General features: G+C 39.0%; 3 protein-coding genes across 8 annotated transcripts; 2 read left to right on the forward strand and 1 right to left on the reverse strand.

Moving 5' to 3' along the window:
- The first annotated feature begins 6,614 nt into the window (after nt 1-6,614).
- Nucleotides 6,615-97,432, forward strand: LOC139944888 (uncharacterized). 3 transcript variants are annotated; one of them, XM_071942042.1, is made up of 30 exons: nt 6,615-6,707; nt 10,937-11,096; nt 16,732-16,914; nt 17,642-17,798; nt 19,574-19,665; nt 20,172-20,268; nt 21,718-21,944; nt 25,237-25,311; nt 30,253-30,392; nt 32,103-32,261; nt 32,912-34,141; nt 36,822-36,954; nt 39,300-39,452; nt 40,470-40,620; nt 41,194-41,387; nt 41,631-41,758; nt 44,072-44,145; nt 44,539-44,632; nt 48,201-48,353; nt 48,633-48,935; nt 49,163-49,262; nt 53,175-53,297; nt 53,881-54,128; nt 58,170-58,261; nt 59,917-60,015; nt 62,431-62,506; nt 63,324-63,435; nt 64,099-64,195; nt 68,804-68,881; nt 97,356-97,432. In XM_071942042.1, exons 3-30 carry the CDS (start codon nt 16,756-16,758, stop codon nt 97,394-97,396), a joined length of 4,785 nt encoding a protein of 1,594 aa, XP_071798143.1. In that variant the 5' UTR covers nt 6,615-6,707; nt 10,937-11,096; nt 16,732-16,755; the 3' UTR covers nt 97,397-97,432. The 3 variants fall into 3 exon arrangements, with proteins under 3 accessions (XP_071798143.1, XP_071798142.1, XP_071798144.1); XM_071942041.1 differs by lacking the exon at nt 97,356-97,432 and having other exon boundaries at nt 68,804-68,942; XM_071942043.1 differs by lacking the exon at nt 97,356-97,432 and having other exon boundaries at nt 20,172-20,253; nt 68,804-68,942.
- LOC139944889 (tumor protein p53-inducible protein 11-like) lies at nt 74,802-120,203 on the reverse strand. 4 transcript variants are annotated; one of them, XM_071942047.1, is made up of 7 exons: nt 106,672-106,872; nt 99,742-99,937; nt 89,214-89,307; nt 86,823-86,930; nt 82,194-82,293; nt 81,017-81,118; nt 74,802-74,986 (listed from the first exon to the last, which is right to left on the reverse strand). In XM_071942047.1, the coding sequence occupies exons 2-7, from the start codon at nt 99,780-99,782 to the stop codon at nt 74,802-74,804; spliced, it is 630 nt and encodes a 209-aa protein (XP_071798148.1). In that variant the 5' UTR covers nt 99,783-99,937; nt 106,672-106,872. The 4 variants fall into 4 exon arrangements, with proteins under 4 accessions (XP_071798148.1, XP_071798145.1, XP_071798146.1 ...); XM_071942044.1 differs by lacking the exons at nt 99,742-99,937; nt 106,672-106,872 and adding an exon at nt 119,972-120,203; XM_071942045.1 differs by lacking the exons at nt 99,742-99,937; nt 106,672-106,872 and adding an exon at nt 96,628-96,792.
- Nucleotides 84,802-85,734, forward strand: LOC139945337 (uncharacterized). The gene has a single exon (XM_071942688.1). The coding sequence runs from the start codon at nt 84,802-84,804 to the stop codon at nt 85,732-85,734; it is 933 nt and encodes a 310-aa protein (XP_071798789.1).
- Nucleotides 120,204-144,179: the final 23,976 nt, after the last annotated feature.

Here is a 144,179-nt window from a genome sequence, read left to right on the forward strand (position 1 = left end):
GTACCTGAATCCCAATACAGTTTCTCGTCCGAGTTTTTGTTTAGAAATAATGTCATTATCATAATATTAATAGGGCACTTGATAGACAAAAATGTAAAGTATTATTAGTTTGCTTAATTTGCATTTCAATCAGAAACTTTTTCATACTTTTATCAAATTAACGATCGTCATGTTTTCCCCTCATTTGTATTCTCAATTTACAACTTCAACTGACAGACTTAAACCCGACCCAGTGCACATTAATTTACCCGTTTGAAGGAATTGCGCCGCCATTGCTTAGTTTTGTGCACAAAGACATGAGGAAATCATGTTTCTTTTCACTCTTTATGGACATGACATGTTTTCCTCAACGACTATCACATTGTCCTTAACAGGACATCATGATATACTAATGAAGATCACTGACTAATTTGCAACTAAATAGAAACCGAATGAGATTTTGTAAGAATTTCAGTATTTTCCTTTGTGCTTAATTTAAAACAAAATACCAAGAATGTAGTAAATCGTCATATCATGCAGCCATGTCAGAGAAATCGCATCGATTGTCGAGAAAGACATTAAATTTCCATAAAAAGAGAAAAGAAACATGATTTCCTGATGTCTCTGTGCACAAAACTCAGCAATGGCCGCAGTGCTCAATACTTGCACGCCCGGTGCGCGCCTGAATTTGTGTATTGCATAGATATAGAATATATATCTATGGTGTATTGAGGTCCGACATGCGTGACGCAGAGTTGTGCAGAAAGACATTGGAGAACCCCACGTGTTCTTGCTCCACGTGCGTCGTGGGCGGAGCCTACTGGATCGGTCTATTTGATAAAACCGTTTAATACGATTAGAAATGTATTTTAAAAGTAGAATATAAGTATCACTCGAAATTGCGTGGTTTTCCTTTCACTTCGTCGACTAACACGGTCGGAGTCCCATAAATGGCCGACCGTGTTAGTTCGTAAAGTAGAATTTTAAAAACACGCAATTTCGAGGCAAGTTTGTGTGGATCATTGTATTCTACTTGTAAAACATCTTTTTAACCATATGCATTTTTATAACAAACGGTTACGAACGCCTTTTAAAGACCAACTCGACCGACCCTAGGCAGCGTGTTCCTTTAATCACTTTTCGGGATAAATTGTTTGAGCCATTGAAAATGTAGTACGTTACTTCTTGACCCAAGTTAACTTATTGTATCATATCGATAACAATAATATTACACATTTTAGGTCCAAAATTGGGTGTTGTTACCTCGCACAACGAACACATTATAGGTTTTTCGTGAGTTGTCACGTTACAATTTCACCTTTCACCTTTTTCACCTTTCATGTAATTCATACAATAGTCAGCAGGATCATAATAAATATAAACGTTAATACTTCATGTTGGGTTTCATTGTGTTGTGACTCCATTAATTATCCCAACAACACACGTACATGCCTGTAAGATTTAAGAACTTTTTAACATTTTATGTCTAAACTTGTTTTGATTAATGAGAATTAGTTAAGATTTATAAAAGGCTTCAGAGCGTTGATATGGTGCATTTACCTGGTAGTAATATTATGATTCTCTAGATATTAACATTTAAACCAATAAACGTTTAATTAAAGTGTGACGTCATCAATGATATCATCATCAAACACCGGTTGCGGATTCAAGTCTGATTCCTTTTTGGTTCATGAGATACAACTGTTTTCATTTAATTATGAAATGTAACTCTCAGTTAGATTATAACACTGAACATCGTTTAGCTAATATGTATGATAGTATCAAAATAATTCGAAATCCGCCACACAGAAGAAGCTCACACTGTTTTTTTTGTGCGCTTTAAATAGATGGAAAGTGGCGTATGTAATTACCCCCAACTATATTACTGGACCAAATTAGTTAGCTCCAAAATATGATACACCTAGTAAATACATAATCAAGGTTCTGGAATAAAAAAATGATTTCTTTTCTCAACACGGAGGGAACAAACATTTTTCAAATTGTATTTTAGTCAACCGCCTCTAGCTCTGTGCTCGTTTTAGATGGAAAATTGCGTTTGTTTAACTTTGGTGAACATCCACTAATTAATGGACTAAATTAGCCAGCTCCAAAATTGTATACGCACATTATGCATACGTAGGCCTACGTCAGTTTTCAAAGCTCTGGGAATTATTAAAAGCGAATATTATTCTAAAGGTACACATTCTTTTCAAATTCTTTTCAAAATTGTATTTAATCCAACCGCATATGCAATTGTACGCGTATTTATGGGGTGAAATGGAAAATGACGTCTATTTTATATAATTGAGGTTTGTGGTAGGCCTATACCACTAACTAGTGGACACAATTAGTCACCATAAAGTGGGCGTCAATCTGTCTTGAAAGATGGGGAGGCGAGGGGGGGGGGCATCGTTAATCATACCGGGCGTAGGATCCGGGGCCCGCTTTATGGCCCTGGGAAAATTTTAGGCTGTAGGTGCTCTCTGGTGCAATTAGGGAGTCTGAGGGGTGATTCGCCCCCCTCTCAGATCTCAGATGTTGGATTAGTGCCATTTCAATTAAGATGCACCATTTTTGCTATCACGGTTATTGTACCTAAAAAGCAACTCAATTATAGCCTCGTATCCATATTAATTCTGCATAAATTATAATGCTTAGACGGCGTTTCTTCCCTATATCATCACCAGCATCGTCAAGGGTACTCCTAGAACTATTTCGGTTTCGTCCGGCTATCGTCTCCCGTTACGGGAGACGATAGCCGGACGAAACCGAAATAGTTCTAGGAGTACGTCAAGGGTAGTCTTGGCCCAAGACAATAGTGCTCGAAATTGGAAAGTGTACTTACGGTATCATTTAATTTACTGGCGAGCTTGAAATGCAGACTATCTTGGCAAGTAGACTGGGCCCCTGTCTTTCTACCCTGAACGACTGACGTTACACTTCGATGCAAGTGAATAACGCCAGAGACCGGCATAAAAACGGCGTGTGTTTTAACCTTTGACCTCATTAATTTCACATAGTGATACGCAGTCAAATTATATTGCGGACTTGACAGCAGAGTATTGGGTGCGTTCGTTTAGCTTCCCCGGGTCGACCCCGGTGTGTTGCGTTTTGTATTTCCAGGATGAACGTGTGCAGATAATTACCCACGTTGTTCCTGGGGGGGGGGGGGGGGGAAACGCCAGACTCCGGGGTCGACCCAGGGAAGCTTAACGAACGCACCCACTGTTTGGGCATGGGTGCAGGGTGCACGTTTATCCAATATCATTGCATCCAACGAAATCGCAGGAACCTCTCTTTATCCTTGCGGAATAAAGACAGGGGCCCGCCGCGGCCAGGCTAGTTGCTCGTTGCTCGGCAGTATAGTCTAGATTTCAAGCTCGCCGGTAGCCTGAACGTCTGACGTCATTCTTCGAGGTTTATCCTCGCCGATAAAGACAGGGGCCCAGTCTTCGCTCGTCCCCAGCGCCTTGCTTTAACCAAAGGCGCTGGGATGGGCAAACGTATCAGGCACTGTCATTGGTTTAATAATGCGCAGTCCCATCATGCATCACACTTACACTGCGCCATATTTCTATGCACTGCATACGTGACGTACTTCCTGAACAAGAATCTGTGCAAGCGATTAGCCCATCCCAGCGGTCCTGGATAGACTGGCCGCTGGGGCCGAGCGAAGGGCCCAGTCTAGCTCGCCGGTAAATTAAATCATACCGTAAGAGAGCGCGCTCTTGAGCGATTTACAACTGCGAGTAGTACACTATCCAATACCGAGCACTATCGTCTTGGGCCAAGACTACGTCAAGGGTGGATCCGGATCACGACAAGAAATTTCAGGGGGGTGTTCGTGGGGCAAATCAATGAAGCGAAACGCGAAGACTTTTTTTACGGCCTGGGGTCCAGGCCCGCCGAAGGGCCCGGGAAAATGTTGCATTTTAGATGCTCTGGTGCAATTTTAGAGGAAAAAAGAATGGAACAGAACTTAAATGCTTTTTAAATGCGAGCAGGAAGAACGTTTTGAGTTAACAGCATCTTCAGGTGTGGATCTATGACACAAGTTTTAGAGGGCAAATCTGTCAAAGAGTGAGCACGTGCAAAGTACCTGTACGTCCAAGTCGTGAGTTGGTACATTTCAAAAAGTTTTTTTCTGCATTCAGCAGCAATACACCTGGTCGGCATTGCCAGAAAAAAACAATTTTTGTTAGGTGTTCGGCCACAAGCCGAACAACTATTGTTATTGTTCTGTTTTTTTTTTTTTTTTTTTTTCTTCGTGTTCTTCTCCTCGAACGTTCTCGCGCGATTTTCGCAAAAACTAAAGCTTGTATGAACCTGAAACTTACCATATATATTGATCTTAATGAGTAGACGAAACAGCAACATTTTTGGAATGATGACGTCATTGATGACGTCATTACGTTCAAAAAAACGCTAAAAATTGAAGAGTTCATATCTTGAGAACTACAAATGCCACACACAAGATATTTGGTGCATATAAAAGGTCTTGTAATTAGCTACAAAAGTCGTGCACAACGTGACCTCATGTGACTTTTACTTCCGGTTGAAACCGGAAGTTCAAAATTTCAAAAGTTCATATCTCAAGATCTATATATCATATTCGCAAAATTTGAATATCAGTTTGAAGATCAGTTATCCTGCTCAAACTTTTGCACAAACATAATGCCAGTTGAATTTTGCCTTCTGGTCGTAAAAGCGCGCGTTTGTGTTGACCTCTATTCATTACGCGTAGAAACCAGATAGTATCGCCATTCATGTATGTGAATGCTACTATTGTATTGTGGGTGTGTGGGTGTGTGTGCGTGTAGTTTATGTAGGCCTACATTGTATCCATGCTCTACGACAAAACAGCACTGCGTGGCTGTGGGCATTACGGGTTGTGTATACACATGCAGACTCCGTTGAAGGCGCGCGTAATTCAAATTCCACTACGCTGGGATTCGCCTCATCTTTCTTCATGCGATTTTGAACAAAATGTTAAACTACTATGAACTTGAAACTTATCATAAACATGAACCTTCATGAGTAGATGAACCCGCAACTTTTTTGGAATGATGACGTCATTGATGACGTCATTACGTTAAATAAACGGTAAATAATTGAAAAATTCATATCTTGAGAACCACAAACGCTACGTACAAGATTCTTTCACTTCATGAAACCTCTTGTAATGTTCTACAAATGTTGTACACAACGTGACCTCATTTGACCATTCACCCGAACACCCTGAGTTTGTACACAAACTCTCAATTTCTAGTTCTTGTTGAAACTTACAAACTCACGACTTGGTCCGTACATGTACTTTGCAATTGTGTTTACTCTACGCATTACGTCACGAACAGCGCCCTCTCGGGTCGGGGTCTACTCTTAAATTTGTAAATAACATAAGAACTGATTTTTTAAAACCTTAGTTAACTGTTTATTTACATTCCACTCATCAAAACACATATATTAGTGACAAAAGCTTTATTTTGAAAAAATACCACTTCCAGGTGACTTTAAGTGCGGAGTTACCTCAGTTTGGTAACTTATGGACCAATATACATTATCGCTCGAACCTTCCTCTATGCTCGAACTAGACATAGAGGCCGCAGAACGGCAATGGCAAACAGAGCAGCGCGTCACCGCAAGTAAACACCTACAAGAAAACTAAAAAGTATGAAGATGACACGCACGTACGTGCCCTTGATCAGACACACGAGTTAACAAAAACTGGGGGCAATGACGGGACACAGACAGGGTTTGGTCTAACTACACAGTGCAATACTTGAGTTTCATGATAAAGGTGGTCAAAGACACGGTGGGACATTTGATATTGTGTCCACACCCTTCAAAATTGGGGTGGGGATGGGGGTGGGTTGGGATGGGGTGGGTGGGATTGGAGACACATCCCTTCCAGTTTTTCAAGAGGGGAGGTGCACATTTGTCAACGATATCAGTGATAATTGTTTTAATGTTTTCTAAAAAAGTAAAGCATTTCATGGATTAATATTTCAAGTGAAGCCTTTCACCATTACTTTCTGTAAACCCTTTGTTTAAGTTATTTGTAAATCTGTGAACTTTTTTTTTTCTCGTCCGAAAGTGTATAATGGCTTTAACCACTAATTAGTGGACCAATTTAGCCAGCTCCAAAATTTGATATGTCCAGTAATACAGTCTTCAAGGTTCTGAAATAAAAAGAAATGTTTGTTCTCATTTAACGAAGGGAACAGATCAGTCTGGGAAATTCTTTTCAATGTATTTTGACATAATAATTATAACGCAAAACAAAAGACTCGCACTTTTGCATTGGTGTTTGCGGTTCCTTTTCTAACAATTTGTTAATGAATGAATCTTTGTTTATTGCTTTCAAATCCTACACGGCTATAGAACTGTTAAAATTATCAATTAAAAATTACAATTTATGCCTAATATTTCAGAATTCGTTCGTATAAAATATCGGATTCACCGTAAGAATTACATATTTGTAACCTCCCTGTACTTTATGTGTTCTGTTTTCTGAATACGCGGCTGGCCTTCCCCGGGAATCGAATACGCGGCTGGCTCGGTTGCGCAGCTTTGGGGTTGGTTGAGCATCAGCGTCGCTGGCAACTAAAATCATCAATCCTGCAATCTGCTGCTTGTCATCCTGAACCATGGCCGTGTAATTGTTAATTTACTTACCGCAGAAACTTCGAAATACATCCTCTGGCATGTATGTTGCAGTACGTAGTGGAGTGAGTATTATAGTTCTTTCTCTGTTCACATGATGATGATTATAAGTTATAAACATTACAAATAAATAAAAGTTCACTTCATCTGTTCATGCTTTATTTATCCTGGTGTCATGTGTTTTCAGTAGGATAACAGGAAAATATTGTTCACAATCAAAAACTAAATATTTTTTTCCAAATCATCTATCCAATTTTTTAACAATAACACTTTCACTTCATGGTGTGTTGACATTTTTAAAGTTTTGGTTTTACGTTGCGAGAGACAGTCCGCCATTAACAGTGCTTATGCATGCACGACATTGGAGCAACGTCATATGTTTTCACACCTTTCATTGGTTGGTATTTTATTGAGTATTCAGAAGCTAGTATGGCGTGCAAAATAAATCAAAAATATTATTCAATTAGTACTTAACAAATTTAATTACATTTTTGTCCTCAGGCATTATGGCTACTATTAGAATCCAGAGATATCATAAGGCATGAAAGTAAAAACACCCCACCCCCCTTGACATGCTTGATGCACTCACAGGAGTATCAAAATAATTCGAAATCCGCCACACAGAAGAAGCTCACACTGTTTTTTTTGTGCGCTTTAAATAGATGGAAAGTGGCGTATGTAATTACCCCCAACTATATTACTGGACCAAATTAGTTAGCTCCAAAATATGATACACCTAGTAAATACATAATCAAGGTTCTGGAATAAAAAAATGATTTCTTTTCTCAACACGGAGGGAACAAACATTTTTCAAATTGTACTTTAGTCAACCGCCTCTAGCTCTGTGCTCGTTTTAGATGGAAAATTGCGTTTGTTTAACTTTGGTGAACATCCACTAATTAATGGACTAAATTAGCCAGCTCCAAAATTGTATACGCACATTATGCATACGTAGGCCTACGTCAGTTTTCAAAGCTCTGGGAATTATTAAAAGCGAATATTATTCTAAAGGTACACATTCTTTTCAAATTCTTTTCAAAATTGTATTTAATCCAACCGCATATGCAATTGTACGCGTATTTATGGGGTGAAATGGAAAATGACGTCTATTTTATATAATTGAGGTTTGTGGTAGGCCTATACCACTAACTAGTGGACACAATTAGTCACCATAAAGTGGGCGTCAATCTGTCTTGAAAGATGGGGAGGCGAGGGGGGGGGCATCGTTAATCATACCGGGCGTAGGATCCGGGGCCCGCTTTATGGCCCTGGGAAAATTTTAGGCTGTAGGTGCTCTCTGGTGCAATTAGGGAGTCTGAGGGGTGATTCGCCCCCCTCTCAGATCTCAGATGTTGGATTAGTGCCATTTCAATTAAGATGCACCATTTTTGCTATCACGGTTATTGTACCTAAAAAGCAACTCAATTATAGCCTCGTATCCATATTAATTCTGCATAAATTATAATGCTCAGACGGCGTTTCTTCCCTATATCATCACCAGCATCGTCAATTTCGGTTTCGTCCGGCTATCGTCTCCCGTTACGGGAGACGATAGCCGGACGAAACCGAAATAGTTCTAGGAGTACGTCAAGGGTAGTCTTGGCCCAAGACAATAGTGCTCGAAATTGGAAAGTGTACTTACGGTATCATTTAATTTACTGGCGAGCTTGAAATGCAGACTATCTTGGCAAGTAGACTGGGCCCCTGTCTTTCTACCCTGAACGACTGACGTTACACTTCGATGCAAGTGAATAACGCCAGAGACCGGCATAAAAACGGCGTGTGTTTTAACCTTTGACCTCATTAATTTCACATAGTGATACGCAGTCAAATTATATTGCGGACTTGACAGCAGAGTATTGGGTGCGTTCGTTTAGCTTCCCCGGGTCGACCCCGGTGTGTTGCGTTTTGTATTTCCAGGATGAACGTGTGCAGATAATTACCCACGTTGTTCCTGGGGGGGGGGTGGGGGGAAACGCCAGACTCCGGGGTCGACCCAGGGAAGCTTAACGAACGCACCAACTGTTTGGGCATGGGTGCAGGGTGCACGTTTATCCAATATCATTGCATCCAACGAAATCGCAGGAACCTCTCTTTATCCTTGCGGAATAAAGACAGGGGCCCGCCGCGGCCAGGCTAGTTGCTCGTTGCTCGGCAGTATAGTCTAGATTTCAAGCTCGCCGGTAGCCTGAACGTCTGACGTCATTCTTCGAGGTTTATCCTCGCCGATAAAGACAGGGGCCCAGTCTTCGCTCGTCCCCAGCGCCTTGCTTTAACCAAAGGCGCTGGGATGGGCAAACGTATCAGGCACTGTCATTGGTTTAATAATGCGCAGTCCCATCATGCATCACACTTACACTGCGCCATATTTCTATGCACTGCATACGTGACGTACTTCCTGAACAAGAATCTGTGCAAGCGATTAGCCCATCCCAGCGGTCCTGGATAGACTGGCCGCTGGGGCCGAGCGAAGGGCCCAGTCTAGCTCGCCGGTAAATTAAATCATACCGTAAGAGAGCGCGCTCTTGAGCGATTTACAACTGCGAGTAGTACACTATCCAATACCGAGCACTATCGTCTTGGGCCAAGACTACGTCAAGGGTGGATCCGGATCACGACAAGAAATTTCAGGGGGGTGTTCGTGGGGCAAATCAATGAAGCGAAACGCGAAGACTTTTTTTACGGCCTGGGGTCCAGGCCCGCCGAAGGGCCCGGGAAAATGTTGCATTTTAGATGCTCTGGTGCAATTTTAGAGGAAAAAAGAATGGAACAGAACTTAAATGCTTTTTAAATGCGAGCAGGAAGAACGTTTTGAGTTAACAGCATCTTCAGGTGTGGATCTATGACACAAGTTTTAGAGGGCAAATCTGTCAAAGAGTGAGCACGTGCAAAGTACCTGTACGTCCAAGTCGTGAGTTGGTACATTTCAAAAAGTTTTTTTCTGCATTCAGCAGCAATACACCTGGTCGGCATTGCCAGAAAAAAACAATTTTTGTTCTTGTTGAAACTTACAAACTCACGACTTGGTCCGTACATGTACTTTGCAATTGTGTTTACTCTACGCATTACGTCACGAACAGCGCCCTCTCGGGTCGGGGTCTACTCTTAAATTTGTAAATAACATAAGAACTGATTTTTTAAAACCTTAGTTAACTGTTTATTTACATTCCACTCATCAAAACACATATATTAGTGACAAAAGCTTTATTTTGAAAAAATACCACTTCCAGGTGACTTTAAGTGCGGAGTTACCTCAGTTTGGTAACTTATGGACCAATATACATTATCGCTCGAACCTTCCTCTATGCTCGAACTAGACATAGAGGCCGCAGAACGGCAATGGCAAACAGAGCAGCGCGTCACCGCAAGTAAACACCTACAAGAAAACTAAAAAGTATGAAGATGACACGCACGTACGTGCCCTTGATCAGACACACGAGTTAACAAAAACTGGGGGCAATGACGAGACACAGACAGGGTTTGGTCTAACTACACAGTGCAATACTTGAGTTTCATGATAAAGGTGGTCAAAGACACGGTGGGACATTTGATATTGTGTCCACACCCTTCAAAATTGGGGTGGGGATGGGGGTGGGTTGGGATGGGGTGGGTGGGATTGGAGACACATCCCTTCCAGTTTTTCAAGAGGGGAGGTGCACATTTGTCAACGATATCAGTGATAATTGTTTTAATGTTTTCTAAAAAAGTAAAGCATTTCATGGATTAATATTTCAAGTGAAGCCTTTCACCATTACTTTCTGTAAACCCTTTGTTTAAGTTATTTGTAAATCTGTGAACTTTTTTTTTTCTCGTCCGAAAGTGTATAATGGCTTTAACCACTAATTAGTGGACCAATTTAGCCAGCTCCAAAATTTGATATGTCCAGTAATACAGTCTTCAAGGTTCTGAAATAAAAAGAAATGTTTGTTCTCATTTAACGAAGGGAACAGATCAGTCTGGGAAATTCTTTTCAATGTATTTTGACATAATAATTATAATGCAAAACAAAAGACTCGCACTTTTGCATTGGTGTTTGCGGTTCCTTTTCTAACAATTTGTTAATGAATGAATCTTTGTTTATTGCTTTCAAATCCTACACGGCTATAGAACTGTTAAAATTATCAATTAAAAATTACAATTTATGCCTAATATTTCAGAATTCGTTCGTATAAAATATCGGATTCACCGTAAGAATTACATATTTGTAACCTCCCTGTACTTTATGTGTTCTGTTTTCTGAATACGCGGCTGGCCTTCCCCGGGAATCGAATACGCGGCTGGCTCGGTTGCGCAGCTTTGGGGTTGGTTGAGCATCAGCGTCGCTGGCAACTAAAATCATCAATCCTGCAATCTGCTGCTTGTCATCCTGAACCATGGCCGTGTAATTGTTAATTTACTTACCGCAGAAACTTCGAAATACATCCTCTGGCATGTATGTTGCAGTACGTAGTGGAGTGAGTATTATAGTTCTTTCTCTGTTCACATGATGATGATTATAAGTTATAAACATTACAAATAAATAAAAGTTCACTTCATCTGTTCATGCTTTATTTATCCTGGTGTCATGTGTTTTCAGTAGGATAACAGGAAAATATTGTTCACAATCAAAAACTAAATATTTTTTTCCAAATCATCTATCCAATTTTTTAACAATAACACTTTCACTTCATGGTGTGTTGACATTTTTAAAGTTTTGGTTTTACGTTGCGAGAGACAGTCCGCCATTAACAGTGCTTATGCATGCACGACATTGGAGCAACGTCATATGTTTTCACACCTTTCATTGGTTGGTATTTTATTGAGTATTCAGAAGCTAGTATGGCGTGCAAAATAAATCAAAAATATTATTCAATTAGTACTTAACAAATTTAATTACATTTTTGTCCTCAGGCATTATGGCTACTATTAGAATCCAGAGATATCATAAGGCATGAAAGTAAAAACACCCCACCCCCCTTGACATGCTTGATGCACTCACAGGAGTCACACTTCATAACAATCCGTTTTCCCCCATTTCAGACCAGTAATGTTTGGTTTCAGGAGATAAGAAACCAATCTATGATATTTTCTCTTTAATGTAGACTTAATATTTATTACGCTTATCGGAATTTATAACAGTTATGCAAGTAAATAAATTAAAAAAATTGTTGTCATTTTCGCTTAAAATATTTTAATATTTTCCCCACATTTGCACACCATAGAATCCCAAATAGTAGCCACCTCACGTGGTCCATCTAGTGACAAAAGCAGAATGAAACTCAATCTAGCAGATAGTAATTTTGTTTTGAACTTTCGAGGTTGGATGATGTCTCTTCGACTCATTTGAATGTTGGCATACTAGTGCACTTTAGTGATTAGTACCAAAAATCAATCATTTTATAAATGTTTGAGCATAACCAACGACAGGAAACTTTATTCTCAGCATGATTAAGCCTGATGAAAATACAGACCGTGAGTAAACTGCATAGCTTCTGTCACCGGTGCAGCTTGCACAATTTCGCGGTAAACGGGAATCAAAGTTGGGGACCGAAAACATATGAGGGTCGATAACGTATGACGCTACGATATTTACTATCCTGGTGTCATGTGTTTTCAGTAGGATAATGGGAAAATTGTTCACAATCAAAAACTGATTTTTTTTTCCTTCAAATCATCTATCCAATTTTAACAACGACACTTAACACATGGTGTGTTGAAATTTTTAAAGTTTTGGTTTTACATTGCGAGAGACAGTCCGCCATTACAGTAACAGTGGTTAGGCTATGCATGCACGACATTTGGAGCAACGTCATATGTTTTCACACCTTTCATTGGTTGGTATTTCATTGATTAGTCAGAAGCTTGTATGGCGTGCAAAATAAATCAAAATATTATTCAATAACTACTTGTGGGGAACATTTCGTGGGTCGAGTTTTTTTTTAGAACAACCTGTAGGGCCTACCCTTGACCCTGTTTGTCGCAATCTTTGATGAAGGCCTTTAAAAAAAAATTGCGCAAGGCAGTTTTAAAATATGCATGCGCATAATTTTTGAACTCAAGTTTGCCTACACATATAATAAAAATTGCCTAGCTGGGACACAATTGTCAACATCCCCCACTATACATGCACATTCGTAAGATTAATTAGATATTCATAAATACCCTGGCACTCCTATTGGTGGAGAGCGCCTCACGTGGGGGTGTTAAAACGGTTGACAATCTATTTCTAAGCGCGCGCGTAATCTATTTCTAAGCTCGCGCACGTACACGCAACCCACCCGAACAGATTCTTCACAAAGTTTTTAAAAAAAATACTTCAAACTCAAATTTTCAATTGTCAAAGTGTCTAGTATACTGTATTTTGTTAACGTTTTTTATCAAAAGGGCATTTACATGTATGAATGGGAATAAAAGAGTAGTGACTCATTCTTAAACATCCATTTAAAACCTTGCAGGATCGTTGCAATGCCAAAAAGGCCCTCGCCTTCGGCTCAGGCCTTTATCACAAGGCAAGGACCTTGCCGGTTGTAAATGGACGTTAAAGAACTTGTCCCTACCCTTTAATTTCCTGAGTAAATACCCCTGCAAATATGAAAAATTGATCATTTAAAATAAGGCTATGTGGTTGGTAAGGTCCGTCAACAATGCTGCGTTTCGTGACTTGAAATTTTCTACCTTGATTTAGTTGTCAAAATTGTGTATGATTTTATGCCACTAACCTCTTGGTTTATTACAATAGGCCTAAATAAAAGAAATAGCTTTCTTAATTATTTAAATATCAGGGTCAAAATTTTAGACTTACAAATGGTCCATACAAAAAAGAAGATTCCATTTAAACAACCTGCCCTTGACAACCCAACAAAGATGGAATCATGCATCCACGAGTCAAGTACTCACACTACGGTTAAGAAAGTAGCCTTGCTCAAGGCAGTCGAATTATTCACTCTGTAAAAATGCCGCCGCTGTATAAAAACCCACCCGTATTCACTGTGCGTAAAATGTGTGTAACCACGTCGCACGACACGATGCCCCGTACACTATCCGCATGCGTCGGCCATCAGGCCGACAGCCTTGTCCGACAGCCTTGTCTGGTCTGTGTTGAAGCCACTGACCTCATTGCTTTAATAAGCAAAGAGTTCCCACGGTCAACTCATTACCATAATGCCCTTGAAAGACGAGACATGTTTACATCACACCACCACCATGAGCGCTCAGCGAGCATGATAGGGTCCAAAGGTCGTGATAAGGGAAGTGCATGATTGGACGTCAAAAAGAATAACTCATTTGCTTCACATCCTGTGTTGTCTGATAGGTCTGACGAAAGATACACCGTATATTCATGAGCTGCATACTAGCATGTTCGAGAGCCCCCCCATTTTTTTCCAATAGTGGATTTTGTTTTCATGAAACACATTAAACCCGGAAGTTACAGACCCGACAAGGCTGTCGGCCTGACGGCCTTCGCATGCGGTTAGTGGTACGATTGCGGATGACTTGTGTACACAGTAGTCGTACGATGTGACAGTGTGTATACGGTGGGTCGTGCGGTGTGATTACATGCACCACGCACAGTGTATAGGGTGGGGGGTTTACAGCGGCGTCTTTTCGGAGCGAATAATGCGACTGCCTTGAGCAAGGCTATTAAAAAAGGGAGTTTTAAAAGGCCACATGTAGCATATTTATTGTAAGGGCATAACAACACATGTATGATAAATTAATCCAATGAGCAAATTACATCAATACAAAGTGCTGGTTAAAGGGACACACCGGCTCACCGTTTACGCAATTTAGGGGTGTAGAATCATAAATATCATAAATCATAATGTTTTTATAGATGGTTGCTGTAAAAAAAAATCATCAAAATGTCACGTATTTAGCAATAAATGATTTAAAAAACCCAAAGCATTAAAAGGCCAGCGTATACGTGTTTCCAGATGTTGCAAATCTTCGTGACATTGTCGCACAATGTTGTAAGTAGACTGGTGCTTTGTTTATAGCAACGTTTTACTATGACGCAGCATAAGGATCCAGTCTATCCATACAACCAGCATAAACGGATCAGCCAAATCCTTCGACGATGGAGGTAGACCTTCGTGCTTCGACGTACGTCCAAAGATCGTCACGAAGAACACAAAGAAACTACCCCAGAATATGATGGGACAGGGAAAAGTAAATAAAGCATTCCTGGCCCCAATAAACTAGGCATACTACCGCACAGCCATGATGCAGTTTGGAATGCGATCGTGGCGTTATGTGCTCCCGACGTGCCAGGACCCAATTTCATAATGCCTTCATTGTGGCACAAAATTTGCCTAGCACAAAATAGTATTGCAAAGCTGAAACTGATTACCAGCCAAATTTTAATTAAATTTGAAAACTTTTGGCTGGTGCCTGACTAAATTTTAAACAGTAAAGAAAATTTGTAAGCAGTATTTTCTGCTAAACAGATGAAACTGATCAATGGGCCCTGTTCACAGTGAAATATTTTTTTATCTCGGAGGGGGGGGGGGGAAGGGGGGGAGAGTGCATCTTGAGGGATTCAAAAGCGTCCTTGTGAGAATGTATTTTGAAACGTAAGCGTAGCTGCAAATCTTGAAACGTAAGCCTAGCTTGACTCGGGATTGAAAGCGTACTTTTTGATAATATAACGTAACTGGAACCTAAACATATCTTGGATTGTATAAGCGTAGCTGAGTAGCTGCGTAGCTTGAAATGTAACCATTTCTTTTGGAACGTAACCATATTTTTTGGAACGTAAACATATCTTGTACGTAAGCGTAGCTGGGTATTTTGGAACGTAAACTTAGCTAAAACGTAAGCCTAGCTTGACTCGGGATTGAAAGCAAACCTTTTGATTATAGCATAACTGGAACCTAATATTATCTTGGATTAAGCGTAGCTGAGAAGCTGTTTAGCTTGGAACGTAACCATATCTTTTGGAACGTAACCATATTTTTTGGAACGTAAGCATATCTTTTGGAACGTAAGCATATCTTGGAACGTAAGCGTAGCTGGGTATTTTGGAATGTAAACGTAGCTGCGTATGGAACGTAAGCGTTTAACTTGACTTAGGATTTAAAGCGTACCTTTTGTTATTATAGCGTAATTTGAGTTGGAGGAACGTAAGCAAAACTTGGAATGTAAGCGTAGCTGAGTAGCTGTGTAGCTTAGAACGTAACCTTATCTTTTGGAACTTAAGCATATCTTGGAACGTAAGCGTAGCTTGACTCGGGCTTGAAAACGTACCTGTTGATATTATAGCGTAACTCATTTGAAGGAACGTAAACGTAGCTGAGTATCTGCGTAGCTTGGAACAGAACCAAATAATACCTCGACAATCTCAAAAATAACACTTCATTCACAGAATAAAAAAATTATATTTTTTTGACAAAATAATGCTTTGATGAATTTTTAAAAAAATTCTTATTATACTGTCCTTTTTTACGATCGGGGCTCCGTTTTTTTTATCCTTTTTTCTTCTTTGTAAAACATTTTTTAAGCTACTCACACAATAACACTGTCAACATAACAAAATGCGGTATTCCTACGTTTTGACATAATCAATCTTTTTTAATTACCTGAAAACTCATAACAAAAAGAAACTAGGAGCCATGAAACAAAACAGAGCATTATGCGATCATAAGAAATAATGGAATCGACACGAGGTGTACAGACTGACAAACCCCAATGACAAACATGTACTATGATGTCTGGCTCCCAACCCCTCCAAAGCTAACGGCGAGACCCGCACGCTTGGAGTTCATACATTGTAGTGCCTGGGATTACACCTCCAGCCCCCCACGAGACACGGCATGCGCGGTATGGTATAATGCCCCGAGGCTTACGTTCTGATTGCTCCATGCCATGGGGCCATATAACAAGCTTCCGTTACACGGACTCTTTGAATGCGAATCTTACGTTAAATTTGTCACCAATATTTACATTTTGTAGCGATAATTTGAATACATGATCTTTTTCGTCAATTATTCGTTGATTAAGACATTTGAGTACCTTCTCCTTGATGGAATGCAATATAAAATCCTGAATCCGACACTAATGCCAGTCACCCATGGACTGTACACTACAGCATTATTTGTTATTTTATTACAGGTGAAGTGATTAATTTGGATTGTAATGAGAACAAGTAGATGTCTGTTAACCATGGATCCTGATACTGATGAGGAATGGATTGAACTAGAAATACAACGGCAGCTTGATGCAATCAGTATTTCTGACAATGAACTGGTTCAGACTGACGGACTGCAAGAGGATATCTCTGAAGCTTCAAACAAGGTACACATTTGCAACGAAGATGATTATCAAAAATGAGTTATCAATTATACATGTTTCTGTTTTAGTATGGTTAGAGTCGATCTCATCAAAGTGTTACAAAGGAAAAAAATAAGGGAATCAATGTGGGGTGAAGAGGTTTTCAACTAGTGGTTTAATCCCAACATGGCCTGGTTGTTGATAATTTTACCGAAATGAAGTTGAGGTAAATTATCAAGAACCAGGCTTTGGCGAGTTTAAACCACTAGTTGAAAACCAATTCAACACACTTTGATTCCCATTCATAAATACCTTTTCGGTCAAAAATATCAACACTTTTTGGTCAAAAAGTAAAATAAATGCAAAAATTATGATTGTTCAATGATTTCTTTCAACACAACACCCCTCCAGCTATGAAATGGTAAAGCCCTCCGACGCCCTCGGGTAAATAATTCCTTATATGGGAATGCTATGTGCGTCGTGCGTATCGCGTGATGTGGCACAATTATTTCAGCCGTTGCTCTCGACCAATAGGAATGAAGAAACTGTCTTATCAGAACAGGTGCAAGCTCGCGTCTCACGCCCTTGTTACAACACTTTTTATTGGTCATAAACAAAGGTTTACACACACCCACGTGATGCGCTTTCCACCAATAGGAATAGCGAAACTGTCTGAGGTATTTATGAATATTTGTGTAACTTGTTTAACTGATTGTTTGCCAAACTCTTGACGTTCTTAACTTTTGAGCAGCTGAATGGGATTGATGACTTGTCCTTGAATGACTACAATGAAGATGACAACGTTCCAAAAAGTGTTAAGGAATATCTTGATAAAGTCATTCATCGAGCAGATGGATTACAAAGAGATTTGGATGAATGTGAACATCTCTTAAGCCAAACTGCACATGGTATGTACATTCCCTGCATTAATTTTGTTGTTGTTGTTTGTTTATTACGATGATCATCTTCCAATTCAGGGCAAAACACCTGCAAGGGGATATAAACGCCAAGCTGGCAACAGCCAATCTCTCTCTCATACAAACATTGTTATTTAAATAAGGGAATCAATGTGTGGTGAAGTGGTTTAAACCCAACGAGGCCTGGTTCTTGATAATTTTACCGAGACAAAGTCGATTCAACACTCTTTGATTCCCATTCATAAATACCTTTTCGGTCGAAAAACATCAACACTTTTTGGTCAAAAAATAAAATAAATGCAAAAACTATAATTGTTCAATGATTTCTTTCAACACAACAACCCTCCAGCTATGAAATGGTAAGGCCCTCGGTTAAATAACTCCTTATAAGGGAATGCTGTGCGCGTATCGCGTGATGTGGCACAGCTGTCCCGGCCATTGCTCTCGACCAATAGGAATGCAGAAACTGTCTTCTAAGCACAGGTGCAAGCTCGTGTGTCACGTAACTTAGTGTCACGCCCATTTTTCAACATTTTTTACTGTCATTAGCTAAGGTTTATACACACCCACGTGGTGCGCTCTCCACCAATAGGAATAGGGAAACTGTCTGAGGTATGAATGTGTTTTCATTGTAGTTTTTTCTAACTTATTGAATCTTTAAAAATTTGTTAATTCACATGTTTCTTTTTGTTGATATTTTTGACAGAGAAAAATTACAATTTTTTGTTTTAATTGTCAGACTTTTAAACTATTTGTCAACATCCCCCACCACCTGCGCATCCAAAAGATAAATAAATGCTGCAAATATGAACATTTGATCGTTGAAATACCTCAATTATCTAAGAGGTTGTTGAGGTCTGTCACAAATGCTTACGTTAGGGCCTCAAAATCTTCTCATGTACCTTGATTTATTTGAAAGGCGTGGGCCGTCAAAATTGTGTATGATATCTTGCTAGGTACATGTACCTCTTATAAATACAGGCAAGATACTTCTTCCTACATGTATTTCTGTCTGGTTTCTGATTGTTTACCCTTGGGAAAAATCAGATATTGTTATTAATAAGCCCTGAAAAGTCTAAGAAAGCAGACACCATGTGTAGATGTTGGTCAGCCCTTGTATTCAATAACTGTCAATGTGTTTTCAATCTTGCAACTGTTTTGATGAGTTATAATAATTTCTAGACACATTCTTAAGAACACTGTCTGCAAACCAATGCATAATGAAGATATAGGTCATGTAGGTCACGTGGTAAAATGCTAAACTTAACTTGGTCAACAGTTACATCACTTTGTTGGAATTAGAAAACGCACTTCTGGTATCATGCCAGTGCTATTCATGTCATGCATAATATTTCAATGGATAATGATCATGATATGTCACTTTGTTGAAATTCACAAATGTAAATCTAGTGATACGTCACTTGTTGTGTGTCATTACAAAACTACATGAATTATGTGGTAGGTCTTCAAACTTGCTAAAAATATTAACAGTAATGAGTACATGTTAATAATTTATACAAACAAATAATTTTTCAAATGTTGTGTTTTTTGGCACCAAAACACCACTTGTAAAAACAGTGACAACATATCGTGTTTTCAGAAGAAGAAGCAGGCTAATAAACTGAATATAAAACAAGAGGTTATTGGGTGTTGCCCAGACAACCTCGCAAATGATTCTGTTGGTAAAGAACAAATTTGTTAAAACCAGACTAATGTGTAATAAAATGTGTAATAAAATGTGAGCTGTTCATTTGTTTTATTCATAGGTGAAGGCAATGATGAATTTTACTACCAGTCTGATGAGATGAAAGAGATTGCATTTATAGTAGGCGAGGACCCAGAAGAACTTCGAGAGAGGGTAAAATGATTCAAAATTATAAAAACCTATTTTAAGTACATGGTGCAGGTACAATCTTTGTACTGCACATGTGATTTACATTAAAGAAAATCTAGATTGATACAAGGTGTGTGCTAATCCCAAACTACCCGTTGGTGTTGTATGAGCATGTTGTGATCTCTCAAGACACAGATTGTAAGGATTACCCTAGATTTTATTGTGAATCATGAATGCTTCCATGTCTGTAGGTATGAGTGCACCCTACTGATAAGGAGAAAACAGAGTGTGAGCTCATTATAGTTTGGTGTTTACCCTCCAAATAGTCTGTATCAGACAGTGAATCCCGTATGAAGAGGTAACAGATTAATGTCCTGTGCAGAACCGTAAAAGCCATGACATTCAAGTCCATCAGAACTCTAATGAATAATAACTTTTAAATACTTTAGTGTGGAATATTTATTAGTGAGGTTGTAATTTTTCAAAACATGGAGGTTGAGTTTAGCCATTGATGTCTTATTGTGTATTAGGTCCTTGCTGAAGTTGAAGATGAAGAGCAGATTGAAGCAGTTGGATTTGAAGAATCAACCATGACACATATTCCTCAGCAAGGTATACTGCAAAATGGTAATTAAGCATTTGCCTTAGAATCAATTTGACAGTCACTTTCTTTTTAGACTGAAGAACAAGATCATTACATCAACGTTTCAAGGGAGTACATACTTTCTGTAGTGATATTCAAAATCCTCCATGAATGTGGAAGTACCATTTGTAAGGTATAATGTAAAGCCATGAAATAAGATCACTGCGTCCTGATCTTTATTAATCTCATAGTGATTATTGTTAAAGCGGCGTTCTACTGTTTATTCCATCCCCTGTTGAAATATAGAATATTAAGTAGTAGATTTTTATACAGGGCTTTATCACAGCCCGAAGAGAGTATCAAAGCGCTTCTGACATTATTATCCCTGGTCACTGAGCCATTATATGTAATTCCTTAAATCATCCAAGCTCCCTGGGGAGTATACAGTCGGTGCTGCAAGTTGCTGTGCTCCAAGCTACATGTAAACATTCACATAAACCATCTCTGCCCTCATAAACCATATTTACCCCTAGATGGAGAGAAGCAATGGTTAAGTCTCTTGCTCAAGGACACAAGTGTCACGACCGGGATTCAAACCCACATCCCAATGTTTTAACCACCAGAACTTAAGTCTGATGCTCTTATCCACTCGGCCAAGACACCCCAGGCAAATTTTCCTAATTATTCAATCTTTTAACTCTGTGGCAAAACAATTAAAAATACAAAAAGTTTTTATTAATGGCATGAAAGGCTTGCATTTTCCCCCACTTTTTATGGAGACTCTATTTATTGGGAAATGAATGTATCTGAATAATGCATTGGAATGCATCTGGATACATCTGAATGCATCTGAATGCATCTGAATTCATCTGAATTCATCTGAATGCATCTGAATGCATCTGAATGCATCTGAATTCATCTGAATGCATCTGAATGCATCTGAATTCATCTGAATTCATCTGAATGCATCTGAATGCATCTGAATGCGTCTGAATGCGTCTGAATGCATCTGAATGCATCTGAATGCATCTGAATGCATCTGAATGCATCTGAATGCGTCTGAATGCGTCTGAATGCATCTGAATGCATCTGGATACATCTGAATGCATCTGAATGCATCTGAATGCATCTGGATACATCTGAATGCATCTGAATGCATCTGAATGCGTCTGAATGAAACTGACTTTGACCTTGGTTGCCCTCTTTATACTTAAAAGTATACTGCCAGCGCACATGCAACCATTCATGGGTATAATTTTCCTTCTGTGTATTAAATTTTGCACATTTCTGAGCCCTCTAGATATCACCAGTGGCCATCTTATCACATTGCAGCCAATCCCTCCCACCTTGTGGTACTAGGTTATTACAGCCAATTTGGTCTGTAAAGGGTTACACCATCTTGCACATCTTGCAGGTATGCAATCGGGAATGTTGAATCGTTGCTTGATATAGATTCAAATAATAATCTTTTCTGGTTGATTCTTATGTTTCAGATTTTGATCCTATAGAAAAAGTAAGAGCTGCCCAATTAGAGCAAGAAGCCTTGTTGCAACTACAACAATTACATCATAAACTCAAACAGCGTGATCTTGATATGAACAGAGAAATTGAAGAACGGGTTCAACAAGACAAAATAAGACATAAAGCAAAGAACCTAAACAGAGAAAAAAAGCAAAAGCAACACAACGATGAACTTCATGAAATGGAACTCAACAGACAGGTAATTTGCACAGATTATGCCAAATATTGGATAATTCTTGAACTGAACAGACTGAAGTGATGTTAGACTGGAGTTTCACTTACATTTAAACGACTCTCTTAAAATTATAGTCCACTGGATTGATTAATTATGGTTTGTGTTTGGAAACTTCTTTTCATTAAAAGTATTAATGTTTTTGAAGAAATTTGTGATAAAAATGCGTTTAATATGTAGGTAAAGTAATAGTAATAATAATAATAATAGGCAATCCCCCGATGTCGGGGGATGTTCTCCACAGATAAACAAAGTTATTAGGGTTGAGGTAGTTGGTGCCTATTAGGTGACTCCGTCGATGACTCAAAAGTCCGATCCGTGAGCCACATACTCTCAGGCAGATGTCACAGTTTGTCGTTAAAGGGAGTTGGACCATGTAGATGTCTTTCTTGTCCCTCTTCTTCTAAACTGTGCGTCACGGTTGCCTGAGCTAGACGATTTATTTCAAAGCTACGTAGCTATGCCTCTGTGCTACAGTTGTTGCCATGAGGCTCCATCTCCTGTCTGCTCCTCCCAGGATGCAGTGTTGATGCTACATGTACACTTTTGTAGCGATGCCTTAAGGGTGTCTTCATAGCGTTTCGATGTCCGTGGCTTAGCTGGGAAAAGATTACTTTCTTCGGAATGCGCTCATTTTACATATCTGCACACATTGGCCCGACCATCTCGGCTGGTGTTTGATGATCATAGTTTCAGTGCTGGTGTTTTTTTTTGCTTCAGTGAGGACACTTGCATTCATGTGGCGGTCCTGCCATTTCATGTTAAGAATCCTTCTGAAGCATCGCTGGTGGTAGCGTTCCAATGTCAGCAAGTTCCTGCAATATGTAACCCAAGTTTTCGCAACCGTACAGGAGTGAGGGGATTACAACAATACTGTTAATAAGAAGTTTGGTTTGAGTTTGTAGATCATGATCATTGAAAACACGATGCATCAGCCTTCCGAAGGCAGAACTCGCACATTTCATTCTGTGATGAATCTCATTATCGATGTTGGCTTTCTGGGAAAGGTGACTGCCGACATAGGCAAAGTGCTCTACATTTTCAAGTTCTTGTCCACTAATGAGGATTTTAGGAGCAGGTGAGAAATGACCAGGAGCAGGTTGATGAAGGGCCTTAGTTTTGTTAATGTTGAGAGACAGCCCCAGACGTTTGTTTGCATCATGAGAGGTTTAGAGTGGATTGTAAGCCAGCTTCGGAGTGTGCAACTATTGCACAATCATCTGCATACTCAAGCAGATTTACTGCAGTCACAGTGGTCTTGGTTTTGGCATGTAATTGGGCAAGATTGAAGAGTTTTCCATCCACTCTGTCCACTCCGCACCTCTTATGACATGTGTGATGCGAACATCATTTAGACCTCAACGCCGGACAAGGAGGTGCTAATTTTTCGAGCGGGGGTGTCTCCAGGTTAACTTATACTTATCTCTCGGTCCGAAGATGGTTTTGTTGATGACTACTTTATGCTCAGCCACTTGCTAAGAAGAAGGAGAGTGTTGGAGTTGGTTTTCCCTACACCTTCTTTACCAATGATTCGATGACAATCTTATCATCCTTGGGAATTGAAGTAAGGACGTTATTAAGGGCAGCATAGAACTGTTCTTAGCTTCCTCATCAGAATCCAGGGTTGGTGCATAGGCATTAATAACTATGACATACTGTTGGTTGGTCAATTTAAGATGCAGAGTCATCGGACGCTCACTGATCATACAGGGATGCCAGTTTTCCGGCTATTGCCAGAATTCAGGCTTTTTCAAATTTACCCCGATTTTTTCCGACGCTCTGTGTTTCATCTGGCCGAAAAAAAAAACACCCAAAACAAACAAAACTTTTCCGGCGCTTCGTGTTTCATCTGGTCGGAGAAAATATATTTTATTGAAAATAGATTTCCGGCGTTCCGTTTTTCATCTGGCTGGAGAAAATATATTTTATTGAAAACAAATTTCCGGCGCTCCGTAATTCATCTGGCCAGAGAAAATATATAATATAATATCTGCCGTCAACTCGCTGTCAACTCGTCAACTGAACCACTTTCAAGATGGCAGGTATGAACTAGTCTTGACCTAAGGCCTCAGCGATCAACTAACAAAAATTGCAGTACATACTACACATGCAGTACCAATCATTCACGCCTTGAGGCAAGACTATTCCAAATGCAGGAAAGCGCCCTCTGTTGTCCATTTTTGTCAGGCCTGTGAAAAAGCAAGATGGCGACCGATGGCGACCGACGGCTTTGTAGCTTAGAGATATTTTTTTCATGATCAAAAAACAAAATTCTTCCAATCGAAATGTAGCCTAAAACTTTTCAAATTCTTTTTTAGCTTATATTGTATAGTTTTATGCATCTTTTGTGGATTTTAAATTTATTTTGGAGGAGTTGACGACGAGTTGACGGCACCAAGCGAGTTGACGATAAGTTGTTGGACCCTCCCAATAATGTGCGTTGCTGACACCGATCGAAAAATTTAATTGCAAAAGAAGTTTTTTATACAACCGATCCTCACATTACGAACCCATCAAAATGGTTGACAAAAAAGGGAGTATAAAAGCAGAAATAAGAGGGTAAGATCGTCCTAAAACTGGAAAAAAAATAATTTGAAATTTGTGATATATAGAATTGGAAAATTCAAGACTAAAATCAGACTATTCATGCCCTGTTGCATGAGGGGGGGGGGGGGGGTCAGAATTTTCTTTTTCTTTATGTTTTATTAAAAAAGTGCTGTAATGTTTTTATTGTTTTTTGGTATGGGGGGGGGGGGGGTGACCCCTTTTCCTTCCAAAAAAAAAATTCAGCACCACTGGCATCCCTGATCATACATTTGCCTAAGGAGTCGTTTTTTAGCTGTAAAACCAACTCCATGTAAACGCTGGTCATCTATAGAATTACTTACCAGAAAAAGGTATATCTACTGCCTAACTCATTCAGTTTTCCCGCCCGTCTTGTTCCGCTAAGGGCAGCGATGGTGAAATTGTATTGTGCGAGCTCAATGGCAACGATAGCAGTTCTCTATTCAGGTTGGGCCGAATTGTCCATTAAGGTTCTAACATTCTATGTACCAAAATTCATTCTTTGTTTTCAACCGCAATAAGATTGATCCCACTGGATATGGTGTTCAAGCCAGGATGATGGGAAACAGCCTACTCTCATGCTTGATTTTGGTTCTCATGTGTGGTTTCCACTCAAGAATACTGTTATACATGTACTATGTACCAAATACTCAACAATTTGCAATGCTTAAAGTTTTGTTTGTTTGTCTTTAAGATTGCTAATGCCAGAGCAGATAAAGAGTTGCTGTTAGAGGCCAAGGAAACCCAAGACAATCTTGAGAAACAAAAGGTAATGAAGTGTCGTCTACAGATCAACAATGTAGTTTCTGTAAAATGCATTATTTAGTCAGGAATATGAAGTGACTCTCCAAAGTGCATAAATTTACTTGAATCTAACAATAAAAAAAGGGACAGAGCTTGGGTTGATTAAGAGCTTGAGGATCTGATTGCTCCTATACTTTACATAAGGGTGGATTAAGAGCTTGAGGATCTGATTGCTCCTATACTTTACATTAGGGTTGATTAAGAGCTTGAGGATCTGATTGCTCCTATACTTTACATAAGGGTGGATTAAGAGCTTGAGGATCTGATTGCTCCTATACTTTACATAAGGGTGGATTAAGAGCTTGAGGATCTGATTGCTCCTATACTTTACATAAGGGTGGATTAAGAGCTTGAGGATCTGATTGCTCCTATACTTTACATAAGGGTGGATTAAGAGCTTGAGGATCTGATTGCTCCTATACTTTACATAAGGGTGGATTAAGAGCTTGAGGATCTGATTGCTCCTATACTTTACATTAGGGTTGATTAAGAGCTTGAGGATCTGATTGCTCCTATACTTTACATTAGGGTGGATTAAGAGCTTGAGGATCTGATTGCTCCTATACTTTACATAAGGGTGGATTAAGAGCTTGAGGATCTGATTGCTCCTATACTTTACATAAGGGTGGATTAAGAGCTTGAGGATCTGATTGCTCCTATACTTTACATAAGGGTGGATTAAGAGCTTGAGGATCTGATTGCTCCTATACTTTACATAAGGGTGGATTAAGAGCTTGAGGATCTGATTGCTCCTATACTTTACATTAGGGTTGATTAAGAGCTTGAGGATCTGATTGCTCCTATACTTTACATAAGGGTGGATTAAGAGCTTGAGGATCTGATTGCTCCTATACTTTACATAAGGGTGGATTAAGAGCTTGAGGATCTGATTGCTCCTATACTTTACATAAGGGTGGATTAAGAGCTTGAGGATCTGATTGCTCCTATACTTTACATAAGGGTGGATTAAGAGCTTGAGGATCTGATTGCTCCTATACTTTACATAAGGGTGGATTAAGAGCTTGAGGATCTGATTGCTCCTATACTTTACATTAGGGTTGATTAAGAGCTTGAGGATCTGATTGCTCCTATACTTTACATTAGGGTGGATTAAGAGCTTGAGGATCTGATTGCTCCTATACTTTACATAAGGGTGGATTAAGAGCTTGAGGATCTGATTGCTCCTATACTTTACATAAGGGTGGATTAAGAGCTTGAGGATCTGATTGCTCCTATACTTTACATAAGGGTGGATTAAGAGCTTGAGGATCTGATTGCTCCTATACTTTACATAAGGGTGGATTAAGAGCTTGAGGATCTGATTGCTCCTATACTTTACATAAGGGTGGATTAAGAGCTTGAGGATCTGATTGCTCCTATACTTTACATAAGGGTGGATTAAGAGCTTGAGGATCTGATTGCTCCTATACTTTACATTAGGGTTGATTAAGAGCTTGAGGATCTGATTGCTCCTATACTTTACATTAGGGTGGATTAAGAGCTTGAGGATCTGATTGCTCCTATACTTTACATAAGGGTGGATTAAGAGCTTGAGGATCTGATTGCTCCTGTACTTTACATAAGGGTGGATTAAGAGCTTGAGGATCTGATTGCTCCTATACTTTACATAAGGGTGGATTAAGAGCTTGAGGATCTGATTGCTCCTATACTTTACATAAGGATGGATTAAGAGCTTGAGGATCTGATTGCTCCTATACTTTACATAAGGGTGGATTAAGAGCTTGAGGATCTGATTGCTCCTATACTTTACATAAGGGTTGATTAAGAGCTTGAGGATCTGATTGCTCCTATACTTTACATAAGGGTTGATTAAGAGCTTGAGGATCTGATTGCTCCTATACTTTACATAAGGGTTGATTAAGAGCTTGAGGATCTGATTGCTCCTATACTTTACATAAGGGTTGATTAAGAGCTTGAGGATCTGATTGCTCCTATACTTTACATAAGGGTGGATTAAGAGCTTGAGGATCTGATTGCTCCTATACTTTACATTAGGGTGGATTAAGAGCTTGAGGATCTGATTGCTCCTATACTTTACATTAGGGTGGATTAAGAGCTTGAGGATCTGATTGCTCCTATACTTTACATTAGGGTGGATTAAGAGCTTGAGGATCTGATTGCTCCTATACTTTACATAAGGGTGGATTAAGAGCTTGAGGATCTGATTGCTCCTATACTTTACATAAGGGTGGATTAAGAGCTTGAGGATCTGATTGCTCCTATACTTTACATAAGGGTGGATTAAGAGCTTGAGGATCTGATTGCTCCTATACTTTACATTAGGGTGGATTAAGAGCTTGAGGATCTGATTGCTCCTATACTTTACATAAGGGTGGATTAAGAGCTTGAGGATCTGATTGCTCCTATACTTAACATTAGGGTGGATTAAGAGCTTGAGGATCTGATTGCTCCTATACTTTACATTAGGGTGGATTAAGAGCTTGAGGATCTGATTGCTCCTATACTTTACATAAGGGTGGATTAAGAGCTTGAGGATCTGATTGCTCCTATACTTTACATAAGGGTGGATTAAGAGCTTGAGGATCTGATTGCTTCTATACTTTACATAAGGGTGGATTAAGAGCTTGAGGATCTGATTGCTCCTATACTTTACATAAGGGTGGATTAAGAGCTTGAGGATCTGATTGCTCCTATACTTTACATTAGGGTTGATTAAGAGCTTGAGGATCTGATTGCTCCTATACTTTACATTAGGGTTGATTAAGAGCTTGAGGATCTGATTGCTCCTATACTTTACATTAGGGTGGATTAAGAGCTTGAGGATCTGATTGCTCCTATACTTTACATTAGGGTTGATTAAGAGCTTGAGGATCTGATTGCTCCTATACTTTACATTAGGGTGGATTAAGAGCTTGAGGATCTGATTGCTCCTATACTTTACATTAGGGTTGATTAAGAGCTTGAGGATCTGATTGCTCCTATACTTTACATTAGGGTTGATTAAGAGCTTGAGGATCTGATTGCTCCTATACTTTACATAAGGGTTGATTAAGAGCTTGAGGATCTGATTGCTCCTATACTTTACATAAGGGTGGATTAAGAGCTTGAGGATCTGATTGCTCCTATACTTTACATTAGGGTGGATTAAGAGCTTGAGGATCTGATTGCTCCTATACTTTACATTAGGGTGGATTAAGAGCTTGAGGATCTGATTGCTCCTATACTTTACATAAGGGTGGATTAAGAGCTTGAGGATCTGATTGCTCCTATACTTTACATAAGGGTTGATTAAGAGCTTGAGGATCTGATTGCTCCTATACTTTACATTAGGGTGGATTAAGAGCTTGAGGATCTGATTGCTCCTATACTTTACATAAGGGTGGATTAAGAGCTTGAGGATCTGATTGCTCCTATACTTTACATAAGGGTGGATTAAGAGCTTGAGGATCTGATTGCTCCTATACTTTACATAAGGGTGGATTAAGAGCTTGAGGATCTGATTGCTCCTATACTTTACATTAGGGTGGATTAAGAGCTTGAGGATCTGATTGCTCCTATACTTTACATAAGGGTGGATTAAGAGCTTGAGGATCTGACTGCTCCTATACTTTACATAAGGGTGGATTAAGAGCTTGAGGATCTGATTGCTCCTATACTTTACATAAGGGTGGATTAAGAGCTTGAGGATCTGATTGCTCCTATACTTTACATAAGGGTGGATTAAGAGCTTGAGGATCTGATTGCTCCTATACTTTACATTAGGGTGGATTAAGAGCTTGAGGATCTGATTGCTCCTATACTTTACATAAGGGTGGATTAAGAGCTTGAGGATCTGACTGCTCCTATACTTTACATAAGGGTGGATTAAGAGCTTGAGGATCTGATTGCTCCTATACTTTAGGGTTGATTTTTAGTGCTCAAGATCATTTCAGATAGAACCATATTTCACCAATCACTTATAACTATGAAAGTAAGGTTGAAAATGAACAGTTTTTGTAAGTACTGTCAGATTGTGTACAACTCTCAGTGCTGAGAATTGATGACTGAAAAACTCTTCAATGCGTCGTATCTTTGGTCGCGTGAGGGCGCCCTCAAGAGTATTTTTATCACTTCCGGGGGTATATGCGATTTGTCGTCGTGCACAGTTTCAATAGGCGTTCTGTCACTTTTGTTGCACCGTAGTTTTAAGGCTCCTTCAAATGTCTTATTGTCCGTGATGGATTAGATGTCTGTGTTGTTAACGTGTTCCGGTCTTTCATATCTGTTTTGGGTACGAATAAATATACCCCCGGAAGTGATTGAGAGCGCCCTCACATGGTCAAAAATATTGCCCATTCATTCCAGTTTGAGATTATGTTGGGGACTATTGTCATAATTGTGAGAGTATTCAATTTACAACCTTTTGCGTATTGGCTTTGTACCAGAGAAGCCAACTTGTTTGTAATTATTTGAGGTCGCTCAACACTAGTGTAACTTACTTTGCTTAAATGCACTGGACACTATTGGTTACTACTCAAAATAATGAGTGGCATAAAACCTTACTTGGTACAGATTAATGGGAGAGGGTGATGTATAAAATATTGTGAGAAACGGCTCCCTCTGAAGTGCCATAGTTTTGGGGAAAGAAGTATTTTTCCATGAACTTGATTTAGAGACCTCTGAATTAGATTTGGAGGTCTCGAAATCAAGCATCTGAAAGCACACAACTTTGTGTGACAAGGGTTTTTTTTTCTTTCATTAATATCTCGCAACTTTGATGACCAATTTATGCATATGTTGAGATACACCAAATGAGAAGACTGGTCTTTGGCAATTACCAAAAGTGTCCAGTGTCTTGAAGAGTAGTTTTGTCAAGTTTTGAGCAGTTTTTATTGCAAACACTTCAACTACATGAAGTAAAATTCCATTATGTTTGTTTTTTCAGGCTGATATTGAGGAGTTTGCTCGTAGGACAGAGGAGGAGAGAGAAGAGTTTGAGCAACATCTTGCTACAGAAAGACAACGCCAACAATTACAGAGATTGCACGCTACTATCAAGATACAAGCAGCATTCCGTTCCTACAGGTAAAGCACACATTGATATCTTTAACATTTAACAGTTGAAGAGAACTTTGAGTGTTTTTTTTGTGAATGAGTAACATAGCAGTGGCTTCAACCCACTGTTTAAAAAAATAATGTCATTTAATTTGTTTGAGACAAATGATGTTATAGTATGGAAATATTGACTGCTATGAGGGGCACAGTTAAAATTATAGACCCAAGGTGGTGCCAAAACCAAACAAAAGATTTTGAAGAGAACTCTTTCTTTTACGGGAAGCCAGTGGAGAGATTTAAGTAGAGGACTGGAGTCATGACGACAATCTAGCTAAAGATAATGCGAGCTGCTCAGTTCTGTAAACTTCGCAGCCGCTTCACTGGGGAACAGATGTTAAAGGTAGTTGCAATAGTCTAATCTGGACAAATTATGACAGCATACAGCACTATGACAGATATCTTCATTAATGTACTTCCTAATTTGAGATATGTTTTTTTATGGAACGTAACAGACTTACATAAATGATTAACTTGCTCTAACATAGAAATATTACAATCAAAGTAAGCACCAAGGTTCCTGGCTGGTTTAGAAGGTACAATAACTGTGGAACCTACATTGAGAGTAACATTCCCAAGGCAACGAAGGCTATAAATAGAACCAATTTGTTATTTGTCATCCAAGTGTTGATGTCTACCACACAAGAAGAAAGTGACTTTAGTGCTTCATCTAGTCTGAAAGCCTTCTTATGATCAAATGTTATGTTGAGTTGTAGGTCATCAGCATAAGTGTGGTTCAGTCTTCAATATAGGGTTTGAATCACTGGAGTGCAACTTACAAACTAACATAATTGGAAGCATACTAGTGTGTTGTGGCAGAGTGTACATTATTCACAGAAATGGAAAAGCCAAATGTTATATTGATTATATTCTGCGACAATGCACGATCATAAGGCATTTTACTATTTGTATTATAACTCGTATAGATTCTTGTCATTTGACATTGCTTTCACAACAAACAACAAACAACAAATGGAAACTTGTTTACCCTCCACTCTGTAAATATAGCTCCATTAATTAAGCTTGAATGAAAATGGGGGTCTGTTGGGAAGCAAAGACACCTAGGTGGACTTGAACTATTTCTTTCTAGATTTTTGTATAGCAATCAAAAAAAGAAAATACTGTGATTGTGATGATCATTAAACAATTATTGAATAAAATAAACACATTAAAACAAACCCCAGCAATTTGACATTCTCCATTTTAACCTCATTTGAGGAGGGAAAAAACCACATGCAATGATAGAGTATTTTGTAATGTAACACTGAACTGTATTAAGCGCTAATCAATTGCGATCACAGTGTACATTAAGGTACAAAATGTGTTCACTTAATTTCCAATGAATGGTTAATGGTAGTCTTCATTATTTTTCTGCCGTTAGCACAAGCAAGGACCATTCTACGCTATTGGATGCTATTAGAACAATGTACACCCTCTGTTGGACTAACTTATCTGTTTTGATTCTGTTAACTTGTACATTTTCAATATTGATGTTTAATTCCTGTTCATACACATTACCTGCGTATGCTTATTTGCTACCATACTTGATGTATTTTATTTAGGATAATGAACAAATTAACCTTACTAGCGAGGCCAAGCAGATGGTGAGCCAAGATTCCTGTTAATTGATGTTGTCTTATTAAAAAAAAAATATCAGTTGATGATTTTTATCCTTACCTGTAGAGTGAGAACGAAGTATCAGTTCCGGCTGAATTGTTTAAGAGAGGAAAGGCTACAGCGAAAGCTTCAAAATAGGCAGATGGAAATCATATCATTGAGAAGAGCTGAAGAGCAGAAGAAGAAAAAAGAAAAAGCTGAAAAGAAACAAAAACAGGATGAAAGGTTTGTTTCTAATTTGTATAAGCGCCTGCACATAGGGCCTACACTTGTTGTTTATTCACACATCTTGAAACACATGTGAAACTTGTCACATTTTGTAGCTGCCATAATGATTTACAGTCACATGAAAAACAGGAAAATGTGATACCTGAACAACTGAAAAAACAAGTTGTCCTGGGACAATAAAAAATACTAAACATAAACCAAATTTTACAAAAGTATCATTGCTAGAAAGAGTGTTTCCTTAGCTTAAAAATGATACATAACTTGTCGACATGTAACTATTCTATCGTACAACAGTTAACAACCCTCAATATATTTGCTTCCTGATGGAGAAAAAAGACATCAGGAACAAAAGGTCTCCAAATAGGAATTATATAGAAGGGAATGTTCCACAAGGATTCAAAAAACAAGCAAACAGAAATCTCCGCAGGATCCACAGTTGTGAATGCGAGTGTTTTTTGTTGTTTACACATTATGTAGCACAGGTGCATGCAGGGTGACATCAGAAAAACTTGTAAGTCATAAGAAGTGATCAGTGGTGGGGATACCGTTTTTTTATTTTAGATGTTCCTTGTATTATCATTAACATTGAAGTCAAACCCTTGTCGCACAATGTAACACACAATCATGTAAGATTTTTCTTGACACAGGAGAAAAATGGAAAAACTTCAAGAGGAAGAAAGAGACAGGAAAGAAAGATTAGAACAAGATAAACGAGAGCAAGAACAGAAAAGGCGGGTACTATTGGAAAAGAAGAAACTAGAAGAAGAACAGAAGCAAAAAGAAGAGGATAGCAGACAGCAGCAATATCTACATGACAGAACTCAAGAAATTTTATCAAAAATCCAAAAGGAGAAAGCTATTGTTACAAAGGAAGTTGTATCAACTATGGTTGATAACAAAACCCATCCCCCATTACAGGAAGTATTTTTGACATCAAAACAAACTACAGTGGAGCAATCGCTCACTTCACATACTAGCATACAGGAACATCACATAGTGACCAGTAATGATAGCATTTTGCAGCAGGAACACAGCACTACCACTGGTTCTTCAGAAGATGCGATATTAATGATGCCAAATAACATTTCAAATGAAAACCTTTCACAGGTATCGAGTAATAAGCAACCAGATGACAAGCAGTTATTACTTGATTCAGTACAGCAAAAAGGTGAACCCACTGTGTTAAACCAGCCTGAAATGACTGATAATTATCCACAAGAGAAGGAAGGACCAACTACGGCCATGAAGCAACCTGAAATGACTGATAATTATCTACAAGAGAAGGAAGGACCAACTACGGCCATGAAGCAACCTGAAATGACTGATAATTATCCACAAGAGAAGGAAGGACCAACTACGGCCATGAAGCAACCTGAAATAACTGATAATTATCTACAAGAGAAGGAAGGCCCACCTACGGCCATGAAGCAACCTGAAATGACTGATAATTATCCACAAGAGAAGGAAGGACCAACTACGGCCATGAAGCAACCTGAAATGACTGATAATTATCCACAACGGAGGAAAGAACCAAATGTAGCTAAGCAGTCCGAACATTCTACAGCAGATTCTGTATTATTCAAAGCTAGTCATCTTCAAACAGCAACACCATCCGGCCAGTATGATGTAACAGAATCTGTGAATCCTTGTAACACAATTGTAAAACATCCTCAAACAGTGAGTGATGCAAGTCAGATAAAAACTAGAGATATTAAAGATAATGGATTGGTGAGCAGTGCAAGTCTTGATATTCAACCTAGTAAGGTCAACACTTCTCATAATGAAATTGTCCAGAATGGAAATGAAGACAGCCAAAGTAATTCATTGGATATAGAGTCAAGATGGTCACAATGGAAGCAGAATTGTGTGTCTCACAGGTAAAGCCAGATTCCTTGTATTCTCTTGTGTACTGTCATGTTTAATGTTAACTCTAGCCAAGCCATTTAAACAATGGCAATCAGTGTTGTAGCTAGGACATTTTTAGTGGTGGGCGCAGCTGATTTTAAACTTGGTCAGGAATTGCGAGCAGTGCGCATGTACTTTGTTGTAAGGATAGTTTTCAGAGCTAAATATTAACATTCCAATCGTGCCAAATGCACATGAGGTAAACTTCAAGAATCACAATTTTTAAGTATAATGATAATTGTTATTACAAAAGGTGGTATTTGATACAAAATAATTGTGATGCATTTGTTGTGAGCAGACTGTTTTTGAAATAGTTTCTGCTGTTTGCAGCGATGAAGTTGAACTTGAATTTTGAAGGTGGAGTAACTGTCTCGATAGCCTCAGGTACAGTTTCATTCTCAGCACTAACTGAAGCTGTACGAGATACTTTTATATCATCTTCCAATCTTTTCCCGTTTTCCAAAAAAGTCGTCCAGCTTACCGTACGTTGCGAGGCCATCTTAAAATGTACACAGATCTCATTCAAGTTGAAAACCCAGCGCGCTGTCGCACGTGTGGACGAAGCGAACGTGTTTACGTGCCTGCATGCTTACATCCGGGACACGCGAACTCGTACACTAGAGTTTACACAGCCCTTGTACTGTTGTGTGTACAGGTGTACATGTAATGCGTGAAATCCCTGCGAAAAACCCACGACTAGACTTGTAGCGCACTCTATGGTCCACCACACTTTGTACACCACATGTACATGGTGTACATGATGTCCGTATGTGTACTGCTTGCTGTCAGACTGGCCTTCTATACAATGCACTAGCTATAGTTCGTTTCAATACAAACGTCAGGGCACATTTCACGAAGAAAACTTCACTGCAAGAGGCAAGTTACTTGTGAAACACGTTTGAGATTTTTATTACTTGAAATTCCTGCTCAAAAAATTAAAAACTGCATTTAAAATTACATAACTCGAAAAACATTACATTTTAGTCTTGCAATGTGATAAAAAACGACAAAACCTTTCATTTTTTTTTTTTTTCGGGAAATTTTGTGGTGGGCGGCAGTCTGTTTTTCAGCTGCAGTGCCGGGCGGAAATTGTCAGTGCCGGGCGGGCCCGCCCACCGCCGCCCACCGTGGCTACAACGCTGATGGCAATGATTGTTGTACTTGGTGCCAATGAATGATTTCAGGAATATAAAAAATCCTTGCCTAACCGTGCAAGGAGTGAAACAGATTAGTAAGAGGTAATAATGACGGACACCGTTATAGACATGATGTCATGCTTAAGAGGAGGGTGGTGGTGGACTGAGGTTCTGGTGCTAGTTTTTAGTTCCTAATTGACATTTCCAGATGTATTTCCATGTTTTAAAACACAATGCATATTTGTCAAACAAAACATAACTTCTAATAATTTTTAATGTAAAAAGTCTGTTAAAATCAGCACAATTACATTTGACTTTTTCCGTGATGGTGAAGATTATACAGGGTGCGTTCAATTAGCTTCCCCGTTTCGCTCCCGGTCCTGCCCCCCATGGTTTCGAATAGCTTTGACGTCTTTCCAGGGGCTCACCCGGGTCAGCCCCAAGTGCACTGCTTGTGGAACAGGTCACTCTGGGGGCTGGCCGGAGGTGCATGACATCACCACGAGAGGGCGTATGTGATCATTCGATTAGCTCTTGTCAGGGGCTCACCAGAGTGAGCACAGCGGGGTGGACATGGGGAAGCTAATAGAACGCACCTGGGTCTGTCCACACTAATGGGTCTTTTTGGTTCCAAAAGATAACTTTTTGGACTGTGACTGGAAGGGTACGCAAAATACAACATTTTCCCCTGTATTTTGTTTTGTACAATTCTCTGCTGATAGTGAGTGTGCTTACCAAACAGTATAACAAATGTCTTATTATTTAAGAAGTTACGCAGTTTTCTTTAAGACACATTGTTTGTAACGAGGACAGACATTTTGTATTGGAATTGACTAGAAATGGATGACACAAATAATTAATTAATTGATTTACTCAAAGGTTAATTAAGTTAGACCCATTGCCCCTATTTTTATGGTTATCTGTATAAACCAAGAGTACCTTGAGGTTTTTCAGCTGGTATGAATGTTTGTTTTTAACATGGACAGACATATTGTGACAAATATCTGTCCATGTTACAAACCTAATATCTTCAAGATAATTCCCTGTAGTTTCTTGAGTACCCACGCAGATGTCTTGGTTTTGCCTGGAAACATTCTTTGCAGGGACAGCATTGTAGGGGACAACATTTTTGGCAATCTGTTTATATTATTATGCCTTTCTCACCATTTATGTACGAAATGTCTGTCCAACATTCCCCTGTTACAAACATAATCATCTTGAAGATGATCCCCAGTTATTGCTAAAATACAGATAAATGTGTCTTGCTCTTTGCAAACAAAAACCTTGAAGTGATTTGGAATGTGCATGGGAAACAAGCTTGACAAAACTCTTCTTGTTTATTTTTGTCACCCATTTATAAAAAAAAGTCACATCAAATGGTCCCATTAGTGTGGACAGGTCTACAGAAATGCATACTTCTCTCTCTATTACATATAAAGGATGAAGGTGAATAACTATGGTAGGATTACATAATACAGTAAAGTCTTCTTTCATTGGTTATATTATTAATGTACAGTTCTTTAATGAGTTCAATGAAGTATGATGAAGCAAGGAAGGTGTTGAGGAAGTCCCATGGTTTGAAGAAGTTTCCTGATCTTACTGTTGCACAGTTATTGTCATCCTCACAACCAAAGACGCCACTGGCACAGGTAAATACACTCACATCATATTTGCCTCTCTTGAGAATTATTTGATTAATTTTAATTTGAAAGCAGAGAGAATTTGAAGTTTTTGCCAGCAATTGAAATGGATTGTGGAAGTCTCACAGGTTTTCAAACATTGAGACCCATAAAAGTGACGAGTTTGTTTCCTTCTTGTGTTTTAAAAGCAAAATGCTCCCATAGTTGTTAAAATATGTGTGAGGTTCGCAAGGTGCTAAAGATCTATGAACAAACACCCTGTTTGAATTCACAAGTTGGTTGATTGGGGGTTTTATTATTGAAAACTAATTTTTTTAAATATAATATACTCTTCTAAAAACCAATAACATTTTTAAAAACAATTTCTTGATTCTTTGTGTGGCTACAGAAACCAAGTGAAGATAAGTGGTACAATGTATAAGGAATATAGAAGTGGCTACAGCTGGTTGTGTTGTGCCAGCAAATATGGACAAATTATTGTCATGCAATATGCATTGTAGCCTCTATATGCAATGGGTTTACAATGAGAAAAAGTTTGCTTGACAAGTAGCCCTGGCGGCCTTACATTTTCGTATTGTACTACAGTGGCGTCCTGGATATCAGGGTCCATTTCTGGGGCGGAAAATTTTCAAAGCTGCATAACTCAAATCTTACCTGCAAGAAACCTCTAATTTCAACAGATTCACATTCCATGGCAGCATATATTTTTCTGCGGTGGGTTTTGATCGTCATATATTCTTCACAAATCCGTCATTTTCATGAAATAATGCAGCTCCCAAAGTTAAGAAATTCAAATTTTCGTTCATACTCTCACAGTCTGACGTGTGTACGCAAGACGCACGACAAGCAAATCTTGCGTTGTGTTTGCGTGTTAAAGCAGCAGACAACACTGTGAGAAAATGATCAAAACGGGAATTTTTTAACCTTGGGAGCTGCATTATTTCACGAAAATGACGGATTTGTGAAGAATATATGACAATCAAAACCCACCGCAAAAAAATGTATGCCGCCATGGAATGTGAATCTGTTGAAATTAGTGGCTTGTTGCAGGTAAGATTTGAGTTATAAAGCTTTGAAAATTTTCCGCCCTAGAAACGGGCCTTAATAGTTAGGACTCTGTATCTGTGTACAAAGAAAGAGTCCTGTATAGGGCTACTTGACAAGTGACTGTCAAAAGCATCATAACTGAATAATCAACAACATTTGAATCCAAACGATAACTTAAGTTGTATTTTAAATTTGAGTAAAAGGATTGTTTACTGGATATGTATAGGACCTTCAAAATTCAGCATTGAGACAAGGTACATAATAATAAATAATGAATAATAATATACAACTCTTATTTTCTTTCATTTGATGGTGTTTGTTAATAGGGTTTAATGCGTAACGCAGTAAACCGATTTAACACCAGGAAATATGCATAATTATAGTCAGGTTGCACAGTCGGGGCTATAAGCGATTGGGATTGTCAGGGCGCATTCAGACGTGGTTCCATTGTTCTTTTCAACCAACCAAAGCAAGGCATTTGGGGAAAGGGTGCTTGTCTTTCTGGGAACCGTCATTGAATATTCTGCCACCGAGGAGTTAAGATAGATTGTATAGTTTTGCAAAATTCCCTCCCTCCCTCCCTGGGGTTAATGGAAGGGTCAGGGTATTACGGAATACGTGGTACAGATTGATATGACTGATAATCTTACAACTTACACTTAAAGCGGTAAATTTAGGTTGTTCCTATAAACAAGAAGCTAATAGGCATTGTAGCCTGTGAGGAAGTGGTAAATTAATTTATATGAACTGATATGGATAAATATGGTGGTAATAAAATGATGTGATTGTATATAAAGAAGTAGATTAATTTGGTACCTTCTTGGCAACTCGCTGGAAGTGGGAACCTCATTGACCCGGAGTTTTCTCCAGTCAATGAGTGCATTTATAATTATAATAATTTATAATAATAATTTAATTATAATAATTGTAATTAGTCTGGTACCTTCTTTGACAAATCGCCGAGAAGTGGGAACCTTTGCGGATTGGAAATTTACCGTTCGCAAAGTGAGGAATTGGGACCCTTTGCGAATTGGTCTCAAAGTGTATTATAATGGGAACTGGTATACTTCTTTATGAGTGTGGATATCACTGGATGGAATTAAATAAAGGGAAATCCCTTATATTATTATGAATTGGCGTTTTACCACCGAATTCAGAGTACGGAATAAATTAACTCTTGGCAGAGTTCACTACAACAACAAATCCTTGTGTCTGTGTATATTTATCAGGTGGTAATTTGACAGTACTATCGCTGACATGATTGTGACTAAGATAATTGATTGTTATTATGATTGTTATTGATTCAGGTTACTACCATCATACTACATGATGTATCAGGCTGCTCTCTTACATCCCTTAGTCAATGTACTAATCTACAGTGTCTAGAGATGACCCATTGTGGAGTTACACATCTACATGGTCTACAAGAGCATCATCATATAGCCTATATTAATCTACAGGTGAGAATCACTAAGCTGTTTTTGATGTTTTTCATGTTTATTCTCTCTTCTCTTTCTTTTGAGTTACACCATTTGGCAAGCTAAGCATTTGATGAAGTGACTGTGAGTATTTAAATGGGTTCATGGTCCTGCAAAATGAAGTAGAATGTTGTTTTTGTCAAACTGAGATTGAAATAATTGTTGATTCAGACGGGAATGAGTTGTATCCAGCACTCGCAAATGCAATTGTCAATAGACCCTTTTTGAGCTTGACAAGTAATACATCCTAAATTAATTATTAGCAAACTTCAACATCGCAAGTACCTTTAAAACTCAAGCCTCGTTTGAGGCAAGAAACTGAATTCTGACTTTTAATGATGTTTAGTTTAAACACAAGTGTACATCTGATTCATATGCATACTAGATTGGAAGGATTGAATTGTTACATGATCCAAGCAAATAAATGCCTCATTGTTAGTTCATCTTCTGCAGTGGACCTTAAATCTTTAGGAGTACTGGTTGTTTGCACTCCCCAGATAAGTTTGAGGAGCCTGGAAGAATTCACATTCTTTTAAAAGTACGATCTCAAGAATGGATTTTTGAGAGATAGTTGAACAACCCAGATTTGTTACATTTAAGATATTGTTTTGTTGAACTAATTGGTGATAACTAATGTTTCAATTTAAGACTAACCTTGATTTATCTTTTTGACCCACAATGAAACACAACAAAGTTGAGAATGTATGTTGCAGAGACCAACCTTATTGTATCCTATTTACCTACAATGAAGCACAACAAAGTTGAGAATGTATGTTGCAGAGACTAACCTTATTGTATTCTAATGAAGCACAACAAAGTTGAGAATGTATGTTGCAGAGACTAACCTTATTGTATTCTAATGAAGCACAACAAAGTTGAGAATGTATGTTGCAGAGACTAACCTTATTGTATCCTATTTACCTACAATGAAGCACAACAAAGTTGAGAATGTATGTTGCAGAGACTAACCTTATTGTATCCTATTTACCCACAATGAAGCACAACAAAGTTGAGAATGTATGTTGCAGAGACATGACTAAGCTGACTCAACTGCTTCTAGGAGACAATCAACTAACATCAGTTCATGGATTGGAAGGTTGTAATCAACTCTACTATGTACAATTGTCACATAACAGCATCACTAGAACAGGTACTTGTATTGACTTAAATCGTGTGCATGTATAACATATAAATTGTCACACCATATTACCAGTAGAAAGTCTGCTGTAATCGCACATCCAGTTATCTCAGAGACAGCATTGTACTTATAGCATGTGGGCCTGGAATTTCATCTTTGAGAGGGCAAGGTCATTGTCTCTTTACAATAGCACTTCCACTACAAAACCTTTAAGCTTATAGGAAGCATTTTAAGGGGCACCAAGACCAATACCAGGGCAACAGAACCTGTGGCCCTCTGTGGTTTGAATTGAGTTCAATTCAATTCAATTCAAAAATGGTTTATTAAAACATGTCTCACAGTTAAAAACTGAATTGCACATGTCAACATCATGTTAAAAAAATTACATCAGCCGAACCTGAATGGTTAGGTAATCACTTTATTCTGTCAATGGTGAGAACAAATCAGCATACTTGAAGGAATTGACATTGACTCTTTATTTTATGTGATCTCAAAGTGTGTACAATGGTATGTTAATTAAAATTTCATTGCCATGATGTTGCAGATAATCAATTGTAACTGTTTTCCATTGTTGTTGAATTCCAGATGGGTTGAAGTGTCTGTCAAGTTTAACTCATTTAGATCTTGGACATAATCAACTGGTTAGCATCAAGGGACTTGGTAACTTAGTGTGTCTACAGGATCTCAACCTCTCACATAACCATCTATCAGCAGTGCAAGAACTTGAGACATGCTGTTTGCTACAAAGGCTCAATATACAAAGTAACTGTCTTGTTGAGGTATGCGACATTGTACTACATGATACAAGTATACAAACTATCCCTTCATGTTAAATGGATCTCTTGGAAGACAGGGAAGCAATGACTAAATACAGTTAATATTGATTGACCTAAAAATTCAGTTATATTATGTATTGAATTGTATTTCTTTTGGTCACCACATTAAAACGAAACCAAGGAAATTGATAATTAATAGTTAAATGTCAGTGGTAATGAACAATTTGTTTTCAACTTCATGTTCAGATGCCACCAGTTGATAATCTTGTGTTACTTCGTGAGTTGCAGCTTAATGATAACAGCATAAGCAGTGTAGCAATATTATCAGATGCTTGGTTGCCCCTACTTCAACATCTCCATCTGGCTCAAAATGGGTAAGCTCCTCTCTCAGGTTGTTTCACTTCAACTAAGATTAATTGAACTCGTCCAAACATTATCTTTAGTGGAGATTAATCTCATTCCAGGTTTAGTTCAACTCAACGAAGGTTCAATTTGCTAAAACATAAGTTTAGTTATTTTAACCCAGATTAAACCTAGCATCAATCCAGTTAGGATCTAACTTGACCAAGGAAGTGAATAAAAGAGAAGTGACTCTGTCTTAAGCAGCCGTTTAAAACTGGCAGGGTCGTGATCATGCAATTAAGGACCAAGCCCAAGGCAAGGTCCTTAACCATGACCTTGCAAGGTTTAAATGGACAACTAAAAGTAAACTTGGAAAATCTGCAAAACAAATCAACAAACAGATATTGTACATGTATTATAGCAAAAAAAAAATGGTTTTGGAATGTCAAAATATGTCAATGCATGATAATTAGTTTGACTTGAACATTTGATATATGCACAGGCTTCGACCTCTACAGCGGCCACACGCGGCCAGTGCTGCGATGCCCCAGCGAATTGCCGTGAAGCCCTTTTAAAAATCACGTACCTTAAGGCCACTTGGCCGTCGTGCCCTTTGCCATTGATTTCATAACATCATTTATTCAAAAATTTTATTTAATGTTAACATTGTGACCCATTTAATTTATATGAAGGTAAAATTCGGAACGTACGATCCCGCACACTAGTTTTCACAATGTTTTTCTGTGCAATAAAAAATGTGTCGAGAACGTGGCATGGTAACCATATCAAACGTAGTTGAGCTGTTTGCTACTGAAAACGAAGCACCAGACTACTCCAATGTATAAACTCGCTACAAGTCCCTACACTAAATTACGCATTTTCGCACTGATTTTGTCTATTGAGATCTGTACTTGTAGCGGATGGGGCGGGGGAGGCGCGCGGCCGGGGGCTGGATACAGTCTATGTTTTTCCCCTGACTATTTCGCTGGTGTCCAAGGCTTGTACTGGATTAATGTTTGTGACCCACCACTACCAGTGATCTGCCTGCCTTGCGACTTTGTTTTTATTGCTAAACACATGTGTTTGTGTACACACAACAAGCGTGGAATTGTAAAACGTCAATATCGGATTATATGGAGGTAATGGCAGAGCCCTAATTTTGGAAATCATCATACTCCATCAAGTTCATTATTGATGAATCAGCATGCCATCCCACAAAAGATGCAAAAATAAGCAGGAAGGCGAAAGGGCTGGAGTGGCAGCAAAATGTGCCAACTTTGGAAGCATTTTTTAATTAGGTGCGTTTGTTTACATTTTTATAGTATTTATTTAGCGCAGTCTAGCGTGGCATAAACGCCGGCATGCACAATACAACTTACAAATTTAGCTTAATGCTAGGCCAATTGCTAAGGGGTTGGGGTTCGTTTTAAATTTTCATAATCATATTTATATAGAAAAAAAAGAAAAACAAGTAATAAATATTTTTCCAAATCATCGGATTTAGCTGAGCCTCCGGGTTGTTGGTGGGTTGTTGGCGTGGGGTGGGTGGGGCTCGTTTGTCTCGCAGAGTTGGGGTAGTGGTGAGCCAGAGACTAATTGATCTTTTTTTCTTCAGATTAGCACACAGGGAATTAATTTTCTTAATATTTTTTTCTGTATGATTTTTTCAACAATTCTTTGTTCTGGAGCCATTATTTGTTTTTAGATGAGCAGAATTATTTGTTTTCAGATGAGCAGAAGGGAGTTTAATTAAGGCGATGAATAAGGGGAGGGGGTAACATAGGGTAAGTTAATTACTGGGGTATTCGTTTGCAATTTGAGTGCTGCGAAAAAACTGTAAATAATTCAGAAACAAATATTTTTAAACTTTTATTCAATTTCAGTTGCACAGCATGTAAACAGCGACAATGAAATAAATATGGGTTGGAAAGTTGACCACCATCTTGAAATCAGTGGAAAGTATATTAACACAATCATCAACAAATAAAGGTTTGAAAATGGCCTTGGAGCCCTTTCAGTTGGCCTTGGTGCCCCTTTCTTTTTTAGAGCTTTTGAGGCCAAGTGGCCTTGCCCCTCTGAAGCTAAAGGTTGAGGCCTGTATGCATTGATATATGCATCAAGCCAATATCAGGCAACTCTGACCGAGCATAACAAATAATGATGCTAAGTGATGATGTTAAACTGATCAACTCTCATGCCAAACAGAGAAGCTTGCAGATCAACCACTGAATGGTCCTACCTATAATAACTGAACAATGTTGGAGTAACAAGTAATAATCTAGAATTTAAAGAAAGTGTACAAGTTATTATTTTACTATTGATTAATTTGTTGCATTTCATTTCAGTCTAGTCAATGTAGCTGATGTGAAATTTTGCTTGATGTTGAAGACATTGGACATGAGTAACAACTGCATAACCGGTAAACTCTCAAATCTACATTTAGGTATTAGGGAATTAAAGCAGCCTTTATTTATGTTGATCAACAATCCTTTTAAGTGTCACGTTTTATGAAAATACTAAAAAATAAACTTCCAAACAAATAAGATTTCATAAGAACAGAAAATTTAGATGTCTGGTAAAGTATAGAATGTATAAAATGAAGTAAATTCAGAAAATGTGTTTGCATGTATCTTCTTGTAGCATGTTTTTAACTTAACAAGTCAATCTTAGCTGAACAATATCTTAAATGTTGCTGGCAATGTACCTCTTTTGTCATTTTCACATTTCAACATTAAGTAATTATCACAAAAAAAGACTCTTGAAAACACCAAATAGGACTAATGCATAGTTGTCTTATTTGTCTTGCTATTAGACATTGACACAGTTTTGAGTGGATTGAATCGTTGTATCCATCTAGAAGATTTATGTCTCGAGGGTAACCCAGTTACTCAAGACGATCAGTACAGGTAAGAGGCTTTTAGGCTTGTTTTTATATGTATTGAATTTGCTTCTGGAATGAAGAAGAGTGTTTGTGTTTTATCCCTGATGCACATTTTACATCATTGTGGTGAATGGCTAAGGTTGTCTACTACCACAGTAATATGCATGTACATTTCTTTTTCATGACTTTGAGAAAGTACCAAGTATACAATGCTTCAAACACATTGTATGTTAAACACTAAGAAGTACCAAGTATACAATGCTTCAAACACATTGTATGATAAACACAAAGAAGTACCAAGTATACAGTGCTTCAAACACATTGTATGTTAAACACTAAGAAGTACCAAGTATACAATGCTTCAAACACATTGTATGTTAAACACTAAGAAGTACCAAGTATACAGTGCTTCAAACACATTGTATGTTAAACACTAAGAAGTACCAAGTATACAATGCTTCAAACACATTGTATGTTAAACACTAAGAAGTACCAAGTATACAATGCTTCAAACACATTGTATGATAAACACAAAGAAGTACCAAGTATACAATGCTTCAAACACATTGTATGTTAAACACTAAGAAGTACCAAGTATACAGTGCTTCAAACATATTGTATGTTAAACACAAAGAAGTACCAAGTATACAGTGCTTCAAACACATTGTATGTTAAACACTAAGAAGTACCAAGTATACAGTGCTTCAAACACATTGTATGTTAAACACAAAGAAGTACCAAGTATACAATGCTTCAAACACATTGTATGATAAACACTAAGAAGTACCAAGTATACAGTGTTTCAAACACATTGTATGATAAACACAAAGAAGTACCAAGTATACAGTGCTTCAAACACATTGTATGATAAACACAAAGAAGTACCAAGTATACAGTGTTTCAAACACATTGTATGTTAAACACAAAGAAGTACCAAGTATACAATGCTTCAAACACATTGTATGTTAAACACAAAGAAGTACCAAGTATACAATGCTTCAAACACATTGTATGATAAACACTAAGAAGTACCAAGTATACAGTGTTTCAAACACATTGTATGATAAACACAAAGAAGTACCAAGTATACAATGCTTCAAACACATTGTATGTTAAACACAAAGAAGTACCAAGTATACAGTGTTTCAAACACATTGTATGTTAAACACAAAGAAGTACCAAGTATACAGTGTTTCAAACACATTGTATGATAAACACTAAGAAGTACCAAGTATACAGTGTTTCAAACACATTGTATGATAAACACAAAGAAGTACCAAGTATACAGTGCTTCAAACACATTGTATGATAAACACAAAGAAGTACCAAGTATACAGTGTTTCAAACACATTGTATGTTAAACACAAAGAAGTACCAAGTATACAATGCTTCAAACACATTGTATGTTAAACACAAAGAAGTACCAAGTATACAATGCTTCAAACACATTGTATGATAAACACTAAGAAGTACCAAGTATACAGTGTTTCAAACACATTGTATGTTAAACACAAAGAAGTACCAAGTATACAATGCTTCAAACACATTGTATGTTAAACACTAAGAAGTACCAAGTATACAGTGCTTCAAACACATTGTATGTTAAACACAAAGAAGTACCAAGTATACAATGCTTCAAACACATTGTATGATAAACACTAAGAAGTACCAAGTATACAGTGTTTCAAACACATTGTATGATAAACACAAAGAAGTACCAAGTATACAATGCTTCAAACACATTGTATGTTAAACACAAAGAAGTACCAAGTATACAGTGTTTCAAACACATTGTATGATAAACACAAAGAAGTACCAAGTATACAGTGCTTCAAACACATTGTATGATAAACACAAAGAAGTACCAAGTATACAATGCTTCAAACACATTGTATGATAAACACAAAGAAGTACCAAGTATACAATGCTTCAAACACATTGTATGTTAAACACTAAGAAGTACCAAGTATACAATGCTTCAAACACATTGTATGTTAAACACAAAGAAGTACCAAGTATACAGTGTTTCAAACACATTGTATGTTAAACACTAAGAAGTACCAAGTATACAGTGCTTCAAACACATTGTATGTTAAACACTAAGAAGTACCAAGTATACAGTGCTTCAAACACATTGTATGTTAAACACAAAGAAGTACCAAGTATACAATGCTTCAAACACATTGTATGTTAAACACTAAGAAGTACCAAGTATACAATGCTTCAAACACATTGTATGATAAACACAAAGAAGTACCAAGTATACAATGCTTCAAACACATTGTATGTTAAACACTAAGAAGTACCAAGTATACAGTGCTTCAAACATATTGTATGTTAAACACAAAGAAGTACCAAGTATACAGTGCTTCAAACACATTGTATGTTAAACACTAAGAAGTACCAAGTATACAGTGCTTCAAACACATTGTATGTTAAACACTAAGAAGTACCAAGTATACAGTGCTTCAAACACATTGTATGATAAACACAAAGAAGTACCAAGTATACAATGCTTCAAACACATTGTATGTTAAACACAAAGAAGTACCAAGTATACAGTGTTTCAAACACATTGTATGTTAAACACTAAGAAGTACCAAGTATACAATGCTTCAAACACATTGTATGATAAACACTAAGAAGTACCAAGTATACAATGCTTCAAACACATTGTATGTTAAACACAAAGAAGTACCAAGTATACAGTGTTTCAAACACATTGTATGATAAACACAAAGAAGTACCAAGTATACAATGCTTCAAACACATTGTATGTTAAACACAAAGAAGTACCAAGTATACAGTGTTTCAAACACATTGTATGTTAAACACTAAGAAGTACCAAGTATACAATGCTTCAAACACATTGTATGTTAAACACAAAGAAGTACCAAGTATACAGTGTTTCAAACACATTGTATGATAAACACAAAGAAGTACCAAGTATACAGTGTTTCAAACACATTGTATGTTAAACACAAAGAAGTACCAAGTATACAATGCTTCAAACACATTGTATGTTAAACACAAAGAAGTACCAAGTATACAATGCTTCAAACACATTGTATGATAAACACAAAGAAATTGAAAGGATTGTTCTCAGTTTGGAACTTGACATGGTGAAAGCAACAGAGCATTGTGTCAAAGTGTCTATAGTTGAAATTGTTTCGTTTTTTAACAAAAGGGCATTTATAAATGGGAAAAAAGAGGAGTGACTCATTCTTAAACGGCCGCTTAAAACCTTGCAGGGTCTTGGCCATGGGATAAAAGCCCTTGCTTTCGGCTCGTGCCTTAATCACACGACTACGATCCTGCCGGTTTTAAATGGCCGCTGAGATCGCTTCGCTACCCTTTTGTTGCCTTACCTAAAACAACTTGCTATGCGTGTTTTTCAAGAATTTTGAATTTCATTTTAGTTCTTTTCCCCAGTTTTTGATACCTGCAAGAATTGCACAGTCTATTACGGAAAAGTTAAATCTTTCTTGTTATAAGAACCAGAATTGAGAATAGTCTTTTTTTCTAATTGACTGTTTCAGTTAAAGGATTGAAACAGCCTACAGGTTTGACATTCAAATATGTTGTATTTTCAGGGGCCAAGTGCTGAAGAGGCTACCATGGTTACAGACATTGGATACTGAAGTTATTGCTGTGCATTCACCACTGCAACCATGTAGAAATGCTTATGAAATAATGTGTAGGTCACAACTACAAGCCCAAGACCAACTTCACACTTTATACCAAAAGTAGGTTCATTCATAATCAAAATAAACATTTATTCTTTTTGCTATTTTGATGATGTCTTTTTAAAATATCCATTGTTCACTTTCAATCATTATAATGTCTTAAGTCAAAGTTATTGTATTTATAGTAATTTTTTTCTTAATTTTTTAAGCGCACATATTGTGTAGAGCCAAAATGCGTTTATATTAATGAAAGGGGATTTCTTTGCAATCAATAATCTTTGATTGATCTAAACTTCTTGCATGTTTCCTTAACATGCCATTATCTCATGTATCTGATAGGTCACATGATGGAGATCTGCCAAGGAACCTGGTAGAGAGATGTTCTATCATGTCGTCCTATATGGAATGTAGTCTGACACAGGCTTTACAACATCGTCGTATGCAGGAGTCTGGTAATATGCTGGATTCAAGGGATGTTATCTCATCATTTAATGAATGTGTAGCAGCAAATACACCTTCATCAGTCAATGTTCATCTGCATCAAAGTGGAGTGACTCCAGTCCATCAGTCACCAGTTACTAACAATGACCTAATATTAAGGGATGACCATCATGAAACAGACACGCAACTACAACTCCAAAGGTATACTTCATTCAATACTAGGACACAATTTCATTGCGCTGTTTAACGGTAAGCACATTTATGTGCTCACTGAAGCAGAAAAATTTGCTAAGGTGTAAACGTATTTCACATGTCAGCAGGAAAATTTGGCAGCCCTCTTTGTGGCGAGTTCACCATGGATTCTTATTGTTAGGTCATTCATTTACTATATAAGACAAACTTGAATGTTGTTTTGTTTTCCTTTCCAGGAAGGCTGCAGTAAGAATTCAGTCAAGATGGAGAGGTTTCATTGTGAGACAAGATATTGACAAACATACCACGCTATGGATGGCAGCGTCACATATACAGGTATGATGATTGCAATGTGTATTGAGCCTAGCTGTGGATGGTTGCATCATGGTATAATGATTGCAATGTGTATTGAGCCTAGCTGTGGGTGGTAGCATCATGGTATAATGATTGCAATGTGTATTGAGCCTTCTAGCTGTGGATGGTAGCATCATGGTATGATGATTGCAATGTGTGTTGAGCCTAGCTGTGGATGGTTGCATCATGGTATAATGATTGCAATGTGTATTGAGCCTTCTAGCTGTGGATGGTAGCATCATGGTATGATGATTGCAATGTGTATTGAGCCTTCTAGCTGTGGATGGTAGCATCATGGTATGATGATTGCAATGTGTGTTGAGCCTAGCTGTGGATGGTTGCATCATGGTATAATGATTGCAATGTGTATTGAGCCTTCTAGCTGTGGATGGTTGCATCATGCTATAATGATTGCAATGTGTATTGAGCCTAGCTGTGGATGGTAGCATCATGGTATAATGATTGCAATGTGTATTGAGCCTAGCTGTGGATGGTAGCATCATGGTATAATGATTGCAATGTGTATTGAGCCTAGCTGTGGATGGTAGCATCATGGTATGATGATTGCAATGTGTATTGAGCCTAGCTGTGGATGGTTGCATCATGGTATGATGATTGCAATGTGTATTGAGCCTAGCTGTGGATGGTAGCATCATGGTACAATGATTGCAATGTGTATTGAGCCTAGCTGTGGATGGTTGCATCATGGTATAATGATTGCAATGTGTATTGAGCCTAGCTGTGGGTGGTTGCATCATGGTATAATGATTGCAATGTGTATTGAGCCTAGCTGTGGGTGGTTGCATCATGGTATAATGATTGCAATGTGTATTGAGCCTAGCTGTGGATGGTAGCATCATGGTATAATGATTGCAATGTGTATTGATGCTAGCTGTGGATGGTAGCATCATGGTATAATGATTGCAATGTGTATTGAGCCTTCTAGCTGTGGATGGTTGCATCATGGTATAATGATTGCAATGTGTATTGAGCCTAGCTGTGGATGGTAGCATCATGGTATGATGATTGCAATGTGTATTGAGCCTAGCTGTGGGTGGTACATGTAGCATCATGGTATAATGATTGCAATGTGTATTGAGCCTTCTAGCTGTGGGTGGTTGCATCATGGTATAATGATTGCAATGTGTATTGAGCCTAGCTGTGGATGGTAGCATCATGGTATGATGATTGCAATGTGTATTGAGCCTAGCTGTGGGTGGTAGCATCATGGTATAATGATTGCAATGTGTATTGAGCCTAGCTGTGGATGGTAGCATCATGGTATGATGATTGCAATGTGTATTGAGCCTAGCTGTGGATGGTAGCATCATGGTATGATGATTGCAATGTGTATTGAGCCTTCTAGCTGTGGATGGTAGCATCATGGTATGATGATTGCAATGTGTGTTGAGCTTAGCTGTGGGTGGTAGCATCATGGTATGATGATTGCAATGTGTATTGAGCCTAGCTGTGGATGGTTGCATCATGGTATGATGATTGCAATGTGTATTGAGCCTAGCTGTGGATGGTAGCATCATGGTATAATGATTGCAATGTGTATTGAGCCTTCTAGCTGTGGATGGTAGCATCATGGTATGATGATTGCAATGTGTATTGAGCCTTCTAGCTGTGGATGGTAGCATCATGGTATAATGATTGCAATGTGTATTGAGCCTTCTAGCTGTGGATGGTAGCATCATGGTATAATGATTGCAATGTGTATTGAGCCTTCTAGCTGTGGATGGTAGCATCATGGTATGATGATTGCAATGTGTATTGAGCCTAGCTGTGGATGGTTGCATCATGGTATAATGATTGCAATGTGTATTGAGCCTAGCTGTGGATGGTAGCATCATGGTATAATGATTGCAATGTGTATTGAGCCTTCTAGCTGTGGATGGTACATGTAGCATCATGGTATGATGATTGCAATGTGTATTGAGCCTAGCTGTGGATGGTTGCATCATGGTATAATGATTGCAATGTGTATTGAGCTTAGCTGTGGGTGGTAGCATCATGGTATGATGATTGCAATGTGTATTGAGCCTAGCTGTGGATGGTTGCATCATGGTATAATGATTGCAATGTGTGTTGAGCCTAGCTGTGGATTTTTGCATCATGGTATAATGATTGCAATGTGTGTTGAGCCTAGCTGTGGATGGTAGCATCATGGTATGATGATTGCAATGTGTATTGAGCCTAGCTGTGGGTGGTAGCATCATGGTATGATGATTGCAATGTGTATTGAGCCTAGCTGTGGATGGTTGCATCATGGTATAATGATTGCAATGTGTATAGAGCCTAGCTGTGGATGGTAGCATCATGGTATAATGATTGCAATGTGTATAGAGCCTAGCTGTGGATGGTAGCATCATGGTATGATGATTGCAATGTGTATTGAGCCTAGCTGTGGATGGTAGCATCATGGTATAATGATTGCAATGTGTATAGAGCCTAGCTGTGGATGGTAGCATCATGGTATAATGATTGCAATGTGTATTGATGCTAGCTGTGGATGGTAGCATCATGGTATGATGATTGCAATGTGTATTGAGACTACATGTAGCTGTGGATGGTAGCATCATGTTATAATGATTGCAATGTGTGTTGAGCTTAGCTGTGGATGTTGCATCATGGTATAATGATTGCAATGTGTATTGAGCCTAGCTGTGGATGGTTGCATCATGGTATAATGATTGCAATGTGTATTGATGCTAGCTGTGGATGGTAGCATCATGGTATGATGATTGCAATGTGTATTGAGCCTAGCTGTGGATGGTAGCATCATGGTATGATGATTGCAATGTGTATTGAGCCTAGCTGTGGATGGTAGCATCATGGTATGATGATTGCAATGTGTATTGAGCCTTCTAGCTGTGGATGGTTGCATCATGGTATAATGATTGCAATGTGTATTGAGCCTAGCTGTGGATGGTTGCATCATGCTATAATGATTGCAATGTGTATTGAGCCTAGCTGTGGATGGTTGCATCATGGTATGATGATTGCAATGTGTGTTGAGCCTAGCTGTGGATGGTAGCATCATGGTATAATGATTGCAATGTGTATTGAGCCTAGCTGTGGATGGTAGCATCATGGTATAATGATTGCAATGTGTATTGAGCCTAGCTGTGGATGGTAGCATCATGGTATGATGATTGCAATGTGTTTTGAGCCTAGCTGTGGATGTTGCATCATGGTATAATGATTGCAATGTGTATTGAGCCTAGCTGTGGATGGTTGCATCATGGTATGATGATTGCAATGTGTATTGAGCTTAGCTGTGGATGGTAGCATCATGGTATGATGATTGCAATGTGTATTGAGCCTAGCTGTGGATGGTTGCATCATGGTATAATGATTGCAATGTGTATTGAGCTTAGCTGTGGGTGGTAGCATCATGGTATGATGATTGCAATGTGTATTGAGCCTAGCTGTGGATGGTAGCATCATGGTATGATGATTGCAATGTGTATTGAGCTTAGCTGTGGGTGGTAGCATCATGGTATGATGATTGCAATGTGTATTGAGCTTAGCTGTGGGTGGTAGCATCATGGTATAATGATTGCAATGTGTATTGAGCCTAGCTGTGGATGTTGCATCATGGTATAATGATTGCAATGTGTATTGAGCCTAGCTGTGGATGGTAGCATCATGGTATAATGATTGCAATGTGTATTGAGCCTAGCTGTGGATGGTTGCATCATGGTATAATGATTGCAATGTGTATTGAGCCTAGCTGTGGATGGTAGCATCATGGTATGATGATTGCAATGTGTATTGAGCCTAGCTGTGGATGGTAGCATCATGGTATGATGATTGCAATGTGTATTGAGCCTAGCTGTGGATGGTTGCGCCATATAATGATTGTAATAATATTGTATTCTGTTGCAGGCATTGTGGAGAGGTTACAGAGTGCGGAAGAGACTTGCTGTAGCAAGACAAGCTGCACGTTATAATGAGGAGGATGACATGTTATATGATGAGATAGACCCAATGTCATGGGACTTGGCCCAGGTTAGTTGTATAAGCTTTATTTCATCTATTGATTGTACCCTTGATGTACAGATGAATCAAGTATTAAGGGAAAAGTTCGAAACATTCTAAACTTGCAATTGATCAATTGTAACTTCCTTGTATTTAAAGAGATGATTCAAACCTAAATCGTGAAGCCCACTTGAAGTGACAGTAAAATAATCTTGGGCTTAAGTGGTAAGAAAGCATCTGGGCTGGACTTCACAAAGATTAATCTTAAGATGTGTTTCAATCTTAATTACTGAGCAAAGGGTGAGGTCACAATAAAAGTCGCTTTGTCAGTACAGACTGCAAGTCTCACAAGTATCAAAAATGAAGAAAAAAAACCCTCAAAACAAAGACTAAATAGCCATAGCAATATGTTATACAGATGTAAGTACAATGTTTCAGCCAATGTGCATTGACGATGATTTAAGTACATGTACACTGTCAAAACACATCAAGTCTACCAGAACAATCATTGTCTTCTTTATGTAATTTACAAATAAGGTTTATATGCAAAATGAGACTATGCTGAAATGGGAATGATGGTCTTTGATTGTAATTTCTACTTTGATTGTTGCAGGCTAAGATGGACATTGAGTGGTTGCCATCAGAGACGCCATCTATTCCAAGAATTCATCCACTGGTTCCTGATACACATAGTGTACCCAAGCTAGCTCCTGAACCACCCTCAGCTAGACAAGCATGGTGTGCATCACCAGATACTAGACCTACACTAGTCAGCAAACCACCTATCCCTCCAATACACACTCTGAATGATACTCCAAGATCCAACAAGAGTCACAAACAAGACCAGATTACACAGGAATGGTAGGAACATATTAATACACACTACAACAAGTTAAATGAACAACATCACTTAAAGGGTTTTAGAGGGTAAATTTTGATGTAAGGATGTTTACCCCAATCAAATTTACTAAAAAGGTTCCTTAAATTACGTATAGAAGTAATGTTTTTAAATGCAGTGATCTGCTTTTAATGCAGTGATCTGTTAGTATGTAGATAACAACATTAAGATAATGGTGCAACTTACATCCTCGGTATTGGAAGTGATGTATAGCTAAGTGTCATCTGCATACACATGGTAACTCAGATTAAATTTCAGGATGATGTCACGAATCAGTAAAGTGTACAGCGTAAACCACTGCGGGCCGAGTACGGACCCCTGTGGTACAGAGTAGTTCAAAACAACAGGGTCGGATATCGCGGTGCCAATACATACATGTTGAGCTCTTTTGTAGAGATACGATTTGCACCATGCTAGGGCTGTGTCCTCTATGCAAAGGTGATTCTGGAGCCGAGAGAGAAGGATGTTATGATCAACAGTGTCAAACGCAGCACTCAAGTCTAGCAGGACTAATGCTGTAAGGTTACCATTGTCCATTGCAGAGAGAATATTGTTGCTCACACGGACTAGTGCAGCTTCGGTCCCATGGAAAGGCTTGTATGCTGACTGGAACACTTCGGACAGGTTGAAAGTATGAATGTGATCAGAAATTTGTGATGAAACTACTCGATGACTTTTCCAAGATATTTAAAGTTTGCAACCGGTCTGTAGTTTTTAAATATCTCCTTGTCCAGGTTTAATTTCTTGATGAGCGGCCTGATGTAGGAAACTTTGAGGCTATCAGGGAAACAACTGGAACTGAGAGATTCGTTTACAAGCTTAGTGATGTAGGGTACAAATATATCAATGTTTTGCTTTATCATGGATGTTGACACTGGATCCAGCTCACAGGATTTTGAAGGAGATTTCATAATAACCCTTTGAATCTCAGCAACAGTGGCAGGCTCAAACACAGAAAGTCTACACTCTGGTTGAAGATTTGGCAGTGTCTGCGGCATGTTGTAAGGGACTGATGAAAATGGTGAGCGGATGTCTGAAATCTTGGTGACAAAGAATTTCTGGAACTCATTTGCTAAGTCCTGGTCTTTGTAAAGTGGATGGAAGGACAGGGGTTTTGGGTTTGAGCAACAATTTACCAATTATCTTGAAGACCTTCTTTTGATCTCCTGAGGATTCTTGTACTTGAGATGAATAATGGATGATCTTTGCCTGGTTGATCAAATTCCTAACTACTTTACATTGGTTGCGATATTCTTGTCGTTGTATTGCCAATTTGCCATTTTTCCGCCACTTCCGCTCCAGTTAACGACAAATATTTCTCGTTGTCTAATATCATCATTGAACCAGGAGACTTCAGTTCGGACCTTGACTGATCTTGTTTTCCAAGGTGCGTGTTTAACCAAGATGTCACTGACTGTACTCTCATATTGGCTGACATAGGAATCCAAGCAGTCGTGATCAAATTCTAGATTGGCTGAATGGGTGCCTATGTCGCGGAACACTTCGGGAGAATTCACATATTTCCATTGTCGGCTCTTTATAAGAACGGTTGGGACTTTGGGATTGCACAGACTCAAGTTACACATGACTGCATAATGGTCTGATAATCCAGGTAGAATAACAAAGTTTTAGACAATTGGTGGGGAGATTTCAGGAGTTATGACAAGGTCCAGGCAATGACCGAGACGATGAGTCTGCTCCTTGATATGCTGGGTAAGACCAAAAGCCTGAAGTAGATGTTTAAACTGGTTTGCATTGGTGTTGTGGATGTCATCAACATGAATGTTAACGTCGCCGGTGATGATGATTTCCGATGATGATTTCCGATGGATGAAGCAGATTTTCCAAAATCAAATTCTCAAACTCCCTTAGAAAACTTGAGAAAGTCACATGTTGGCCGTTTGAATCTTTTTCAGGTCTGTATACAATGACAAGGCGAACAGATTTAGAGTTTCTGGAAACTTCAGCATGAAGAGATTCAAAAACTGTGTACTGGACGTCATTACTTTTCACAGAGACAGATAAAGTAGATCTGTACAGTATTGCAACTCCTCCACCAGTCTTGTGAGGTCTTGGGATGTGATGAAAGTAGTAGCCAGCAGGGGTACACTGACGACATGTTAAGTTGTCGTCTGGTCTCAGCCATGTTTCTGAAACGGCAACAAGGTCCAGATCTTTTTGCAGAACAAAATCAGCAAAATCGTCATACTCGTTACAGATGGACTGTGTGTTCAGAACACAAAGGCTGAGTTGAGATTTGGCTGGAGTCACTGGTACTGGAACAGATGGGAGTGTAACTTCGGGTTTAGGGGGTTTATGAACAGTTCTACGGCGACCAGCTTTTTTACCACGATGTGTAGGTCGGTAAACAGTGCTGGGATTTACAAAAAGGCCAAGGTTCTGTAATGATAATATACAGGAAGGCAGCAGAGTAGTAGCACGTGTGGATGGGGCATAACGGAGACTGAGAAGCTTGTTTCGTGAGTAGGAATTTGCAGAGTTTACACTAGCTTCTGCTGAGTTTGAGTTAATTACACCTTCAGAGCTGGGATTTACAGCAATGTCACCAAAAATCACAATTTCAAAATGAAAAGTGGCTGGGGAGTTGTCATAGTAATACATAGGGCATTTCAGATATTTACGACGCTGGATGAGTCCTAGATGTGTCTTTGGCAGAATGCAAGCACCAGACACAATTGATGCTGATGGAACAAAGCTGACCACAGATGAGTCAGTACAGTACAATGGTCTAGCAAGCAGGGAGAGAATCAAAAGGATACTTTAATACATTGTACATGTACCTCCATTGTCCCCAGATGGGCATACAATACCAATGGACTAGGTGGATGACTGCACAGGATGCAGCCACCTAAGTGTGTGTAAGCTTTATACACCAGAATTCTCAACTGAGACAGTGACTAATTCCAACAGAAAAACACTATTTTCACAATTCAGATCACTCCAGGATACACAGAAAAAGTCCTGTAGATTCCAGGTGTAGTAACAAATCCAGTTGTATAAGAATAAAAACACAAATTGAGCAATATGCTAAGAAATTAGCAAACAAACACAGAGCTGATTTGAGTGGCCGCTTTCAAACATCAGTCAATTGAGCAGTCAATTGAGCAGCCCAGTTGCTACTATACTTGTCATGCGCATTTACTATGTGCGGCATGCCAGCCCAACATTGCTCTAGCGACATCCAACACGAACAAACTTTATATCGTGGCGCATTGTATTTTACAGTCGTCATTTTCCCTTGCTCCAAATCATGTTACGGTAATTGAATATGTATGTAGTATCACATGGTTTATTTTATTAATTTTGGTTTTTACCCATACACCGATGTGTGTTAGCACTGTATACTCAGTACTTTCCCGAGTCCTGTGAAAAAATATCACAGGCATGTTACTCGGGTAACAGGACTCGGGAAAGTACTGAGTATACAGTGCTAACACACATCGGTGTATGGGTAAAAACCAAAATTAATATTCTTTATCCCCGATGCAAATTTAACATCTATTATATCGTTGCGGTACCCGCTGCCAAAACATAGGATTCGAACTGCCTCTAGCTGCCGGGCAACCTCGGTAGTCTAGTTGGTAAGACACTGCTCTAGAATTGCAAGGGTCGTGGGTTCGAATCCCACCCGAGTAATATGCCTGTGATATTTTTTCACAGGACTCGGGAAAGTACTGAGTATACAGTGCTAACACACATCGGTGTACGGGTAAAAACCAAAATTAATATTCTTTATCCCGATGCAAATTTAACATCTATAACATGGTTCATTTTGTTGACTAGACGATATGAGCTCCCCTCGGTATTGGAAGTTGGCAAACTAGTTCTGTCGGCTTTTGTCAATGTCAACTTCCAATACAACTTCCAATACATCGGGAAGCTAGTATCGACTAGTCACCCTAAAACCATGTTATATTTGTTTAATATTTAATATTAGATGTATTGTCTGTAATGTTAATCAACTTTGATACCTGAATTTCTAGGGGTTTTAAAGATTCTACTACAGCAGAATTAATGATGAAACGAGCCAAGAAACTGACTAAAGGAGCTAAAAGTCATAGAAAAAAAACAAAAGGTTAGTACAAATCAGAAAAAAGATGTTTCTATTCCAACTAACATAGTTTCATATTGATACAGAATACAATTACTACATTAGCTGGCCACATATCTTTGTATATGCATAATTATTTAATGCATTAAAAGTGAAACTATCATTTAGAGGTGATGGTTGGAGCGCTCTATATTCAGTTCAGTCAATTCACTTTATTTCCAAATCCAAACAAATAAACAAAACAATTAGGAGTGAATAAAGAATTAAGTAATACAAGCAAATGGAATAATGATAATACATGAAGTAATACTATAATACAACATTTACAAGCAAAGGCAAAATATAAATTACGGAAAACAAAGCAAAAACCAAAACAGAGCACAAGGTGATGGAGTTGGAGGGGGCCCATATAGAGCAAAGCTTGTCGAGTATGGACCCCCCTAACGAAAGCAATGAAGCAAAACTATTCTGTGGCGAGAGCGAGTAAAATGAAGCCTCAGCAGAGGGAGAGAATGACTTCAGCCTGAATAGATGACAGATGCTAGGTTTTTACTAAGTTGCACATTTTACATACTCTGTACATTTCTAAAGAATTGTTTGAATTCCAAAATGCTTGCGCAATCTTAGAGAAAAATACCGTCTTCAAAGATTGCACAAAGTGCCCTTTAGCGTTCGCTGGTTCTTGTAGCTTACAGTCCATTTATTGGGAAACAGTGGGAAAACGCTTGTGTCTGCACGCTCATACAGTGTAGTGTGACAATAAAAACCTTTAAAAATCTTAAGGAACACCGAGCACACGGAAGGAGGGGGGACTTCGATAAATCCGCCATCGTCAAGCATTCCCACATCGCTAACTACCGAGTGAACTGGGATGCTGCTGAAATCATCGCTCCCATCCAGGCGTGGCACCCTAGACGCATTAGAGAGGACATCGAGATCCACAAGCATGACACCGTACCCCAAGACATCGGCTTCCACATCAGCGACATCTGGCTCCCCCTTCTCCCGACCAATGGATCTTCTATATCCACATCCACGGTCACCCCCTAGGCCCCAACATTAGACTGCTTCGGGTCATCTATACCCTCAGTCACCTAGGCCCCACACCCTCACTGTCCCCTGTGCTTGTTCCTACTGACACGGTTCAGTGAGCACACACCCCCCACACAACCTCCAAGGCTCCACAACAGGTTTCACCACGCTTCATCGAGTTCACTTCCCGCCTACATTTCCCGCCTTTGTGCATACTGATCGAAACGTCGAGTTAACCCAACGGTTCTTTTCAGAACCACCCCAACTCATTTAGAGATTGTTATTACATGGTGTTACTGCAAACTCTTCTATATCTTTAAAAATCTATCATCGTGATACCAAAATTAGAATCCTTTTAGGTAATTGTGTTCTTATATCATCACAGTGACCCCCGTATGTGTTGATGTACAAGCAGTGAATGCGGTTCTACTACAGAAATAAAAAGCCCACTTTTGTTGACATTTTACGTCTTGTTCGGCAGGGCTCCTTGTACATGTACGCTGGACATCAAGTATTTTTTTTGTAATTTGGGGTATTGTATCTGTCCGTCAAGCGTCTTATCCGCTGGAAATTCAGTACCTTCTTGCATCGCTGCAATTTGTTTCGTACTTTTATCGTTCTAAATTAAAATGTGTGTCTCCTTCTAGATCCTTTGGAAAGATATCAAATAATGAAAAAAGGACAAGAGTCGTCAAGAGTTGTAGTGCCTCCCAAGAAGAGGACTGAAAGACAAGAGTTCTTTCAAGGTAAAATTAATCATTGCATCGAGCATCTACACACCCAAAATAAAGTGTAATGATGTATTGGGTTCTGTCTGATTGTATGTTATTGATGTGCATGTAAGATGGTAAATGTCATGACCGATAGTATATTAAAATTGGATGCATCAATGGTGCACTATGAAATCACAAGGTGAAATATGGACTGTTTCTTCATCTCATGCAATGGATAAACCAGATTTCACTGAGTGAATATATTCACAAGGTGAAATCTGGACTGTTTCTTCATCTCTTGTAATGAATAAACCAGATTTCACTGAGTTATTATAATCACAAGGTGAAATCTGGACTGTTTCTTCATCTCTTGTAATGAATAAACCAGATTTCACTGAGTTATTATAATCACAAGGTGAAATCTGGACTGTTTCTTCATCTCTTGTAATGAATAAACCAGATTTCACTGAGTGATTATAATCACAAGGTGAAATCTGGACTGTTTCTTCATCTCTTGCAATGGTTTACCAGATTTCACTGAGTGATTATAATCACAAAGTGAAATCTGGACTGTTTCTTCATCTCTTGCAATGGATAAACCAGATTTCACTGAGTGATTATGATCACAAAGTGAAATATGTACTGTTTCTTCATCTCATGCAATAGATGAGCCAGATCTCACTGAGTGAATATATTCACAAGGTCAAATCTGGACTGTTTCTTAATCTCTTGAAAAGGATAAACCAGATTTCACTGGGTGATTATAATCACAAGGTGAAATCTGGACTGTTTCTTCATCTCTTGCAATGGATAAACCAGATTTCACTGAGTGATTATGATCACAAAGTGAAATATGTACTGTTTCTTCATCTCATGCAATAGATGAGCCAGATCTCACTGAGTGAATATATTCACAAGGTGAAATCTGGACTGTTTCTTCATCTCTTGCAATGGATAAACCAGATTTCACTGAGTGATTATAATCAAAAGGTGAAATCTGGACTGTTCCTTCATCTCTTGCAATGGATAAACCAGATTTCACTGAGTGATTATAATCACAAGGTGAAATCTGGACTGTTTCTTCATCTCTTGCAATGGATAAACCAGATTTCACTGAGTGATTATGATCACAAATTGAAATATGTACTGTTTCTTCATCTCATGCAATAGATGAGCCAGATCTCACTGAGTGAATATATTCACAAGGTCAAATCTGGACTGTTTCTTAATCTCTTGAAAAGGATAAACCAGATTTCACTGGGTGATTATAATCACAAGGTGAAATCTGGACTGTTCCTTCATCTCTTGCAATGGTTTACCAGATTTCACTGGGTGATCATAATCACAAGGTGAAATCTGGACTGTTTCTTCATCTCTTGTAATGAATAAACCAGATTTCACTGAGTTATTATAATCACAAGGTGAAATCTGGACTGTTTCTTCATCTCTTGTAATGAATAAACCAGATTTCACTGAGTTATTATAATCACAAGGTGAAATCTGGACTGTTTCTTCATCTCTTGTAATGAATAAACCAGATTTCACTGAGTGATTATAATCACAAGGTGAAATCTGGACTGTTCCTTCATCTCTTGCTATGGATAAACCAGATTTCACTGAGTGATTATAATCACAAGGTGAAATCTGGACTGTTTCTTAGTCTCTTGCAATGGATAAACCAGATTTCACTGAGTGATTATAATCAAAAGGTGAAATCTGGACTGTTCCTTCATCTCTTGCTATGGATAAACCAGATTTCACTGAGTGAATATATTCACAAGGTGAAATCTGGACTGTTTCTTCATCTCTTGCAATGGTTTACCAGATTTCAATGAGTGATGATATTCACAAAGTGAAATCTGGACTGTTTCTTCATCTCTTGCAATGGTTTACCAGATTTCACTGAGTGATTATAATCACAAAGTGAAATCTGGACTGTTTCTTAATCTCTTGAAATGGATAAACCAGATTTCACTGAGTGATTATAATCAAAAGGTGAAATCTGGACTGTTCCTTCATCTCTTGCAATGGTTTACCAGATTTCACTGAGTGATTATAATCACAAAGTCAAATCTGGACTGTTTCTTAATCTCTTGAAATGGATAAACCAGATTTCACTGAGTGATTATAACCACAAGGTGAAATCTGGACTGTTTCTTCATCTCTTGCAAGTGGAAACTTGGCTGACAAGTCTGTCTCCATCACCATTCCTCACTTGGGTATATATTCTAAACTATTCATAATCTTTAGTAGTTTTTAGAAGACAGATCTACATTGTAAAGACCATTAGATTTTCCAGTATAACTGAATCTTATGTACGTTAGCGTGTTGTTTTTGTATTTGTAATGCTATTATTGGCTCCTAATCAGAGTTAGCTCATTTCAATGTGCAGTGATCGAGTGTCATATTTCCAGTAAATAAAGTCAATCAATCTAATTTACTTTCTAGCTCGGGACCATGAACTCAGACGTATTACTACAGAAGAGACACAAGACAAAGAACACAAGCATGCAAGAACCTTTGAGTGAGTACAACAATTAGTCAGCATTGAGAATTTAAAGTTAGACAATAGAGACAAGAAGTATATTACACAAAGAAAGATGTAGTTCTTATAGAAAGAAATGCTGATGTCTATTGCAAAAATTAATGTGTTTTTAGCTTTGTCTGAAGTGAATTCGCTTTTTTATGTTGTCTGGAAGACTATTCCATAATTCTGCTGCTGCTGCAAAACCTCTTGCCCCATAAAATTGAGTGAAAGTCGAGGGACAAACTAAGAGAGACCCAGATTTTGAGTGGAGATGATATTTTTAGTTGAGGTCTGGGAGATATGTAGGGCTCAAACCTTGCAAACATAAGAATGTTAATGAAAGTATAATACTGTATACAGTATTTTATCGGAAACCAATGTAAATCATGCAAAATAGGAGAAATGTGGTCACGCTTATGAGTACATATCACCAATTCAAAGCTTTGGGTTCTTTGGAAGCTTGTTAGTTCAAACATCAGAAGTCCATACAATATTAAATATGCCATTACAAAAATCAATGCTTGACATATACATGTGCGTGGACTAGTCTTTCTATTGATTTCTTGTTTAAGAAGGGTTGCATTGTCCCAATTATATGGATTACAAATGAAGTATATGAAGTGCAAATGAATAGGCGAACAACAATAGACTGGATCCGTGAGGTTGTGGGCGTGGATGCGTGTGTGAATGGGGTAGGGGAAGGAACAGCTGTATTGGTATTGTGCAAATGGTTTGGCTGCATATACTTTGCTGAGATGGGCAGTAGGTCCCAATAATGTAAGAGTTACAATGCTTTACTTACTGTATATTGCAGATGGGTTCATACAACTGCTGGAATAAACATTGAGAATGGAAGACAAAGCAACAGTGAACCAAACCTACCTGTAATGAGTCCTGATGTATTACAAGGCAGGGTTCAACTTATGGTATGTTTCAATCCATTGTATTTACGTGTGTGTTGAATTAGTCAAGGTAGGGAAGCCACTTTACGTATGTTGTCACTGTCTCCATGAACAGCCAATTCTTTAAAAAAACATTACTTTTTGGCAATGAACAGCCAATTCTTCTAAAAATCATACTTTTTGGCAAATCAGAGTTGTACACACTTTTGTTGTTATCATTGACATCAGTTTTCCCCCAAGTTTTAAGCCATGAAACGTTAAAGTTTTGTATCTACATTACATTATTGACATGAATTGTTCCCCCAAGTTTAAAGTCATAAAACTTTAACATAAAAGTGTTTTGTCTGAAATGCTACAGATTTTGTAACGTAAAGTTGTGTAATTACACTCATTAAAGGTCAAACAACTGCTTGAACATTAAGAAAACTGAAATTATTTAACTACAGCATGGTTTTGGCAGATGTTTGGGGAGAGTTGCTGAATAGCAGTCATAATTATGCATAAGGGACATTTCTCAAATTCAAAACCAACTGATCAAGTTTTGACAAATAAGCCCACGAACAATGTATCTGAATGATTATCAGACTGTAAGACTGGAAAAAGTGTTTGTTTTAAATGCCAGAGCTCTGCTTTATAGATATGATTGATTGAGAATTGATGAGATTTATAATCCTATATCTTGATTAGGGAAGTCCTTTATTGGAGTTACAATCAGTTGATGGAGCTAGTAGCATCAGCAGTATACCACACAGGCCAAGGAGTCACTCTCTATCATCACAACAAGGTAATTACATACAGTATTATTGACAAGAGTGGACTGTTGAAACTTGGCTTTGAATTGTCCATATTCAATCAAATAGTGTTGTTTGGTGTTTAAGAATAACAATAATTAGCAAATTGTTTAATATTAACACCATTAAGACCCTGTCATTGCGATGCAATGACTGTGATGAAATGTGCAGACTTGCGTTTCACTATGGTCTATTTTTTGTTAGCTGTCTGCAACACCAGCTAGTAGTATTAATGTCTGTTGGCGTCATAGTTTTTTTCAATAACCGATATCATTGAAAATTCAATATCGATACACGATACATCAAGTGTTGCCCGTGTGCAAGAAGAAGCTTAAAAACAGTGCACCAAAGACCGACAGTTATTCAGGGTTGCATATATCCCATTTTTTTGGCTTGATCCTTCACTCTTGTTGTTAGTCCGAACATGGAGGTAGAAATAGAAAAAACCTCCATGGTACGAACAATTATGAAATTGCGCCGTCTGGCCTCGCTTGTTTTTGGTTTGTTTACACTGAAGATAAGATGTGATTAACAATTCCACTTGCTGCATTGGAAGTGAAGAGATTGCTACCGGGATAGGCAGCATGATTGAAGGGTGTTCCGGCTTCTGGTATTTTCCGTTGCCTATATGTACATGTATGTTGTAATTTATTTGAAGAAATAACTGTGTTGGCTTGAAGAATAGCTTACATAAACCTATGTAAAGTTACCGGTAATTATTCAAAAGACTGCATGTGCCTTTAAGCATTTGCACAGACGCTAGTTAGATATCTGACAACATTTATTTAAAAGAACACGTTGCCTTGGATCGGTTGAGTTGGTCTTTGAGAAGCATTTGTAACCGTTTGTTATAGAATGCATATGATTAGAAAGATATTTTAAAATTAGAATATAATAATCCTTTTCAGTTAAAAGTGATTCAGTTTGGCGATACAAAGTTCTGAATATATCCACAACTGCAGATTAGTTCACCCCTACCATGATTACGACCAGTCAATGATTGATAGATTGATATGGGTAAAATTGGTTAAATGGTTTATCGATTCCAAATGTCATATTTGCATTAAGGTTTAAGACTGGGTTGCTGTAAAAATCAAAGATATTTTTAAAATGTTGGCAGACTTCAAAAAATGGATTTTGGCAAAACTCCATGTATGAGTAGGTATGGGTACACAATACAGAAAAATCGAAAAATAAGTTATATCAGACATTGGTTGCCATGGTTACGGCCAAAATAAGTTTTTCAGCAAATTTTCCAAGTGTTTACCTTTTTTAAGAGTTAAAATATAGGTAAATTGAAAGCACTGGTACGTCTAAAGGGGAAAACGTTGAAGTTTTTCTTTCACACATGTTGCACAACCATGTTTACTCTTTTTAGAAAATGTTTTTAAAAATTAAGTGTGCGATCAACTTTGGATCAAACCACTATTTCAAATAGGGGTGTTTTTGTCATATTTTCTTATAGCGAAAAATAGGGGTATCGAATGGGGCCATAAGTCCGAAAGTGGCACTTTGTTGATTATGACACTTTAAAAGTTGGAAGATAAAAATGCAATAAAATGTTTTGGTATTTTAAGTGCGCGAACACAGTTTTGCAGGAAAGTTAGCACTTTGTCAGGGCAAAAACGCAACAAATGGCAAAAAATTATACATTATTATTGGGTAAAAATATTAGGATTTTTTTTTTTTTTTTTTAAACCTTATGGGTGGAAGGGACTTGAGGTGCATTCAAACAAACTAAACTTTTGAAATCACTGTATAGCCCGTTGCCATGGTAACAGCTCATTTGTGTTTTGGCTATTTTTTGCCAAATTTGGGGTCTAAAAAACTGTATTTTAGCATACATTTGCAACTCCACCCAGCCAATGTGCATTCTTCGTTTCATAAAACCTTTCACATCAAAACATTGAGTCGTCCTATGCTTAACTTGAGACAAAAAAATTATTGCTTTAACTTTTACCCTAATGCTATTTTTAGAACATCATTAGCGCATGTTTTTAGAAATTTGCAAAATCAACATTTTTACCCTATTTTTGGCCCTCAAAATTACAATTTGCCAGGGGTCTCAGAATGTTTTCCTTTCGGTTGTATTTCGGGCCAACATTGGTCCTTCCATTTTGAGAAAAACATTTGAGAAAAACTTGGGCAATTGTATCCTGTTGTAACAGTACTGCCTAAAAAAAAAATGCATTTTTAACTTGTTTTCTTTAGATTGAATAAATAACATTAAAGTCACCTGGAAGTGGTATTTTTTCAAAATAAAGCTTTCATCACTAATATATGTGTTTTGATGAGTGGAATGTGAATAAACAGTTAACTAAGGTTTTAAAAAATCAGTTCTTATGTTATTTACAAATTTAAGAGTAGACCCCGACCCAAGAGGGCGCTGTTCGTGACGTCAATCGAGGCAGACTTTGCCTGTAATGCGTAGAGTAAACACAATTGCAAAGTACATGTACGGATCAAGTCGTGAGTTTGCACATCATTGCATTGCACATCATTACTAGTAGGAAAGTTTGTGCTGTCTTCAGTCACCTTTAGGGAATATTTGCCATTTCGGATGTGATTGGGCGATTATTTGTGTTTTCATGTCTGGGGAGCACAAATAGGCAACTGTATCATGTAGTGACACTGCCTCAACATGGTAAAATTTGAAGAAAAAAAAAACAGAACAGATTAATTATCTTTATTGGCATTTCTTACATGCTGAACAATGATGTTGATTGAAAAAAAAAAAAAAAGCAAAGCAGCTTACAAGTATAAAAAATATAACTGTATACAATGTATAGTTCGAAGACTCACCCCAAGCTAATTCGGCTGGTAATAGTGTTATCCGGCTATGTTCCATTAGGGAACTTGGAAATTAATTGATTTACGTAACCATTAATTGTACACGCAGTCACTGATTATGTGATGCCTCTGTGCAGTGTTAAGGACGTGTTAGATATTTTTGATGTTCAAACGAAGAGCTGTGAACGTCCATTTTGTCAAGAAAATTGAACATTTTGTTTAAGATTGTATAGCTGCTATAGCCAAACGTAAATGACCACAAACATACCAAAGAATCTCTTTGTGATGCATGTTTATACAATTGAGAGTTATATTTTTATACTTGTAAGTTGCTTTGCTCTATTGTGTGCCTGTTTTTTTTCAATCAACATCATTGTTCAGCGTGTAAAAAGTAATTAGAGAGCATTATTTTTTCATGTGATTATGAAATTTGCAAAACACACCCTTTTTTTGTTAAAGGCATGAAGTTTCTGGCAACACTGCTCCACAGTTCAAAAAATACAAAACTTGCTTTTTTAATTATGTGATGCCTGTTTATACAACTGGGAGTTATGTTGTCATAAGATGCTTTATTATATTTTGTCCTGATATTTTGTCAGTCTTCATCATTGTTAAGCATGTAGAAAGTCATAAAAAGAGCATTATTTTATAACTTTAAATCTATACAATCGCCAAAAAGCATGAAGCTTCTGACAACACTGCTCACCAGTTCAACAAATACCAAAACATTTTTTTGAAATTCCTACAGACCAGTATCTTATCTTTCAAGCCTGGTAGCCGAACTTTCCTAAATATGCTACTTTCGGACTTCTGACAAACTTAGCAACCCCCTCTATTTCCACAATTATTGACCTTTGTTCAAAACACCCCTTTTTGGAAATAGTGGAATATTCCATTCACAATTGACTGTACCTGTGTCAGGTGCACTTTTGGAAAGACCAAGGGTGTATATTTACTATATTCAGTTGAAAGGCAGGTAATATATTTGATCTTTAACAGTGAAGCCTTCAACTTTGGGTAATTTTCAGAAAAGAGCTAAATTAGGTGAAATATGGCAAATTTCTTATTTTTAACCGTTGTCATGGCAACCAAAGTGCAATGCAAAAACTATGCTTTCTTTTTACACTTTGGTTGAAGGAATTATCATGTGCAAAGAGTAAACAAAATCCATTAAAACAAAAATTCATATTTTTTTGTTATACAATTTGAAAATAAACACATTTTTTTCAAAAAAAGGACGAAGTTTATTGCAGCACTGCTCCCCACCACAACAAATACCAATTTTTTTTTTTAAATTCTTACAGACCAGTATCTTATCAGGCATGCCTGGAAGCAAAACTTTCCTAAATATGCCACTTTGGGACTTCTGACAATTTTAGCAACCCCCTGTATTTCCCAAATTGACTTTTCCTCAAAACACCCCTTTTTGAAATAATGTAATCTTCCATTCACAATTAACTGTACTTTTGTCAAACGCATTTTTGGAAAGATTAAGGATGCATATTTATCATATCCAGCTGAGAGGTAGGTCCACTATTTGGTTTTTACACAGTGGAGCCCTCAACTTTGGGTAATTTTTACTCATGAAAAGAGCTAAATTATGTGAAATATGGTAATTTTCTACTTTTGACCGTTGCCATGGCAACGAAGGTGTAAATGCAAAACTTTTGCTTTATTTTTACATTTTGGTTGATAGCCTTCACTTGTGCAAAGTTTAAACGAAATCCATTTTTGAAAGTCTGCCACCACTTCTTTGATTTTTAGAGCAACCCAGTCTTAACATGTACAATTCTCCCCTTTTGTTTGAATAGGATTTGAGCAAGTTCGTTTTCCGGCCATCAAGACCAATTCAGCTCCTAGTGGAAGAAGTCGAGGGCCAGTCATTGAAGGTAACAACAGAATACCTCGGAGGCGAACTAGTAGAAATAATACTACAGTTTAAAATGTGCCGTGTGTTCAGTAATCATGTATGCTAATCTCAAACATACCTGAGAAAATAAAATTAGCTGTTGCAAACTGCTTACCAACCAAAAGGATCCTAAATAGTATAAATGCAAAAAATAGTTAGTGGCCTGACGTTTCATCATCATTTAACGGTCGCAACCGAGATTCCAAGCACAACATCATGCCAGAGGTGTTTATTGACCTTCATGTTTGGAGGGTCCAACCCTAGCACATGTAGCAGAGTCTTCCTGAGGCTAAATGACAACACAACAAACATAAACACACATTCATAAATACCTCAGACAGTTTCGCTTATCCTATTGGTGGAGAGCGCGTCACGTGGGTGTGTATAAACCTTTGTTTATGACCGGTAAAAAGTGTTAATTCATGGGCGTGACACGCGACCTTGCACCTGTTCTTATAAGACAGTTTTTTCATTCCTATTGGTCGAGAGCAACGGCTGAAACAGTTGTGCCACATCACGCGATATACGCGACGCACACAGCATTCCCTTATAAGGAGTTGTTTACCCGAGGGTGGCGGAGGGCTGTACCATTTCATAGCTTGAGGGGTGTTGTGTTGAAAGAAATCATTAAACACCCCTCCAGCTATGAAATGGTAAGGCCCTCCGCCGTTCTCGGGTTAACATCATCAAACAATTGTGCCACACTGTTGTGCAGCACCCCTTGTAGCACCCTTTTTCGACAGAAATTGACCAAACTGTTAATAAATTGCTAGCACCTGTTTTAAATAATATATGACAATACTCTGCCTGTGAATATTAAAAAATCATTTTTTTAAACAAATTAGTTTCGCACATGTACATGTACATACCTTCCCCGAACATGTTAGATACAAAAAGATAGGAGTAAGATAACTTGTGTTACAAAAACAGCCGTCAGAAATTTTCTGGTCCATTCATCTACTAGTGTAGCCGTTAAAAAATAAAATTATCAATGAGTGTTACGCCACATAAACTTGTTTCTGGTCATCCAAAAATTGCAATCATTAATACAAATTTCTTTAACATTATGCAATGCAACAGCTTAATTTTTCCACAAACACATGTGGTATTTTAAATTTATTATAATTTTCTTAATGTGCCATCCTTTTTGTTAAGTCTCAGGTTAAATGTCAGTTTCAGATGTTGAAGGAAAACACCTCAATTATGGAAACCTACACAATCAGAAAAAAACCCAATTCACAAGCAAGGCCCTGATTTGAGATTCCAGGTTTTTGTTTTTGATTCCACCAATTAAATGCTGTTGCTCTGTGTGTGCCGTCAGTTAAGTTATCACATTATCATATCAGATTCCTATTGCACCAGTGGAATCAGACCATAGACCTTGATCACGGTGTGGCCATCTTGATTTTACTCCATTCCAACTCATTGCAACCAAACTGAGGCTGGACGAAGTAATAGTCTGATGCCATGGTTACGCAAAGAATGTTAGCATTCATTACTGTTATGGAAACGGGGAACATGACCAAGATGGTGATAGTGTAAAAAAAGTCCTTTAGAGTGCTCCCCCATCTTCAGCTGCATTGGACATGGGACGCACACATGCTAGCATTTATCAATATTCCAATCAGAATCTTGAGTTGACCAATCAGAATCATAGAATAAAGTTTGTTTGAAGGTAACATAACTAGGGCTCTAATGTTACTCAACAACAAAAATGATATGCAATCAACAGTAACTTCATGTGTTTGGATGTGATGTTGTTATTATGTACAATAGGGATGTCCACAAAGTGTGTCAAGTGCAGTCAAATAATAGATGACTTTACATTGTATTAAGGCAAGTTGTTTACTCTAGTTTAATGTCAGCAGAATTGCTGCAAATAATACATTGTAAATGGACATTGTAGCATAACTGTACAATTGACATACATAGTATTATGATAACTAGAATGTTGCCCTGAGCTGCATTCAAATACTTGTAATGTTTTATAAATGTCTGACAATAAATTTATGAAGTGAATTGAACTTGAGTTACTTGTTAGCCAGTGGTGTTATTTGACGTGGTTGGGCCTTGCATACCAACATGACCAAATCCAGGGAGTAGCTTATTGCACTGAACCATCGTAATCCACTTCACCTTTAAGGGCATCATTTTACTCCCTTAAGTAGTACTGTTCCTTACGTCAGCATTTCAATTTAAAAAATGCACCTTTGTTCATTTAAAATACACATAATACTTCCTGTTACATACATACATGTACACTATTTACATATCTACTTCTGTCTAAATGTATTTCATGTGAGGTGCAAATAAAGTTAGACTGCAAAAAAGGCACACATTGTTGACATAATGGATCTCAGATACAAAGACCTTGTTACTGGACTTAACATCTCTTTCATATGGAGGACGAAAAGTGGACATCTGTTTTCTGAATTGCCGAAAAGCAGATTTTATGTTTTTTTATATTTCAATATTTCTCCTTCTCTACTTTTCTGCTACCTGAAAAGCAGAAAGCTTGTTGCTTTCAAAGAACTGCCCGTGAAGGGTTTGGGTTATTGAACACGTCCAAATGTGAACCACAAGGGAAACTGACCGTGTATCTTGCGTAATGAGAGAATCCTATTAGATGGTAGCAGTGAAACCTCAACTGGCATATATCCTTTGAGATGCCGCGCCGCCTGCGAGGTCTTCACTGACGTATGTGATTGGTTTCCAAACACAAACACAGTTCGGCGATTGTGCATTGTGGGCATTTTATGGTTCACGTTCACAAGCCGTCCTTTGAACACAAAAAAAGCAAATGGCCACTTTTCGGCCACATATGGAAAATTTGATTTTCTGGTATCTGAAAGGAGAAAAGGAGATGGCCACTTTTCGTTCGCCAGGGTAAAATTTGCTTTTCAGGTGGCAATACAAATGGCCACTTTTCGTCCGCCAGCATGAGGATTAAAAGTAAAACATGCTTTTCTGGTAACAGAAAAGTAGAAAAGTAGAAAATGCATTTTCATAAAACGTTCAATCTGCTTTTCAGGTAGCAGAAAAGTAGAAAAGGAGAAAATTCATATCAAAAAAACATAAAACCTGTTTATCTGCTTTTCTGATAACAGAAAAGCAAATGGCCACTTTTCATCCTCCATACTTTCATTTAAATTGCGATGGAACCTTCAAGTAAATTCGGAAGAAATGTCCCAACAATTATCTGAACATGTACTTGTATTTGCCACAATGTACATACAAGATCCCCTCACCACAACTGGCAAGTCGGTCAATTCTTTGGACACAGTATTTATAACCTGGTAGTTTTTTTCCAAACCAGTGAACTTTTGACAATTTTACTGAAAAATGTTAACGCTTTATGCTTATACAATGTTACAAAACTGAAAACCAAACTGCATCCCAAATTTCTTTCAAATAAAACCTAGACGGCATAAAACGAGCACAACTTTCACATTTGAGGTGGTCATAACAATAATATCGGCTGCCATGTGATATAACATGAACTGTATTGTGTAACAGTCCCCCAGGAGATTAACTAGTGGTCAAATGTTCCAGACAAGTTGACACCCTGGTATTGATCTTAACAAGTGCAGAAGTGGGGCTTGGATGTGTCGTTCTTACAGTGTGTGACTGACAGTACAAATGTATAATGCTGAACATTAAATTATCTAATCACATTAAACTTACAAAACCAAGAAATCAAAGTTGCAATATCATACATGTACCATATTACAAACAAAACTTACTTCGACCAGTTAACAGAAATGTACATGTAGTTGTTTTAAATTCAGTCAAAATGCGAAATTTACTTAAAAATATGTGTACATACAGTAACTATGTTGAAAATGCTACATGTATTGTCACAGAATTGTGTATCTAACACAAAGGACTTGTTTATGCATTTATGATGTACATGTACATGTATCCGACCATTTATTATTTGTGCAATCTTGGTCTGTGCTGTGTAATTTCAAACAATGCATGCATCCAATATACTCGCATGGCCCAATGAAGAGTCTACGCATGCATCCAATGTGCTTGCATATGGCCCAATGAAGAGTCTACGCGTGCATCCAATATACTCGCATGGCCCAATGAAGAGTCTACGCATGCATCCAATGTGCTTGCATATGGCCCAATGAAGAGTCTACGCGTGCATCCAATATACTCGCATGTCCCAATGAAGAGTCTACGCATGCATCCAATGCGCTCGCATATACATGTAGCCCAATGAAGAAAGAGTCTACGCATGCATAAAATATGTTCGCATATGGCCCAATGAAGAGTCTATGCATGCATCCAATGTGCTTGCATGGCACAATGAAGAGTCTACGGTACTATAAATTTTTGGCAGAGTTGTAGTCAAGTACATTTCAGTCTAGTATCAAGTACTGGGCCGAGTACATGTAGTGTGTAGTACTTGATTGAGAGGCAATCGAGTACCACTAATGTCTGAGTACCAAGTACTCCGATATCAAGTCTAGTATCAAGTACTGGGCCGTGTACATGTACATGTAGTGTGTACTTGATTGAGAGGCAATCGAGTACCACTAATGTCTGAGTAACAAGTACTCCGATATCAAGTTTAGTATCAAGTACTGGGCCGTGTACATGTAGTGTGTACTTGATTGAGAGGCCATCGAGTACGTGTACATCACTAATGTCTGAGTACCAAGTACTCCGTTATTAAGTCGAGTATCAAGTACTGGGCTGAGTACAACACTAGTGTGTACCAAGTACTCCGATGTCTGAGTACCAAGTCCATCAGTTGAGTACCCAGTACCAGTAACATCTCAACATCTCTGAGTTCAATTATGAGTACTTCAACTGCAACATGAGGTATAAAAACGTGTTGGTTTTGTTTGCCTTAATTCTAGATGATAATGTGCTTATGTACATTTAACTGAAGAACAGCTTATCTTTCAAAATAATACTCCAAATGGTAACTTAAACGGTCAAAAGGCATATAAAAAATCAACTACAATGCAGTATATTTGCTGAACATAAAAACTAGTGATATCAACAACAATTGAATGACAAGTAAGCACCATGGCAATGGACTTTCACATGTATGGTTTCAAGTCCAGCCTACAATCTAGAAAAATAGCTTTATACACATGTTTGTATGATTTATATACAGACAATTCAATGCAAAGTTACCTAATATGTTTTGATCCATAATGGCAGTTTATTTTTGTATTTCAAATTTAAAACAACAATTTAATAGGCCATTCAAAATAATTGGCGTTTAAAAATGTTGATTTCAATACCCTATACACTGAAGAACACTGTAACTATTGAGGTTCAATTGTCTGATAAATTTCAAGGTTCAATTCAGTTTCAATCCATATTTACAATATTGACATGTGATAAGAGCCAGAACTGATTGTTATTGTCAAATCATGCATCACATCTCTGAAAACAATCCAAGCATTAGTTTCCAAGAATAGGTGCCCAGAGACCCAATGACAGTCAATAGGGGCCTACCTATTGTTCTGTTAAACGTACTTTTTTGTCTAAAATTTGAAAAGAGAAAGTTGGCTGCGAGATTGTAATTTCATTTATTAGCCGTACATGTATGTTGAGAACGGGTAGTATGTAAAATATTACCTGTAGTTTAAGGCCATCCAGTTTTGTAAAGGTTTTCAAAAAAACTCTTTCACGTACACATACATGTATAACAGCAAACGTTGCAGGAGAATATTAACAGAAGCAGAGTCCAACAAACTCACACAGTTCAACCACAAAATAACTGCAACAATAAAGGGATTGTAAACTTAAAAAGCACAAGCTTGCCCCTCACTTAGATAAACACATCAAACATATTTAAAATAAAACAGTGGCAAAAGAAAACAACAGCAATTTTGGTAATTCCATCCCATAATCTTATAGAAGTGTTTTCCTCAATCATTCTTATCTACAGGCATGTCGTATATGATCATCTTGGGTTTCCATAACCACTTGGCACTGAATCCAGATAAGATGGCATAAAAGTACAAGCTGATGGTGATTGCCATGACAACCACTAACAAGACAAGTACACTAGGGAAGTTGAATGACAAGCTCCCACACAATGTACACATCATTACTGAAATGAAAGACAAATAAATGTAATAAGAGCAATCTGTGTAAGTCAACATGTGAATACAGTAGACCATATGTCAGTAATGACACACCATGGACTTGGGATAGAATACATGTGACCTGGGCCCAATTTCATAGAGCTGCTTAAGCAAAAATTTTCGCTTAAGCAAAAAATTCATTGCCTAGTAAAATCAGATTACCGGCCAAGACTCCACTCCATTGTTATGCTAAGTAAACAACAGCTGAATACTAGTCATAAGCATTGTATATGGCATGAAATTTTGGCCAGAAACATGTGTACAATAAGCGAGCTATTTTCATGCTTCAGCAAATTTTTTGGAGCTCTATGAAATTGGCCCAGATAGAATGAAACAGTGTAATATCACCAATGCACTTACCTCATTCATACATGTACACAATATAGTAGACCAGCCAAACTTTAAAAAGTGCTCTAGAAAAAAAAACCACGGCATAGTTTGTTAATGGCTGGCATCCATGCTAGATGTATGGATCATGGGCTCGGGAAGACGATTAGGGTGGATGCCCAACTTGATTTTGAATTTTAAGGTCATTTTGGGGTAAAAAGGTCAAAAAAGGTCAAAAATCAATATTTTCAAAATTTACGTCAAAGGTATTCACATTTGATAGATCTATCCATAAAATGTATTTTTAACTTTATGTTGATACTACAAACCTAGGTGATTAACGTATAAACTTTGACCTTGTGCACAAATGTATAGCAAAACGAAGTGTAAAATTGTGATTATCTTGAAAAGGGTACATTTTGAGTACACCAATTGTTTTTGCACTCCCCATCCCCATTGGTGCATATATTGGTTTCAAACAACTTTTTTTGAAAGGTAAATATACCCAGGCAGTTTTTGAGAAAAAAAAATAATTCAAATACCACCTTTATGTGGGGTCTTATCGACTCATTTTAAGGTCAAAATTTCAAATTAGGCAAAAAATTTGCATTTTTTAAATTTTCACAAAATTTGAACCCAAGTGATGGATCTACCCATAAAATGTATTTGTAAGTTAATGTTGATATGCCAAACGTATGTAATTGACAAATAAACTTTGACCTTGTACACAAACGTATAGCAAAGCAAAACGTAAAAGTGTGATCATCTTGAAAAGTGTACATTTTTAGTATACCAGCGTTTTTTGCACTCAATGGTGCATTTATATGTTTCGAACAATGTTTTTTAAAGGTTAATGTACCCAGGCAGTCTTTCGAGAAAAAACATTCTCAAATACCACCCTCGTGTAAGGTATTATTGAGGTCAAAAAGTGCCAAAAAAATGTCAAAATTTAATGTATTTTTATTTTTTTCGCCAAATTTTACCCCAGGCGGCAGATCTATATACAAAAATAGTTTCATCATCAAAATGACATGCCAAGTCTGTGAAATTATGAGTTAATCCTTTGTCTTGTACACAAACTCATAGGAAAATAAAATCTTACATGTAAATTGCAATTTTCTCAAAAAGTGCGTATCTTGAGCATGTAACAGTGTTTTTGCGCTTTCTATCCCAGCAACGCATATAAATGTTTGAAAACAACTTTTTTGTGAAAGGTCAATATACCAAGGCAATTTTTAGTTTAAACTAAATTCATATTACACCTTCCTCATTGGTAAATTGAAACAAGAAATGCGCATGCTGATTCATGCATTTAGTTTGATATAGTAGTTGTATACCTGTAGTTTGACGTGCTCAAAAAATGCGTGTTTGTATCAAAGTTATTTTAACACTCCCAATCTTTCCAAGTACATGTACGCAGTTAAATACTCAACTTTTATTAGTGAATTAAGTTGAACATTCTTTTTGCAGTTAGTTGTTGTTTTTTTCTTAGGTAGGCCTATACATTGTAGCTACGATGGGGGTAGGGGGTATCGTGCAGTGATACATTGTATACTTTCTTATAAGGAGTGCCATTATTCAAAGCAAACTCCAGAGCTACATGTAACCAGGCACACCGAAACCACTACAGCTTGACATACTTTTATGCCAAGTTTCTTTGAAGAAAGAATTCTCACTACTCTTCAGGCACTAGCAGACAGCAATGACAATCTCATCACTTTAATCAATCAGTTTGTGGACATAACACAGGTCAGAAACTTTCCATCATCACAGTTGCCCGGCCACTACACACCTCAGGAAGAAATGAACTTAAACGGGCAAGTCCAAAGTTTGAGATTTAAATCTTTTTCAAGGGAGGACTAAGTCTGCTTAAACAAATTCAACAAGCACTCTAGAAATCCAAACTCCCAACTGTGGTCTCATTACATTGTGATGGTGGAGATTGAGATCCAGGACTCGGAAAGACAGATAATTGATCACCAATCTGGGAGCTTTTTCCGCAATGCTGCCGTCCCCATCATCTACGACCACAGTAACTTTGATCGATAGGGATGTGTTCATCTGGCAGATATGAAACTCCTCATGAAGACAGAGATGCTGATGATATTTAGAAGCTTTCATAACAAACCGTAAGATTTGATGTATTCCGACTAAACCAAACCTTTGCGAAGACGATGACACAGACTCTGATATTGTGAGAGAGATACCACTGGTATCTTTGACAACAAAAAGACATTGCACCAGTTGATGTGGTAAAGTGATCTTCTAACAACTCCAGATCATGGAACGCAGTATATAATAACCATCTGGAAGCACCGTCTGCTTCAAGAAACTGATGGTTTTAGTGACGACCTGAAGGAAACATTACGCAAAAACTTTCTCTGATCTGTACAATGCAAATGTTTCAACCAACCGAATTATGTACGGTACAAAAGCCTATCAAAACGGACAGAAAGTTACTGCAACAATTGCTCAATGCTGCCACTGGAACCTACAACCTGGTCTTGATCGCAAGATTGGAGAGGGCTCCACCAAGGCATTGACACAGTCAAAGAGACTGGGAAAGAAAAAGCCAATTCGAAAGTTCATCGATAGACCGGGGTTCCTCTCCTACACGTCATGTATGGGCTATTGAACAAACCTAATCTCAAGTTCTTGTCAGACGTTTTTGTAGAAAGGGCAAGGGTCTACTGGAAAGATGAGGAATAGTACAGGCGGGGGTTCCTTTATGTCACTTTTGTGTGTTCAAAAGCGTCAGAAACTTGGAAAGAAATGCACATTAATTACCCACTACTTGCAGTAACTGAGAGACTTGCCAACCTGTAAGGCAGCTTACATGCTCTCACATGATGCGACACAGCCTCTCCTACGTGACCATTTGGAAAAGAAAGTCTCCGAAAAGCAAAGTTAATATGTGTCAAGGGAATCGGCCGTAATGGAGAACTTGTTTTCATTGAGCAGTTTGGTAACACTTGTGCACCTTGGTATAAAATTATCAACCTTGTCAGGCTCCAACTCTTTGGTAAATAAGGCGAAGAAGTGTCTGGAGATGTTACCGCCAACAAGAGATGCACTGAAACTTAACACAGTATAAACAAGGAATACATGGACGTCTCATCTCTCACACTGACACAGACACACATGAGCTTAAAAGAAAGAGTGGGGTTACCTGCAAAACTACCCCTACCTCAGATGCTTCATTTGAGGTAGTTTTATTATGGCGCAAATCTTGGAAAGATTGGGAGTGTTAAAATAACTTTGATACAAACATGCATTTTTTGAGCACATCAAACTGTACAACTACTATTATATATCAAACTAATTGCATGAATCAGCATACGCATTTCTTGTTTCAATTGACCAATGAGGAAGGTGTAATATGAATTTAGTTTAAACTAAAAACTGCCTTGGTATATTGACCTTTCATCAAAAAGTTGTTTTCAAACGTTTATATGCATTGCTGGGATAGAAAGTGCAAAAACACTGTAATAATATGCTCAAGATACCCACTTTTTGAGAAAATTGCAATTTAAGATTTAATTTTTCTATGAGTTTGTGTACAAGTCAAAGGATTAACTCATAATTTTACAGACTTGGCATGTCATTTTGATGATGAAACTATTTTTTATGAATAGATCTGCCGCCTGGTAAAATTTGGCGAAAAAAATAAAAATACATGAAATTTTGACATTTTTGGCACTTTTTGACCTCAATATGACCTTACACGAAGGTGGTATTTGAGAAATGTTTTTTTCTCGAAAGACTGCCTGGGTACATTAACCTTTAAAAAACATTGTTTGAAACATATAAATGCACCATTGGGTGCATAAAAAGCTGGTATACTAAAAATGTACACTTTTCAAGATAATCACACTTTTACGTTTTGCTTTGCTATACGTTTGTGTACAAGGTCAAAGTTTATTCGTCAATTACATTCGTTTGGCATATCAACATTAACTTACAAATACATTTTATGGGTAGATCCATCACTTGGGTTCAAATTTTGTGACAATTTCAAAAATGCAAATTTTTTGCCTAATTTGAAATTTTGACCTAAAAATGAGTCGTTAAGACCCCACATGAAGGTGGTATTTGAATTATTTTTTTTCTCAAAAACTGCCTGGGTATATTTACCTTTCAAAAAAAGTTGTTTGAAACCAATATATGCACCAATTTGGATGGGGAGTGCAAAAACAATTGGTGTACTCAAAATGTACCCTTTTCAAGATAATCACACTTTTACACTTCGTTTTGCTATACATTTGTGCACAAGGTCAAAGTGTATACGTTAATCACCTAGGTTTGTAGTATCAACATAAAGTTAAAAATACATATATGGATAGATCTATCAAATGTGAACAAATTTGACACAAATTTTGAAAATATTGATTTTTGACCTATTTTGACCTTTTTACCCCAAAATGACCTTAAAATTCAAAATCAAGCTGGGCATCCACCCTAATTGTCTTCCCGAGCCCATGATCCATACATCTAGCATGGATGCCAGCCATTAACCAACTATGCCGTCCAAAGTGTAATTTTACACTTTGGCTGGCCTACTAATACGATAAGTACATCTTGTATTCCATGTATTTGGGACTTCCTTTTACCCATGACATACACACCTGTAGTGGCTAAATGGCTTAGAGTCATCTGTTTTAGGGATAACCATCATGTACTTGTATGCAGGTGTGTAAAGGTACATGTTTATAAACGGTTTTTCATTCAGAGCATCAGTCACAATGCCATGATTAGATAAAGCCAAGTTTCATTCTTAACTATTTCAAAGAAATGTTTCAGAACCATATTGATCGTTTAAAAAGTGCTTTTTGTGTGACACAAAACACAGTGTCCACAGATTTACATTAAACTTCCGCTGTTTCATGCTAATGATGATAGCAATATAAAAATTATTTTTGACTCGAGAGACAAATTTGTTTTTAGCATACAACTTATTTACACATCTCCCGAAAACATTGCTCTGTGATTTTCACTTTTTCATTCAAAACTTTATGACTAATTAAGCTGAAACTTCTACAGGTAAATTGTATTACAAACATCTTCATTGCCAGCAACTTGACCTGCAAAAGGTATCAAACCCTTTAAAGAAAATGTAAAAGAAAGACCTATACGCAAAGCATTGTGCACTCAACAACAAACACTTGACAAATTGACTTGAGTGATAGTTGAACCTACATGTATGACCTCAATAGCTATTTAACCAGTCTCCCTGTCAGTCAATATCTGTGTTTGGGGTTGCCAGCCAGAAGCTGTTCATCAAGCGTCACTCAGACGAGGATGTAACTTTCTGTTTCATTACATAACTCAGTTGGCAGAGAGCTGACATGCTTGTCTGAACGTCGCAGGTTTGTGCATCTGCTGCCAGCATAAACTCAGGTTTGATTCCTGGCTACACACCAGTTAATGTTTTTATAGCTTCTGACATGTCTGACTGCCACTCCCCAAAAAAAATTGACAATTAGGATGACTGAATACATTTATCAAGTTTTGATTGAGAGTGTTATACATGTAGGAAGGTTTGCGGTAACACCATGTAATGACTATTGAGAGTGTTGTTGTCTAATGAAAATAATGTATAACATGTATTTCAAACAACTTTGTCAAGTCTGTGTGTGATTAAGCAATTAAGGCTGCTTTGTCTCTCTTACCTGTAGCTTGAATAGAGAGATATAAAACTTGTGACAGCAATGTCCATCTAATGATGTATCTACTAACTGACTTGACAGCACTCCAGAACAACAGCCCAAGACCTGCACATACAAAACATCAACATCTCTTAATAGTCACTTACGTTATCAAGAATAATGTAAGTTTGTTCAGGCAATGCCTAAATCTGCAGACTAGGGATGTTTCTAAAACATTTCTACTCAACCAAATGTTAAAACAGATCTCTCTTAATATTTATGCATGAGGTACGTCACAATGCTAAGCCAAAAAAAGCTATAGGAGCAGCCATTACAGTGGTGGCGGATGTGCGCCTGTAGCCTCATTTTGGGTAAGACTTATGACGTCATGCATGAATATTAAAGGCAGTGGACACTATTGGTAACTACTCAAAGTAATTATTAGCAAAAAACATTACTTGGTAACAAGTAATTGGGAGAGGTTGGTAGTATAATACTATTGGGTGCGTTCGTTTAGCTCCCCTGGGTCGACCCCGGTGTGTGGCGTTTTTTTTCCAGGACGAAGGTGGGTAATTATCTGCACACGTTTTTCTTGGGGAAAAACCCGCCACACGACGGGGTCGACCCAGGAAAGCTACATTGTAAACGAACACACCCATTATGAGAAACGGCTCCCTCTGAAGTGGAGTGGTTTTTGAGAATGAAGTAATTTTCCACGAATTTAATTTTGAAAACTCAGATTTAGAATTTGAGGTCTTGAAATCAAGCATCTGAAAGCACACAACTTCGTGTGACAGGGGTGTTTTTTCTTTCAATATTATCTCGCAACTTCCGACTGATCGATTGAGCTCAAATTTTCACAGGTTTGTTATTTTATGCATCTGTTGAGATACACCAAGTGAGAACCCTGTCTTTGACAATTACCAAGAGTGTCCAAGCTGTCTTTAAGAGAGGCATATTAGTTTGTCTGCTGCTTTTTTGGTTGAGGGCACATTTGATACAATTCTTTTGGCTTGACACCACAGCGTTAATCACAGAGCATATCAAGTCCAAGTCAAAGTATATTTCATCTCATCATAATTACTAAACAAAGAGCCTGGAGTCATTCAAACATGTGCAAATATGGAGTAAGTCATGTGACCCCTTATTCATCATTGTATTTACAACACCATGGTACTAACCATCAATCACTAATACATACATGATAAAGCTGCACCAAATAGACGGATGGGCAATATAGCATCTGGACCACAGTTTGAGGCAAATATGGCATCAAATAATGGCACAGGAAACATGATGGCCTGCAAAAAAAACACACAAATCAAACACTTATAAATGCACTAAAAGACTGCGTGTGCGACCAAAGTCACGTGATTGACCTGAGATGGGTATTAAAGATCAACAAGCATGACATACTGAGTATCAACAAGCCTTACAAAGACACGATTATTGTTGCATTTGATTGTTCAATCAAGGCATTTCTTGAAATTACTGAAGAATATTCTGGAGTTTGTACCAAAGACCGGTGGCTGTACATGCCAGTAATGGGTAACCACAGTTCCACCAACAAGGAAAGCCTATACAAAATATTCACCTGATGTCATGTGTTTAGTGCACAGAAAGTGTTGTTTTAAATTGCCCTCATTGTAACAATTTTGCTGCCAATTTTTTCAACAAAAATCTGCTAAAGAAGCTGCAAATTCCTTTATTTTCACCATCAAATTATTTGATTTAATAGAAGGGATAGCTGTATCAGCTAGAGTTGGACAACTTCACAGTCTCCATTGGCATAGCATAGCATTATTTCCATCACCACTAGTCCTATTTGTGTGGATAAAACAAAGCGTTGTGACATTTTGTTCCAGTTATTTTAAATAAAAAATTGCATCCCCATGAGACATCCAGGGAAATATAACACGCCATGTATGTTGCTGGTTAAATCTGTCATGATGTCATTGAGCAAACTTACAATATGGGGCATTAACCTACTTAACCTACTTATTTATTATTCATTTATTAAAAGCATTCAAACATTGCAGACAAAGCTGAATGCACTTTAAAATATGGAGCATTAGAATAAACTAAAAAAAGTTAAACACAAATAGAAGCAAATAAACAATTGCACTAAGAGCAGTAAGCGAGAGGCAAGTAAAAAAGTAGTGAGCAATTGCACCAAAAACATGGCTTTAAACCACAATATTACTGCCTATTCAAAAGGGTAGTCAGACTAATTATTGGAATTCCTCAAATTGTTGTTTCTAGCTGGAGGGAGCCAGTCTTGGTGCATGGGGGAGTTGAGGAGGGATAGTTTTTCCAGCCTATCTACCAGGGGGGGAATATCAATTAGCTGACAAGTGTCCTTACTTAATGACAATATTGGTGAACACTATTGGTGAACACTAAAAATAATAATTTGCATAAAACCTTACTTGGTAACGAGTAATGGGGAGCTGCGGATAGTGAGAAACGGCTCATTCTTGAAGAAGTAATTTCCAAGAATTTGATTTCGAGACCTCAAATTTAGGATTTAAGGTCTCGAAATCAAGCATCTGAAAGCACACAACTTTGTGTGACAAGGGTGTTTTTTCTTTCATTATTATCTTGTAACCTCGATGACCAATGTGTTCAAATTTTCACAGGTTTGTTAATTATGTGAGTTACAACAAGTGAGACTGGTCTTTGACAATTACCAATCTGTCTCCTTTTTAGTGCAATTCCCTTTGTATCTTAATGTTGTTTTCCTCCCCCAGTTTATTCATGTTTTTGTCAACTTAACATTTTCTCCAATTGAAACCAAAGGTTCTTCTCAGAACCACCCTTTATCCTCTTTAGATTATCATCCCTTGGTGTTACCGCCAGCCTCAGTTTATTAACATTTTTTATTGCTTTTCTCTACAGATTTGCTCCTGTTTGTTTCTTTTTCACCATGTCTAACCAAAGTTGCGTTCGCTTGTTTCAGGAACTTAGGAAACTAAAAGAGAAAGCACTACGTTATTCGTATCATCGAGACAATTACAGGTTCTACACACTAACCCGTTTCATTCCCACAGGTTTACAGGTGAAATTTGACCCAGCCCTTGGGTCTTTGTGTACCCCACTCCGCAGACAGTGGAGCAACACACTCCATAGTACGCCACTTAGTCTCATTCGTATTCTAACAGAACACTGTGATGTTTGTCTCAACAGCTTCAACCGAGATATATCCTATCTTGAAGCGGAACTTAGGTCCATCTGCTCAAGTGCCCGTTTTGAGCAATTCACCAGTGAGATCGAAGCTGGTTTAACTAAACTTGAATCTGTTCTGATTTCTAGGAGAAATGGCAAGATTGGTCATCTTGTCTCCAAACAGCAACATCACAGACGGAGACGATTCAAACGCAATGTACCCACTGAAGCTGAACCGTCGGCCCCTCAATCCACAGTTATTAACCTCTCATCATGTACCCTTTCAGATGCAGAAAATGACCTTCTCTCTAAGGGACTCAACTTCTGCCCTACTCCTCCCACAGTTAATCAGGCTGAGCTTAGTCAGGACCTTACTGACTACTACCGTAGAATTCTTCCTCGACTCACCACCCATGGATCCTGAGCCATTTTACTGTAAGAGTAAATGGGTACCACCTAAGAACCGTGTTCCTTCCCTTGAAACTTACGCGCAGGTTGTTAGTTCACAAATTAACTCGAATGATCATTCTACCCACAGGACTCATGACAACCTCCCTAGAGAAGAACGTGAGGCTCTTAAGACTCTACGAGCACGGAAATACATCATCATCAAGCCAGCCGACAAGGGCTCTGCTGTTGTTGTCATGGGCCGCCAGCAATACATCGATGAAGCCATGAGACAACTGAACAACCAAACTAATTATAAACCGCTTGACACTGATCCAACAGGCACCTTCTCAAAGGAGATTCAACAAACACTGGACGAAATGCTTGACTGTGACAACCTCTCCAAGAAAGCTCACAAGTTTCCCTCCCCGGTCGACTGCAGAACAGCCAGGTTTTACCTCCTTCCAAAGATACATAAACCAGACAACCCAGGAAGACCCATCATATCTGGCAATGGTTCCCCCACTGAGAACATTTCTCTTTTTGTTGACAGTTTCCTCAAGCCGTTAATGCCGCAGATTCCACCATACATTCATGACACTCCAGATTTTCTCCGCAAAATCGCAGGTATTCAGAAGCAGGTCCCAAACACAGCCATCATCGGTACTTTTGATGTAACCTCTCTATACACCAACATTCCCCAAGATGAAGGGATTGCTGCCTGCTCTTCAGCTCTGGCTAAAAGTGGTCACACATCACCGTCCATTTCAGACATTGTATCCCTTATGCAACATGTTCTAACAAAAAACAACTTTTCTTTCATGGGTAAGAATTTCCTACAGGTACAGGGCACTGCAATGGGCACTCGTATGAGCCTTTTCATGAGCCATCTTGAACAGCACATGTTGGCGTCAGCCCCTTGCCGCCCGTGGGTCTGGTGGCGCTATATCGATGACATCTTTTTCATCTGGACAAGCGATGAAGCAAGCCTCAAAGCTTTCATTAACCACATCAATTCCTTCCACAGGACCATCAAATTCACGAGCGAATACTCAACCAAGGATACACACTTTCTGGATGTCAAGGTTCTCAAGACAGATGAAGGCTTAACCACAGATCTCTTTGTTAAACCCACAGATAAACACCAATACCTACATTCCATCTTCCTAATCACTCCATTTCTGACATGATCTTACAGGGCATAGAGGCACTAGGCAACCACGGAGAGACTGTGCGTTTGAGTAGGGAGAAACTCTGGATTAGACGCCTCCAGACCATTCAACCCCATGGTCTGAACATCCAAGAAGGAAACGACTAATAAACCTTTTGTTTTGCCGTCTTCTTTTTTTCCCCCTAGCCTTTTAGCCTGAGCCTCATTCACTAATTAATTACTTTTTACCCAACCTCACCACCCTTGATGTTGTCCTTTGTGTTTCCATCTTCTTGCTTGTGGTCAAGCCAGTCCCTTTCCTCCCCCCCTTTCCTGTCCCCCTATTCATTGTTTACCCCCTGCTTTTTTATGCATGCTTTCTAACCCCATTAATGTATTTCCACTTCACTGCTTTTGTTTCACTTAGTTACCTGTTCATGTTTGTTGTGTTGTCATTTAGCCTTCGAGAAAGACTCTGCTAGGGTCGAAACGTCAGGCCATTAACTATTTTTTGCAATTACCAATAGTGTCTAGAGTCTTTAAATGAGGATAGACTGGTAATAACCATCTTGTTAAAAGCCCTTTAACAGCAGTATGAGCATCAACATGGGGGATTACATCTAGATCAAGGGAATATCTGAAGTGTATCTTTTATTCCACTCATAGACAGTTCTTCAAAAGCAGTCACATTACCATATTATTGATCTAATCTCTACTCCTGCTTATTCCCTACAACTAGATTGAGCTGTTTAAGACGAGTTTATGAAGACAATTTTTTTCTGAAACCTCAACATATTTCCTAAAGAGTGTGGATTGATTTCTGCAATTTACCATTGGTCTCACGTCTCATTTAATGGTCATTCACCAATGTCCACATTACAGCGTGAGACTCATTGTACATGCACATCAAATGACTCAGCAAACTAAATGACCTTCTGCACATTTTAGTAGAGTACTTTGGATCAGGATATCCTGGGGCATTTTGCTTTATTTCAACATTGTTTTTAGAGATTCAAAAATTCTACAGGTATTCCAAATGTGTCCAATAAATAAGCAGGAGAAAGTGTCTGTACAGTTTAGTATGTCCTCTTTTTTTTGCATAAAAACAAAAACTGTATTTTTTCTTACCAGCAGGGCTACAGCACTGAAGACCAAAGCTGTAGCAACTTGCCATAACCTGAGTCCATTTGGCAGAGTGAGCAAATAGTGGTCATCATTGCCCAGGATCTGACTGATCTAAGGCATAGAATGGATAGAATGGATAAAGTTAATCACTGCAGTACAACTTCCTCAATCATCCAAAATGTGACATTCTTTTTTTAGTTCTTAAAAAAGGCACTCAATAAACCATGACGGAAGGAAACACATGATTTTATTTATTTAAAATTATTTTAACAAGATTACACTTTATTCCCGATTGATAAATTGGCAACTCTTTTGACATTCCCACTGGTACTCAGCCAGAGTTATGACTAGGGTACCTTAGACACTGGTACTGAGCCAGGGTTGACTAGGGTACCTTACCTTAGACACTGGACTGAGCCAGGGTTGACTAGGGTACCTTACCTTAGACACTGGACTGAGCCAGGGTTGACTAGGGTACCTTACCTTAGACACTGGACTGAGCCAGGGTTGACTAGGGTACCTTACCTTAGACACTGGACTGAGCCAGGGTTGACTATGGTACCCCACCTTAGACACTGGACTGAGCCAGGGTTGACTAGGGTACCTTACCTTAGACACTGGACTGAGCCAGGGTTGACTAGGGTACCTTACCTTAGACACTGGACTGAGCCAGGGTTGACTAGGGTACCTTACCTTAGACACTGGTACTGAGTCAGGGTTGACTAGGGTACCTTACCTTAGACACTGGTACTGAGTCAGGGTTGACTAGGGTACCTTACCTTAGACACTGGTACTGAGCCAGGGTTGACTAGAGTACCTTACCTTAGACACTGGACTGAGTCAGGGTTGACTATGGTACCCCACCTTAGACACTGGACTGAGTCAGGGTTGACTATGGTACCCCACCTTAGACACTGGACTGAGCCAGGGTTGACTAGGGTACCTTACCTTAGACACTGGTACTGAGCCAGGGTTGACTAGGGTACCTTACCTTAGACACTGGTACTGAGTCAGGGTTGACTAGGGTACCTTACCTTAGACACTGGTACTGAGTCAGGGTTGACTAGGGTACCTTACCTTAGACACTGGTACTGAGCCAGGGTTGACTAGAGTACCTTACCTTAGACACTGGACTGAGTCAGGGTTGACTATGGTACCCCACCTTAGACACTGGACTGAGTCAGGGTTGACTATGGTACCCCACCTTAGACACTGGACTGAGCCAGGGTTGACTAGGGTACCTTACCTTAGACACTGGACTGAGTCAGGGTTGACTATGGTACCCCACCTTAGACACTGGACTGAGTCAGGGTTGACTATGGTACCCCACCTTAGACACTGGACTGAGTCAGGGTTGACTATGGTACCCCAACTTAGACACTAGACTGAGTCAGGGTTGACTATGGTACCCCACCTTAGACACTGGACTGAGTCAGGGTTGACTAGGGTACCTTACCTTAGACACTGGTACTGAGCCAGGGTTGACTAGGGTACCTTACCTTAGACACTGGTAATGAGCCAGGGTTGACTAGGGTACCTTACCTTAGACACTGGTACTGAGCCAGGGTTGACTAGGGTACCTTACCATAGACATTGGTACTGAGCCAGGGTTGACTAGGGTACCTTACCTTAGACACTGGTACTGAGCCAGGGTTGACTAGGGTACCTTACCTTAGACACTGGACTGAGCCAGGGTTGACTAGGGTACCTTACCTTAGACACTGGTACTGAGCCAGGGTTGACTAGGTTACCTTACCTTAGACACTGGTACTGAGCCATGGTTGACTAGGGTACCTTACCTTAGACACTGGTACTGAGCCAGGGTTGACTAGGGTACCTTACCTTAGACACTGGTACTGAGTCAGGGTTGACTAGGGTACCTTACCTTAGACACTGGTACTGAGTCAGGGTTGACTAGGGTACCTTACCTTAGACACTGGTACTGAGCCAGGGTTGACTAGGGTACCTTACCTTAGACACTGGTACTGAGCCAGGGTTGACTAGGGTACCTTACCTTAGACACTGGACTGAGCCAGGGTTGACTAGGGTACCTTACCTTAGACACTGGTACTGAGCCAGGGTTGACTAGGGTACCTTACCTTAGACACTGGACTGAGCCAGGGTTGACTAGGGTACCTTACCTTAGACACTGGACTGAGCCAGGGTTGACTAGGGTACCTTACCTTAGACACTGGACTGAGCCAGGGTTGACTATGGTACCCCACCTTAGACACTGGACTGAGCCTGGGTTGACTAGGGTACCTTACCTTAGACACTGGACTGAGCCAGGGTTGACTATGGTACCCCACCTTAGACACTGGACTGAGCCAGGGTTGACTAGGGTACCTTACCTTAGACACTGGTACTGAGCCAGGGTTGACTAGGGTACCTTACCTTAGACACTGGTACTGAGCCATCTTCACATTCTCCTACTCCAAGCAACTTCCTTGTCTTGAGTCGACTCTGTAGATCTCCACTGCTTTGCTTCCTGAAATTCAAAAGAAAGGGATAAGACTGTTATTAAAGAATAAATCCATGAATTGAGAGTCTGCTGCTGTTACTCAATACTTTATACAACACATAATATACATGTATATGCAGTACATGTATCACTGCTTGTATATGGCAATCAACAATATGCTATTCCAGTTGTAAGCAATTGTAGTTCCATATACATTGCAAGCACAACACAAAATACAAAAACGTACGATTGTTCATCTTGGCAGACATCAAAGGAAAATTCAACTATCAAATTGTTCACTACGTAACACAATTTTATCATACATGTATCCTCTTTCATGTCTTTTGCTGGAAAAACTTTGGACTGTACGTGTCTGTGTACTTGTCTGTGCACCACATTTGATGAATTATGTTGCGTTATATGCATTGTGTGTAGCATGATAAACACAGGATAACAACACAACAAAACTGTACAATTAAAAGTTAATTCTCATTATGGAACTTATTATCAAGCTAAAAGGTCAACAGGTTCTGGACCCAGGCAACCCACCCAAACACAGACCCCAATTGTTTAGTTTCATTGGAGATTTGGAAAGTACCCTGCAAGTTCATCATGTGTAGTGCTTTACAGTCACTAGTTTTTTTGTGAGAATGATGAATGATTGCTTAAATACCAATTCAATTTCAATTCACTTTGTTATCCATAATGGGAAATTCATTTCGGCCTTTTATACAACAAATTTACAAAATTTACATAAAACTATTATCTATAAAACACACAAAAAACACTACAAGCCACAAAGTCTATAAATGTATTTATCTTCCAGTACGCGCTAATCCACCAATCAGAAGCTTGAACTACAGTACTAGGGGGATAAAAACATATATGCTACGAGCTCTGTTTTATATCCTACTTCCTCTGTTTTTATTACACAGTGCGGATTGTGAAATGTCAATTTAACACGCTCCATATACGAACCATGCAAAAAACACATTCTAAACTTTGTGCGCGTGCATGCTGTTGATCACGAAATAACGCTCTGAAATTTTAAACTTTGCGCACTGCATGTTTGACGCTTGTCATACAAAATTACTTCCATTAATTACAGCCAACTCTTCGATAAGCAAAATGGCGTACCTAAACATTTCTAAGAAACATGATGCTCCTAAACACTTTGCTAGTCATTCTGAGATGAAATAGACGAAAAACGAGCCATGTTAACGCCTCTAAACACAATAACAGCCAACAATCATCCTTCGGCCTCGTTAGATATGGGACGATAAGCGCTATGTTTTTTCGTATTCCACTCACACTTGTGTGATAACTTATATTACATGAAAAGCTGAATTATAAAAGATTAATTTTACAAAAATATTACAGAAAATCCCATATATAGAAAAATAAAACCCAAAACGATCTGTTTTATTGACGATCTCTGTTTTATGACGTTCTCTGTTTTATTGCCTTTGCACCAGTGAGGTGCAAGAATGTATGTTTTGTAGTCACACTTAGCCTAATTTGGGTAAATGGTGCGCTGTATTTAGCATCAATTATGTTGTGTGTGGCATTTTCAAGACTTCAGGAAAGATTCTGCTAATGTGACCTTATTTATTTCTAAAATGTCACACATGTTTATTGACTCTTCTTTTGTCTTTGCTTGTCTTGTTTTACAGTGTATAACTCACCATACACTACTGTATATTTAAACATGCATAAAATAGAATGATTGCGCTACCAATGTTTACACATGATCACGTGACCTAAGATGGGTATAGAAAAACACAATTACATTGTACACAGTCAAGTCAAGGGAAGACTCGGTTTGATGGACCATAATCAGCTGTATTTTCGATAAATTACAAAGTTTTTAACTCAAAACAAAGCCCTTCTAATAAAGGTGAATGTTGTGACATTAATTTACATCACATTTTCATTTTGACATATTAATTCTACAAGAGAGGTTTCTTGTGATCCTATGGTTAGACTACAGAAATCACTGAGGTTTGATTGAGCTCACACGCCATGGTTAAAAGTGTTGTGCACGGCGTGAAGTTGGGCTGTGCCAAGGCAGACCGTGAAATTGTCCGACTCTAGCTGACAACTACCACTTCTAATAAAATAATTTGGGGGTTAAAGTAAAGGAATATCCAGCTTCTTTAGAAGATTTTTATTGAAACTATTGGAATCGAAATCATTTCAATGAGGGCAATGTAAAACCGCACTTTCCGTGCACTAAACACATGACATCATATGAACATTCTCCTAAAATTTCCTAGTTGGTGGAATGGTTACTACATTGTACCCATAATTGGCATTGTTCAGCCACCGTAAAGTCTCATGGTACACACTCCAAAATATTCTTCAGTGCTTTCTAGAACAAAAGAAATGCAACAATATTGTGCGTTTTTAACGCACATTGATATGCAATATGCCGTGTTTGTTGATGTGTAATAGTATTACCCATCTCAGGTCACGTGACATTTGTAGCATAATCTGTCTATTGTTTAATTCTCAACACAATTGGAATTATATCCTGGAAATGACAACAAGGAATAAATGGTCCATATCCCACTGCCCCAAAAACATGCATGCAGCCATGGAATGTTAATCCAGTAAGATTGTCTGCCCCGGATATTAACCCAGTAGGCCTATCTATGACCCTGTACATGTGTCTCTGTTTCCAGCACAGAGAAAGAGTCCTCCTACATTCATGACATTAGGCTATATTTCCTCCGCCTAGAAATAAAGCAATTTGAAGGGATGAGGTACATAATATGAAGCAGTTCTAAGGCCTTGGGAATACTTGTTTTACCCTTTTTCTCTTTTTGTTAGACCTCTCTTCTGACGACTTTAGTTGCAAGCATTCATTGAACAGTTTAAATAGTTTGTGATTGATTTCTCTAATTTAGTTTTGTTTTCCACCTTACACCGATGTATACTTTAAAGCACGTACTGTATACTCTGTACTTTCCTAAGTTCTGTGATAATAATCCACATGAAATGAATCAAGTGTGATTTGAAGGTAGGACCTTTGCATTGCTAGAGCTCTGGATGTCAGCCAGTGGCGTGGCTACAGGTAGTTTGAATCTGAAGTTTAGGTAGTTGGTACTATGATAAGAGTTATTGAATCGTTAAAACTTAGAATTTAATTTGAACACTCGATGAAATAATGACACAAAACTGTATTAAAAGTTAATCAAATTGCTTGATTATAACTATGAAGTCTCACTGTAAGGTTGTATAATTTTTCTAATGCAGAAAAGAGAATAACATTGTATCTTGGCTGTTAAGTCGCTCATCGTGATCATACAGAAAACAGCACCTCGGTTTTACTATAAAATTCATCTCATGTGATCTATGTTTTTCAGAATTTCAAGCTTACATGTATGCCTAGATCCATCATACCAACTTGATAGTGTATTGTATTGGATTAAACCACGTTCTACATGTGTTGCTTGACAGCACTGTAATATGTGATAGAGTGATAAATGAGGTTACGCTAATGTATCGTATCGTTGTAAAAAAAAAGTTGCATCCCTGTGATGTCAATTAAGTTTGCATAGAGTCTATTCTGTCTTAGTTTAAAGCCATTGGACCCTTTCGGTACAGAAAAAAAAAAGTTCACAGATTTACAAATAACTTACAGGGTTTACAGAAGGTAGTGGTGAAATACTTCTCTTGAAATATTAGTCCATGAAGTGCTTTACTTTTTAAGAAAACAGTAACACAATATAAATTCTCGTTAACGAGAATTACGGATTTATTTTAAACACATGTCATGACACGGCGAAATGCGCAGATACAAGGGTGGGTTTTCCCGTTGTTTTCTCCCGACTCCGATGACCGATTAAGCCCAAATTTTCACAGGTTTGTTATTTGATATAGAAGTTGTGATAAACGAAGTGTGGGCCTTGGACAATACTGTTTAACGAAAGGGTCCAATGGTTTTAATATCGTACCTAATACTTGTTAATGTTCATGTTAGTCCATTAGTTTTTGTTTGTCAGGGCATGCCTACCACAAGCTTTTGCTTTTCTGTTTTTTTTGCCCCCATTTTCAATTCTCCACGCTACCGTTATTTTGATTATCTGTTGGATGCAACCGTATCTCAATTTCATTTATGGCATTAATCAATATTTGAATTAATGATCTTTTAATTTATATGATATATTATTTTTAGTTTATATGATTAATTACAATGCTTAAAATGGCTGTATTTATCAACAAGCCATCTACAATTACATGACATCAACCTGTTTACACACTTAACACCAAACTAAAACATGGTTGATACCAGGATGTTACTTTACAATCTGACATAATGGACATCAGATAGGGCTAATTAGTTTGTATACATTGAAAGTTCATAAGTGACATAAATAACTGCATCTGCAAAGGGTGTCCTCCGCTGTCATTACTAGTTTGTCAATCGTACCACTTGGTGATAGTTATAGTTGTATGTAATGTACCCCCATGTCATTCATAAAACCAATTGTGTCAAAATGTTTAAATATGCTTCACAAACCTTTCTATAAAAAGTTACATTTTGGGGACTTGTGGCACAAAACCAATAAATCTCAGTACAAACAACTTTATCTTTTTTGCTAAAAACTCTCCAAAATGTAATGGAATTGCATGTAATGGAATTGCATGTTGTTTGAATTTTGTGAAAGTTTTGTCAAGCGTTCACCAAAATGTACACTACATGTAGCAATTGTATGATAACAGGTACCTACCTCCATGCATCATCTTTAAAGGTACATGTAACATCTTCAGAGCTTGTTGCACTCATTATTCAACAATATGTTGTATTTGGAAATCTTAAGCTCACAAAGAAAATCCTTGATACAACCCGACCATCAGCTGACACAATTCTGACAAACATACAAAGTCACTGAATATACCAATATACATGTACATGTATAAACAATCTGAACACTGACATGACTTTGTTTCAAGTACATGTATTTGTTTCCAATTCAAAGGATCAGGATACAAGTTTGAATACAACAAGGAAATGCCGACTTGAAACTAAAAGCAAAATACACAATGTACGTCAGTAATATTTGCAATAGGCCTACTGTAAACTTGCTAAAATAACAAGCTGTACAAGTAGCATTGATATCAACAATACATAATTGATACTTCTTTGTTATTCAAGTCTTAAAAACTTCACAAAATGCTTCACAGTGACAAGGATTGGTTGTCAAGGTCATTTTGGTGTAGTCACTCCCTGCTCTTTGTATAAAGGTTGGGTAAGGTACAGGTCTAAATATATGTACATGTAGCAGTATAACAATATCTCACTGAAAAATACACTAAATGTATTTGCATAAAGTTGTGTACACAACCTTGAAGGAAAGCCCGTGTTGATTGCATGCGATGTATAAAAGTTAAAAGGAAATTGAAAGATAACACACCCTGTTGCTAATTCGTTTGGCTGAAACACGGCCACATGGGATTAACTTACATGGTATGAGATTTGTGCACCGTGAACTATCGACACGCATCAAGACCTCGCGCACGCATGTTTTGTGGGGAATAGTTCCCATCGACATTGTTAGAATTACATGTTTTGTTTGGTTACAGCTCACCCTCTCATGATGTGAATGTGATGAACAGCAACTAAACAACTGAATCTGGGGCAATTAAATGAATTCCTTTTGTTGTTGAATCGCTTTTGTCTTAATTGCTCATGGGTAAATTGTTGAATTAAATCAAGGTGTGTTATAAAACACTTAGGGACAGGCAGAATTTGGTCCAATGTGATAAATACTGCATTTAAATGCATCCCTGAACCTGACAGAAATACAACAAATGCCACTTATCCATTGAACTCATTGGGACACTGAGGGAAGGTAACTGAAATTTGTTTTACCAGTGTATAGACCTGTACATGGTTTATCAATATTGAGCAGCATTTGCTAGCAATACCCTGATGCACAATCTGATAAGGATATGTAGGCCAAAGGCTCTACAGGGACCATCCCATGCTAGGTGCATCATTTATTGTCAATTTCCCTTGGCATCACTGGCATAGTGTAATGTAGGACTGAATTGATAAAAAATGATGAAATTGATAATACAGTATCACCATCTCAACGAGCATTGCCAGCTTTGTGAAAATTTACACACTCAAATGTCTTATAACTGTGTCTACTTTATAAATTTGTTGTTATTTGTTCCAATTGTAAACCATTCAAAAAATGTTTTATTATCTCAGATTAAAAACATGCTAAGTTTTCACACAAAAAAAGATTGTAATAACAGTAAAAATGTGTTTTGCTTTAAGAATTGAGCTTTGTTCATGCTGTGACTGTAACGGTTACAATAAACACTACACATGAATGTTGTGTGAATGATAATTTTAATACTGTACACATGGCTAATCCTTTTTACACTTGATTAAAAGTAGCTCATAGCCTGCTGTGCTTATGGTGTAGGTTTGTTGCTATAGCTTTAACAAAAACTTACTTCTTTTCAATAAAATAGTTGATAAAAGTGACCCGCTCTGTGAAAATGAGTCACATGTTTGCAATTTCAAAAATTGAGTTATATGCATGGCTGGAAAGAACACATCAGCAGCAGTAATTTGGTATGTGTCTAAGCTTTGGGGTGTATTGTGTTGCTGAGTTACTCCCGTTTGAAATTAGTCACTACACCATTTTTTGTGAAAAAACGAATTACAAGTAAAACGATATTTTAAACTACCATTTTGTGCAAAAGGATACAAATTAGACATAAGTATGACCACAAAATTGTTGTATTTATAGCTTTATTGCCTAAAAGTGTTCTAAAGGTTAACCATGCAACTACAGATCTTAAAAAGGACAAAAATAAGAATATGTTTTGCCACTTTGCAGCTTTACATATCTTTGTGGACCCTAAGTATCCAAGTAGAAGCTGAATTTAATGATTCCTGATAGAGTTAAACAAAAAATTGCATTTGTTTAGTTGCACCACAATATCAGATCATAGGGCCTACATCATAAACAATACGGTGCATATATATAGCATATCACAAACATTACTAGTAGTGGTAGATCAACTTGACACAATCGCCAGACCTGCTGTGTTATAATTTCTTACATGATTATGATTTGTCTACTTTGCATCAGAATGCACACATTGATACTGCAGGAATGTTAGGCAGATTGGAATCATTTAATGCAATTGTCATATCATACATGTACCATATCAGGTTTGACACTCCTAGGATTGAAACCATGTTTAAAGCTGCCTAAAATGTCATGTGCAAAAAAAGCCCAGTGTTTAAATAGTATCATACATTCACAGCTTGCATGATACATTCAGCTTCTGTAATGTAGAGGCCATTTGAATACTTACATGCACATGCCTGTCTCCTTGATTTCATATGAAACATTAATCATCTCCTTAGAATACTGTTGGGCAGCACTATGACTATCATCTTTCACCATAACGTTACAGTATGTTCCTGCCATGATGTCAAGTGATGTCAAGTGCATCAAGGTGTGTCTAACCCTCATCAAGAGATCCATGCATGGCCTACTGCTGGCCAATACATCCAATACTCTAGGTTAAACACATAAACATACCCGGTATTGAGTCAATATTTTATTCCCTTTTTAAAAACTATAAACAATTTTGATTACTATTGGAAGACTACGATTCATCAGTCCTTTTTGACAACTCATAATAATCGCCCCAAGGAAAGGGACAACAAAAAAACTCTCAGGTTTTTAAAAATACCTTTTAAAAAGTAGTTTATTACTTCGGAGTATAATTTTTTTAACTTTTTTTTTATCAAACCTGAAAGCTAAGTTTGTATAGAATCAGTGCTGTTCAAATATCCAATACTTTCTTTGATAGTGTGCAATGATATTCTCTCAATGCTGATACTGTGCGATTATCCTGTGGCAATGCTTTGGTAGTGCGATTATCTTAATTGCTTTAATATTGTGCAATTATTCTGTCGCAATGCCTTGGCATCGTGCAATTAATCTGTCTCAATACTTACTGTACTATTATTTGCATAATCCTATTTTAATTGTTGGTATTGTGCAATTTTTCTGTCTCAATTCTTTATACCTCAGACAGTTTCGCTATTCCCGTTTATGGAGAAACGGTTTTATGACCAGCTGGAGCTCTGTTTAAAACTGGTTGTTTTCGGATACTACGCGCTAGTCTTGGTGCAAGACGTTTCTTGGTATGGGCGATGCAGGCGCTGTCAGTTAGTTGGCCGCACTGTGTGTGAAAGGAAAACGAGAATGTCTTGCACCAAGACTATACGCGCACGAACAAATCCGAAAACTGTCGTCTCAGTCATAACAATGCAACACACTGACGTCAAAGCTCAAGCACGTCGAACACAGATAAGTTTGACAGAGTTTCTTACTTTATTACGCCCTTCTTTGAAAAATCTCATGCATAGCTGGCCTCTTGACTTGGCATCTCTGACATGTATTACTCAGTAAAGCAACACTTATATCTTTAAGTAAGAGTAAACATGAATAAATAAATAGAGTACAAGCCGTTTTGGTAAGCATGAGCTTGAAAAACAGCCAGCCAGACAAGAAAACAAGACAACCCAGACAGACAGACAAACAGACAAAAGGACAGATGAACATAAAACATGACAAAACGAATTCGTAATAAAAGCGACCAGATGGCAGAACAGTTTTTAAGCTGAAAATAAACAAGACAAGTATTGAAGAGATGGATGTGGTTCGATTACATAGGATGGGAAGCTGTACATAATGGGAGATCATTTTAATGACGTTTGAAAGAAGACTTAAAAAGACTCACGGACCGCTTAGATCTAATGCAATCATCTAACAAGGACCATAGAGTACATGTAAGTGGTGCAAGTGAATGGAACATACAGATTAGTGAAGGATCTTAGGCCTTTATGAGTCCTCCATTCACTATCTGGTACATTTCAAGTGTCGTGGCCGAGCGGTTTAGAGCACCCAATTCAAAATTTGGTGTTTCTGATCAGCAGTGTGGGTTCGAATCTAGACACTTAACCGTTGCCTCGTCACTTGGATTGGACGTAAAGCCGTTGGTCCCTGGACCGTTGTAATGCATGTAAAAAAATCAAGTGCACTCAAAAAAGAGAAAAGGGTTCACCCCGTGGTCCTGGCTGTGGCAACTGAATGCACCGCAGCACCTTGTTAACCCTTACGAGGTGCTAATGGGTCTTACAATTCATAATTTAAATGACCTATCCTTATTTAAAGGAACAATACAGAATTGGTTTTTGCTAACAAAACAGTTGCTGGCAGTGTAATCACTTTATGTAATTCACCATACATAGACTGACAAACCTGCTGTAGAAGTTCGAAATCGATCGGCCATCTGGATCACGAGAAAATAGTGCAAAACAGATTACAAATTTTGCATTGCATCGATGCCAAAATAAAAATGAATATTCAATAGCGTTCTTTTAATGTATACTACATGTAAATACCTTGAGTACCCTTGTTAACAGTACAAGACTCAATAAACCTTGATTATTATTTAATATTATTATTTGTTTTAAAACTCAAGATACTAAAGACATACAATTGGAATGCCATGCCTGCCAGCCGGCCTGGTGATTAACAACAATTTTGGCCTACACTCAAATACTCCATACTCGGACAATTTCCTGAAACGGATTTTAAAAAACTAAAAAATTAGTTTTTTTACACTAGTTTTGGACATGAAATGCTTTGTACTTGGTTTCTCTTTGTTGATTCCAATGATTCCTCTATGTATGATTGTTGTACCCCAAGTAGAAATAAAAAGGTTGGTGTGGTGTTTCATTACAAGGTTAATCAAAATGCATCAAAGTAAAATATAGCAGGAAGTAAAATGATAGAATTCTGTACACTACACGTATACCTCTATACTGTTGCATTAATTGTCCTCATCATGCACACACGCTAGTAGTGAACTGAGACAATCCTTGGACATGGCTGGGTACTTGGTTACAATGAAAGCAACAGTATATCAACTTGGATGAAATCTAAGACAGGTCCAAGGCGTTTTGAGATCCTTGAATCCTTTTGTTTTAGTGGCAAAACTACAAGCACTAGGTGTGTATAATGTGTACAATAGTCAGTTCAATGTACCAGGCATACAGAACAACATCTGGGTGAACTTACTGACGACAGTAGGCTACATGTTTACTTTAGTACAACACTTCTTATTTAGTAACTATGGCAACATGCCTGCTTATAATATGTGGCAACAGTCTGCTTATAGTACAAACGAACAGAGCAAATGTATTTGAGGATAATCTTCTCCAAACTAACATTACAGTAAATCCTAACTGTCTATCGCAACTGTCACAGATAATAAAATAACTTATTTTACAAAATACATTACTGCTTTTCACTATTGTACCTCGGAGGAAGGAAATCCTCCCTGCTTGTTACATAAGTACGTAATGTGTAAGTTGAAAGGCCAGAGACGTTCAGTGTACAAGATTCTTACCTTGCTGGTTTAAAATGCTGCGGTTCATGAAGTGTATCCATGATGAATCAATTGCAATCTCAGAGAGTGTGTCCCACTAAATGCCAATCAATGTACAACGTACACCAGGAAGTGCAATACCAATTCCATTCCATGTGTCACTTACAATGACAAATATGTCATTTCTGGTATGCATGCTTCCAATCCGATACCTCAACTGTAACATAATATCATTGAAAATTGACACTCTAGTACAATATCATAATGCGATTACACTCTTTTTTACTAAAATTACAGTTTGATTTTTTGTTTTTTTGCTACTGTCAGATGGAAGATTTCCAGTTATGATCACTTTCCAATGTGCCTGACCTACATTCTCTAAAGCTCTATGCCTACAGCTAAACTATGCAGACATGGTCTACATTTTTGGGTCAGTACATGCATGAACCTCTGTCCTTACTCTATGCATGAACCAACCTTATCAGATGTACACATCACATGACCCGCCTTCTGATACACTCAAACCATGGAGCTTTTTATAGCTCCATGCTCAAAATTGCCTTCTGTAAACCCTGTAAGTTATTTGTAAATCTGTGAACTTTTTTTTTTTTTTCTGAACCGAAAGGGTCCAATGGCTTTAAAGGCAGTGGACACTATTGGTAATTACTCAAAATAATTGTCATAAAACCTTACTTGATTACGAGTAATGGGGAGAGGTTAATAGTATACAACATTGCTCCCTCTGAAGTAATGTAGTTTTCAAGAAAGAATTACGTGATCAATTATGTACTAATTTTTCTGTAAAATGTAGTACCTCTGATAGATATATATGCTGGTTGGTTCCCTCATAACAACAACACTCACAGTATGGGACTTCGCAGGTAGTGCTACTAAATATACGGTGCCTAAACATAGGACTAAGCGTTATGGCAATAGTGCAATCCCATTCCTTACTCAACTTTTAAACCAATCTTCTTAGACTGGAGCTTCCATATTTGCTTTTGTTTTATTGGTGTACGTGTGGGCTGTAAATATTTTTTGTCAATGCTATATGCCCTCATAAATGAGGGTCTCCCACATCCTGTTTTATCAAATTTGTTTTCCCATTTTTGCCATCATTGTTTTTGTCATCTGTTCAGTTTTTAACTGCTAGGGTTCCCTTTTTAGCTGGTTTATTCCATAGTGGGGTTTCAATGTATAAGAGAGTTCCCACAACACCATGTGCATTTTTTTAAGTGTCTTTTAGTGGTTTATCTAATATTTATTTTTACTTATTGTCATCTTCTTATATAATGTTCCTATGTACCCCGTGGTGGTGCAATTTTTGTGTATTTATCTCTGCAATTTTATCAATATTGTTATCTTGTAAGGCCACATTATTCAGCTTTGTGCTGCCAGTTGGTTTTTTAATAAAAATGAATCAATGAATGAATGAATTATTAACAAATTTGATTTTGAGACCTCAGATTTAGAATTTGAGGTCTCAAAATCAAGCATCTGAAAGCACACAACTTTGTGTGACAAGGGTGTTTTTTTCTTTCATTATTATCTCGCAACGGCGGCAACCGATTGAGCTGAAACTTTTACAGGTTTGTTATCTTATATGCATTATATGTTGAGATACACCAACTGTGAAGAGTACAGTCTTTGACCATTACCAATAGTGTCCAGTCTTAAATCAGTTCTAACGTAATTTAATTTTTTGTTCAGGCTTAAATAAATTTGTGCATTTATATTGAGTCAAGAGTTAGCGTTAAGTCAACATTTATATAGCTGTATGATTAATGCACATTCCTCACTTGAGGAGCACATTGTATATATATGCTCTAATTCTGAGTAACAGTACATTTGAAATTAACATAAAATATCATCCCCTTGTGACATGAATTAGGCCCTACTATTTTTTGTTACACTTTTCAAATTAAAACAATATGTACAACGAACCAGATTTAGACTTGTTTCATGTTAATTCAAAATAACTTGCAACAGTTTGTTTTATTGTTGATTTTTGTTTATTGTGTGGTTATTGATGACATCCAAAATGGGACAAGAGTTTCAACCCAGAAGGGACCTTACTTGCATTTAGGTAAATACATTTTTTTAGGTCAATTATCTCTAAAACTCTTCATTTTCAAAACATCCTACAATACTAGAACGCGTACAATAATAACCCCATTGTTGTGGCAGTGTTAAGAAGCTGTCCATCCTTACTAAGTCACTCTTTAGAGTAGGGTGTACAGTAGCTATGGGCAAAAATGAAGAATGAACTTTGATTTGGTTCAAATCGTCAATCAGCAGTTCTGAGGGTTCTTATAAATTATTATCATTAGTAACTCATTATTAACTACAGGTATTAGATATTATTAGGTGCAAACAATCACTACACCTTGCTTCAAATTATGTTTTCTTGTCCTGACAAAAAATATGCACAACTGGATCAATGTTAATGGCACTGACAATGATAGGCCTACTGATGTTAATAAGCAAACTTTAAAGCAGTCGAAATGTCTTAAATTATTACTTTCTGTTTTGTTTTGTTGTTTTGTGGGGTTGTTTATTGAACCTTTCAGTATATTTTCATTTGCAGACTGTTGGTTAAATAGGAAAAATGTGTGGATCTTGCCAAACATGCAATTTGTTTTTTAAAATGTATGACAATAAGATCAATGCAAATACATTGTGAGCATTCTTCTTTTTTCCAGATTGTAGCATTCATGAAGGCTTTTTTAAAGGCAGTGGACACTATTGGTAATTACTCAAAATAATTATTAGCATAAAACCTTTCTTGGTGACGAGTAATGGGAAGAGGTTGATGGTATGAAACATTGAGAGAAACGGCTACCTCTGAAGTGCCATAGTTTTCAAGAAAGAAGTAATTTTCCACTAATTTGATTTCGAGACCTCAGGTTTAGAACTTGAGGTCTCAAAATCAACCATCTAAACGCACACAACTTCGTATGACAAGGGTGTTTTGTTCTTTCATTATTATCTCGCAAGTTCGATGACCGATTGAGCTCAAATTTTCACAGGTTAGTATGCATATGTTGAGATACACCAACTGTGAAGGCTAGTCTTTGACAATTTCCAATAGTGTCCACTGCCTTTAAATGGTCTTTATAAACACAGTAAAGTACACACTTTTTGGATAATTTTGTTTAATTCGAATGATACATTTTGGGGGTTGAACAAAGAATTGACTAAAGTGGGATTCGAACCAACAACCAACGGCACTCTACCCAACTGAGCTATCTAGCCCTATATTGGCGGTGTCCCTATTTTGTCAATATCTTTGCTCGAGGGTGCCAGTCAAAAGCCATACAACCGTTAACTGCCGTGTAGCCAGGGATCACACCCAAATTACGATACAACCTGGGAAGCGGCAGCCAGGGGATCACCTTAAGGGGATGCAACTTTTTGTTTCAGATATCATTAAAACCACAAGGGACGGCTTGTTCTCGCTCCATGGTTTAAACATGGAGGAATAATACACGAGGAGCTACAATGAACAGGAGATCAAACGTCCAAGGTCTGGTACCGCCACAGATTTCCTAAACCGCCGCACGCGAGAAAAGCTGTCTCTCCGTGTGCGCTTGCGCCATATGGACCCGAGGTTAAAAGATTATGTCATGCATTGCATGGACCTCAGTTACAAGATAGCGGCGTTGTACAATATTCCAATATTCTTTTAAAAGTCAGATTTTCATTTGATTCCCCCCCCAAAAAAAAAATACGCAACACGTAAATGTCTGCACGAATGCGTAGATAAAGGGTTCACTGAGCAAATACCGTCAATTTTAACAGCCACACTTGGCCCAAATTTATCAAAATCACAGAAATATTTAAGCATTATTTCATTCATATCAATATCAATAGTTGCATTACCGGAATATCAGCGTAACCTTCCTTCTGAAAGTCGGATTTAAATGCAGGAAACGCCAGCAGAATCAGAATCTCACTGCGCATCGAATGGACAATAAAGCTAACACTGTGGTAGCTACTGCGCATGCAATTACTGTTTTGTTCGTTTGTTCAGAATTTTGTACTATTAAAAAACACAAAAGAGTAATTTCTCCACTGTGCAGTCCGAAACTGTAACAGACCCTGTGCACAAACAAAGGGAACTTAATCATCCATGGTGATGTCCCCATTTGATAATCGTTCCAACTATAGTTGGGACTGGACTGGTCCCAACTTGAATGTTGAAGTTGGGGCGTCCCAACTGTAGTTGGGATTTCACATAGACCTCAACAGTACTGTGCATGTCGATGTCGGGACCAGACTGTGTAGACTTAATTTCAAGTCTGAGACTGCGGTTATTTCTCTGCATTAGCCACACTGAATTGACTGCCGTCCCAAAATGTACCAATGGGTTGATTGTCCAAACTCAGTGTAGTGGGATAGGCCTGGGTTGGTAATATAGCTGAGTGGTGGGGATGGTCTCCTCATAGAAGATGGGACAGTTGTTACTCTAGTTGGGACCCCCAGTCCCAACTGTAGTAATGACTGTCCCAACTGTAGTGGGGACAGACCAAATTTATTTTATAATATTTTATTTGGTAGGGATGGTCTCAACTATAGTTGGGACAGTCATTGGTACAGTTAGGACAGTCATTACTCTAGTTGGGACTCTCAGTCCCAACTGTAGTAGTGATTTTAACGAATATTTTAGTATCTTGACGAATTTTGCCGTTGTTAGGTTTTAACATTTTTATTGCGGGAAACCGGGAAACACATTTTTTCGGTGTCAAAAAAGGGGCAAACTGTTAAAATTTCTTCAATTTTTTTTATGGAATTGATTATGACTTCAAGGTTACATGACATACGCGCTTCTATTCCAGCAGCACTAATGTGCTAGGCGAGCGCTTTGTTTTGTTTCTTTTGAGTATTGACGAACAGGCTACACTAAACAGCATACATCTTCCCCAAAATAAGTTTCCTTTTAAAAACGTAGACGGCACACACCGTACGTTTGCTGTGACCCTGCCTATTTCCTGTAACATCAGAAAAAATAAACAAGTGATTTACATGAAGGAAGAAATAACCTTTCCGCACATTTGTTCAAATCTAGTGCGGGGATTCGATAACATTATAACAAAAATAGACATTTGCTGAGACTTAAATTTTAGTACAAAAACGTAAAAGTTTTCATCAAAAAACCTCCACATTTTTTTTTTAAAATTAATAAACAATTGGCCTGATCAAAAATGTAAACCTTTATGATCCACAAAACTAACTCATTTATTTTATCAAACTTGAGGTTTAGATATTATTTAAAAAGGACACCCACAGCTCACTATGTATTCAAAACACGCTTTGATGCGTGCGTACCATGAATATTTGCAGAGAAACTATAGCATTTTTGAGAAGTTGCGCACAGACTGCAGTCCCAACCTGATTATCAAGTTGAATGGAACAAGGGCTACTATATTATAGCACGCAGTCCATGGTTTATCGCGAATAGCAAAATATCAAGAGAGGGCGCTGTTGAACCCACACAAAGGTATAGGCGTTGCGTGCGCGAGTCGTAGAAACTGCATAGAAACCACCCCATATTCCTTCCCACAATGCATTGCGTTTCTGAATTTTAAATAAACCTTATAAATTGATCAATAATCCCCCTATATGTATCGTACGCGTCTTAGTTATCGACCCTCATATGATTTCAAACCCCAACTTTGCCTCCCGTTTACCGCGAGATTGTGCAAGTTGCACCGGTGACAGAAGCTATGCAGTTTACTCACGGTCTGTATTTTCATCAGGCTTAATCATGCTGAGAATAAAGTTTCCTGTCGTTGGTTATGCTCAAACATTTATAAAATGATTGATTTTTGGTACAAATCACTAGTGCAAATTATTCTGCCAACTTTCAAATGAGTCAAAGAAACATCATCCAACCTCGAAAGTTCAAAACAAAATTACTATCTGCTAGATTGAGTTTCATTCTGCTTTAGTCACTAGATGGATCATGTGAGGTGGTTACTATTTGGGATTCTATGGTGTGCCAATATGGGGAAAAATTAAAATTTTTAAGTGAAAATGACAATTTTTATTATTTTATTAACTGCATACTGTAATAAATTCCGATAAGCGTAATAAATATTAAGTCTACATTAAAGAGAAAATATCATAGATTGGTTTCTTATCTCCTGAAACCAAACATTACCGGTCTGTTATGGGGGAAAACATTTTTTTATGAAGTGCGTGTGCTTCAAGGGGGGTGGGGTGTTTTACTTTCATGCCTTATGATATCTCTGGATTCTAATACCCATAATGCCTTACACTATATAGGACAAAAATGTAATTAAATTTGTTAAGTAGTAATTATTTAATATTTTTGATTTATTTTGCACGCCATACCAGCTTCTGGATATTCAATAAAATACCAACCAATGAAAGGTGTGAAAACATATGACGTTGCTCCAATGTCGTGCATGCATAAGCACCGTTAATGGCGGACTGTCTCTTGCAACGTAAAACCAAAACTTTAAGTTTCAACACACCATGAAGTGTAAGTGTTATTGTAAAAAAAATGGATAGATGATTTGAAAAAAAAACCACATTCAGTTTTTGATTTTCCTGTTATCCTACTGAAAACACATGACACCAGGATATGGTTTGGGGGCTTAGCGGCCGTAATTCTACCTCCATGGTTCAATGGTTCTTGTTGAGCTTTAAATGGATCCGCTTAATGGCGACAGTGATGAGACCGATGTTAAAAGCGGAGCCATTTACAGCTCAACATGGTAGGAGTTGCTCTATGGAGTAAGTAAGTGTTAACATAACACTAACAGTTAAGGACAAGTTTCCGTATGGCGCCACCACCTTTCAATCGAAATAAAATAATATAGTATCTAATTTACCTGATTGATATATCCCTTTTTGTAAAAATGAGTGAAAAGTGGTGGCGCCATACGGAAAGTTATCCCATTGTGACAAGTTTCCGATTCTCACCTATAGTTATGAGAGTTATCCATTGTTGACAAAACACCATATTTGGTCGTGACACTCAAATGCTCTTTTCCAGTCAGTTGTACCACTTTCTCTTTTTTTAGGTGACCGTCATAAAGGCAATCGGGAAGGTCATGTATTTTGGTACGGTTCAATGAGATTTGAGGTTAGGTACCTTTCTTTATTACGGATGGTGAGGGCGGACGGAAGCAGCATGGGGGGGGGGGGGGAGGAGCTGTTGTACACATTGACAGGCAATGAGGTAACTAGTGTACAGTCTACCTGCAGTACACTAATCTCCTTTGTTATTTTCTGGGGGGATATGTAGCGTTTTTTCATGCGTGACCTCTACGTGAATATTAAATAGTCAAAAGGGCTTCTGCTGGTAATCGGTCATTTTCAGCCTTTTCTGAAAAGTCTCAACCAAAATAAGGTACCAGTAAATTGAAACGAAGAGCATATCTGTCGTTATGTATATAAACAATCGCTGCAACTGAAATTTTAAAAAGAGAAATTTGTACGTAAAAAATGGCTTCCAAAACAGAGAAAACAAGTCACAAAAACACGGAAAAATTTAAGTAGGATTTGAAACTTTGCATGGTGGAGATAAGATATAGAAGAGTTTGCGGTAACACCATGTAATAACAATCTCTAAATGAGTTGGGGTGGTTCTGAAAAGAAAAGATTTCATGTTATGAATGTCGGCAACAGTTCCCAACTAGTATGTATGGATAGATTATTTCATATTCTACCAGGAAATGTTTAGCCATTGGACCCTTTCGGTAAACAGTATTGTCCAAGGCCCACACTTCGTGTATCACAACTTCTACATAAAATAACAGACCTGTGAAAATTTAGGCTCAATCGGTCATCGGAGTCGGGAGAAAATAACGGGAAATCCCACCCTTGTTTCCGCACGTTTCGCCGTGTCATAACATGTGTTTAAAATAAATCGGTAATTCTCGTTAACGAGAATTGATATTGTTTTACTGTTTTCTCAAAAAGTAAAGCATTTCATGGAATAATATTTCAAGAGAAGTATTTCACCACTACCTTCTGTAAACCCTGTAAGTTATTTGTAAATCTGTGAACTTTTTTTTGTTTTCTGTACCGAAAGGGTCCAATGGCTTTAAAGCGAGACCGGATCGTTCCTAGTCCAGTCAGGATACAGCGATTTCCACCGTTAATCCAAATCTCACATTACGAAAAAGTCAACTATTAGACAGAATGGTTTTCTTGCACGGGTGATTGGCTGACGATGACATCACCGACTGATAGGGCAGCATGCTGTTTGATCGTTGGCATGGTACCTTGACCACCAAGCCTAAGTTAGTCAATAACAAAAGCACCCGTCTACACCATGGGCTGAATGAGGAACGGATTCAGCTCATTCAGCCCATGGTATATACAAGCGCTGTTGTTAGGCCCTATGCTTTATCTACACATCAGTCTGTTATTGCCCTAGTCCAAGGCTGTTGTCCCAGTCAAAAGTATAGTTTCTGTTAGAAGGTTTGGTCTCATTTTCCAATGTCCTCTCTTATTTTCATGAGTTACTTTACAATTAATTGCGTGCAGCTGCAGGTTTCTTGAATGTCTACACATTCTAGTAGGACTCTACACACACATTTAGCGGTAACTTTGCTGACATACACTTGAATGGCCCCGACAGTGGACACTACTGGTAATTGTCAAAGACCAGTCTTCTCACTTGCTGTATCTCAATTCTCAACCTATGCATAAAATAACAAACCTGTGAAAATTTGAGCTCCATCGGTCATCGAACTTGCGAGATAATAGTGAAAGAAAAAACAACTTTGTGACACGAAGTTGAGTGTATGCTTTCAGGACAGATGCTTGAATTCGAGACCTCAAATTCTAAATCTGCGGTATCGACATCAAATTCGCGGAAAAAATTACTTCTTTATCGAAAACTACGTTACTTTACTTCAGAGCGAGCCGTTTCTCACAATGTTTTATATCTATCAACAGCTCCCCATTACTCGTTACAAAGTAAGCTTGCAAACATCCGCTTACATGTGGTGGCCCTGCCATAGTTTCTGTAAGAAGGTTTGGTCTCATTTTCAAATGTCATCTCTTACTTCCCAATCACATTATCTGATGTTAAAGTCTGCATTCATCTGCTGGATCGTTTTTTGTTCCCCCCTTTTTTTTTAAACTGATGGAGTTGGGCCAGTCGGAGTCGGAGGTCCCTGGTTCAAATCCAGCGCGGGGATTACACTGAGTTTTAAAAAACTTATGGACTCAGGCGAATTTCTCATGGGATTTTTCAAGGATTTTTCAACTGATCGAGATGGTTCACATAGCTTTTTTTTTAGAGTTTAGAAACGGATGGGTACGGAGCCCCTATTTTTTTTTTATCTCGTGCGCACGAGATAATACCGATAAGTCGTGCGCACGAGATGGGCGACATAAATTTATTGGTTTAATTTTTCAATCCTACCGATAATTTTGTGTCGAGTTAGCCCTGTGGTGGTCCCTTTCAAAGTAGAGGAAATTAGCAAGGATCCCTTGCTAGTTATTAAATGTTACAAAATAAACCTTGTGTGAATAGAAAACAAGTTTTGTCTACTGTCCATTGTAAAATCTTGTCAATCAATCAGTGCACGTTTTAAACCATGCTTAAATTAAGCAACACTTCTTTACCCAAGTTAAATTGCTGTCAAGGTTGAAAAAGGCTTTGTCTGAATAGATAGTAAATAAAGTCAAACAGAATGGTCGAGTTTTGTTGGGATTATTGATATCTTATTGCACACAAGGTATTCACAAGATCAACACGCTGCTGAACCTGCAGGGATCTGACAAATCTCTTAGTTCTACCCTTGAGGCTGGCTAGAATAACTTTCCAACTATAGCTTGGTTTTGATACAATGAGTTGAGTGAGTTGTGCATAAAGGGCAAGTCTCCTGAGAGTGTGTGATCGTATTGTGGCCGATAGATGGCTGAGAATACGACGTCGTGCCATATTGTTGATGTCCGGAAAGAGTATGATAGGGGAGACTGTGTAACTGATCCTGACACAAGCGAGGCAAATAAAATCATTGATTGTCAATCCACAACAACAATGTTGGAGCCTATTGCTTTAATTAAAGGGGCACACCGGCTCACCGTACGCAATTTAGTGGTGTAGAATCATAAATAATGTTTTTTTAAGATGGTTGCTGTAAAAATAAAATCATCAAAATGCCACGTTATTAGCGAAAAAAAAAAAAAAAAAAAAAAGTGGTAAAAGGCCAGTGTATACGTGTTTCCGGCCGTTGCAACTGTCAAATCTTCGTGACATTTATCTGTATATCAATGTTTTATAAAAAACCGGCATAAATACGGATCAGGCAAATCCTTCGACGGTGGAGGTAGACCTCCATGATTTGACGTCAATCAAAGATCAATTGGTCTTATTAAAGTATCGGTAAAGTTATTTTCATGAGCAAACATTTTAATACCGATGTAGTTTGACTCGCGTTTTTGGGGAGGACGTCTTTAGCAAATGTGTATCGAGCTTAAGAAACATTAATGTATCCTAATGATCAGTGTGTGTCGTCACTTAACAAGGAGTCGAGATAAATAGTTGTTGGAAACGATATAACACATAGCCTTGCTCAAGGCAGTCGAATTATTCACTCCGAAAAAAGACCGCCGCTGTATAAAAACCCACCCGTATTCACTGTGCGTAAAACCCACCCGTATTCACTGTGCGTAACATCACACGACACGATGCCCCCGTACACTATCAGCATCCCATGCGGAGGCCGTCAGGCCGACAGCCTTGTAGGATCTGTGTTGAAACCACTGACCTTATTACTATAATAAGCGAGGAGTTCCCACGGTCAGCTCATTACCATAATGCCCGCGAAAGACGAGACATGTTTACCTCACACACCACCACCACGGACGCATGATAGGGTCCAAAGGTCGTGATAAGGGAAGTGCGTGATTGGACGTCAAAATGAATAATTCATTTGCCTCACATCCTGTGTTGTCTGATAGGTCTGACGAACGATATACATATTCATGAGCTGCATACTAGCATATCCTAGAGCCCCCCCAATTTCGTCCACTATTGGAATTTTTTCAATACAACACATTAAAACGGGAAGATACAGACCCGACAAGGCTGTCGGCCTGACGGCCTCCGCATGCGGTTAGTGGTGTACGAGTGCGATGACTTGTGTGAACAGTATTCGTGCGATGTGACAGTGTGTATACGGGTTGGTCATTCGGTGTGATCGCACACACCATGCACAGGGTATACGGCGGGTGGGTTTACAGCTGCGTCTTTTCGGAGCGAATAATGCGACTGCCTTGAGCAAGGCTATATAACACAATGCTTCTAATACTATCTGGAGTATGTCCCACAATTCCAAGCAATTGAATTGCATAATGTACAAGTGACTTCATCATATCCTCTATGTATGCCCGCTCACGGCATGCATTAATCCAACAATATGAAGAGCACACAACACATCGTCACAACTAAAATCATCATCAAACAGCTGCAAGCAAGTGCATGATTAACCCTTGTAGCCGTGGGCGTGTCATCCCTTGCACTTATCCCGACGCTGGTCAGTTCCAATATTTATATCCATGCCATCAAGATGCATTACAAAATGTTTGAAATGTGAATTTCAAAACGATAATGATAAGTTGAACCCATTTTTTATACACGAAGAAAAACGGGCTCAAATGATCGTATTAATTATGATTTTATCAGTATCCAAACAATAAGAAGCAGCAAGAAACAAGTTGTAAATCTATATCGCTTTCTCCAACTTTTAAGATAAACACGAGTGAGATGTCCTTTTGCCAAGTAAACCCACTGATAGCATGGCCGGGGGGGGGGGGAATCATAGACCTGCTCTCTAAATGTAAAAGAGTGAAAAACACCACTCTTTACATTTCGAGTTGTTCCTCAATATTATGGCAATTTAAAAAGAGAGGTGGTTATTTTACTCTTTTAGGGGGGTTTCACTCCACGCATCAGGACAGAGTAAAAAGTCACTCAAAAGATGCAAACTTCAATCTTAAAGACTGGAAGACCACTCGAAAAAGAATTGTCCCTCATATAGCTCTTCAGGGGAGGGACGGAGTTAACCACGGGGTAAAACGTTTTCCCGTGAGACGACTGTGCGGCACCTAAATGTAGCCCGAGCCCTAAATGTAGCCTGACCTAAATATAGCCCAAACATGTACCTAAATGTAGCCCGGACCTAAATTTGGGCTTCATTTAGGCCCGGGCTACATTTAGGTACATGTTTGGGGTAGCCCTCAGGGTACATTTCTGGGGCGGAAAATTTTCAGAGCTTCATATTACTCAAATCTTGGCCCCAATGACACCACAATGTTACAAATATTAGGCCTAGCTTTCGTTCAAACTGAAAATAATTGCTCAATTGTTTTTATATATTTATTTTGTACATAATTATGGTCAGGGCCTATATTTATTTCTACCAACCCAATATGATATATTATTTGAAAACCCCAATCCTAAATCAGATGAAATAGAAAGAAAAACCCCACAACATCAACGAATTAAGATCCGCCCACCAATCTTCCTATAGTTACCCATAATGCAATTGTGTCCGGTCGCATTTTATGCGGTTCATTTTATGCATAGCCATTTTACTCCAGTTGTTACCATTGCTGTGTGCTGGGTGTGGATTATGAACAGTCTAACGCTGTTGGGATAGGCCTAATTAAATCAATGCAGCCTAACCATGACTCAATGGAGATTTAATGGAGATTTCAAGCTATGATTAAAGCCTGAGGCTATGTGATATTCTTGATCTCCAACAGCTTCTAGCACGATTACCCTTAGACTGACAATAAATGAAAAATTCCCCTCTGGCAATTGATAATCTGGCAATGGCTGTTTTCATAATGTACAATGAATTCATTTGTTTTGACACTAGTTAAAGTTGTTTTTAGTTTTGTGACTTTACAATCATATTTTTTTCATTCATTTAAATCCACGTATTTTTATAACTAACACTCCGCCGTTGAGTTGACTGAATCAGTTGAAAGTAATGTGCCGTATCAAAGTCAACGGCCTATTTAGTTTAAAGCACCTTAATTGTAATTTATAATACAATTAATCTTTAAATGTTTAACTCTATATTCATAACATATCTAGACCTATTTATTAGTAATCTTGTATCTCTCAAACAACGTTAAAGGGAAGGTGTATACGTTATCGAAATGGATAACAACCTTTGGTTAGAATCCTATTACAACAGCTTTTGGTGGCATAAGCATTTAAAAAAAATCACTTTGAAGGTGGATATGTAAAGAGATATGAGTGTTTATGACCTGAGAGGCGTTTACCGCGGTAACGCCTCTCAGATTGTCTACTCATGAGGATTTATCAGTGTTTATGACCTGAGAGGCGTTTACCGCGGTAACGCCTCTCAGATTGTCTACTCATGAGGATTTATCAGTGTTTATGACCTGAGAGGCGTTTACCGCGGTAACGCCTCTCAGATTGTCTACTCATGAGGATTTATCAGTGTTTATGACCTGAGAGGCGTTTACCGCGGTAACGCCTCTCAGATTGTCTACTCATGAGGATTTATCAGTGTTTATGACCTGAGAGGCGTTTACCGCGGTAACGCCTCTCAGATTGTCTACTCATGAGGATTTATCAGTGTTTATGACCTGAGAGGCGTTTACCGCGGTAACGCCTCTCAGATTGTCTACTCATGAGGATTTATCAGTGTTTATGACCTGAGAGGCGTTTACCGCGGTAACGCCTCTCAGATTGTCTACTCATGAGGATTTATCAGTGTTTATGACCTGAGAGGCGTTTACCGCGGTAACGCCTCTCAGATTGTCTACTCATGAGGATTTATCAGTGTTTATGACCTGAGAGGCGTTTACCGCGGTAACGCCTCTCAGATTGTCTACTCATGAGGATTTATCAGTGTTTATGACCTGAGAGGCGTTTACCGCGGTAACGCCTCTCAGATTGTCTACTCATGAGGATTTATCAGTGTTTATGCCCAAGAGGCGTTTACCGCGGTAACGCCTCTCAGATTGTCTACTTATGAGGATTTATCAGTGTTTATGACCTGAGAGGCGTTTACCGCGGTAACGCCTCTCAGATTGTCTACTCATGAGGATTTATCAGTGTTTATGACCTGAGAGGCGTTTACCGCGGTAACGCCTCTCAGATTGTCTTCTCATGAGGATTTATCAGTGTTTATGCCCAAGAGGCGTTTACCGCGGTAACGCCTCTCAGATTGTCTACTCATGAGGATTTATCAGTGTTTATGCCCAAGAGGCGTTTACCGCGGTAACGCCTCTCAGATTGTCTACTCATGAGGATTTATCAGTGTTTATGCCCAAGAGGCGTTTACCGCGGTAACGCCTCTCAGATTGTCTACTCATGAGGATTTATCAGTGTTTATGCCCAAGAGGCGTTTACCGCGGTAACACCTCTCAGATTGTCTACTCATGAGGATTTATCAGTGTTTATGCCCAAGAGGCGTTTACCGCGGTAACGCCTCTCAGATTGTCTACTCATGAGGATTTATCAGTGTTTATGCCCAAGAGGCGTTTACCGCGGTAACGCCTCTCAGATTGTCTACTCATGAGGATTTATCAGTGTTTATGCCCAAGAGGCGTTTACCGCGGTAACGCCTCTCAGATTGTCTACTCATGAGGATTTATCAGTGTTTATGCCCAAGAAGCGTTTACCGCGGTAACGCCTCTCAGACTGTCTACTCATGAGGATTTATCAGTGTTTATGCCCAAGAGGCGTTTACCGCGGTAACACCTCTCAGATTGTCTACTCATGAGGATTTATCAGTGTTTATGACCTGAGAGGCGTTTACCGCGGTAACGCCTCTCAGATTGTCTTCTCATGAGGATTTATCAGTGTTTATGATCTGAGAGGCATTTACCGCGGTAACGCCTCTCAGATTGTCTACTCATGAGGATTTATCAGTGTTTATGACCTGAGAGGCGTTTACCGCGGTAACGCCTCTCAGATTGTCTACTCATGAGGATTTATCAGTGTTTATGCCCAAGAGGCGTTTACCGCGGTAACGCCTCTCAGATTGTCTACTCATGAGGATTTATCAGTGTTTATGACCTGAGAGGCGTTTACCGCGGTAACGCCTCTCAGATTGTCTACTCATGAGGATTTATCAGTGTTTATGACCTGAGAGGCGTTTACCGCGGTAACGCCTCTCAGATTGTCTACTCATGAGGATTTATCAGTGTTTATGACCTGAGAGGCGTTTACCGCGGTAACGCCTCTCAGATTGTCTACTCATGAGGATTTATCAGTGTTTATGACCTGAGAGGCGTTTACCGCGGTAACGCCTCTCAGATTGTCTACTCATGAGGATTTATCAGTGTTTATGAGCTGAGAGGCGTTTACCGCGGTAACGCCTCTCAGATTGTCTACTCATGAGGATTTATCAGTGTTTATGACCTGAGAGGCGTTTACCGCGGTAACGCCTCTCAGATTGTCTTCTCATGAGGATTTATCAGTGTTTATGCCCAAGAGGCGTTTACCGCGGTAACGCCTCTCAGATTGTCTACTCATGAGGATTTATCAGTGTTTATGCCCAAGAGGCGTTTACCGCGGTAACGCCTCTCAGATTGTCTACTCATGAGGATTTATCAGTGTTTATGCCCAAGAGGCGTTTACCGCGGTAACGCCTCTCAGATTGTCTACTCATGAGGATTTATCAGTGTTTATGCCCAAGAGGCGTTTACCGCGGTAACGCCTCTCAGATTGTCTACTCATGAGGATTTATCAGTGTTTATGCCCAAGAGGCGTTTACCGCGGTAACGCCTCTCAGATTGTCTACTCATGAGGATTTATCAGTGTTTATGCCCAAGAGGCGTTTACCGCGGTAACGCCTCTCAGACTGTCTACTCATGAGGATTTATCAGTGTTTATGCCCAAGAGGCGTTTACCGCGGTAACACCTCTCAGATTGTCTACTCATGAGGATTTATCAGTGTTTATGACCTGAGAGGCGTTTACCGCGGTAACGCCTCTCAGATTGTCTTCTCATGAGGATTTATCAGTGTTTATGATCTGAGAGGCATTTACCGCGGTAACGCCTCTCAGATTGTCTACTCATGAGGATTTATCAGTGTTTATGACCTGAGAGGCGTTTACCGCGGTAACGCCTCTCAGATTGTCTACTCATGAGGATTTATCAGTGTTTATGCCCAAGAGGCGTTTACCACGGTAACGCCTCTCAGATTGTCTACTCATGAGGATTTATCAGTGTTTATGACCTGAGAGGCGTTTACCGCGGTAACGCCTCTCAGATTGTCTACTCATGAGGATTTATCAGTGTTTATGACCTGAGAGGCGTTTACCGCGGTAACGCCTCTCAGATTGTCTACTCATGAGGATTTATCAGTGTTTATGACCTGAGAGGCGTTTACCGCGGTAACGCCTCTCAGATTGTCTACTCATGAGGATTTATCAGTGTTTATGACCTGAGAGGCGTTTACCGCGGTAACGCCTCTCAGATTGTCTACTCATGAGGATTTATCAGTGTTTATGAGCTGAGAGGCGTTTACCGCGGTAACGCCTCTCAGATTGTCTACTCATGAGGATTTATCCGGAGTTCCGGAGATATCTCAAAAACGCGACCACCTTGTGAAGTAAAATGTTCTCATGATAGTTTTTTATTGTATAGGGGCCTACATCTACATTGATATAGGATTGAATTAATCGAGCGGGTCCAATGACCAAACGTGTCCGTTTCCTTTTAGAACGTAGGCCTACGATTTCTTGTAATTTAATAGCTCTCGAGTAGCCCGGGATAGTTACGTTTGAGTTCCATTGAACAATTATGGTAGACAGGGAAGTGCGTATACAATCGGCTGTTTGTTGATATTTTAAATGAGTTTGAGAAAATTTACAACAATTACTTTTTACTTCTAATTTGGAAGCTATTCAAAGGGTTAAGCATATCAGTTTATATAGCTTCAAGTTAGGTCGATATTGCAACCATGGCACGGTTTAAGTCCATCGATTTGTTTATGGTTATTCACTGACTGTAATTATCACCCATTGTAACAAAATAATTGTAGTCACATATAAGGTTTGAAGACACATATTTTTAGAAATTATAATTTTGTCAATATCGGTCGTACCGAAAGTCGTGTCTTTGCAGTTTAAGATAACGTCGTAGCCTCCTAAAAACACGATTTATTGAAGTGGATTGCGTCAAAAAACTTGCAATTTGTCAAGGGCGTGCGTGCAGTACCTTAGGTAGTATAAACCAATCAGCGTTGTTTCAAGCGGGGTTCGCGACGAAAGGTTTTGTTACATAAATAAGCTGCCCACCCAGCCAACACGTCGGACGATAGGCGCGTGTTTAACGAAATGGAAAAAAATGTAGATTTTTCGTTTTTTGTTTCTTCATAGCTTTCTGAGTTACTTGTATTCGTTATGTTATAGTGTATCGAGGAGGTTGAACATGAAGATGCAGTGGATTCAAATTGGCTCTAATAAAGCGCGGCAAGGATCAACAGAGCGGCGATTAAGAATCGAGTAACCTTGGCCTTGGAGACAGAATATTTAGAATTGTCCTTCGACGAAAACACTCATCTTCATCCTTCACACAGAGAAAACACATCGATACACGTATTCCTAAATTTAAAATTTAGATATTCTTGGAAAACCAATTTCATATCAACCTTCAACTCCGAAGATAGGACTACCATAATAATAACATCGTATATGTGGGTAGCTGGAATAGGTTAGTTAACTTGCTGCATCGTACATTTAAAAAATAGTTAAAGGAAAACGTTGCCTTGGGTCGGTCGAGTTGGTATATGAAAAGCGTTTGTAACCGTTTGTTATAAAATGCATATGATTAGAAAGATATTTTAAAAGTAGAATACAACGATCCACACAAGTATCACTCGAAATTGCGCAGCTTGGTTTTCCTTTTACCTCGTCGCTAACAACACGGTCAGCCATGGACTCCCATAAATGGCCGACCGTGTTAGTTCGCAAAGTAAAAGGAAAACCACGTAATTTCGAGGCAAATATTAAAGGAACACGTTGCCTTGGATCGGTCGAGTTGGTCTTTGAAAAGCGTATGTAACCGTTTGTTTTAAAAGTATAATATAATGATCCACACAAGTATCACTCGAAATTGCGTGGTTTTCCTTTTACCTCGTCGACAATCACGGTCGGCCATTTATGGTGACTCCCATAAATGGCCGACCGTGTTAGTTCGCAAAGTAAAAGGAAAACCACCCAATTTCGAGGCAAATATTAAATGAACACGTTGCCTTGGATCGGTCGAGTTGGTCTTTGAAAAGCGTTTGTAACCGTTTGTTATAGAATGCATATGATTGGAAAGATATTTTAAAAGTAGAATATAATGAACCACACAAGTATCGCTCGAAATTGCTTGGTTTTCCTTTTACCCCGTCGATAATCACGGTCGGCCATTTATGGGAGTTAAAAAATGTTTGACTCCCATAATAGGCCGACCGTGTTAGTTCGCAAAGTAAAAGGAAAACCATGCAAATTTGGAGGCAAATGTGTGTGGATCATTGTATTCTACTAAAGACATTTTTTAAATGCGGCGCATCCATAAGGCTGGGCAATGGGAATATGGGGTTGGGGCTTATGTAATATCAAAGAAGAAGAATATGAAATGCAAATTTGTAATGCAGCTTGTCTGTCATAAATGACACTCCTGGTGCAAATACTGCCAATATCCCTGCCGATCCCTAACTGTCAATATTTTTCTCTGATGAAAACATAAAATAATTGTTACTTATTTAAATGTAAGCCCCTTACCCTTTTTGCCTAATATATTGTTAATACTCATCTGATGGGAAAGAGTTGATGGCCAGTATCACAAAGAGAAAAGACTGATGCAGGCCTTTTAATCTGAAACTTCTGAAGCGGTGAAACCGAGCCCCGTTGTCTGATATTTCAGGAGGGTCAACCCAAACTCATGCATGTTTCGTTTGTAGATATAAGAGGAATATGAAGATGGTCGAGGTTTGTATTTGATATGAATATTACTGTTGTACTAATAAACAACAGCATAACATAAATTGTTATCTAACAATAATATTACACGATTTGACGAGACAGCCGTAGACAACAACAGCCCACCATGGCCTAGTAGGCCTGGTGACATTTCCAATTACCCACGTTTCACTTGAAACTGTAAACTCGATTAGTTTTTTAATTGCCCGTTGTGATTGAACGACGGAGGGTCGTCCGAGTTGACCTTTCTCTATGGTAACGACGTGCGGCTGTGACGGAATAATGCGTTCATCAAATCGTGATTGACTGACGGAAAGGAGTCTGCGCAGTTTGAAAAGCTGAATTCAGTCGGCGCGATCCTTCTTTGTTCTACTGGCACCATTTATGCTGAGAAACAAAACACAATGTGCCTGTCGCATAATTTCATTTATGAATTCGGGCACTTATTTGCATTCCCATCGTCAGCATGAAATTGAAGACTACGACCGAAAAATGCTGTCACCTTGTCAAAGGAATCCATTGATGATCGTACCTATTATAAATTTAGACAAGCGTTTTGTCAGTAATGATATGCGACCATGAACGAACCTATAGAGTGTTGTGGTCGACTGGTCTGAATTGTAAAGATGTGACTGTACAGAATCCAGTCAGTGTTTCCAGGTCAATGACACCTGTGTACATTAACACATTACACTTGACAACTAAGAGACGCAGGCTGCATCGGATCCAAGGAGATGCTGCCTATTAAACGACCGGGGTGCAAGAATGCTCACACTTGGCGGATAACATGCATCATAATAGTTCCATTATGTACTAGAAATATCTCTCTTCCTACCGCATGCTCTGATTTCCCAGATCAGCCTGAAATTCGATCAGTTTAACAAAATTGTGCTAATTACCGGCATAACCTCAACCCCAAAACCATGCCCACTGCCAATTCTGACTGGTCCTGCTAATTTGTTGCTTAGCACAGAATTTGCAAAATAATTGTCGGCTTACGCAGCTCAAAATGGGCACCATGAAACGCATGTTGCTTTTTGCCGACAATCATCGATTAACGTAGGGACACTATCGCTTACATTCAAGTATGCTAAGTTAAGCAAAACACGGACATTATATTAACAAACAGCATCATCTAGAGATTTGTATCACAGGACTAGCTACAATTTAAAAATATTAATTGCTCAAATTGTAAACATAATTATTATGTCCAAGCAAGTGGCTGTGGTTGTTTGTGCTACTTTATTGACCCGACCTCATTCCCATCAAAATAAAATGTCAGCTAAATGCAACTTACCTGAGAGGTGGAACAAAGCGACCACGGAAAGATTCTTGTCGAAACATCAGACTAACTTGAATTCCTTTGTCTTTGAACTTGGAATCCGTTTTCTCCATGCCGTTATTGGCATTGTTGATGGCAATTGGTCGCGTTGTGTATACGAGTGTCATGCTGAACTTGATGCAGATGTACGCATTGACACACTCAAACATCTAATTTATCAGCCAGTTCTTTTGCTTATCTGATGAGCTTTGTGCTATAATTTAAAGCTCAGCATATAGGTGGACACAATGTTATGAAATGATCCCAGTATTCATAATAAGCAGCATGTCAGTTCCTCACATATTGGAATTGTGGTGTTATAGGTGCGAAAATTGGCGATTCTATACTATTACCCACTAGGATTTCAGCCATCATTTTGATTCATTCTTCTTTTGGAATGTACCATTTTCGACAAGAGGGACACGGTTTTGTTGACAGCGGACACCGGCTAGAGCTAATCAGAAAAGGCTCCTTGACTACTGTGAATGATCGCAGCTAATTTATGTGCATTTATCGTGAGTTTCCACTCATTATACACGTTAAAAATGAGCTGAGATTATGATAATTGAATACGTAGCCCTATGCCCGGCATCGATGGGTGATGGTGGTGGTGATGGCGGGGGGGGGGGGGGGGGGGGGGGGGGGAGGGACATATGTGTCCCCCCCACTTTTCAGACTGGGGCGGGGGGGGGGGCAGCATATCAGATGTCCCCCCCCCCCCACTTTTTAACTGACTGTCTTTAGAAAATATGCACCAAAGTATAAAATATACATAATTTTCTTGATGTTATTGCAATGTTTGTTCAAATAAAAGAATTGCGGACAAACGGTGAAATGTCTTCTTCAATTTCATCTTTATTCTGATCATGATTCTGATCGACCACGCTCAGAATGGTATTTGGGGCCTATTTCCGTTCTTTAAAGAAATTGTACACTATTGGTAATTGTCAAAGACTAGCCTTCACAGTTGGTGTATCCATTTCTCCATGGTGTATCTCAACATATGCATAAAATAACAAACCTGTGAAAATTTGAGCTTAATCGGCCATCGAAGTTGCGAGAAAATAATGAAATACCATTCACTCAAATAAATTAATTTTTTTATTTGGGGGGGCAAAAAATCTGACATAAAAAAAATCATCTTTAATTCTTACTCGGCCGTAAAGCGACATTTTATGAATGCGGAATTGGGACATTCTTCGAACACGGGGCGGATGTCGAGGGGTCCTGGGTTGTGGGGTTCGAGGGGGTCGAGAGGTTTAAGGTTATTGCTGACACCGAGTCTCCGGAATCTATGGTGGGATACATGGAAACCACTATAATATACGATACAGTGTGCAAAATGTTTTCCTTTTTTTTTTTCAATCACAAGGCACAAAATTCAGTAAAATCCATAGGAGCAGTTTGGGCTCAGTTGTCAAAGAAGCAAAATGGATATCAACCAACCGTCCAATTCACAAAACTCGTGGGACGAGTTAAGTTCTGTGTGCTAGTGCTACTCCGCAAAGTCTTACTCGGCTTGCCCACTGTTCAGTTGTGTCAAAGGGATTTTCGGACGAAGAAGAGCACAGATAAATTTAGACAACATGAGTGTCCAATCACAACCTTGCTTCTGAAAATCTTATATTGAAGAATCCAACCTGATATCAATGTGCAAAACTCGACTCAAACTTCGAGAAGAACAACATACTGCACGGTCAGTTTTTCTAAAGATCATAAATACTTATTTATTTGACCAAAATTCAAAGACAATAACGTTCACAAAAACAGTATATACAAGTAAACATATTAAAGACAGCTATAGCAAATACTATAAATCTAAATGTTTAAAAGAGTGTGAAAGAGAGGGGTTGGTTGAGCCATTGTGCAGGACGGGAATTTCGGCTCAGGTCAGCTGATACACGCGGTAGAAATTGTAGTAAATTTGAAGGTAAAATATCTTAAAATAAAAGAAAAAGAAAGGAAACAAAACATAAAGAATTCTCGAAATTTTATCTAATAAATTTGTTGCGATGTTGTTACAATTAAAAAGGACTGTGCATACGATGTTTGTATTTGGTAGAATCTCGGTTTTGCATGAGGGAAACCCATTCCCAAAACTCCATCGGATGATGTTATTGTTAATTACTACCCCCTGTAACTCGCTTCCTGGTCAAACAAAAAATAGGGAAGACGTGTAACACAGAAATTAGACATGAAGGTATAATGGTATGGGTGAAAATAATGTAAGGTATTTTTAAAACTTGCTTGCCCGTCCCCCCCCCCACTTTTCAGTAGCGATCGGCGACGCCCTTGGCTAGTATAGCAATTCATAAATCACATAGCGATTATAGCCTGTACATAGTGGATCTTCAGTGATAGAAAAATAGTGATTTAATAAAGTTATGCATGAATATCTCTCTGAATACTCGTCAACACAAAACCGACCAATCAATATAAAACGTAAGTGGAATCGCTATATGTCGGCATTTTGTCAGTCGAGGAACAATAATAATATATCGTATATCTTGCAGAGTTTGTGGTGTTCAATATTATAGGTGAAACGAGAACTACACTCAAGAGGCGCTTTTACGGTCACTTAACGGCGCGGATCCAGAGGTGGCGTGGGGGGGGGGGGGGTGGACGCCACTTTTCCGTCCGAAAAAAAAGAGAAAGGGGGGGTGGGGGTGTGAGGAGAGAAAACATTACATACCTGGGTATTTGGTTTTTCAAAAAACCTAGTGACAACCCCCATTTCCAGTTTGTGGACCACCATTATTTCGCTTTTCTCGTGAGACGGTGCAAATCGACCAAGTTGAGCATCCTAAACAACTTTCCAGTGTGGAGGCATGCAAAATTCGCAAAACCTTGGGAATTACAACTTTATGTTGCAAAAGTGACGTCATAATTTGACCAAAAATCGTCGATTACCGCCAAAATATAACAGTGGCGGAGTTCAAATTTGCACCGGCAAACTCGGTTGAGGTATCCGCAAGAAGTAATCACACTAATTCGGCTTTTCGGGGTGGCTCGAAAATTAAAAAGTTTATTCCGCGGGCAGGGAAAAAGGAAGAGCGGCCATCTTGTTTTTCTAATAGTCAACTCTGGAACACGCGATTTGACGGTACAAATCGACCAAGTTGAGCATCCTGAACAATTTTCCTGTGTGGAGTCATGCAAAATACGCAAAACCTTGGGAATAACAACTTTTTGTTGCAAAAGTTACGTCATAATTTGACCAAAAATCGTCGATTACCGCCAAATTATAACAGTGACGGAGTTCAAATTTGCACCGGCACACTCGGGTGGGGTATCCGCAAGAAGTAATCACGCTAATTCGGCTTTTCCGGGTGGCGTAAAAATTAAAAAGTTTATTCCCCGTGCAGGGAAAAGGGAAGAGCGGCCATCTTGTTTTTGTAATAGTCAACTCTGGAAATCGCGTTTTGACGGTACAAATCGACCAAGTTGAGCATCCTGAACACTTTTCCAGTGTGGAGTCATGCAAAATTCGCAAAACCTTGGGAATAACAACTTTTTGTTGCAACAGTGACATCATAATTTTAATAAAAATCGTCGATTACCGCCAAAATATAACAGTGGCGGAGTTCAAATTTGCACCGGCAAACTTTGGTGGAGTATCCGCAAGAAGTAATCACGCTAATTCGGCATTGCGGGTGGCTCGAAAATCAAAAAGTTTATTCCCCGGGCAGGGAAAAGGGAAGAGCGGCCATCTTGTATTTCTAATAGTGAACTCTGGAATACGCGTTTTGACGGTGAAAATCGACCAAATTGAGCATCCTGAACAAGTTTCCTGTGTGGAGACATGCAAAATTCGCAAAACGTTGGGAATTACCGCTTTTTGGTGCAAAAGTGACGTCATAATTTGACCAAAAAGCGTCGATTACCGCCAAAATATAACAGTGGCGGAGTTCAAATTTGCAACGGCACACTAGGTTGGGGTATCCGCAAGAAGTAATCACACTAATTCGGCTTTTCGGGGTGGCTCGAAAATCAAAAAGTTTATTCCGCGGGCAGGGAAAAGGGAAGAGCGGCCATCTTGTTTTTCTAATAGTCAACTCTGGAATACGCGTTTTGACTGTGCAAATCGACCAAGTTGAGCATCGTGAACAACTTTCCTGTGTGGAGGCATGCAAAATTCGCAAAACCTTGGGAATTACAACTTTTTGTTGCAAAAGTGACGTCATAATTTGACCAAAAATCCTCGATTACCGCCAAAATATAACAGTGACGGAGTTCAAATTTGCACCGGCACACTAGGGTAGGGTATCCGCAAGAAGTAATCACGCTAATTTGGCTTTTCGGGGTGGCTCGAAAATTAAAAAGTTTATTCCCCGGGTAGGGAAAGGGAAGAGCGGCCATCTTGTTTTTGTAATAGTCAACTCTGGAAATCGCGTTTTGACGGTACAAATCGACCAAGTTGAGCATCCTGAACACTTTTCCTGCGTGGAGTCATGCAAAATTCGCAAAACCTTGGGAATTACAACTTTTTGTTGCAAAGTGACGTCATAATTTGACCAAAAATCGTCGATTACCGCCAAAATATAACAGTGACGGAGTTCAAATTTGCACCGGCACACTCGGGTAGGGTATCCTCAAGAAGTAATCACGCTAATTCGGCTTTTCCGGGTGGCGTAAAAATTAAAAAGTTTATTCCCCTGGTAGGGAAAAGGGAAGAGCGGCCATCTTGTTTTTGTAATAGTCAACTCTGGAACACGCGTTTTGACGGTACAAATCGACCAAGTTGAGCATCCTGAACAACTTTCCTGTGTGGAGTCATGCAAAATACGCAAAACCTTGGGAATAACAACTTTTTGTTGCAAAAGTTACGTCATAATTTGACCAAAAATCGTCGATTACCGCCAAATTATAACAGTGACGGAGTTCAAAATTGCACCGGCACACTCGGGTGGGGTATCCGCAAGAAGTAATCACGCTAATTTGGCTTTTCGGGGTGGTTCGAAAATTAAAAAGTTTATAACCCGGGTAGGGAAAGGGAAGAGCGGCCATCTTGTTTTTGTAATAGTCAACTCTGGAAATCGCGTTTTGACGGTGCAAATCGACCAAGTTGGGTATCCTGAACAACTTTCCTGTTTGGAGTCATGCAAAATTCGCAAAACATTGGGAATTACAACTTTTTGTTGCAAAAGTGACGTCATAATTTGACCAAAAATCGTCGATTACCGCCAAATTATAACAGTGACGGAGTTCAAATTTGCACCGGCACACTCGGGTGGGGTATCCGCAAGAAGTAATTACACTAATTCGGCTTTTCGGGGTGGCTCAAAAATTAAAATGTTTATTCCCCGGGAAGGGAAAAGGGAAGAGCGGCCATTTTGTTTTTCTAAAAGTCAACTCTGGAAATCGCGTTTTGACGGTGCAAATCGACCAAGTTGAGCATCCTGAACAACTTTCCTATGTGGAGTCATGCAAAATTCGCAGAACCTTGGGAATTACAACTTTTTGGTACAAAAGTGAAGTCATAATTTGACCAAAAATCGTCAACTACCGCCAAATTATTACAGTGACGGAGTTCAAATTTGCACCGGCACACTCGGGTGGGGTATCCGCAAGAAGTAATCACGCTTATTCGGCTTTTCGGGGTGGCTCGAAAATTAAAAAGTATATTCCCCGTGTAGGGAAAAGGGAAGAGCGGCCATCTTGTTTTTCTAATAGTCAACTCTGGAAATCGCGTTTTGACGGTACAAATCGACCAAGTTGAGCATCCTGAACACCTTTCCTGTGTGGAGTCATGCAAAATTCGCAAAACCTTGGGAATTACAACTTTTTGTTGCAAAAGTGACGTCATAATTTGACCAAAAATCGTCGATTACCGCCAAATTATAACAGTGACGGAGTTCAAATTTGCACCGGCACACTCGGGTGGGGTATCCGCAAGAAGTAATCACTCTTATTCGGCTTTTCGGGGTGGCTCAAAAATTAAAATGTTTATTCCCCGGGAAGGGAAAAGGGAAGAGCAGCCATCTTGTTTTTCTAATAGTCAACTCTGGAAATCGCGTTTTGACGGTACAAATCTACCAAGTTGAGCATCCTGAACAACTTTCCTGTGTGGAGGCATGCAAATTTCGCAAATTCTTGGGAATTACAACTTTTTGTTGCAAAAGTGACGTCATAATTTGACCAAAAATCGTCGATTACAGCCAAAACATAACAGTGACGGAGTTCAAATTTGCACCGGCACACTCGGGTGGGGTATCCTCAAGAAGTAATCACGCTAATTCGGCTTTTCGGGGTGGCTCGAAAATTAAAAAGTTTATTCCCCCGGTAGGGAAAAGGGAAGAGCGGCCATCTTGTTTTTCTAATAGTCAACTCTGGAAATCGCGTTTTGACGGTACAAATCGACCAAGTTGAGCATTCTGAACAACTTTCCTGTGTGGAGTCATGCACAATTCGCAAAACCTTGGGAATTACAATCTTTTGTTGCAAAAGTGACGTCATAATTTGACCAAAAATCGTCGATTACCGCCAAAATATACCAATGACGGAGTTCAAATTTGCACCGGCACACTCGGGTGGGGGTATCCTCAAGAAGAAATCACGCTAATTCGGCTTTTCGGGTGGCTCGAAAATTAAAAAGTTTATTCCCCCGGTAGGGAAAGAGAAGAGCGGCCATCTTGTTTTTCTAATAGTCAACTCTGGAAATCGCGTTTTGACGGTACAAATCGACCAAGTTGAGCATCCTGAACAACTTTCCTGTGTGGAGTCATGCAAAATACGCAAAACCTTGGGAATAACAACTTTTTGTTGCAAAAGTTACGTCATAATTTGACCAAAAATCGTCGATTACCGCCAAATTATAACAGTGACGGAGTTCAAAATTGCACCGGCACACTCGGGTGGGGTATCCGCAAGAAGTAATCACGCTAATTTGGCTTTTCGGGGTGGTTCGAAAATTAAAAAGTTTATAACCCGGGTAGGGAAAGGGAAGAGCGGCCATCTTGTTTTTGTAATAGTCAACTCTGGAAATCGCGTTTTGACGGTGCAAATCGACCAAGTTGGGTATCCTGAACAACTTTCCTGTTTGGAGTCATGCAAAATTCGCAAAACATTGGGAATTACAACTTTTTGTTGCAAAAGTGACGTCATAATTTGACCAAAAATCGTCGATTACCGCCAAATTATAACAGTGACGGAGTTCAAATTTGCACCGGCACACTCGGGTGGGGTATCCGCAAGAAGTAATTACACTAATTCGGCTTTTCGGGGTGGCTCAAAAATTAAAATGTTTATTCCCCGGGAAGGGAAAAGGGAAGAGCGGCCATTTTGTTTTTCTAAAAGTCAACTCTGGAAATCGCGTTTTGACGGTGCAAATCGACCAAGTTGAGCATCCTGAACAACTTTCCTATGTGGAGTCATGCAAAATTCGCAGAACCTTGGGAATTACAACTTTTTGGTACAAAAGTGAAGTCATAATTTGACCAAAAATCGTCAACTACCGCCAAATTATTACAGTGACGGAGTTCAAATTTGCACCGGCACACTCGGGTGGGGTATCCGCAAGAAGTAATCACGCTTATTCGGCTTTTCGGGGTGGCTCGAAAATTAAAAAGTATATTCCCCGTGTAGGGAAAAGGGAAGAGCGGCCATCTTGTTTTTCTAATAGTCAACTCTGGAAATCGCGTTTTGACGGTACAAATCGACCAAGTTGAGCATCCTGAACACCTTTCCTGTGTGGAGTCATGCAAAATTCGCAAAACCTTGGGAATTACAACTTTTTGTTGCAAAAGTGACGTCATAATTTGACCAAAAATCGTCGATTACCGCCAAATTATAACAGTGACGGAGTTCAAATTTGCACCGGCACACTCGGGTGGGGTATCCGCAAGAAGTAATCACTCTTATTCGGCTTTTCGGGGTGGCTCAAAAATTAAAATGTTTATTCCCCGGGAAGGGAAAAGGGAAGAGCAGCCATCTTGTTTTTCTAATAGTCAACTCTGGAAATCGCGTTTTGACGGTACAAATCTACCAAGTTGAGCATCCTGAACAACTTTCCTGTGTGGAGGCATGCAAATTTCGCAAATTCTTGGGAATTACAACTTTTTGTTGCAAAAGTGACGTCATAATTTGACCAAAAATCGTCGATTACAGCCAAAACATAACAGTGACGGAGTTCAAATTTGCACCGGCACACTCGGGTGGGGTATCCTCAAGAAGTAATCACGCTAATTCGGCTTTTCGGGGTGGCTCGAAAATTAAAAAGTTTATTCCCCCGGTAGGGAAAAGGGAAGAGCGGCCATCTTGTTTTTCTAATAGTCAACTCTGGAAATCGCGTTTTGACGGTACAAATCGACCAAGTTGAGCATTTTGAACAACTTTCCTGTGTGGAGTCATGCACAATTCGCAAAACCTTGGGAATTACAATCTTTTGTTGCAAAAGTGACGTCATAATTTGACCAAAAATCGTCGATTACCGCCAAAATATACCAATGACGGAGTTCAAATTTGCACCGGCACACTCGGGTGGGGGTATCCTCAAGAAGAAATCACGCTAATTCGGCTTTTCGGGTGGCTCGAAAATTAAAAAGTTTATTCCCCCGGTAGGGAAAGAGAAGAGCGGCCATCTTGTTTTTCTAATAGTCAACTCTGGAAATCGCGTTTTGACGGTACAAATCGACCAAGTTGAGCATCCTGAACAACTTTCCTTTGTGGAGTCATGCAAAATTCGCAAAACCTTGGGAATTACAACTTTTTGGTGCAAAAGTGACGTCATAATTTGACCAAAAATCGTCGATTACTGCCAAAATATAACAATGACGGAGTTCAAATTTGCACCGGCACACTCGGGTGGGGTATCCGCAAGAAGTAATCACGCTAATTCGGCTTTTCGGGGTTGCTCGAAAATTAAAATTTTATTCCCCGGTTAGGGAAAAGGGAAGAGCGGCCATCTTGTTTTTCTAATAGTCAACTCTGGAAATCGCGTTTTGACGGTGCAAATCGACCAAGTTGAGCATTCTGAACAACTTTCCTGTGTGGAGTCATGCAAAATTCGCAAAACCTTGGGAATTACAATTTTTTGTTGCAAAAGTGACGTCATAATTTGACCAAAAATCGTCGATTACCGCCAAAATATAACAGTGACGGAGTTCAAATTTGCACCGGCACACTCGGGTGGGGTATCCTCAAGAAGTAATCACGCTAATTCGGCTTTTCGGGTGGCTCGAAAATTAAAAAGTTTATGCCCGGTTAGGGAAAAGGGAAGAGCGGCCATCTTGTTTTTCTAATAGTCAACTCTGGAAATCGCGTTTTGACGGTGCAAATCGACCAAGTTGAGCATCCTGAACAGCTTTCCTGTGTGGAGTCATGCAAAATTCGCAAAACCTTGGGAATTACAACTTTATGTTGCAAAAGTGACGTCATAATTTGACCAAAAATCGTCGATTACCGCAAAAACATAACAATGACGGAGTTCAAATTTGCACCGGCACACTCGGGTGGGGGTATCCTCAAGAAGAAATCACGCTAATTCGGCTTTTCGGGTGGCTCGAAAATTAAAAAGTTTATTCCCCCGGTAGGGAAAGAGAAGAGCGGCCATCTTGTTTTTCTAATAGTCAACTCTGGAAATCGCGTTTTGACGGTGCAAATCGACCAAGTTGAGCATTCTGAACAACTTTCCTGTGTGGAGTCATGCAAAATTCGCAAAACCTTGGGAATTACAACTTTATGTTGCAAAAGTGACGTCATAATTTGACCAAAAATCGTCGATTACCGCAAAAACATAACAGTGACGGAGTTCAAATTTGCACCGGCACACTCGGGTGGGGTATCCCCAAGAAGTAATCACGCTAATTCGGCTTTTCGGGTGGCTCGAAAATTAAAAAGTTTATTCCCCCGGTAGGGAAAAGGGAAGAGCGGCCATCTTGTTTTTCTAATAGTCAACTCTGGAAATCGCGTTTTGACGGTACAAATCGACCAAGTTGAGCATCCTGAACAACTTTCCTGTGTGGAGTCATGCAAAATTCGCAAATTCTTGGGAATTACAACTTTTTGTTGCAAAAGTGACGTCATAATTTGACCAAAAATCGTCGATTACAGCCAAAACATAACAGTGACGGAGTTCAAATTTGCACCGGCACACTCGGGTGGGGTATCCTCAAGAAGTAATCACGCTAATTCGGCTTTTCGGGGTGGCTCGAAAATTAAAAAGTTTATTCCCCCGGTAGGGAAAAGGGAAGAGCGGCCATCTTGTTTTTCTAATAGTCAACTCTGGAAATCGCGTTTTGACGGTACAAATCGACCAAGTTGAGCATCCTGAACAACTTTCCTGTGTGGAGTCCTGCAAAATTCGCAAAACCTTGGGAATTACAACTTTTTGGTGCAAAAGTGACGTCATAATTTGACCAAAAATCGTCGATTACCGCCAAAATATAACATTGACGGAGTTCAAATTTGCACCGGCACACTCGGGTGGGGGTATCCTCAAGAAGAAATCACGCTAATTCGGCTTTTCGGGTGGCTCGAAAATTAAAAAGTTTATTCCCCCGGTAGGGAAAGAGAAGAGCGGCCATCTTGTTTTTCTAATAGTCAACTCTGGAAATCGCGTTTTGACGGTACAAATCGACCAAGTTGAGCATCCTGAACAACTTTCCTGTGTGGAGTCATGCAAAATTCGCAAAACCTTGGGAATTACAACTTTTTGGTGCAAAAGTTACGTCATAATTTGACCAATAATCGTCGATTACTGCCAAAATATAACAATGACGGAGTTCAAATTTGCACCGGCACACTCGGGTGGGGTATCCGCAAGAAGTAATCACGCTAATTCGGCTTTTCGGGGTTGCTCGAAAATTAAAATTTTATTCCCCGGTTAGGGAAAAGGGAAGAGCGGCCATCTTGTTTTTCTAATAGTCAACTCTGGAAATCGCGTTTTGACGGTGCAAATCGACCAAGTTGAGCATTCTGAACAACTTTCCTGTGTGGAGTCATGCAAAATTCGCAAAACCTTGGGAATTACAATTTTTTGTTGCAAAAGTGACGTCATAATTTGACCAAAAATCGTCGATTACCGCCAAAATATAACAGTGACGGAGTTCAAATTTGCACCGGCACGCTCGGGTGGGGTATCCTCAAGAAGTAATCACGCTAATTCGGCTTTTCGGGTGGCTCGAAAATTAAAAAGTTTATGCCCGGTTAGGGAAAAGGGAAGAGCGGCCATCTTGCTTTTCTAATAGTCAACTCTGGAAATCGCGTTTTGACGGTGCAAATCGACCAAGTTGAGCATCCTGAACAGCTTTCCTGTGTGGAGTCATGCAAAATTCGCAAAACCTTGGGAATTACAACTTTATGTTGCAAAAGTGACGTCATAATTTGACCAAAAATCGTCGATTACCGCAAAAACATAACAATGACGGAGTTCAAATTTGCACCGGCACACTCGGGTGGGGGTATCCTCAAGAAGAAATCACGCTAATTCGGCTTTTCGGGTGGCTCGAAAATTAAAAAGTTTATTCCCCCGGTAGGGAAAGAGAAGAGCGGCCATCTTGTTTTTCTAATAGTCAACTCTGGAAATCGCGTTTTGACGGTGCAAATCGACCAAGTTGAGCATTCTGAACAACTTTCCTGTGTGGAGTCATGCAAAATTCGCAAAACCTTGGGAATTACAACTTTATGTTGCAAAAGTGACGTCATAATTTGACCAAAAATCGTCGATTACCGCAAAAACATAACAGTGACGGAGTTCAAATTTGCACCGGCACACTCGGGTGGGGTATCCCCAAGAAGTAATCACGCTAATTCGGCTTTTCGGGTGGCTCGAAAATTAAAAAGTTTATTCCCCCGGTAGGGAAAAGGGAAGAGCGGCCATCTTGTTTTTCTAATAGTCAACTCTGGAAATCGCGTTTTGACGGTACAAATCGACCAAGTTGAGCATCCTGAACAACTTTCCTGTGTGGAGTCATGCAAAATTCGCAAATTCTTGGGAATTACAACTTTTTGTTGCAAAAGTGACGTCATAATTTGACCAAAAATCGTCGATTACAGCCAAAACATAACAGTGACGGAGTTCAAATTTGCACCGGCACACTCGGGTGGGGTATCCTCAAGAAGTAATCACGCTAATTCGGCTTTTCGGGGTGGCTCGAAAATTAAAAAGTTTATTCCCCCGGTAGGGAAAAGGGAAGAGCGGCCATCTTGTTTTTCTAATAGTCAACTCTGGAAATCGCGTTTTGACGGTACAAATCGACCAAGTTGAGCATCCTGAACAACTTTCCTGTGTGGAGTCCTGCAAAATTCGCAAAACCTTGGGAATTACAACTTTTTGGTGCAAAAGTGACGTCATAATTTGACAAAAATCGTCGATTACCGCCAAAATATAACAATGACGGAGTTCAAATTTGCACCGGCACACTCGGGTGGGGGTATCCTCAAGAAGAAATCACGCTAATTCGGCTTTTCGGGTGGCTCGAAAATTAAAAAGTTTATTCCCCCGGTAGGGAAAGAGAAGAGCGGCCATCTTGTTTTTCTAATAGTCAACTCTGGAAATCGCGTTTTGACGGTACAAATCGACCAAGTTGAGCATCCTGAACAACTTTCCTTTGTGGAGTCATGCAAAATTCGCAAAACCTTGGGAATTACAACTTTTTGGTGCAAAAGTTACGTCATAATTTGACCAATAATCGTCGATTACTGCCAAAATATAACAATGACGGAGTTCAAATTTGCACCGGCACACTCGGGTGGGGTATCCGCAAGAAGTAATCACGCTAATTCGGCTTTTCGGGGTTGCTCGAAAATTAAAATTTTATTCCCCGGTTAGGGAAAAGGGAAGAGCGGCCATCTTGTTTTTCTAATAGTCAACTCTGGAAATCGCGTTTTGACGGTGCAAATCGACCAAGTTGAGCATTCTGAACAACTTTCCTGTGTGGAGTCATGCAAAATTCGCAAAACCTTGGGAATTACAATTTTTTGTTGCAAAAGTGACGTCATAATTTGACCAAAAATCGTCGATTACCGCCAAAATATAACAGTGACGGAGTTCAAATTTGCACCGGCACACTCGGGTGGGGTATCCTCAAGAAGTAATCACGCTAATTCGGCTTTTCGGGTGGCTCGAAAATTAAAAAGTTTATGCCCGGTTAGGGAAAAGGGAAGAGCGGCCATCTTGTTTTTCTAATAGTCAACTCTGGAAATCGCGTTTTGACGGTGCAAATCGACCAAGTTGAGCATCCTGAACAGCTTTCCTGTGTGGAGTCATGCAAAATTCGCAAAACCTTGGGAATTACAACTTTATGTTGCAAAAGTGACGTCATAATTTGACCAAAAATCGTCGATTACCGCAAAAACATAACAATGACGGAGTTCAAATTTGCACCGGCACACTCGGGTGGGGGTATCCTCAAGAAGAAATCACGCTAATTCGGCTTTTCGGGTGGCTCGAAAATTAAAAAGTTTATTCCCCCGGTAGGGAAAGAGAAGAGCGGCCATCTTGTTTTTCTAATAGTCAACTCTGGAAATCGCGTTTTGACGGTGCAAATCGACCAAGTTGAGCATTCTGAACAACTTTCCTGTGTGGAGTCATGCAAAATTCGCAAAACCTTGGGAATTACAACTTTATGTTGCAAAAGTGACGTCATAATTTGACCAAAAATCGTCGATTACCGCAAAAACATAACAGTGACGGAGTTCAAATTTGCACCGGCACACTCGGGTGGGGTATCCCCAAGAAGTAATCACGCTAATTCGGCTTTTCGGGTGGCTCGAAAATTAAAAAGTTTATTCCCCCGGTAGGGAAAAGGGAAGAGCGGCCATCTTGTTTTTCTAATAGTCAACTCTGGAAATCGCGTTTTGACGGTACAAATCGACCAAGTTGAGCATCCTGAACAACTTTCCTGTGTGGAGTCATGCAAAATTCGCAAAACCTTGGGAATTGCAACTTTTTGGTGCAAAAGTGACGTCATAATTTGACCAATAATCGTCGATTACCGCCAAAATATCACAATGACGGAGTTCAAAATTGCACCGGCACACTCGGGTGGGGTATCCGCAAGAAGTAATCACGCTAATTCGGCTTTTCAGGGTTGCTCGAAAATTAAAATTTTATTCCCCGGTTAGGGAAAAGGGAAGAGCGGCCATCTTGTTTTTTCTAACAGTCAACTCTGGAAATCGCGTTTTGACGGTGCAAATCGACCAAGTTGAGCATTCTGAACAACTTTCCTGTGTGGAGTCATGCAAAATTCGCAAAACCTTGGGAATTACAATTTTTTGTTGCAAAAGTGACGTCATAATTTGACCAAAAATCGTTTATTACCGCCAAAATATAACAGTGACGGAGTTCAAAATTGCACCGGCACACTCGGGTGGGGGTATCCTCAAGAAGAAATCACGCTAATTCGGCTTTTCGGGTGGCTCGAAAATTAAAAAGTTTATTCCCCCGGTAGGGAAAGAGAAGAGCGGCCATCTTGTTTTTCTAATAGTCAACTCTGGAAATCGCGTTTTGACGGTACAAATCGACCAAGTTGAGCATCCTGAACAACTTTCCTTTGTGGAGTCATGCAAAATTCGCAAAACCTTGGGAATTACAACTTTTTGGTGCAAAAGTGACGTCATAATTTGACCAATAATCGTCGATTACTGCCAAAATATAACAATGACGGAGTTCAAATTTGCACCGGCACACTCGGGTGGGGTATCCGCAAGAAGTAATCACGCTAATTCGGCTTTTCGGGGTTGCTCGAAAATTAAAATTTTATTCCCCGGTTAGGGAAAAGGGAAGAGCGGCCATCTTGTTTTTCTAATAGTCAACTCTGGAAATCGCGTTTTGACGGTGCAAATCGACCAAGTTGAGCATTCTGAACAACTTTCCTGTGTGGAGTCATGCAAAATTCGCAAAACCTTGGGAATTACAACTTTATGTTGCAAAAGTGACGTCATAATTTGACCAAAAATCGTCGATTACCGCAAAAACATAACAATGACGGAGTTCAAATTTGCACCGGCACACTCGGGTGGGGGTATCCTCAAGAAGAAATCACGCTAATTCGGCTTTTCGGGTGGCTCGAAAATTAAAAATTTTATTCCCCCGGTAGGGAAAGAGAAGAGCGGCCATCTTGTTTTTCTAATAGTCAACTCTGGAAATCGCGTTTTGACGGTGCAAATCGACCAAGTTGAGCATTCTGAACAACTTTCCTGTGTGGAGTCATGCAAAATTCGCAAAACCTTGGGAATTACAACTTTATGTTGCAAAAGTGACGTCATAATTTGACCAAAAATCGTCGATTACCGCAAAAACATAACAGTGACGGAGTTCAAATTTGCACCGGCACACTCGGGTGGGGTATCCCCAAGAAGTAATCACGCTAATTCGGCTTTTCGGGTGGCTCGAAAATTAAAAAGTTTATTCCCCCGGTAGGGAAAAGGGAAGAGCGGCCATCTTGTTTTTCTAATAGTCAACTCTGGAAATCGCGTTTTGACGGTACAAATCGACCAAGTTGGGCATCCTGAACAACTTTCCTGTGTGGAGTCATGCAAAATTCGCAAATTCTTGGGAATTACAACTTTTTGTTGCAAAAGTGACGTCATAATTTGACCAAAAATCGTCGATTACAGCCAAAACATAACAGTGACGGAGTTCAAATTTGCACCGGCACACTCGGGTGGGGTATCCTCAAGAAGTAATCACGCTAATTCGGCTTTTCGGGGTGGCTCGAAAATTAAAAAGTTTATTCCCCCGGTAGGGAAAAGGGAAGAGCGGCCATCTTGTTTTTCTAATAGTCAACTCTGGAAATCGCGTTTTGACGGTACAAATCGACCAAGTTGAGCATCCTGAACAACTTTCCTGTGTAGAGCCCTGCAAAATTCGCAAAACCTTGGGAATTACAACTTTTTGGTGCAAAAGTGACGTCATAATTTGACCAAAAATCGTCGATTACCGCCAAAATATAACAATGACGGAGTTCAAATTTGCACCGGCACACTCGGGTGGGGGTATCCTCAAGAAGAAATCACGCTAATTCGGCTTTTCGGGTGGCTCGAAAATTAAAAAGTTTATTCCCCCGGTAGGGAAAGAGAAGAGCGGCCATCTTGTTTTTCTAATAGTCAACTCTGGAAATCGCGTTTTGACGGTACAAATCGACCAAGTTGAGCATCCTGAACAACTTTCCTTTGTGGAGTCATGCAAAATTCGCAAAACCTTGGGAATTACAACTTTTTGGTGCAAAAGTTACGTCATAATTTGACCAATAATCGTCGATTACTGCCAAAATATAACAATGACGGAGTTCAAATTTGCACCGGCACACTCGGGTGGGGTATCCGCAAGAAGTAATCACGCTAATTCGGCTTTTCGGGGTTGCTCGAAAATTAAAATTTTATTCCCCGGTTAGGGAAAAGGGAAGAGCGGCCATCTTGTTTTTCTAATAGTCAACTCTGGAAATCGCGTTTTGACGGTGCAAATCGACCAAGTTGAGCATTCTGAACAACTTTCCTGTGTGGAGTCATGCAAAATTCGCAAAACCTTGGGAATTACAATTTTTTGTTGCAAAAGTGACGTCATAATTTGACCAAAAATCGTCGATTACCGCCAAAATATAACAGTGACGGAGTTCAAATTTGCACCGGCACACTCGGGTGGGGTATCCTCAAGAAGTAATCACGCTAATTCGGCTTTTCGGGTGGCTCGAAAATTAAAAAGTTTATGCCCGGTTAGGGAAAAGGGAAGAGCGGCCATCTTGTTTTTCTAATAGTCAACTCTGGAAATCGCGTTTTGACGGTGCAAATCGACCAAGTTGAGCATCCTGAACAGCTTTCCTGTGTGGAGTCATGCAAAATTCGCAAAACCTTGGGAATTACAACTTTATGTTGCAAAAGTGACGTCATAATTTGACAAAAAATCGTCGATTACCGCAAAAACATAACAATGACGGAGTTCAAATTTGCACCGGCACACTCGGGTGGGGGTATCCTCAAGAAGAAATCACGCTAATTTGGCTTTTCGGGTGGCTCGAAAATTAAAAAGTTTATTCCCCCGGTAGGGAAAGAGAAGAGCGGCCATCTTGTTTTTCTAATAGTCAACTCTGGAAATCGCGTTTTGACGGTGCAAATCGACCAAGTTGAGCATTCTGAACAACTTTCCTGTGTGGAGTCATGCAAAATTCGCAAAACCTTGGGAATTACAACTTTATGTTGCAAAAGTGACGTCATAATTTGACCAAAAATCGTCGATTACCGCAAAAACATAACAGTGACGGAGTTCAAATTTGCACCGGCACACTCGGGTGGGGTATCCCCAAGAAGTAATCACGCTAATTCGGCTTTTCGGGTGGCTCGAAAATTAAAAAGTTTATTCCCCCGGTAGGGAAAAGGGAAGAGCGGCCATCTTGTTTTTCTAATAGTCAACTCTGGAAATCGCGTTTTGACGGTACAAATCGACCAAGTTGAGCATCCTGAACAACTTTCCTGTGTGGAGTCATGCAAAATTCGCAAAACCTTGGGAATTGCAACTTTTTGGTGCAAAAGTGACGTCATAATTTGACCAATAATCGTCGATTACCGCCAAAATATCACAATGACGGAGTTCAAAATTGCACCGGCACACTCGGGTGGGGTATCCGCAAGAAGTAATCACGCTAATTCGGCTTTTCAGGGTTGCTCGAAAATTAAAATTTTATTCCCCGGTTAGGGAAAAGGGAAGAGCGGCCATCTTGTTTTTTCTAACAGTCAACTCTGGAAATCGCGTTTTGACGGTGCAAATCGACCAAGTTGAGCATTCTGAACAACTTTCCTGTGTGGAGTCATGCAAAATTCGCAAAACCTTGGGAATTACAATTTTTTGTTGCAAAAGTGACGTCATAATTTGACCAAAAATCGTTGATTACCGCCAAAATATAACAGTGACGGAGTTCAAAATTGCACCGGCACACTCGGGTGGGGGTATCCTCAAGAAGAAATCACGCTAATTCGGCTTTTCGGGTGGCTCGAAAATTAAAAAGTTTATTCCCCCGGTAGGGAAAGAGAAGAGCGGCCATCTTGTTTTTCTAATAGTCAACTCTGGAAATCGCGTTTTGACGGTACAAATCGACCAAGTTGAGCATCCTGAACAACTTTCCTTTGTGGAGTCATGCAAAATTCGCAAAACCTTGGGAATTACAACTTTTTGGTGCAAAAGTGACGTCATAATTTGACCAATAATCGTCGATTACTGCCAAAATATAACAATGACGGAGTTCAAATTTGCACCGGCACACTCGGGTGGGGTATCCGCAAGAAGTAATCACGCTAATTCGGCTTTTCGGGGTTGCTCGAAAATTAAAATTTTATTCCCCGGTTAGGGAAAAGGGAAGAGCGGCCATCTTGTTTTTCTAATAGTCAACTCTGGAAATCGCGTTTTGACGGTGCAAATCGACCAAGTTGAGCATTCTGAACAACTTTCCTGTGTGGAGTCATGCAAAATTCGCAAAACCTTGGGAATTACAATTTTTTGTTGCAAAAGTGACGTCATAATTTGACCAAAAATCGTCGATTACCGCCAAAATATAACAGTGACGGAGTTCAAATTTGCACCGGCACACTCGGGTGGGGTATCCTCAAGAAGTAATCACGCTAATTCGGCTTTTCGGGTGGCTCGAAAATTAAAAAGTTTATGCCCGGTTAGGGAAAAGGGAAGAGCGGCCATCTTGTTTTTCTAATAGTCAACTCTGGAAATCACGTTTTGACGGTGCAAATCGACCAAGTTGAGCATCCTGAACAGCTTTCCTGTGTGGAGTCATGCAAAATTCGCAAAACCTTGGGAATTACAACTTTATGTTGCAAAAGTGACGTCATAATTTGACCAAAAATCGTCGATTACCGCAAAAACATAACAATGACGGAGTTCAAATTTGCACCGGCACACTCGGGTGGGGGTATCCTCAAGAAGAAATCACGCTAATTCGGCTTTTCGGGTGGCTCGAAAATTAAAAAGTTTATTACCCCGGTAGGGAAAGGGAAGAGCGGCCATCTTGTTTTTCTAATAGTCAACTCTGGAAATCGCGTTTTGACGGTACAAATCGACCAAGTTGAGCATCCTGAACAACTTTCCTTTGTGGAGTCATGCAAAATTCGCAAAACCTTGGGAATTACAACTTTTTGGTGCAAAAGTGACGTCATAATTTGACCAAAAATCGTCGATTACCGCCAAAATATAACAGTGACGGAGTTCAAATTTGCACCGGCACACTCGGGTGGGGTATCCTCAAGAAGTAATCACGCTAATACGGCTTTTCGGGTGGCTCGAAAATTAAAAAGTTTATTCCCCCGGTAGGGAAAGAGAAGAGCGGCCATCTTGTTTTTCTAATAGTCAACTCTGGAAATCGCGTTTTGACGGTGCAAATCGACCAAGTTGAGCATTCTGAACAACTTTCCTGTGTGGAGTCATGCAAAATTCGCAAAACCTTGGGAATTACAATTTTTTGTTGCAAAAGTGACGTCATAATTTGACCAAAAATCGTTGATTACCGCCAAAATATAACAGTGACGGAGTTCAAAATTGCACCGGCACACTCGGGTGGGGGTATCCTCAAGAAGAAATCACGCTAATTCGGCTTTTCGGGTGGCTCGAAAATTAAAAAGTTTATTCCCCCGGTAGGGAAAGAGAAGAGCGGCCATCTTGTTTTTCTAATAGTCAACTCTGGAAATCGCGTTTTGACGGTACAAATCGACCAAGTTGAGCATCCTGAACAACTTTCCTTTGTGGAGTCATGCAAAATTCGCAAAACCTTGGGAATTACAACTTTTTGGTGCAAAAGTGACGTCATAATTTGACCAATAATCGTCGATTACTGCCAAAATATAACAATGACGGAGTTCAAATTTGCACCGGCACACTCGGGTGGGGTATCCGCAAGAAGTAATCACGCTAATTCGGCTTTTCGGGGTTGCTCGAAAATTAAAATTTTATTCCCCGGTTAGGGAAAAGGGAAGAGCGGCCATCTTGTTTTTCTAATAGTCAACTCTGGAAATCGCGTTTTGACGGTGCAAATCGACCAAGTTGAGCATTCTGAACAACTTTCCTGTGTGGAGTCATGCAAAATTCGCAAAACCTTGGGAATTACAACTTTATGTTGCAAAAGTGACGTCATAATTTGACCAAAAATCGTCGATTACCGCAAAAACATAACAATGACGGAGTTCAAATTTGCACCGGCACACTCGGGTGGGGGTATCCTCAAGAAGAAATCACGCTAATTCGGCTTTTCGGGTGGCTCGAAAATTAAAAAGTTTATTCCCCCGGTAGGGAAAGAGAAGAGCGGCCATCTTGTTTTTCTAATAGTCAACTCTGGAAATCGCGTTTTGACGGTGCAAATCGACCAAGTTGAGCATTCTGAACAACTTTCCTGTGTGGAGTCATGCAAAATTCGCAAAACCTTGGGAATTACAACTTTATGTTGCAAAAGTGACGTCATAATTTGACCAAAAATCGTCGATTACCGCAAAAACATAACAGTGACGGAGTTCAAATTTGCACCGGCACACTCGGGTGGGGTATCCCCAAGAAGTAATCACGCTAATTCGGCTTTTCGGGTGGCTCGAAAATTAAAAAGTTTATTCCCCCGGTAGGGAAAAGGGAAGAGCGGCCATCTTGTTTTTCTAATAGTCAACTCTGGAAATCGCGTTTTGACGGTACAAATCGACCAAGTTGAGCATCCTGAACAACTTTCCTGTGTGGAGTCATGCAAAATTCGCAAATTCTTGGGAATTACAACTTTTTGTTGCAAAAGTGACGTCATAATTTGACCAAAAATCGTCGATTACAGCCAAAACATAACAGTGACGGAGTTCAAATTTGCACCGGCACACTTGGGTGGGGTATCCTCAAGAAGTAATCACGCTAATTCGGCTTTTCGGGGTGGCTCGAAAATTAAAAAGTTTATTCCCCCGGTAGGGAAAAGGGAAGAGCGGCCATCTTGTTTTTCTAATAGTCAACTCTGGAAATCGCGTTTTGACGGTACAAATCGACCAAGTTGAGCATCCTGAACAACTTTCCTGTGTGGAGTCCTGCAAAATTCGCAAAACCTTGGGAATTACAACTTTTTGGTGCAAAAGTGACGTCATAATTTGACCAAAAATCGTCGATTACCGCCAAAATATAACAATGACGGAGTTCAAATTTGCACCGGCACACTCGGGTGGGGGTATCCTCAAGAAGAAATCACGCTAATTCGGCTTTTCGGGTGGCTCGAAAATTAAAAAGTTTATTCCCCCGGTAGGGAAAGAGAAGAGCGGCCATCTTGTTTTTCTAATAGTCAACTCTGGAAATCGCGTTTTGACGGTACAAATCGACCAAGTTGAGCATCCTGAACAACTTTCCTTTGTGGAGTCATGCAAAATTCGCAAAACCTTGGGAATTACAACTTTTTGGTGCAAAAGTTACGTCATAATTTGACCAATAATCGTCGATTACTGCCAAAATATAACAATGACGGAGTTCAAATTTGCACCGGCACACTCGGGTGGGGTATCCGCAAGAAGTAATCACGCTAATTCGGCTTTTCGGGGTTGCTCGAAAATTAAAATTTTATTCCCCGGTTAGGGAAAAGGGAAGAGCGGCCATCTTGTTTTTCTAATAGTCAACTCTGGAAATCGCGTTTTGACGGTGCAAATCGACCAAGTTGAGCATTCTGAACAACTTTCCTGTGTGGAGTCATGCAAAATTCGCAAAACCTTGGGAATTACAACTTTATGTTGCAAAAGTGACGTCATAATTTGACCAAAAATCGTCGATTACCGCAAAAACATAACAGTGACGGAGTTCAAATTTGCACCGGCACACTCGGGTGGGGTATCCCCAAGAAGTAATCACGCTAATTCGGCTTTTCGGGTGGCTCGAAAATTAAAAAGTTTATTCCCCCGGTAGGGAAAAGGGAAGAGCGGCCATCTTGTTTTTCTAATAGTCAACTCTGGAAATCGCGTTTTGACGGTACAAATCGACCAAGTTGAGCATCCTGAACAACTTTCCTGTGTGGAGTCATGCAAAATTCGCAAATTCTTGGGAATTACAACTTTTTGTTGCAAAAGTGACGTCATAATTTGACCAAAAATCGTCGATTACAGCCAAAACATAACAGTGACGGAGTTCAAATTTGCACCGGCACACTCGGGTGGGGTATCCTCAAGAAGTAATCACGCTAATTCGGCTTTTCGGGGTGGCTCGAAAATTAAAAAGTTTATTCCCCCGGTAGGGAAAAGGGAAGAGCGGCCATCTTGTTTTTCTAATAGTCAACTCTGGAAATCGCGTTTTGACGGTACAAATCGACCAAGTTGAGCATCCTGAACAACTTTCCTGTGTGGAGTCCTGCAAAATTCGCAAAACCTTGGGAATTACAACTTTTTGGTGCAAAAGTGACGTCATAATTTGACCAAAAATCGTCGATTACCGCCAAAATATAACAATGACGGAGTTCAAATTTGCACCGGCACACTCGGGTGGGGGTATCCTCAAGAAGAAATCACGCTAATTCGGCTTTTCGGGTGGCTCGAAAATTAAAAAGTTTATTCCCCCGGTAGGGAAAGAGAAGAGCGGCCATCTTGTTTTTCTAATAGTCAACTCTGGAAATCGCGTTTTGACGGTACAAATCGACCAAGTTGAGCATCCTGAACAACTTTCCTTTGTGGAGTCATGCAAAATTCGCAAAACCTTGGGAATTACAACTTTTTGGTGCAAAAGTTACGTCATAATTTGACCAATAATCGTCGATTACTGCCAAAATATAACAATGACGGAGTTCAAATTTGCACCGGCACACTCGGGTGGGGTATCCGCAAGAAGTAATCACGCTAATTCGGCTTTTCGGGGTTGCTCGAAAATTAAAATTTTATTCCCCGGTTAGGGAAAAGGGAAGAGCGGCCATCTTGTTTTTCTAATAGTCAACTCTGGAAATCGCGTTTTGACGGTGCAAATCGACCAAGTTGAGCATTCTGAACAACTTTCCTGTGTGGAGTCATGCAAAATTCGCAAAACCTTGGGAATTACAATTTTTTGTTGCAAAAGTGACGTCATAATTTGACCAAAAATCGTCGATTACCGCCAAAATATAACAGTGACGGAGTTCAAATTTGCACCGGCACACTCGGGTGGGGTATCCTCAAGAAGTAATCACGCTAATTCGGCTTTTCGGGTGGCTCGAAAATTAAAAAGTTTATGCCCGGTTAGGGAAAAGGGAAGAGCGGCCATCTTGTTTTTCTAATAGTCAACTCTGGAAATCGCGTTTTGACGGTGCAAATCGACCAAGTTGAGCATCCTGAACAACTTTCCTGTGTGGAGTCATGCAAAATTCGCAAAACCTTGGGAATTGCAACTTTTTGGTGCAAAAGTGACGTCATAATTTGACCAATAATCGTCGATTACCGCCAAAATATCACAATGACGGAGTTCAAAATTGCACCGGCACACTCGGGTGGGGTATCCGCAAGAAGTAATCACGCTAATTCGGCTTTTCAGGGTTGCTCGAAAATTAAAATTTTATTCCCCGGTTAGGGAAAAGGAAAGAGCGGCCATCTTGTTTTTTCTAACAGTCAACTCTGGAAATCGCGTTTTGACGGTGCAAATCGACCAAGTTGAGCATTCTGAACAACTTTCCTGTGTGGAGTCATGCAAAATTCGCAAAACCTTGGGAATTACAATTTTTTGTTGCAAAAGTGACGTCATAATTTGACCAAAAATCGTTGATTACCGCCAAAATATAACAGTGACGGAGTTCAAAATTGCACCGGCACACTCGGGTGGGGGTATCCTCAAGAAGAAATCACGCTAATTCGGCTTTTCGGGTGGCTCGAAAATTAAAAAGTTTATTCCCCCGGTAGGGAAAGAGAAGAGCGGCCATCTTGTTTTTCTAATAGTCAACTCTGGAAATCGCGTTTTGACGGTACAAATCGACCAAGTTGAGCATCCTGAACAACTTTCCTTTGTGGAGTCATGCAAAATTCGCAAAACCTTGGGAATTACAACTTTTTGGTGCAAAAGTGACGTCATAATTTGACCAATAATCGTCGATTACTGCCAAAATATAACAATGACGGAGTTCAAATTTGCACCGGCACACTCGGGTGGGGTATCCGCAAGAAGTAATCACGCTAATTCGGCTTTTCGGGGTTGCTCGAAAATTAAAATTTTATTCCCCGGTTAGGGAAAAGGGAAGAGCGGCCATCTTGTTTTTCTAATAGTCAACTCTGGAAATCGCGTTTTGACGGTGCAAATCGA

Source organism: Asterias amurensis, chromosome 12 (genome assembly GCF_032118995.1).
Source record: "Asterias amurensis chromosome 12, ASM3211899v1".
Taxonomy (NCBI): domain Eukaryota; kingdom Metazoa; phylum Echinodermata; class Asteroidea; order Forcipulatida; family Asteriidae; genus Asterias; species Asterias amurensis.

What these genes read in the sequence shown, in the direction of transcription:
- LOC139945337 (XM_071942688.1), top strand. Translation starts at nt 84,802, where the DNA reads ATGGGCCGCCAGCAATACATCGATGAAGCCATGAGACAACTGAACAAC.
- LOC139944888 (XM_071942041.1), top strand. Translation starts at nt 16,756, where the DNA reads ATGAGAACAAGTAGATGTCTGTTAACCATGGATCCTGATACTGATGAG. An exon ending in CAGAATTGTGTGTCTCACAG is followed by an intron (nt 34,142 to 36,821) that starts GTAAAGCCAGAT and finishes ATTAATGTACAG; the next exon opens with TTCTTTAATGAGTTCAATGA. An exon ending in CTCCATCTGGCTCAAAATGG is followed by an intron (nt 41,759 to 44,071) that starts GTAAGCTCCTCT and finishes ATTTCATTTCAG; the next exon opens with TCTAGTCAATGTAGCTGATG.
- LOC139944889 (XM_071942044.1), bottom strand. Translation starts at nt 120,165, where the DNA reads ATGTTTGAGTGTGTCAATGCGTACATCTGCATCAAGTTCAGCATGACA. An exon ending in GCTCAGTACCAGTGTCTAAG is followed by an intron (nt 86,931 to 89,213) that starts GTAAGGTACCCT and finishes TCTATGCCTTAG; the next exon opens with ATCAGTCAGATCCTGGGCAA. An exon ending in TCTCTCTATTCAAGCTACAG is followed by an intron (nt 74,987 to 81,016) that starts GTAAGAGAGACA and finishes CTTTCATTTCAG; the next exon opens with TAATGATGTGTACATTGTGT.